Source organism: Xiphias gladius, chromosome 21 (assembly GCF_016859285.1).
Source record: "Xiphias gladius isolate SHS-SW01 ecotype Sanya breed wild chromosome 21, ASM1685928v1, whole genome shotgun sequence".
Taxonomy (NCBI): domain Eukaryota; kingdom Metazoa; phylum Chordata; class Actinopteri; order Istiophoriformes; family Xiphiidae; genus Xiphias; species Xiphias gladius.
In genome coordinates, this window is record NC_053420.1 from 22,231,408 (window position 1) to 22,339,200 (window position 107,793).

The 107,793-nt window shown below is 40.5% G+C and overlaps 4 protein-coding genes and 1 long non-coding RNA gene across 10 annotated transcripts; 2 read left to right on the forward strand and 3 right to left on the reverse strand.

Moving 5' to 3' along the window:
* Positions 1–46,016: 46,016 nt before the first annotated feature.
* LOC120783158 lies at positions 46,017–49,205 on the reverse strand. Its single transcript, XR_005706305.1, has 4 exons — positions 49,009–49,205; positions 48,491–48,792; positions 48,103–48,229; positions 46,017–47,945 (listed from the first exon to the last, which is right to left on the reverse strand). It is a non-coding gene; the product is annotated as an uncharacterized LOC120783158 (long non-coding RNA).
* On the forward strand, positions 49,143–65,964 carry stx18 (syntaxin 18). Of its 2 annotated transcripts, XM_040115923.1 has the most exons (12): positions 49,279–49,389; positions 49,513–49,547; positions 60,050–60,117; positions 62,026–62,141; positions 62,428–62,505; positions 62,695–62,761; positions 62,878–62,975; positions 63,978–64,072; positions 64,444–64,502; positions 64,982–65,051; positions 65,156–65,236; positions 65,364–65,964. In XM_040115923.1, the coding sequence occupies exons 4-12, from the start codon at positions 62,051–62,053 to the stop codon at positions 65,457–65,459; spliced, it is 735 nt and encodes a 244-aa protein (XP_039971857.1). In that variant the 5' UTR covers positions 49,279–49,389; positions 49,513–49,547; positions 60,050–60,117; positions 62,026–62,050; the 3' UTR covers positions 65,460–65,964. The 2 variants fall into 2 exon arrangements, with proteins under 2 accessions (XP_039971856.1, XP_039971857.1); XM_040115922.1 differs by lacking the exon at positions 49,513–49,547 and having other exon boundaries at positions 49,143–49,389.
* A 488-nt stretch (positions 65,965–66,452) lies between these two features.
* On the reverse strand, positions 66,453–71,731 carry LOC120783157 (neuronal vesicle trafficking-associated protein 1-like). Its single transcript, XM_040115924.1, has 5 exons — positions 71,655–71,731; positions 71,134–71,287; positions 70,709–70,825; positions 69,047–69,157; positions 66,453–67,878 (listed from the first exon to the last, which is right to left on the reverse strand). Exons 2-5 carry the CDS (start codon positions 71,260–71,262, stop codon positions 67,678–67,680), a joined length of 558 nt encoding a protein of 185 aa, XP_039971858.1. The 5' UTR covers positions 71,263–71,287; positions 71,655–71,731; the 3' UTR covers positions 66,453–67,677.
* Positions 71,732–75,433: 3,702 nt separating this feature from the next.
* Positions 75,434–106,207, forward strand: tacc1 (transforming, acidic coiled-coil containing protein 1). Of its 2 annotated transcripts, none has more exons than XM_040159038.1 (13): positions 75,434–75,527; positions 95,001–95,110; positions 97,278–98,649; positions 99,621–99,684; positions 100,473–100,662; positions 101,539–101,603; positions 102,084–102,215; positions 102,325–102,401; positions 102,535–102,578; positions 102,890–103,053; positions 103,144–103,250; positions 103,371–103,491; positions 104,463–106,207. In XM_040159038.1, exons 3-13 carry the CDS (start codon positions 97,349–97,351, stop codon positions 104,526–104,528), a joined length of 2,331 nt encoding a protein of 776 aa, XP_040014972.1. In that variant the 5' UTR covers positions 75,434–75,527; positions 95,001–95,110; positions 97,278–97,348; the 3' UTR covers positions 104,529–106,207. The 2 variants fall into 2 exon arrangements, with proteins under 2 accessions (XP_040014972.1, XP_040014971.1); XM_040159037.1 differs by lacking the exon at positions 75,434–75,527 and adding an exon at positions 92,918–93,445.
* aggf1 (angiogenic factor with G patch and FHA domains 1) lies at positions 82,670–92,684 on the reverse strand. 4 transcript variants are annotated; one of them, XM_040159040.1, is made up of 16 exons: positions 88,312–88,411; positions 88,162–88,217; positions 87,719–87,912; positions 87,376–87,475; positions 87,085–87,275; positions 86,660–86,791; positions 86,314–86,514; positions 85,062–85,488; positions 84,779–84,887; positions 84,439–84,490; positions 84,235–84,336; positions 83,979–84,144; positions 83,791–83,870; positions 83,570–83,697; positions 83,386–83,485; positions 82,670–83,269 (listed from the first exon to the last, which is right to left on the reverse strand). In XM_040159040.1, the coding sequence occupies exons 3-16, from the start codon at positions 87,902–87,904 to the stop codon at positions 83,030–83,032; spliced, it is 2,214 nt and encodes a 737-aa protein (XP_040014974.1). In that variant the 5' UTR covers positions 87,905–87,912; positions 88,162–88,217; positions 88,312–88,411; the 3' UTR covers positions 82,670–83,029. The 4 variants fall into 4 exon arrangements, with proteins under 4 accessions (XP_040014974.1, XP_040014975.1, XP_040014973.1 ...); XM_040159041.1 differs by lacking the exon at positions 88,312–88,411 and adding an exon at positions 92,621–92,684 and having other exon boundaries at positions 83,030–83,269; XM_040159039.1 differs by having other exon boundaries at positions 83,030–83,269; positions 88,327–88,439.
* Positions 106,208–107,793: the final 1,586 nt, after the last annotated feature.

The window sequence follows — 107,793 nt, forward strand, 5'->3', positions numbered from 1 at the left end:
CTCAAGACCAAAATCTGCAAGCTAAGGGGTAATAGGTGTTATCATTGGATTAGCTGGTTCATAAGACCCGTTTCCGCTCTCATAGGTCTGGAAGAAAAGTCCTTTCACACGCAATTGAACCCAAAGTTCATATCCTTACACATCACACATTATCTCAATATCCAGTCAAATGGAGCTTTAAAACCTGAGGAGTATAGCTTACTCTGAATCCAAACCCACTAAAGAGGAATTACAACAATGTATTGAATGAATGCAAGAGTGCTTATTTACATACCACAAATGTTGAGTGTGGCAGACAGGTTCAAAAAATGAAATGACAATTAGTTAATTTAATGATTAAAATAATGATACAATGCTTATTCTCCTATTATTGCAGTCTCATTATGTAAAATTTGATTCTGTCAGGTTAAAAATGTTTTAGGGTTTTTGTTTATTAACTCCCTTCCCTAAATTAAAAGCAAAAATAAGCTTGCTTTTTCAGTTTTTGAAAAAATTTTTACCCAGCAACAGCACATTTCCTATTGATCTGTTCAAGCAAAGTTTAACATAATCATACCTTAACCACAGTGCAACAGTAGCGCGGCAGTTAGGGCGTGGAAACAAATGTGGTAAAAGAACCAGTCTGGGGCTCAATTTATGGCTCGCTGAGAGTACGGAGAGAAAAGACAGCTGCGCCTCCTGCAATTCCATATGAATCCCCAAACTAAGTTAATTATGATAATTACAACTTTCATCCATTCTCCGTCAGAGCATTTGGATTTCCTTACTTTACCTTTAATCTGTCTCATTTCTGAGACAGATTTTCTCGTCAGTCTACTCAGCCTACTCTCTGGCTCAGTGTTTCTCCCTCTCGCTCTCTCGTGTTTCACAAGAAAAAGGGGAAACAAGAATATTATTACGAATAGTCAAGCAAGTAACTGCAGCCACATTTTTTTGAACAATAATGAGTACGGTGCTTTGTCTTGACCCTTTAAAATGGCCTGCAGTAAAAACGAAAGTGGAGGAGGAAAGAGGAAAATACCAGCAGGGAGTTTTACATACACACGCACATGTGAATATATCAGTTTATGTTTTAGTCTTTCTACAGAGAAATAGGACTACAGAGACAGGGGGAGAAAAGAGCGAAGCTGGGTGAGAGAGAGCAGGAACCTCCTCCAGTATCTAAATGATCACAATGAGTCCCTTTCAAGCTGTAGCACCCATTGCTGTGACTTGATATGATTTTTATCAGATGCTGAAATGCTACATTACCAAGTGGGCAGTAAATTATGTCTAAACCAATAACAGTGGGACCCTTTGCGGCCCAACGGCCACGAGGGCCAAGTGGGAGGGGATGAGTGAGGATGGGGGGTGGGGGTGGGGATTGTGGGGGGCAGGAATGAGTGAAGGATATGATAGGGTGGGCTTTGGGATGTGAGGGGCATGGCTGGAGTTTGTCTTGATTAGTGGAGTCTGGGTGCGCATGAGAGTCTGGTGATAAGGCCACTCACAGGGAGTGTATGTGTGTGTGTATGTGAGAGAGAATTGCAGAAGAAATGCACATAAACAAAGGTAAGCGTGTGTGTATATGTTCGTGTGTGTGAGTTTGTGTGTGGATAGGCGTAGATTTATGTGTGCATTTAAGGAAGGTGTGTGTCTGTCAGAGGTCAGAGAAATCAAAGAGGAGAGTCATGGGAAAATGTGTTTCAAAGCTGCCCCCAATAAATGAGAAAGCAATAAATTACACTCAGTTACGTAATGCTTGTCGAATGAAACTGCTGGATTGGTTTCATATCTCTGGGCAGCAAATCAGTGCATATTCCCCTTTTTATTGTCAATAAAATGCATCTGAAATATATCATCAAAGATGGCCATGTTATCACAGTATTATGACACTTTAACAAACAGACTCTTTTGCTTAATAACATAATATTTGTTCTATGATTTCTGAAATATCCCCTGAAATTTAAAACTAATTGCACAACGTTTAGATTTTGTTTTTTATTCCAAACCAGTTTACTGTTTTGACAATTTAGAGTCAAACTTAAGTTAAAGTCAATTTTTGCTAAGAAATAAACTGTATATTCTTGGTGTTTACTTTGACTTGTATACTTGTTTGGTCAAAATTGTTGTTTCGAAATAATAGAAATTTAACTTTGATTAATTTTTTCCACAGTGATTCCATGAAAGCACCCCCTACTTTAGTGTTCTCCAGGGGACATAAATTTTAGTTAGTTGACGGTGTAATGGTAACTTGATTGGTGCTATTTCTGCATGGGCAGTCATTAAAATGGTTTTTAATATCATTTTGTTTCCGACAGCCACACAGCCTGTTAACCAGCTGAGGTATCAGCGTTGTTAGCCATTGCTTTGTCCCATTGTGATTTGAGCACATCCTAAGTTATGCGATTCTGTTTATTAGTTACTTTGTGTCATATTTCTCTGCGTCATAAAGCGGAAGCTAGCTGTTGAAATAACATCAACGAAGAAAAACATCTCGTGGAAGGAGGTGTATAAGTTGCTTGGAACACGGTAACTGAGTAAGTATTTCACATGGGATCTGTAAAGATGGCAGACAATACTCGTCATCAGCTCAAGACCAAACATCTACAAGCTACTGCTATCTAAACACCAGGCTTGTCATATCAGACATGACGGTTAGGGTTAGGGGATTAGGGATTAACGGTTAAGGTTGAAACCCTAAAATGAAAATAAAGCAACAACTCTATCAATTACCAAAATTAACAACATATTGTTTTAAAACCAAAGATTCACAACATCACTATTGGTGAAAATAGGTACCTATTGTCAAAGGACATGGAAATACGAATCTACCATGTGTAGAATTAATCGCATTGCGATTAGGTAGAGTTAACATGTTATCCCTCTGGAACACAGCCACACCCATAGCTCAGTGGAAGTCAGTGTTATGGGCTATGTTAGCTAGCTTCCACTTTCCAAGTGAAATACAAACTTACCAGCATCATGGGTCCTCCAAATGTTCAATGTTGTAAACGTGGAGAGATGTCTTAAATTGCTAACAGTACATAACTAACCCTTATGAATGCTTGTTGAGAGGGGGGGGCATCTTGCAGTGAGTTTTGAGTCTAGTAATTTGTCATCACCACAAGAGAAATAATGAAAGAGAGACAGCTAATGCTAGCTAGACCCACGTTGTTTCTATAATCCCATCTGAAGATAGCACTGAGTGTGTGAGACCTGCCGATGAGTCCAGCAAGTGCAGGAGTAACATGAATGAGAAGTAACATCAAGTGAGAATCAGGTTAACGTTGGCTAGCTTCCATTTTCCAATTGAAATACAAACTTTTGAGCACAAAGGGTCATCCCAAGGGTTTTACGTTGTAAGGGGACAGATGTCTTCAATTAGGAACAGTACACACGGTAACAAATGCTAATGTCTCCCTGTTGCAAAAGGGGGAAAATACATCTTTTATCAACATTTGTAGGCTAAAGGGCTATGACACGCTCCAGTCAGTTCTGTGCAGCACAGAAGTCTCCTAGCAATGCTGGCCCTAAAATTTCAGTCACCAACTGCCATGGGAAACATCCACTCAAGTTTGAATCTTAAACAGTTTCCACAAATATGTCCCAAGTGGTTTTAAACTCTGCATAATAGCTGCAGTATCGTTACAGTTCATATACCGTGAGTGCTGTGCGAAGGCACCTGGATTTGCTTGAAGTTCTGGAAGACTTTTCGCCTCTCATCCGAAAGGCTTCTTCAGTTCTGATGAAGCCTTTCGGATGAGAGGTGAAACGGCTTCCAGAACTTCAAGCTAGTCCACTTGCCTTGGCATAGCACTTAAAAAATACCATGACCTAGATTACTGAGAATCTTCACAGACGTATTGTTATAGTTCATACTTCCTTACACAAAAAGTGAGGATAATTCAAATTTTAGTTTGACTTGAAGTCAAGCTTTGCGCCTACCAGTGCGTGCGTGCATGCATGTGTGTGTGTGTGTGTGTGTGTGTGTGTGTGTGTCTGTGTCTGTCCATCTGCCCTAATTTGTTTATTCCCATCCTTTTCATAAACACCATTAGAGGGCAAATAAGTGATCATAAACTGGAAAGGCTCTCCCTCCCATTTACTCAGACAATTAAGATAAAGTGAGGAGGTTTAACTAAACATCTTTATTGGCCTCCGCCGCTTTGAAGACAAATGGAATAACTTTCCCTTGTCGCCTTTGTGCAGCTGATTCTGCTCAGCTGAGCAATGGGGCTCGCGGATTTATTTGTTCAATGGGTTTCATTGTCATATAGGGAATAATCAAAATCTCTGTCAGAGCAAAGATAAATGGCACCAGCAAAAGCAAGATCAATGCCAACATTGCTAGCAAATGTAGAAGTTATAATAAGCAGTAAATAATCATAAACCTGGAAATGAACCCCTGAAGCATCTAGACTAAAGTGCATGTCAGTGGTGTGATACATTTAGCCTTTTATGCTTTTATCCATATTTATATTTTTTTCTATGTGCGCACTTCATTTATTCCACTAAAGGGTTGTTGACCTGTAATTTTTAATTACATGTTCTTCATAAGATGAAGTACGGTTTGCAGTTGACCCTGTCCCTGGCAGAGAATACTAAATATGAACAGAACACTGAATCACTTTGTTGTTGAAAACTACCTATGCTGCAACAGAGAAGAGAAATCTTTTCATCCCACAGCCAACATTTGCCTCTTTTCTATTTGTGTCCATTTTCATTGTTAAAATGGGGCTTTAAATCTGAAATGAAAATCCCCTTTCTTTGTAATGTTTATTCTGCCTTTTCCCATATCCGCTCCCGTTCCGTCTGTAGCCTCCCACCCCTATTCACCATATTCCCGGATGTGAGCGGCTTGGAGCCAGCGATAGACTGCAGATGAAAGGGTAGAAGAAAGGGGGAAGATGGTAATGAAGCAGAGGGAAGAGACAAGAGGTCCCTGCGGGGACCCTGACGCCTCACGGGACTTGTTTCACTGTCAGACCACGCAGGCCCCCACGTCCACAACTCCCTGTGGAGAAGATGTGTCAGAGGATGTTCTGGGTCAACCATGGGAAGAGACCATGTCTGAACCGATATCGGCTTTCTGCCAAATTACCACTGTTGCTTTTGATGTCAGGGAGTGTAAATAAGAAGGGAATTAGCTTGAACAAAGGACTAGAAAGTATTGAAATGGTCTGAATCTGACTTAAATCTGAGTTGCTCCAATGCCTACATGCACACAAGTAAGTGCACAGACATACAAACACACAAACACATACAGCCCTAGCAAGGACACAGAATATAGAGATGAAAAGTCCATTGGTTAGATGAACACTATCTAGAATATTTTAATACATCTTCCAAACTCCTCAGGCCCTTTTCAATGGTGTTAGCCTGACAGCTTCTGTGAGTGGCAGGCGGCACCATGCTACGTCATCCTGTATGCAGCTCTGCTTTTGCTCAACAATTTACCACTTTAAAAGGCCCAATGGCCAATCTGCAGACAATCGTCCCCTGTAACACTATCTGGGCCTTGCTGATAAAATGCAGATGTGGCTCCTCTCAATGTGAATTTGTGACCCATTAAGTAGAGCCCCTCCTCTTTCCTCACCACTCCATCCCTCCTCTTGGCAGAGACTCCAGAGCGCCTTTTCACATGAATTCCCTAAAAGCAGGTATGTGGATAGTATCGGGCTAACGAGTCACAATGGTGAATTTGTTCAACAAGGAGCACCGCATTACTTAAATCCAAGCGTGGCTCTCCCTCTCTTTGAGATCTGCGGACTAGATTGGCACGGTCTCCCCAGCGTCTCGTTTAGGGACGGACAAAAGGTGAATTCAGGCGCTCCCTTTGAGGTTCACGAGACCTGACTCTAGTCTATTGATGCCAAGTCTCCCCTCAGTCTCCCAAAATGTCTCCATTGGTCAGGCATCACCGCTGTGTCTAGGGACGACCTTTGCAGCAGTTTGGTAGTACTTCAGTCATCTGGAACAAACTGAATCATATTGACAGAACGACTCACATCCACATGTAGAAACCAGTGTCATGTTTGACCGACTGAATGTGTACTAACTTCCCACAATTATCCGCCTTTATCACTTTCATCTTGGTCATGACCACCTTCTGCTTTGTTCTGGGCTGCACGCATGCTGTGTTTTCTTGTTTTGAATGATCAAATATTTTAATTGCAGGGTAGTTTAGAGCCAACAAAGAAACACATTTTGCAAGGTTATAAAATGAGCTCCATGTTTGTTACCCTTCTAGCTGAGAAATCTGTGTTGGAAATAAATCAAAATACCTTCCATAACATTGCCATTATGAGAGCCATATGATGTGGTTGATGGAAGAGAACAAACAACAAACAGAAAATAAGAGGAAAAACATAGATTTTCAGCATATAAATACATCGATTACATGTGTCTGAGTCTGTAGTGATGGTAGCCATGCCAACTTTGATTAGTCATCTGCACTTTCAATTTAAAATCTTAACAATTTTGTAACACTCACATTAAGAATTGACAGCAATTCTTATTCTTTCAGACTCCATAGTCCAAACTCCCTGAGAATGAGAGAGTCAGCTTCTCACTGATGGCATTTCAACAGATGCCAAAACAAAATTGAGGCCTTTTAATGATCATGCAGTCTCTATAACTGGATGTTCAGACCAAAAGAAACCCTGGGCATTTCAGGTACCAATGAGACAATAAAATATGATCCAAAAGGGCTGGTTTGAACAAAAGATCCATGGATGTGAAAGCTTATCAGACTCCAAAACATGGCACAAGGATTGTAAATACCATGAAAAAGGATTTCACATTCCCAGAAAGTTACGACATTGACAATTATTTTATCCTTTATTGCAATGATCAGCAGATAAAAAGCAGAATTCCAACATTCACAAACATTCACAAAGAAATCTACCAGGAATATCCCCTTGCGTTTGTCAGTTCCACTGTTTGATTGGTCATTGCATTACAAGGCTGAATGAAGTTGTTTTGTTGCAGCAAAATTTAAACCAGATTTAACTTTGTTGCTGGATGACACAGGCTTTTTTTTTTTTTTTTTTTGCAGCCTCATTGAAATGAATCGGGAAGCCACATTTTTCAGGTATGCCTGTTCTCTGTCTGAACACGGCCTAAGGGTTCCTGTATGCTTCCAATGAACTGCATGTCGGATCATCTATCAGTGCTTGAAACCCTGTCCTTCCACCCCTTCTTACGTTGGAATTGGGGGCCAATTTTTGGGATTTTTTCGAAACTGACACGTAGCGGCTGGTCAGGTGTGCAGACGTGAGAAAGTACTCAAAATTTGGACTTCACTCTCAAGCTGTTTTTTTTTCCATTCTTCGCACAACTTGTTCCGTCTCTTTTCATGCATACAGCTGAGTACAAACACCATGAATGCATTCTAGGGGAGACCTTCCGAAAGTATGTGCCACTGTCCTGATTGTTCATGTCTTGTCATTCTCTGCGACGACAACCTTTTCAACCCACCATTTAGAAAAGCCATTAGGAACAGGTATAAACACTTTTGCCTTTAGACGTGATTCAACGACTTAGCTGCCTAAAAAGATTGTTGTAGTCTTAGTAGTGAAATAGCTGCAAGTACCTGAATTACCGGTGTTTCTCCATAGGGTCACGAGTTAGTTAGCAACAGCAGTGGAGCAGGGTTGGGGAGTATGGCTACCACTGAGGAAAATCCAGTATGTCTATCTGTTTATCTACGCGCTGTGTCCAACTGATTCAAAATAAAATCAGTTCCATTTCAATGAAACAAGTAGCACAAAGTCGTATATATACACACTGGGGACAAGTAGAAGTACAGCTGTCACATTAGAGATGTTATGAGTTTCTCTTTATATCCATAAGTAGTAGAGTCATAAAATAACTGTATTTTATGACTCCTATGTAATTCCAGTAAATTTTGTTTTGACCACCCTGACCACTTCTGATTTGAAAGCAGCCAAATAACAGTGTCTCAAACTGTTTATACTGACCTCATTGTTCAATTTGTAAAGATCCCCCCTCATCTGTGTCTTGGCCCAGTAGTGCCTCTGGCTATGCTTTTACATACTCTGTGATCTAGCTCATTGCATCACTTCACTGTGAATAGAGAGAGTTAAAGTCAAAGCCCGGGGTAACAGAGGGGAGCATTATGGATGAGCAGCCTGTGAAAAAGGGCCCTTTGAAAAAAGGGCTGTGACAGTTTAATTGGTCGAATTAGTCATGATATTCAAATCACCTCTGTTGACCAGCCAATGACTGAAGTGTGTACTACTGCAGGCTGAGCCAACCACAAAACTCTGTCCAGATTGCAAACGAGACACATTAGGCTTTCCCTTCCTGCCAGAAAACTCCATTCCAGTGGCACTGCACTTTTGCCAGTGCAGCTCCTTGAAAAAGTCTCATTGCTACTTTCTGGCTACATGGAAAACATTGAAAACTCCTTTATAATATCTGTCAACTCCCCTAGTCTCCAACATAAACAGGTGTTCCACCCAAGACAGTGTATTTACTTATGTCAAGGCTATGCTTACATGTACAGACGCTCAACACACTTTTAACATTCTCCTTAGTGCTACAGTCAAGCGGCACTTGGCATCAGTGTCTGCGGCAGGCTACACTGTCTCAAGAAGACAAATTAAAGCCATATAATTTGCCTGCTGAAAGACTTGCTCTGTATCGCAGGTGTCAGGGCCTGAAGCAGGCATTAACTCTCTCCACCCCCCCAAACATACACACTTACACATATACACATATACGCATACGGTCCATGTTCACACTAACATGTATGAAGACAGCAACAAAAAATATCTTAAGCAGTCACCTAGGTCCCCATAGCATGGTTAACGTGGTTGTAAAACATGCCGGCCTGCACGCGGCTCCAGCTTGTAATAACTGGTGATGACAGTAATATGAGTTTGTGTGTGTGTGTATGTGTGTGTGTGTGTGTGTAGATGATGTGTGTGATTGTGAAGTATGTAGATAAACGAATTGCTGAAAAGAGGAAGACAGAGACCTGGATTGCTTGGGATTAGTTGATTAGTATATGTTTAAAAGGAACTGTTTTGAAATATACATTCAGGATGTTTGCTTTCATTCCAAAAGGGAGACAAGAAGATCAGTATCAATCTCATGTCAGTGGATTAATTACAGAGCTGGAGTGAGGACAAAGTTAGCCCAGCTTAGCATAAAGACTGGAAGAAGGGGGAAGCAGCTAGCGTGGCTTTATCAAAAGTTCAAAAATAAATAAATGCCTGTTGTTTTCACATTCATCTGCTGGAGGAGGAGAGTTTTTCGGTGCTCACCTTAAATCTGAGTTTAGGGCATGTACTTCTGAGCATGATTTGTTGAAAGCTAAAGTGATGAGCCACTTACAGAAGTGATTTGGAAACTTGAAACCAAGAGTGTGCACTCACTGAGAAAGAACCTTCCGGTGAAGTAGGAGATATTTTGTGTCCAGTAGTTAAACTTTTGAAATAAAAAAAATATTTGCATATTCATCGATTCTAGTTTTTTCAATGAGGGAGAAGGGGTAAATCTAAGTTTAAGATTTTTTAACTAGGAAATTTAACTTTTTGTGTGGAAAAACCACATCAGACACAAAATATTATTCAAAAAATGTTTTTACATGTCATAAAACATGTGGAGGGGATCTTTAAGGTTAGGTAAAGATCGTGGTTATAGCAAGCAAACTATGGTTCAGATATGGTTAAGGGCAAGTATCTAAAACTTAGTTATGGACAGATCATGATTATGGTTATGAAAAGCAATCATTAATTCCAAGTCTGTGACAAACCCCAAACTCAGGGCTTCTGGTCTTCCGCTGGAAATCTGCCAACTCCACACCCTTACTCTACACCTAGCTACATAAAGGACATACTTCCTGCTTTGGCAATAAATGCTGGCACTGGATGTAAATTGTGAAGTGTAAAGTCATCAAATATGAACACATTTTCTAAGATTACTGGGTTGCTGTACAAAGACCAAAATCTGTGTACACCAATTGTATTAACCTGCACCTTAGCTTGAGGTATCGCTCAAAGATAACCTGTTTGTAAAGACATCGCTGCAGCACACAATTGACATATTTACATTTTTGCTCATATATGGTTTAAACAAACAAGATACACTGTGTAAATAAGCTGTGGAGTTCTTCAATTTGGACAGAGCATAGCTTCCCCTCCTGCTTCCACTCCTTATGCTAAGCAAAGCTAACCTCATCTTGCCTTCAGCTCCATACTTAAAACACACATGAGATTGATACTGTCCTTCTCATCACACTCTTAGTAAGCAAAGAAGCATATTTCCCAAATTGTCAAACTATTCTAGAGGAATCTTAAGTAAAAAAGAAGTGGATCTAGCACGGAGGGAGGAGGTGAGCATAAGAAAGAGAAGAAGGGGAAGAAAAGCGATAGAGGACATCAAAATGCCTAAAGTAATAATCTTTTATGAGACACAAAGGCCTGCACTCCCCAGTGTTCGTATGTGTGATAATGTGGTTTGGCCTTCAGCCACTTCCAACAGTTAAAGAAAGCACTCGAGAAGAGAACAGAGGCTGTCCCTTCCATTTACCTTCCCCCAGCTCTCTCTCTGACTCTCTCTATATAAATGCTTGGCAGTTTTACGCATGGCTGGGAGCAATTTCCCACAATGTGTAAATTAGTCAATCTCCCAAGTCAGTAAAGTGGCCTTTGATGGGGAGGACATTAATGAAGTGTACCATTAGGCCTCACATTTGTATTCTTAGGGGCTCTCCAAGCTTTTGATGTCGCGGGGCCCCATAGCTGATTATCCACATGCCAGCGCTGCATGCCTCTGTTACTTAGACGAGAGGGAGGGAGGGGAAGAGAGAGAAAGCAAAGATGCTGGACGTTTTTATGTTCTCTCTCTGCAGTCGCTGCCCTGCTGGACTGTCCATGCTGTCCTGCTGGCCATTTGAAATTGGCATAAGAAAGAAAGAGAACGAGGGAAGTAGAGGAGAGAGGGTGAGCAGTCCAAAAAGTGCAGTCTAGGAGCTGGACTTCTCCCTGACACTTCAAAGTGCTGTGTGGAGTAAATTGCTGTGGACTGCTTCATTCAGAGTATGAGGGCTTTCCCTTTCGCAGATGACAGTTGCATGGTGACAAAGTTCAATTGGCGCTGGTAGGAGTGGGGGGGCAGATCAAAGCTGGACCATTGTAATGGTTTTGTTCCGTGGAAAATCGCTTTTTGTCCCCGGCCTTTTCAAGCCAACTCCTGGCTCCAGTCAGAGTAAATGGGATTTTCAACTCCCTTGTGTGGGTGGAGGAGTGAGGGGAGGTGGAGGAGCAGAGGGAGGGGAGATTTTTAGCCTCGGGGTAAGGAACTTAAGATCCCCCCTCCTCCCCACCTCTACTCCTGCTCCTCCTTTAACCCCCCCACTGCCACCGCCACCACCACCACCCGCCCTCTGACAATGCAAGGCCGACTATGTTGATGTTATTGGGCCTTTCATCTGAACTCGGCATCATAATCTTCACAGAGAAAGTTTAGTAGAGCAATTGTGCAATTACGTTTATTGTAATTACCAGAATGAGAAGCGGCAACGACTTATGTCCTTAAAATGTTCTCTGTTGTGTGCTCATCTGCACGTGCACACTCATACTTAAACAAACAAATTCTATCTGAGTGTCTTTATATCTGTCTCTCTGCTGTCTTCTTTCTCTCTCATTGACAGCCTCACACATTATATATAATTTTGTTGTGCTCTGGGAGATAAAGCAGAACATGAGGTTGTTGATCTCAGCCAATTATGAACAAATAAACAATCAACATCTATCTCTGAGCCCTAATCTCCTCTTCCTACCTCGCTCCCTTTTCTGTCATTTGTACTTTCTTCAAACAAGGGCTGTGAAGTCTCACTCATCAGCTTGCTTTGAGTCAATCCAAGTGAACACATCAAAAACGGTGATATGGAAAATGATTTTGTTTTTTTTATCCTAACAAGTGAGCTTTTTTAAGCCATGCTAGTGTTGCTGAAATATTGCGACAACCGCTGGATGGATTTCCATGAAATTTGGTAAAGACATTCATGTCCGCTCCAGGACATGCTTTATGCTCGCTTACTTAATCAAAACAATTGGCCCTTTTGTGTCACATCTTCATATTCCTTTACAGTGTATTAGTCAGTGTAGGTTTCTTACTGACTCTAAACTGAGCATTGAAAAGTGTGTCTGTGTGTATGTGTGTGTGTGTGTGTGTGTGTGTGTGTGTGTGCATCTGTATTGCCTCTATACACACATACAGAGACACACACACACACACACACACACACACACACACACACACACACACACACACACACACACACACACACACAAGGTATGAGGATATTTTAGTAGCCAAGTGCGTCAGACAGCGCTTGAGCTCAGTCTGTGTGATTGACTGTATGAGCTGCTGGCCAAATGTCTCCATTTTTTCCCTTGAGCTCAGGGAGAAAAGTGTTATTTCTTCAAAAGCCCCATTTGAGAAACCCCGCAAGCCTGTAATTGCTAGGGAAAAGGCTGGACAACCTGCCAAGCCAAACACTTGAGAGGGAATTTGAAATATTGTAAACAGTAGAGTAACCCACTCACTGTAGAGACCAGGACCAGGGGGGAGAGGAGACATAGGGGTGCTGGAGGGCTGGAGGGTGGTTGTGGATGAAACATAGAATGTGCCTTCAGATTCATAAGCAGCGATGAGCAGCATCCCCTTTGAAGCTCCACCAGAGGAGGTACCTCTGTGAGTCAAAAAAGTCCTTGTGAGGAATTCTTCTTTTCTCTATTATTCTTACCTACAAACTCAAGATGAATGTGCTTCAAGATCACCCGCTGCAAAACCTGCCACTACTTCAACAACATTTTATTCATAGTTTTTGAACAGCGAGTGTAGTTTATGATCACTAGTAACCTCTTTTATGTGTTGACACAATATTTTTCTTGTGCTGTCAAATAAAAGCGGGGGATTATTATTCTAGCACGACCCTGTTTTCCCGTCTTAATGACCCAAGCTATGCTCCCCTGGAGTAGGAACTATTAAAACCCAGTTTGGGTTCAGTGGAACTCAGCAGTTCTGTGGGCTTATTTTTCCCCCCTCCCTGCTTTCCTCACCCACTTTTTTTTTCCACCCTCCCTTTCAAAAACCAAAATCCCCCGACACCAATTAGAAGGCAAAAACGGAAATCTTCGACCAAACATGACATTTACAGGCTAGAACTCAAGACTTTTAACAGCGCCCATCCCCACACCCACATCCACCCCACCCCTTGCTCTCAGACACATATTGCAGGAGCCCATGTGCATGCAAATGGTGCTCACACACACATACCAAATGGATTTGTTGTAATTCTGCAAAATCACTGCATTTGTATGAGTGATATTATGTTCACCTTTATTGTTTGATGTTTAGAAAGAGTTGGATAGCTCCCAGAAAACGTTCAAGTGCTGTGAACCCTAATGAACCCAAAGTAACACCTCATGTTTAAATTCTCTACAGTTCAGCAAATAGATTCTCCTTACACTAATTTCATCTCATGTCAGACTGCCACCCTCAGCGTTGATCTATGTCAGTCTCCACAAAATTACATCTACATGTTTCTGTATGGCTGCATTTTAACCAGACTGGACCACAGCATTAATTAAGATGGAAACACATCATTAACTCAAATCCCCCCTCTGTCCCTCGTCCCTCAGTTCTCCTCCCCAAACCAGGACTACAGAGCGTACACAAAAACTGTTGGGTAATTACTGATAATTAAATCAATTACAGGCAATCTCTGCCTTGCCAGCTCTGGATGGCAGCAGCCGTGTCAGGGCGCTCCAAATATTTGAACAGCACAATCCAAATATTCTCTGTGAGCTGTTTTCGCTTCGGAGCAAATCGTCTGCCAAACCTCGCTCTGACAGCAGCAGTCAGCATAGCCGTGTGGGCAATGCCAGCAGGCGGCAGGGCCCTGATTACCTTTAGCATTAATGACGAGATGATTAGTCAGCTTTTCCTTCCTGCGGAAGAGGCTCTGCAATTTCATCCCAATCATAGTTTGCTTTGAAAGGTTTTTGGATGACTGTAAAAAAAAAAAAAAAAAAAAAAAAAAAAAAATTGCGGGGGCACTTAAATTGTTTTTACTTTTTTTCTCTTCCAGATTACTATCTGGTGCTCTTGCAGTCATGGTTGACAGAAAAGAGATAAAATGGACCATTTACTGCCTCCTCTGGGGGTGGGCTCATGCAGGGAGAGGGAGACGCTGCAGGCCTGGGGAACAGGATGCTCTGCTTCTCCTTTTTCAGTGTTTGTAAAGGTCAAAATGAAACTTTTCACTTTGTTCCAAGTACGGAGAATAGTGTCCTTAATTAGCATTTTTGTCTAGTCTGAAAAAAATTTGCCGGCCAGAGAAGAACTAAGCAGATAAAAACAGAAATGTCGCAGCAATGCCAGTAAAAAACTTCACCACCTTTCTTTAGTGTTTTCTTTAATTACTATTTATATTAAAACTGGTTTGTGGGAATATAAAAACTCTGTGATTTATGTTTCAACATGAAGTGCAACAAGTCATGCAATGTAAAATCATTTTCTGTGACTGTGGTGCAAGTGTAAGCAGCCTTTTACTCTCCTACCAGGTTTTTCTGTGGCATTATTAGCCGCGTCTGATGTGGAGCAGTGGGGTAGGGAGGGAGTGGGGAGTTTATCAGATGCAGATTTGGTGGGTACAGGCAGCCATGGCGGGGAGTGGCCACCAATGTCTCTGTGTGGTTTTGATAAAGATAGAGATTTATGCTCTTCCAGCGTTTATGGGTCTGGGACATTGTGGCAATGCCTACTTAGACCTGCCGCCACCTCTGTCTCGACAAGCTGGGAGGGAGGCGGATATCATTAACCGCTCCCTTCCCTCTTACCCCACCTCTTCCACTCTATCAACCCCCATCATGCCAACTGGGGAACAAACCATGATAGAATGTTGGCTTGATGAACTAGCAAATGCATACAGTTACTTCACCGATAAAGCATTTACCATCAAGCTATGAAGATGTGACAGCTGCAGAGAGGATTTCCCCAGGGTGTCTCTGTCAGACCAGTATCTTTTTATAAGGCTTCAATTGCATTCAGAAGTCATGATATACAGGGAGTGTTGTTCAAGTTCATTATACGGGTCAGACCAGGGACAACCCTTATCACTAATATGAACATACATGAGCCTTATTTTTGAAAAGTACAATGTGCTACTGGTTAAAAAATGAAGCATTTCTGAACACTGGATCCTCCCTTAGCGGAAGCTCCTTCCACTGCAGACTGACATTTGCTGCAGATAGTCCACAGAGGCTTAAGTCGGAAGAGAGAGGGCACAGAGGGCAGGAGGGGGAAGCAGTGTGCCGCTGTGCTTGTCCCCCCTGGCTTATTGAATTACCTAAATGAGCAAAGGAGACCAGGCTGGGGCTCTTAGTCGTTTGAAGTTTACAAATCATCCTGACTGCTCTGGGGCCTGGGGGAGACGTCGCGAGGGAGGGAGCGGGTGGGGGGTGTCTTTTGATGCCTTAAATAAAAACATCAGGGAAACAAACAAACAAGGGAGAGAAAGGGGATGAAGATGAAGACGGTGAAGAGGTGGTAAGGAAACACCATGTTACCCATGGCAACTTGGGGATGGTGATGGTGGAGAAACCACTTCCTGTGTATGATGGGAAAATTGCACAAGTTCACTGTGGGTGTCTGGACAGACTGAGCACTGCGTGTGCGTGTTTGTGAAAATACAAGGGTAAGTAAGTGCATGAGTTAACCCTGGGTTCTGCTCTGTGTGCAGACAGATGAGTTATAGTTCAACATTTTGGGATATACACATTTTTGCGTTCTTTATGAGAGTTAGATGAGACTATTGATCAGGTGTGCCAGGTCTGAGGTTTTCCCATGGAATATGGCTACATTTGTAGCGTTGCCGCTGGTTGGGCAGACCTATTTTGCATGTAAATGACACCAATAATATCTATAAATTTTAAAAAATTAATATTTTAAAACAAATAATTTATTTATACCCAAATCCTACCAAACTGACTCCAGATCAGCACGTACGCACACACCAACATGCCACCCACACACACAAACACGACATGCTGTAATGCTCTCTGTCGGCTGGTGCCCGCCTCTCGGTCCCAACTCTGCTGGTTAGTGAAGCGAAGCAAAACAAACAGCTAGCAAGCTAGCAACCCCGGGGAGAAACATGACGCCCAGTAAGTGAGCAAAAGGAGGGAAGAAACAGACAGAAGAATGGGAAAGTGAAGACGGAATTAAAGAATGGATAGAACACGGCCCATGGTTGATACCAAAGCTTTGTGTCGGTACTGCAAAGCCGAAAAAAAATCTGTGTTTATGGTTTGGCAGAGGAATATTTTGAGTTCTGGGAACAGCTAGCCGGGCTCCATCCAAAGTTAACTAAATCCACCTACCATTGCCTCTAAGCTTGCGAATTAACATATTATATCTCATTTGTTTAGTCCATATGAAACCAAAGTGTAAAGATGACATGTTGTGGTTCTGTGGGGGAGTTATGAGCCAGACTATTTCTTGGCCGCTGGTTGCCTTGCCACCTTATGATGAAACAGAAACCGTTGGCGGATTTTGTAAGAGCCACGCTTGCTGTTTCCCCCTGTTTCCAGTCAGTCTTTATGCTAAGATAAGCTAATTAGCTGCTGGCTTCATATTTGCAGTTCAGACATGAGAGTGGAATCAATCTTCTCATCTAACTATCTGCAAGAACACAAATAAGCATATTTCCTAAATTCCTCAATTATTCCTTAAATGCATATAGGAAGCAGAAATAGATGAATAGAGAATTCAGTTGTGTATTTGTAATTTGCAGTAACTGGTGAAAGGTTGCTTTGTTCTGGGAATCAATGGCCAGGGACCTTTGTGCTGAAATCTATTTTCAAACATTTTATCTATTTGTACAAAACAGATGGGATGAAATTCTGCGCTCTGTTTCGTTCCAGTTAACATCCAGTTAGAAAAATCTGTTACAAAGCAGAACTCTATAATAAGCTCACATTAAACATTTTTTAAATTTGTCTTTCCATATCACAAAACCAGCATTTTGAAACAAAAATGTAACTTTCAGGTGGATTGTGCCCCCAACAATACAGACCACTGATTCTTCTGTAAAGACCAGTCAATAATTGATTGTGTCTGGATATGATGGGGAAAAGATAGGATGTTGTTAGTACAATCAGGGGCCTTTTCCAAGTTATTAAGTGGAACTAATTAATTATGGCATGGAAATGCGTTAAATGTCTCTCTCCCACTGAAGGCAACATCCATTTTCAGAATGGAATAGCCTGAAATGTAATTAGTTACATAATCATGGCAAAATAAGGTTGACTTGATTCAAACCATATTGTGCACGTTGCATGTTCCCATTTCCCATTTCCATTCCTCAAAGCACCCGTAATATAGTATTTTATTTTCAAAAGATATTTACTGTTTTCTCTGGCCGTCCCATTTGCAGTTGATTTTTCAGATTCATGAGGCTGACTCATTTATGTAAAACATATGCACACAAGCTCATGACTTAAAAATGACAATGGAGAAAGCATGATTTCAGCATACAGATTACCAGGAACTCAATCAACAACTGTCTGGGGACGGTAGGAATCCATTTCAACTTTGTGACCCGTTGGCTCCGTGTCTCTGTAGCCCTGCGACTCTGCTCTAATTGGACGACACAATGTCTGGGAGTTCTGAGGCTGGACAGAACTCACGGCAAATTACCGCTCACTTCCTGTTCAATCTGAGTGGGCATTGGAGCCGTCGAGGGAGCTGTTGGACTTTGAAAAGTGTTTGCTTAGCTTGGCATCTCCAGTAACCGTGACCCTGTTGTAATGAAGAATAATTTACCATTTTGGAAAGTTCATTTTGCTGCATGCTTTATTTACAACAGCAACATCCCAATGGTGCATGGAACAGATCCAGTAATGTAAATGGGTAAATTGAAATGGCACTTATGAGATTTGGTGAAGAAAATGATCTCCTTGATTTGACAGGGGCAAAAAAAGTCTAAGAATGTTTAATGTTCCTGGCTTTACATTAAAAGTATACTACAACTGTGCTGGCCTATTATTTTGAAGAAATATGTTAAGTGCAATGAAGAAGAAAATTTTTAATATTGCAACATATTTTTTTTAATTTATTTGTTAGGTTTTTCACAGAGACAATAAAGATAAACAAAGGAAAAAGAAATACAACAGATATATCGAAATGTTGTTTAAGGTCATTTGAAGCCTGCGTCCCTGATTAGGCTTTTAAATTCGGCTAAACAAATGAGTGAATAAAACTGTTTAAGAAATTAAAAAAAAAAAAAAAACGCAACAGAATATGTGCATGTGTAATTTGTGTTTATGTGTGTATGTATTGTGCGTGAACGTGTGTGCTTTGACAAAAAGTGCAAAAGCGCATGAGAGGGTTTCAGAATGAGGTGTACAGGTGTACAATAAAGTTTGGTGAGTGTGTTCTATTGTGAAATGATACGTAAGTGCATTGTTTCAATTATAAGTTTCAGGTAATGAATGCGAATAAAATGTGCAGATATATATCTTTTCCTTCATTTTTGCTCTGTGTCCGTTTCACCACGTTGGCTCCAGCAGGCTCCGTGTCTCCGTGCTGCTGCCTGGTAAAGGCAGCATCCACTGGAAGAGGATTGGTAGTGACATCTGGCAGTTTGATAAAGTGGATTTGGTTTCTTAGGGGCAATTCCCGGCTGCTCTCCCCGGGCACCAGGCCTACTCTGGTTAGTATATGACTTACATGTGTAGGTTGCTGAGAGAGCGGAGCGGTGCGTGTTTGTGTGTATGTGAGAGAGAGAGTGTCAGTATGTACAGCATACATTATATCTAAGCAGGTAGTGTACGTGCGTATGTGTGCATGTGTGTGTATGTGAGGTTTGGTGTATTGAGCTGAGGGGAAGCGGTTAGTTCAAATGGAAAACAGCAGTCCCTCCACCACGTATGTTAATGCAAGCCTTTCATCACCAGTTCCCCTAAAGCATGGCCTCTCCCCTTCTAATTTACTTTAAACACACACATTAGTCTCATCAATAAACGCTAATGGCTCTTTATGAAACAAAGGTCTATTTCCCATTTTTCTAATGAAGGCCGTATTTCCCCGCAGAGCCTCCAAGTCCAGTCAAATCCATCGCTGAGATGGCTGATCCGTCCTCCCAAAACATCCTCTGCCACTGCTGCAAAGTAAAGACAACAAACACCGTGCACGCATGTCCCCATACAGGGACCGGTACTCTTTAACATGTAGCCACTCTTCTTTCACAACACATGGTACGCATAGACAATAAAACACAGGAGTTCTGTGGTATACCGCTTAAGGTTTGCTCCTCTTGTCAGCTTAAATCAAATACAATTAGTTTGGCTTTTTTTTCCCAAGAAATTGGAGCTTTAACGGACACATCCCATATTTTCCATAAATTTCCCATTGCAATAATCTTCTGGTATTAATTTGATATATAAACAAAAGCCCGAATTACCTTATATCTGCTGACATCAAGCTGCTCTGTAGGTTTTTGAACCAGCATTTGTCTAAGTGGATAAGAGAGATTTTGTAACAAAGCCAGAAGAGCTAAACAGATAACTTGGAAGATGAAAGTACTTCTGAATATGATATTCAAATGCAGCATTCAACAAAACAATATTTACAGAGAGGAGTCTGTAGTCCCCAGGCAGAGAGAAGAGAAAATACTGGCACCAAAATAACAGTTTATAGCGCAACTGATTTAAATTGCAAATCATCCTTAGGAATGTCTTTTTTGCCGTATTTTGTTCTTTATGTGGCTTCAGCACTGAATGATTATTGCTGCATCTGTCCTCAGCGACTGATTTATGAACATGTTGTGGGTTCTGGGGTTTGCTTTAGGACCGAGCCACATGAAAACCGAGGTGAAGGTCGATAGCACAGGCCTACTGTGGCTATGAAAACATCATGGGTGTTTTCTCGCCAGGGCTCACACGAACACGCTGGGCTCAAGGACAGACCGCGCATTCTGCAGTGCCACCATCAAAAGGAGAGTTCACCCAAATATGTAAACAGGATTTTTCATCACCAGGCAATTTCACGTGCACCTTAAAGCAGACATACAATCCAAGAGGTGAGTGTGTGTCTTTCACATAGTGTTGCAAATGTGGAAGAGGCAGATCTTAAAATACCAGTTCAGCTAAGAGTTGCTTGTATCTTGATTATTGTTTGGTTCTTTACCTGTTAATCAAATGATGGTAATGGTTTTTGTATATCTAATACTATTGGAATGTTATTACTGGTGCATTAACATTTATTTTTATGTATTATTTTTAATTTTGCAGCCCTCATTTTTTTAACAATGCTGCATTATTTTCTTATCCAATTATTTGTTTTATATGTAAAATAAAGGTAACTAATAACTGAAGGTGTAGTAAAGTAAAAAGTACAATATTTCCCATCTGATATGGAGTAGATGGAGTAGAAATATAAAGCGCTGGAAATATTCAAGTAAAGTACAGTGTCCTAAACGTATACTTGAGTATATGTATTTGCAGTTGTAAGATCACATACGTATTAATGTATATATGAAATATAGATGTTCATCATGTGGCAGCAACGTGAATCTGTAATTAGTTTGCAGCTCATATTAGTAGCTGAAAAAAAAAGAAAAGTATAATTTATTGAGCGCAAACTATAAAACATGATCACATGTTCAACTACAGTGTATTTTAGGAAATTAAACCCAGTTTAATTGTTGAAACACAGTTTGGACATTTTTCAATATCAAGCTATTTTAAAATTTAAGTTAATTTTTTGAGTAAAATTAATTTAAGTTAAAATTTTGAGTAAAAAATAAGTGACTAAAAACACCATATGCAGTGGTTGCAGTGGTACATTCTAGATAGGACCTTTCTTTGGGAAAATCTGAAAGTTGACATTACGTTAAAATTTCTTACCATCTCCTGTCCTCTCCCCTTTAAATGTATCTGTTTTACTTACTCATCCATCTCTCAGTCCTACCTCTCTGTCTCTCTCTCTCACTCCTGTTTTTGAGGGCCTTCTCAGGAGGAAAAGGATCTCCAGTCAGGCCTTACCTCACCCGTGGCATTGGAGTGGGAATTACAGGGCTTAGTTCTCTCAACTTGACCCTGCTCCTAATTACTTGTCGGATAAGTCTTTTGGCTCCTAGCGGAGTGTTGTCCTAACCTCCACTTGTCTGCTGTGTGTCCAAACATGGAGAAAGGAAAACACGTTCCAGTGGAATGGGGGCTTAGCCTCCACGGCACGTTCTCACAGAGCCAAACACCCCACCGCAGGCTCCCATGGACCCACATAGGTTAGACTGAGGACTCTGCTCACCTCTGTTCCTCCAGTCTAGGGATGAATGAGTGGTGGTAAAGAAACATTATTCTGAAGTGAGAGGATAGTTTGAACTCTTTTTTTGTAGTTCATAAATGTAAGAGTTTAAATTCTCTTCTTTTCTGTTGTCTTGTCACAGAGTTAAAAAAGAAAAAAAACCCCAATATGTCCTTTTTGTGAAGCAGAGTAAAGAAGCAACAGAGTTGTGACAGATAAACTGTACAGTCTGAGCTGCTGAATGCAGCTGGCTGGCCTGTCTGAAGCATTTTGAAGAACAATTTTCCTTTAAAAAAAAAAAAAAAAACCAATGACAGGCTCCAGCGAGTGGAGGCAACCTGTAGTGAATTTGTCTTCGTCAGACCATATTGTCTCAGACGTTTCAAAACCTTTTCTGGCACCCTCCCCTGTAATTATGGCCTCTTCAAAGACGATGATCAGTGAAACAACTTAGTGTGTAATAGACGCTAATGATGGATAATAACACTGGTATACAGAGAGAGAGGAGACTTATCATAATCGGGTCTTTTAAGCATGATATGACTTTACACTCAGCAGGGATGTGTTATGTTTTTGTTCTTCTTAAGAGTAATTTAACACTGATGGTTGACTTAGAGACGTCGCTTTTATTTCCTCTGTATCATCTTTGCAGTGAGTCAGAGCACTTTGTACTTGAATTAACACACAAATCTCAGAGGATGGTTAAATAAAGCAGAGAAGGGTAAACTTTTTTTTTTTTTTTTTTTACCAAAAGAGAAAATTAAAAAGTTAATGTCCAACATCCTCATAGTTTAGTTACTGATCATATCTCCTCAACTCATCCCTCCCCCTCTGCTCTAACCCTGGGAAAGTGCTCTCTAAGATTACCATACTTCAATTCATAACTCGAAACAGGGATTATCAGACTCAGAGATTAGATTTTAAATGAGAGTTCCCCAAACCTTTTAAGGTATGTCATCAATTCTGTCTAAATACTAAGTGATAAGGAACTTCAGTGGAAAAAGGACTATCCTCCAGGGACCAAATAAGTTAAGGGAGGGGAGTTTATTCCATTATTGTCTAATAGCTTCCATAACCATCACCCTTTACCCCCAATAAAGTCTCATTGCCCTGAGGATTGAGTCTGGATTACATGGTAGCTCTGCTAATAATGTCAAACACATGAAGAGACCTGACCCCGAAACTCACCCATCACCACAGTGAGAAGTGGGTTACCTTTTTACCTGAGTGTTAAGTGTAACGCACTGTGGCAATGGGAATATAAAAAGCATGAGGGTGCAGCATTCTTACAGGTTCCAAAAAAGTATTATGCATAAACCATATGTTATGTGCAGTATGTGAAATGTGTATTTACAGCATGTTGTATCATCATGTTAATTGGCATTTACGGCTTTCAAAGATGCCATGCTACAACAGAGACGAGATAGGGAGAAAGAAAGCACACCCTGAACAGCCTTGCCTTTTCTTTAAAGAGTGTGTGTGTGTGTGTGTGTGTGTGTGTGTGTGCATACCTCACTTCATAGGCTGCAGCACTGTACAGCTCCCCCCAGGGCTGCATTGAGACACTGGTGCCAGAGAGTCTCACCTAGTCAGGTTAGCCCGGGAACTTACTCATACGACAAACATTTCTTACACACACACACACACGCACGCACATGCGCGCGCACGCGTGCGCACCACACACACACAGGCATACACATACTCACACACTCACATGTCTGCATGCACACAATGGTACCCACATCACAAGCTAATGAGCCATTATATTGTCATTAGTGTTTTATTTGCACCACCCTGTCTCTTAGCAATCTGTCGCACTGTTCACATGGTGATTACTCAGAACCTAAACAGTTGTGGATTTGAGCATGTGTGTGCGTGTGTTCCCACTCACACACATGCATGCTCTTGTGCAGGTTTGCATGCTGCACGCGTACTGTCCTGTCTGTGTTTGATCGAGGGTTTCTGTCTGTCTTCCATCTATTTTCGTATGATCTTAACATCCATTTAATCATCCGCAATCTGTTTCCATTTGTCAAAATCAGACAAAATCTGAATCCAACAGAATGTCCGCTGTGAATCCAGCTCATGATGAAGATTCCCGTGGGGCCTCAGAAACCATACATGATTTAAGTAGACCTGAAATTTGTTTGGGGAACGTCTACTGTATAAAGCATGTGTTTATGTACATAGCACGTCATTATCTTTGCATCTTGATTAGATTTTCTGACATTTCTCATGTTTGTGCACCTAAATAAGAGAGTATGATGGCAGGACCACCCAAACAGAGCAATCACTCATGTAAAATAAGGAAAGGGATGCTCATTATGTGGTAGACACTTTGACGCTCTTTCATTGTATGGTCTTAAATAGCACTTTATGTCTGAGAATTGACTCTAGATATAGTAAAAGTTTAATGAAGAACATTTATCAGTAACTGCAGGCATCACACTTGTCTCATAGGTCGAGTAAAGTGGTTTATCTTTTTTCATTCAAGAGTTTGCTACAATAGGGTAGCAAATCTGTCAACATCACATCCTGACTGCTGCTGGTGCATTAATTTCTCATGATGCCATCTGTGTTTGTTTCCAAAATGATCCCACACTTTTAAGGTGCAATTTTGTAAGTTAATACTCCTGTCAAAACATACAAACGAAACCACAGCGTGGAGCAGAGTCATTGCTGTTTCACCTAGAGGGGAGGGCGCAGAGAGGTGGGCTCGCACCGAGCGGACGGGCTCTCCCCAGCGTTCGCTCAGAGGACTGCAGGCTTCTCTGCACAGTGCTGACAATAGCGGTCAGTATAACCTCAGTTGCTCCCACACGCTGAAACACACACGCTACCATACATTCATCAGTGTTGAGATTGACTTTATCACAGCACAAACCTTACATGCAAGATGAAAGTTTTGAATGTTTAAACGGCTAGTTGATATGGTGAGAACAGCCACACCAGCGTATGATAGTTTATATGAAGCATTTAAATAGCTGGCAAAAATGGTAGTAACGTGCAGAAAAGGTTGCTCAATATTTGGTCAGCGTACCTCAAAAAAACTAAAGTTTGAATGATTGCTTTGGCAGGGACACCCAAAAGACTTTTTATCCTCTCTGCTGGGATCCAGTTTCAACATTCCGAGTGAGCTGAATTTAGCACTAAAATGGAATTCATATACAGACCCAGCCAAGGCCTATAAAAAGCTGATTTTTGCATATTTTTTTTTGTGTTTTGTTTTTGCGATGAAAAAAAAACAAACTGCTGTGGGATTACTGATTAGAACCCAAATACAAAACTGACGAAACATTAGTGCTGAAAAATAATTGATTATTCAAACCGAAAAAATTGACACATTTCGTTGTAGTTACTGGCCCAAGAGCTGAGATAAATCCTGCAGTGATGATGGTTTTTGTGTGGTGGTACATGTGGTCAATTATCCTGAGTTGTCAGGGACTGACTCAGCATTAATCATCAAGGTAATAATGTTCCTTTCGTGCCAACAGGCCACTTTCTCTGCTCATGATTTTTTTCCTAAACCTTTGTCCAGCCTTCTGCCACCGAACCTGATTTTCCCTTTAGTTATAATCCACATGAGATATTGCTCAGTGTTTCCTTTGTGACTATACCAAAGCAATAATTATGAGAAAAACACAGTATTTTCATCATTAAAGTTCAGCTGTGATGGATGTGGCTGTTTGAGAATTTGAGTTTAGCCTTTAATCACACTTTAGTAATTGCTTTCCTTCAACAAAGCACAATGATGCTGTTTAGGAAGACATAAAGACATTAAATACCACTTCTAATTACAAACAAACCAATACATGTCATCCTGTTGTGCCCTGCTAAAAAGGTTCATTGGATAGAGTCAGCTTGTAGAACAAATCCCAGGAAGCATTTACGAATATAGTATATATTTAGTGCCATTCAAAACTGGCTCAGCTCTCATAGCCTGCACCCCTGTGAGTCAGACTTCCAACATTACCTGAAGAAAACTTGGCACAGCTACTGAGCGAGTGATGGAAAATTAAAAAGCCCATTTAGTGCCTATGGGTGAGAAACAACGATGGGTTTGTGTTCATTACAAGGGTGTACAAAGGGAATGAAAATTCCTAAGCTAAGTGTTTTACCATCAAAATGCCAAGAGTAAAATGAATGTAATTAAGCCCGCAAATACCACGGGCTACAGAGTACACTGCTAAACGCTAAGTAGTCGATACAAGAGCTTTGGCTGGGAATGACTCTGGAATCATTCATGTACAATGCAACATGTCATTGTATCTTGTTGCATATTTGTTTGTCAGTTCTGAGATATTGCTGGTTTAGATATTATAATGATTTTAAGTCTACGTAAACAGAAGATTTGTGCTTGCAGAGTTCTTCAACTACACAGCAGGGTTGTAAGAATCAGAGTTTCCTTTATTTGTTACAAAATGTCTTTTTCTCTCTGAAGAGAATATGAGGATTTAAAGTTAACAGCTATATTAATACACTAAATGTACAGATGCCCACTTCTTAGATGAAGGGGAAGACAAAGAAAAATGTCACCCTGCAATTATTTCCCTTATTAAATCAACATGCTGCCAGCTTTCATGAACCAGGAGTGAATGCCTTAAGTGAATGCTGGAATAGCTTGAGCAATATAAGATACCACACAGCAACTAAAAATTACCTTAATGTGACCTACAATAATACAACCGTTTTTTAATCTTCCTGAACAGTCATTGCAGTGTAAACACACTTTGTTATGTCTGGCGAATATCTGGAGGTTACAGTGAAAATAAAGCGTTACTGCACCGCTCATATCACCCTCAGGATATTTGGACACAGTTAAAACTCTGCTGTTTAGGCCTCAGTACTTGTGTGAAAACAGTAACTTAACTGAATTTATGAAACACTGAATGAAAATCTTGAGTACCAGTTGCCCTGTTTGGGTGTGTGTGCTGTCTTATGTTAAGTGTGCTTGTTTGTGAAAATGACTGAACATTTTTGCATTTGCCTGACATGGAGTATTATTAAGCAGATGTCAGAGCCGCGGTGACAGTGAGGAAAACCACTTGTGAGTTTAAGGGGAACAACAGAAATCTCTAAAGCTATGAGCCTATTAGTCGCAGCATGTTTTATTTCATGTGGACTTTGTTATTCTATCAAACCCACACTCAGGCATGCCCTTATATCTGAGCTCTACATTTCCCCCAATTGAAAACATCTTCACTGAGGTATATAAACAGATTTAAAAGTCCTATTTCGCTCCACATTTGGGTCCTGCCTAAAATCTGATTTTCTTCTCTTTGATGTTACGTTCATATTCTTCCTCCTCCCCGGCAACATGTGTCCCTCGTTACATCGCGTCATGCCAACGAACAATCAGTTTGTCAAAACACATCTCCAGGGTCGGAGAGAAGGGCTGAGAAAAGCAAGTGCGGGAGAGAATGGCTGAACACAGAGGAGACCGTCTGGAGTATTATTAAAACAGTAACAGATAGCTGATAGCTCTTAGCATCACATGGCCAGCGGCTCCGAGCCCTCACCTCTAGCACCTTCTCCTTGATGTTAGCACCGGGGCGCTCTGGGACCACATTGGGGCAGCTCAGTGAGTGACAGCTTCAATAAGACTAATTACAGTGGGCTGCAGGGCCCAGTTATGCTGTCTGGCAACCCCACCCACTGTGGAGCCAGAGCGACTGTGTTAACTATGGTGTTAGACCAAGGTAGGCATCACTCAGACCTCACAGCGGTAAACACACATGCACAGAGGAATACACGCAGGCTGGTTCATCATCAGCGTCACAAGAATGTGAACACACAGCTTGATTCACACATAACTGAGGAGACTGTCCTCCTGTAAAACAGACGACCTCATAGGTCGTCTGTGCAAGCAGCTTTCTATTACCACACAGTTATGTTTCATTGTTAAGCGACCTCTAGTGGCCGTAGTAATTATGACAGCAGCAAAAGAGGAAGTCAGGTGATGTGGTATATAGAGCAGCAAAGTCCACATTAGGAGTCGGAGGTTGGGACACACAGGTCTTTCAAACAGGAGACCTGTTTGTTTCCCATGTGAAATACTATAGTCAGTTTTGCTCCTTTTAGCCATGACCATGCCATAAACCTTAACCACCTGTTTATTATTGTAACCATGACGACACCCGTCCCGTACGCGTGCCTCTGGTATGCTCCTATGGGCCATAGCCAAGGGTAGGGACAAACGACCTACATGGTCTGAGACACTTAGACAAAAGATGGCCCTCATTCATTTCTACATGTACACACTTATATTCACATACAAGGTGTTCATTGTTTTAAAGGTTCACGTTATAGAAAAAGTGAACAACAGTTCTTTGTCTAAGAGTCTTGTGATAACCCTCACTGACCCAAGTATCTCAAGAGCAATGTTGGCAATGTGGGTTGTGATGCCAGCAGTGGTTAGAACATTCATTCATACAGTATACTGTACTAAGGTACAATTATAAGGTGCTTGTACTCTATTTGAGCTATTTTTGATTCGTGGTACTTCTACGTCTACACTGCAATTCAGAGGAAAATATTTTACCTTTTACTCCACTGCATTGATTTGTCAGTTTTGTTTCAGGTGAGGTGGCCCACCTCTGCAATAAAACACTGTGGGAAATTCTGGATAAAATCCTGCCGCGCGGAGGGAGAGTCAGACTGTTTAAGCTTGATGTTGGGTGTAGCAGTCAATTTGTATGATCAGTGAGTGCATGTGTGTGTTACACATGTCAAACTAAAGCCTAAAGAATATCACGATGTTTATATCTGAACGTCTCGGGTTTGGCATGTTTACAGTATGTTCATGTTGCATGCTCATCTCTGTTCTGTCTCATGTCTTGTTTCTAAATCCATAGTTATTTATTTATTTAAATCAGTTCAAACTGATTCGCCAAGCTATGTCTTAGAATCCAACTTTTCTCAGATGTGTTTTGACATTTTAGATTCTAACATTTTTAGGAGACTAAAAGAAACCTCCTTTGGCTTTTCCAGTCATAGCCAGCAGCCAAACTGCTTTGCTTGCCGTTAATCATAAATCAGGTGCAGTCTTGCCTGTTTGTATAAAAACTGGAAATTATGCTTAATTAGCATTTGATTTAATGACTGTCATTGAGGCATATTGTAATTCATTATGGTATATAGTAATTACTGGTTGGTCATAGCAATAAACTTGCCAGCGTGTTGCTTCACTTCTCATTACATGGAGTTTTCGTTTAATGAAAAACCTGGTGCGTTCAGACCCCCTGAACTAGTCTGACTCTGTAAAAACGTTTAAAAAGTTAAAAAAAAACGACACTCAGAAAGTCACACACAAAGTGTCCTTGAAGACATTACTATTTTTGTGTATTCCTATACATTGCTCTGGCTAACCTTGGATGCTGTACAAGTCACATGGGCAACTTTGCAGACTCTGGTCAGCCAACCTTACAATAGCTGGCAGGACGGTGATGTTTGGGAAGTGGGTAGGCCGGTGTGGGAGGCTCATTCCACAGTGGAGCCAGGACAGTTTAGAGGCCTGTTGTGTCTGGAGTCTCTCAGGTCACTTTGATATCAGCCCAAGGCCCTGAATTGGCCCCCTTGTCGCTCCAGCAATTACAGGAGGATCCCCCTCGTCCCTCTTCCTCCCTCCCTCTGCTGGTCTTCTGCATCCTGCTGCTGTTGTCTGCCACATTGCTGTGTCTTCCAAACTCAGGCCTCTCACATTCTTCCACTTTCTTTTGTTTTCTGTTTCTCCATCACATTTTATTCAAGGATCAAACATAACTGATGCTGAAAACAAAGTAAAAAAAATCCTATTTACTACATGTCCAAACATTGCGTCTCTGCAGTTCTACAGGAGATTTGAGTGAGAACGGTTAACCCGAGTCCATCATCAGCCTTTTCAACCATCTTTCTCTTAACTCACTGTTTACTCTATCATTGATCTGCCAGTAAACCAAGTTCCTGTCTGTGTATTTGTGTTTAAGCATACACAAGCCATTCCCGTGAGCTTGCGTGTATACAATAATGCTTTTAGGAGATTGGGCCCTGCGTTGGGTCTTTTAACTTCAGTCAGCACTGCATCCTGATATCCTGGTGTGACTGGTTTGAGGGGGTAATTCACTCCACCAGAAACACAGGTCTTTAGAGGTTCCACATGTGCCTTGGCACCAGACACAAGAGAGGCCAGTAGGCTTCATTAATTGTGGCAACATTCCTGTAGCGTTGTCAGGCAGTTTTATTAGTATTAGCTTTGCCTGCAGGCTGTCATTATGCCTCATTTGGAGCCCAGACCATTCCCATGGTTGTCAGGTCATAACCATTTGAGAATATTGTTAACCACTAAAAACTTCATCAAATCAATAAAGCAAGTTTAAGATTAAGAACGAATCGATTCAATCAGCCAAACTTAAAACAAACCACTGAATATATTATAAAAAAATTTTAAAAACAGTGTTTCTAATTCAAAACATCTACAAAACTATGCTCTGATTTTTTTCAAATAGGAAAGATTGTGAAATAATCTCACTATCTGAACAAAAAATCGTTCCTAATATGCTCTTTTACAGAGACGGAGTCACAAAAATATTTGCAGGTTTCCCTTGTCAAACATCCCTGAAAAAAAAAAGTCAAATGTTCCTTTAATCCAAGCAGCTCACTGGGCGGATTCATTGGAGCAATCATCCTAATAACAGTAAATCCACAATAATTGACATGTCAAAATTACTTGCTAAAACGTACTTTTTTCCCCCCCGTGACAGAGACCTTTTAAACAGGCTGAGATGATCCAGCAGGTTGAAAATGAAAAGCAGATTGATTTCTCCAGCAAGTATTAACCCCACCTCTGGTTTGATCTCCACAGGTCAGGCCCGGCTACTGAAACCAGTCGTGCTCCTGACTGGTTTGATCCGAGCCTGTTGACAAGGTCAGCTGTAACTGGCTGAGAGGTTGCCATGACTGACTGCAAAGCACTCCCGACTCATCTGTGCAATCATTTGTCAGAATGCCATGTTGCTCAAAATGAGGGTTGGCTGAAAAAAAGTCCAAAAATCATTATGAGTTCAATAGACTTATTGACAAGGGTTTCATTTATATCCAATTTAATTCATTGTTTTATTGTAAAAAAAAATTGACTGAAAGCAACTTTTCATAAGGTACAAATATTCAATCTGATATCTTCTTTTGTTGCTCTCTAATTTCTGGGAGTTGTTTTCTAACAGACACCATGCGACTTATCCAAGCATCGAAAAGTGACTAGTTAGTGGTGCTTATTGTGGCGGTCTGGACATGATTTGTTTGCACCAATAAAAGCACGCAGGAATTGTTTGTTTTTAATGACCATGTTATCCACCATGGAAGCATGAAATTTTATGTCTTTTTTTCCACTGAGACCTCCAAAATCACCTCAAGATGAGATAATGAAGCTGAGTTACACTTTATTAGAAAAATATTTTGTTGTTTCACTGTATGAGTAAATATTTGACTTTGATCAAGCGTGTTTATGTGCACATTGCATGCGAACACACGCACAGTCGGTTTGTTTGTTTGTGCAGGATTTTCAGCCACTTTCAGAAGAAACTCGTGAAATCCTGACATCATTATGACTTTGTCAGCGGACGACTGCAGCAAACAGCATGCACACATCATGCTGTAAGTGGCTGCTAATTCACATTTTAGCAGTGTTTGTGTGTGTGTGTGTGTGTGTGTGTGTGTGTGTGTGTGTGTGTGTGTGTGTGTGTGTGTGTGTGTGTGTGTGTGTGTGTGTGTGAGCCCAGGCTCCCTGCTTGCCTGGTGGTTTGCTGTCTCTCCGCATGGAGCTGAGATGTGAAGATTGAACAAGGAGCACTGCTGCCATCCGAATGCAGATCAAATACACACCAGGCGGCAGCGAGGACGACAAACAGTCAAAACAGAACCCGATCTCGGGGGCAATTACCAGTGTTTGCTTAATCTTTGGAACGTGGTGTCGAAAACTTGGGTCAGTGACGCTGCTTGACTCTCCCTTTTTAGCTGGGGCGAGAAAAGAGATTATAACTAATTACGACTTCACAGTTTGATGTTTGGAGATGTGGGGGCAGAGGGGGAGTATGTGTGTGGGTGGGGGTAGGGGTGGTGCGTGTGTGTGTTTGTGTGTGTGTGCGTGGGGGGGGGCTGTGTTCAGGCATACTTCTGCCCATTAAAACATACAGGAGAAAGCTAAGTGGGTTGAGTGTATGCGTGAAGGACAAAAAAGAAAGAAGAAGGAGATTATGAAAAGGGCAACATCTTCATAACATGTTCGTAGTAAAGGTTAAGGAGTGAATTTTCCTAAATGGACAATTAAATCACATACTCACTGTTGTTAAGTCTGAATTTTCTTGAGCTTACTTTTCAGGGCTTGTTTTGGTGAACAAAGTTCTGACACTGACACTCTTTCACCAGTTTTCATCGTTACCCCCCTGGCAGTACTCTCCCAACGATTCTGTTACCTGTTTGTTACCTCAGCATCAATTAAAGCTATTTGAAACCTCAACCACCCACAGGCTCCCTCCACCATACAATTAAGGTAGCGTGAGACCTGGGTTTGCTTCACACTAATTCCATACCACATTTAAATGACAGCGTCGAGGGCCCTTGAGGGTAGTGTGAGTGGCTTTATTGGATGGCTGAGGATTTATAATTACCCGAAAAAGGAATTGCAACTAATTCCACCCAGCCCTCGGGATATTACAAGTTAGGTCTCTGCCTATAAAGAGCTGTGAATACTGGAAAGTTGGAATGAAATGTTTTTAAATTCATGTTTAAAATGAAAAACAATAAGTTATGTGGATGTGACACCTGGTGAATGGAATTACTGTAATAACAGACATCTTTTTGTGTACCGTGTCTGTACATTTTTATCCATCAGTTCATTCATTGGGTTATTAGAATGATGCCCACATTAACCACTAATTTCAGGGAAAACTGTGAGCTCACAACTACAAAAGTAGGTCAAAATTAACCAAGGAAGTCAGGCTTTAAACTGTGATGAATGTTTACGATGGACAGTTTGGCTAATAATTTTATCGTTCACCATCATTTTCTCCTCCAAATAAATTTGGCTAACCTGGGGCTTTGTTTACAACCTCTCTGATCATCTGAGCACTCGTATTTCTTGCTCCATTTGGCATATTTTAGAGGGCTAATTCCCAGCCCTCAACAATTAACCTTCTGCTCGCTTCTGTTCCACTGGCGTCTGTTGCTCATTGGAATCTCTGGATTTCTTTATTTGGTCTTTCTGACGATAATAATAATAATTATGAAAACTGTTCATAAATGAGCAAATACTCCAACTCTTGCTATTAGAAGTTGAATTCTTCATGATTTTAATAAAGCTTTACATCAACTAATTTGATGGTATACAAAAAAAACTAGTTGAAAATTAGCTAGCTCATAGCTCACTGTAGCTTGGTTTCTTCCATATCCATGATTTCCACAGAAACTCTCTTCTAAAGTCATTTTTACAGCGTTTTAGCTTTAGATCTAAAAATGTCTAGAAAATTAAATAGTCCTCTCTGTCCAGCTGTCATTACAAAGTTTTAGTGGTTTAACTCATGTTGGGATATGCCATCAAAGAGAGAAATATTAAATAAACAATGATATTAGGCTTTTTAAAAAGTTTCTATTGTTAGCTTATCTAAAAATAGTGAACTACACAGCATACTTTTGAGTAAGTTTTTTGTTCTCGGGCTGGATTTTTGTAATTTGCTTCATTAGAAAATCTTAATGTGATTCTGAATGAGAAGGCAGAAGTTCCGTTTCGCTTTGGCTCTCTGTCAACCAAGATAATTTTATACCTGTGGAAATGTGTAACCTTTTCTTTATTCTGTTTTCACTGTTCCTCCTTCCTCCTGTATCGGAACTCTCTTCTTCTCTGTCTCTTACTCACACACACACACACACACACACACACACGCACACAAACATCTTGTGGTCATGTAGTGACTAACCCGGGGGATGAGAAGAGGTTTCATGCTGACAGGATGTCAGTGCTCAGTGGGAGACGCTTCACTAGTGGGAGCATCAAAGAACGGCTAAATCAGCTCCCTTCCACCGCAGCACAGTCACCGCATTCCTCCAAGGTGCAGATATGAAAGGGAGTATGTGCTTTGTAGATTTCACGGTGAAAAAATTGTACTATCTAAGATGAGTAGCGATTATATCCTGCAATTTTTCAGTTTTATTCAAACTTCTCATTCTATGCAACCCTCGATCCATTTTATAAAACATACATGTAGTATCTCCATTTAACAATGCTGTGTCTAACAGTACAGCTGTCTTCACTTTGTACTTTACTGTTGGCTCTTTTCATGACTTTGGCAACAGCAACACAGTAAACCACCACTCTTAAAAAAAAAAAAAAAAAAATCTCATATACCACTCAGCACATACAGTGAGGGGCCCTGTGCATGTATACTTCCACCAGTGTGGAGCGGTAAAAGTTGTTGCGGAGAGGAAAAGGAATATAATGAGACATTTATTTGGTGACAGCTTCACTCATTATGCCTCTGTTTCACACTCGTATAAAGAGATGCCATAAATGACAAAATGGAAGTGGTGAACATGGAAAGTACTTTCATTTTAGAGGTAATAACTCTGAGAATGGACCTTCTGTCCAGTGGGTATGGTTAGGAACATGTTACTTTTTTCAATAATTTGGTTAAGTGTATTACTCATGTTTGTTTACATTAGTTTCAACTCATACAGGTAGGTAGTGGGTCAATTTTACAACAGTCCCTCCCTTCTCTCACAGAAATTTACTGTAGGTGAGTAAACAGTGACTTTATTTCATCCATTTCTAGTGGGTTTTTCCCGTCTGCGCTTCATAGCCTCACTATTGTATTCTTGCCATTCTCATTCATCCCAAACTTGCCCCCCCCCCATTGCCCCGCAAGCCTTGTGACTCTGTGCACCTCCCTCCTGCCCAAACTGCCACCTCAACCCCAACTCTCCCCTACCAAGCCCGTCACACACCCAAACAGGACCTGCTTTGACTGCCACTTAATTACACACCGTTTTACTCCACAGTTTACTAGTCAAAAGGAGGGGAGGGGGGTTGGGGGCATGTGGAGGGGTGGGGGGTATCCTCTCCATCAATGTTGGCGGCTCCAACAAAGGCCCTCATGACAGGGGATGAGTAGTTATAATGCCGTGGCCGTGCCTGCCGCTCAAAGTCACCCCATTCCTAATTGCCCTCAGAGATGGCAGATAATAGAGGGTCTTTGAAGTGAAAATGGCCCCTAATGAGCGAGAGACAGGAAGAGAGAAAGCCAGGAGAGAATGGGGGATAGCAAGGATCTGTATATGTGTGGAGACTGCATATCAACCTGTTTATATGAAGGAGAAAGGAGGAGAGAAAATGTGAGAGAAATGTAGGAGAATCAGAAAGGATGTCTGATGGGGAGTTAGTGTCGTCTAAATTCTTTCCCACTGTGCTCAGAGGAGCGAAGAGGAGTCGGAGACGAACACTCAGCAGGGGTCTGCTTCATACATCATCCGTCCTCGCCTCTTCCTAACCACTCCGTCTCCAGCTAAACTTCCAGGCACCTGTCTTCCCCAGACGGTTGGTTTTCGATGCTCCTCTCTCCATCTTTTTTCTCCTTACATTTTACTTTCCTTTTATCCTTTTTCTCCCCCTCTGTCTGTCTATCTATCCTTCCCTTTGTTCCCTTGCTTCCCACTTACTCTGTTTCTGATCGACAAATTGACAATGGCCCCGCCACTTGGTCTGGCGTCAAGACCTTCCCATACCAGCAACATGCCTAGGATTCTTTGTACTGTCTTGCATACTTTCACATGATGCCAGGGAAACTCAAATGATTTCCATACAAAGCATTTTCTTTTTACTGCATGCTCCTTTGTCATGCTCTTTGGTACTTTCTCTCACCTTTTCTCTGTTATTGTGATGAAGAGCTCTCCTCCTTTACCCCTGACTTTATCAGCAGGCTATAAACTCAATTTACTCTCCAGGCAACCAGACCTTTAAATATAATAATAGAATAAATCAGAGATGCTCAAGATGCATATAATACCTGCACAGACAATGACAATCAGCGAAAAGTTTAATTACAATGATAATGTATTTCTAACCTAAAGTAAATTAATAAACATCCAACTTAAATATTAAGATGATGATGAAGATGTTATGGTTGCCTGTTTAGCCAATAAATATATATGGATGGAGTTCAGTCATTCTACCAGTAATGTTCACTTCTTTCTGACTGCCTGAATAAAGAGAAATGCAGAAGTTCTGTCTTTGCTTTAAAATCACGAGAAAAACCTCTGTGGTGAAAATGTGTGGGCAGAATGTTTTTGTTTTTTTCCCATTTCTTCATGTATGGCCCAGTACTGGCAAGCTCTCTGCCTCTAGTGTATTACAATTACATTTGAGTCACAGAGCATTGCATCAGATTTACGTCAACGTATCTGCCCGCCAATTTTTGTAAAATGCAGACAGTCATTTAACAGTACTTAGTGCTGTTTTGAAGGTAAGTCCAGAATCCTCAGACACTTCTAACCATCTCGATGAAAAAAATCTTCCAAATGTTGCTCAATGAAAGATTTTTTAACAAGTTCCCCATGTTGCACTTCTTTTCCTAATCCAAACAACGATTGTTGCTGGAAATAACATCTCAGTTTTAACAAGGAGAGCCAAAATGAATAATTTTGTTTTCAGTTATATTCGTTTATTTTAATGGTCCCATGTTATAATTAATATTTTTATACAAAATAACGTTAATATTTTGCTCATGTTTTACACAAAGAGCAAGAAGACAGGTCAATTCAAGGTACCTGGAAAATCACAACCTGACAAACGGATCAATATTTATAAATTACAGTTTTTAATAGGGACATATTTCTATATCATAGTTTTTCATCCAGATGAGTAGAAGAGTCTCTGAGTATTCTTGAAATAACCTTCAGAGCAGTGCCAAGTGTTGTTAAATAACCTTCTGGGTTTTTCAAAGATATATAAATGTATACTTTTTTAGGAAAATTGGATGCTTAGCTCTGTGACTGAAATGTAATTGTAACACATGAGAAGCACAAAGTAGGGCTAAATTCTGGCATGGTAATATGAGAAGTAGATCTTGTGAGTACATTTCTACATAGACAGACATGTAGAAAGATTAAGATTTTTTCACTAGCTACCATTTTCATAGTGCTACCAATGGTGATTTATTAACTTTTATAAAAAAAAAAAGAATTTGCATTATTTCCCACAGTTTCCATACTGTCTAAATTTCACATTCTCTTCTGTCTTGCATCCCCATTAGCTCTGTTGTTTACATCCTATTGTTTTTTTTTAAAATTTAAATCGTGTTACTACTTTTTACGGCAGAAAACCAACTTTCCCTATTCTGAACTGAAGTCACATTTAGTTTAATTTCATATAAACATGTCTTGATTTAAGGCAACAGTTTCTGAGTCTTTTAATTAAAGTAAAAGGTTACAGTCTTCTCTTTGAACTCAGACCAGTTACACCGGACAGTTCCAGCGGTCTATGACACAGACCCATCCTTGTTACACAACAAAACACAACCTGCTGCTGATGAAGTGGCCAGTTAATTGTAATCTGCCTTTATCAGGCTCCATCAGCCATTGTGATACTCCCTTTACCCTTTGTCTCCCTCTTAAACAAGTTGTGTTTTTGGTATGCCATTTCAAAGGGGGCCCCTCTCTTCTTGACAAAGACCAGAGCCAGCGGGGCCCTTCTGAATGACAATACTTTGAGGAATCAGTTGGTATTTACTGCTGAAGAGGTGGAGTGCATTAAGCCAAGAGACTGATTGTCGTTGTGTTTGCCTTTACTAATTGGCTGGAAGCCAGTAAGCTGCTGATACAATTCAGAGGGAAAACGATGATCAGAGGAGGAGACGGGGGGGGGGGGCTGCAGATTTAAAAAATCCATGGTTGGTTGGCATTCTGAGGGCTGATGAGAACATTAAGATTATAAAGACATGCCAGACGGTAACATACCGTCGAACTTTGTTTGTTCAAAACTAAATTATACTGTGTATATTCCCATATGCTGAATGAGGTCATGACCCACTTTATCAATGACTTTGCGTACAATTACTATGTCTAAATAACACATTTTAACGACATCAGTGGTGACTGATCAAAAGTACATTTATTTTAGGACCATCCACAATCCAATGGGGTCCCTTGTCCTTCACAGAAACCTCAGAGACAGTTACTCTGAAATATAAAGGAGGGGAAACAAGGACCAGAGAGACCTGGTTCCGTCTAACCACGGGTACTTGTCTACTTAGTAATCAGGACAAGCTGTGGGGAGACTTGGCCTAAACTCTCAACCGCAATTTCTTCCTCCGCATTGGAAGCAGACGAGGAGGAATAACAGAAGGGGAAATGGTGAGTGAACCTTTTTGCTGGACGAGCAAAAAAGTAGCCATCCCTATGATGTGTTGTGAAGAATGGAGGCAAGCCAGAGGTCTAAAAGGGACATACTGTATCTTTGTATGAATGTGTGATGTGTGAGTGTGTGTTTGTGTGTGTGTGTGTGTGTGTGTGTGTGTGTGTGTGTGTGTGTGTGTGTGTGTGTGTGTGTGTGAGAGTTTGGGGGGTGGGGGTGGGGCATGCATGTGTGCACATTTATGTGTGTCACAAATGGACGGAAGGCATGCACGGGTTCATTTTTTGCTGACAAGAGCTGCCCCAAAAACAGAGACGCTACTCACCAACTTTTAGGTCAGAGGGAGCACAAATTGAATGTGTGACATACAGCCAAGCAGGAGACTGGAGAACGTGGGGCGGGGTTGTGGGGGGGTTTCAAATGGTCATGGTTGAAACCAGTATTCACAGTGAATTTCCGGCCGCAGTGCCATGCCTAAGTCTTCTTGATTATTTTCTGGTTCAGGGGTTGCTGCATTTCAAAGCCTCCTCTCTGCCCATGTCTGTTATTCGGTCTTGTCAAGGGGCCTATATTTCAGCGCAGAAACACACAGAAAACCTTAAGCGAAATTAAAAGTGACTATCAATCACACAGAGTTCTCAGTCTTCCATTTGGGGTGTGGTGGGGTGGACCTGGGCACTCATCAGTCTAGCCCTGCCACACCGAGTGGGCTGATATTTGAGTGTGAGTGTGTTTCTTTAATAGAAGGTTAAATTTTGCAGTGAGACTGGGAAATTCTATGAACTCCTAAAGCCAAGAGCCACGAAGATCAGTTGCTTCAGCAGTGAGTAGGCCTTTGTCTTCTGTGAAGATGCTCCAGTGGAAATGCACAATCACCCACTGTTGAATGAAAAAATACCCAAATCAAATGAACATGATGTGTCAAAGCTTTTGCATTGAAGAAGATGCTTCTTGAGTTAAATCTGAAAGTGATCCAGAATCAGATAATGAAAATAAGCAACAGGCAAACATGAGTGTTTGCATCTCTTTTGATTTTCTTTTCTGTATTAAATAGAAGAAAGGTCTTTTTTTTATTTCAGGCTTTCAGAAAGTCTAATCTATCCAGTTTCTGGCATATGCAAAATTGCCATTGTTAGCATGCACAAAAAAATCATCAATTTTTTTAGATTAGATTTTAAAGGATTACTCATCTGACATGCAGTTTACTCATCACGAGGAGTACTCTCCAGCCTGTGAAAATATCTGTATATTGTCATCTGTGGCTCTGGAGGAGCTTTCCAAAGTTTGAAAAAATGATTTCGGCTTGCGCTTGAGACGTACATTTTGTCACAGAAAGGATGAGTTTTTAATGAATGACTTCAGAGGTAGAGCAGGTTGTCCACTAATCACAGGGTTGACAGTTAAATCCTCGCCTCCTTCTGTCCACATGTTGAAGTGTCCTTGGGCAAGACAAGGTCAGACATTGGACCACAATTTGCCAGACCAGCATCTTGCATAGTAGCTTGCTGCCCCCACTGTGTGTGAATGGGTGAATGAGAGGTGTTGTGACGGTTTGGATCAAAGCATCTCTTACCGCCTGGGCATTTAGGATGTAGGAAAGGTCTAGTTAAAGGTACTATTGAGTTGCATCATGGGATATGTGGGATAGTGTTTTTCGGCCTTGATCCATATGAGAGACTAAAGGTCAAGATATTTCAGCCTCAGATGCTTTAATTTTGAACTTCAATTTTTTTTCATGTGTCTTCTCTATGTTCTATGTTTCTCAGTGCAGTACTAAATTTCTGGAGTTACTATTGCAGTATTGAGAGCTATCAATAGCTATTCAATTAATTGTTTATTTGTGTTATCTACAAAATATCTAAATAACAACTGCCATTATTAACAGTCCAAAACCCAGGATATTCAATTTTAAGAGACTCTGTGCTCACATACAGTAATTTAATACAGCCGAATTTCCAAAAAAGCTGTTCTCAGTCACACGTTTTTCTGTTTCTGTTGTCAGCAGTCAATTCCAAGCCATTTCAAAGCTACTGTTCTGCAATGCTGAAATCCTGATTTTATAACCACAACATTGTCTGATAAAATCACTATACAAATAAGCTAAAGACAAGGGCTGTGCTGTGATTTTGGCAATATATTGCTTGTAAAATGATCACTGAGATGGAAAGTTAGAGACTCATTCACATTTGTCAGCTTCCATGTGGTAAATTGAATGAGACGCACAGAGTGGTATGCCTGTGGAGGAAAAGCCAGACCTCGCGCTCACGATTCGTCTATCAAAAGTAGCTGAGGTTTGTCCAAAAAGTCACTAAATTTGTCACTAGGTGCTTTTGTGAAGAAAAGTCACTAAAGGAGTCTGAAAATGTGGTAAATCTAGTGACAAAAGTGCTAACTTGGCAACACTGCCTGTAAACACCGCCCTGAGGATGCAATAGAAACTGTTTGCGCCAATTTCCTTTTGAAAGAACAATGACCAATGGGGAAACTCCAACACTCGGCTGGCCGATAAATGGTGTAACTCCATCACTCAGTCACTCAGTCACGGACATTCATGTTTCTAGGGCTGGCCTCGCTGTTGTGGTCCAGGCAAAAAGAAAGCATTCAGATGACGGACCAAGTATCTGTTTCACATTGTCCCCGTCGCTGTTCACGACGTTCCCCCTCCTCCTTCCCCCTTATGAGACAGGAAAGACCAAACCTCATAATAAAATGGAATAAACCATCCTCCAAGGTTGAATTATTCTAATTACATGTAATTGAGTGTTTGGCGGCAAAACCGTTTCCTTCTGAGATCCCGCATGTACTTTCTGAAAATCACGATCACTTTGTTCTTGGCCCCAGCCACCGACTGATCTTCTCCAATTGCAGTCTTTCGTGAACAGCTGTGACATGAGACAGGGTGGCACTCGGGGGGCTGTGAGGTTGTTGAAGAGGTGGTGGGGGGGTTTGGGGGGTCTGTGGGGGTAGGGTGGGGACTGCGTGTTATGTAGTCACAAGATGAGTTACTCTCTACCAGTTCCATATGGTTTGAGTCATCTGTTGGGATCCTTTCTCTATTTCCCCTTTTCTCTTTGCCTATTTATAAATACATGAAGTCATTCACGACATTCTGGACTTGGCCAGAGCCTGGGGTTAAGAATGGGAGAAACCACACACAATTAGTTCATATTTCATTTCAGTGTCTCATAGGAGGTTGGTTTGTTCTGGGGTAAAAGTATGTGCCGGTACAGTTGACATGCCTGAGGATGCATAATAGTGGCCATTGTTTTAGGGTTAAGCTGGTAGGCCAACAGTCTCTCGGCAGAAGAGCACAAGTTTAATTGACCTCAAATGGCCAATTGTTGTCCTGGAAGAGTTTATCTTTTGTATGCTATGGGTCGACAAAAATTGTTAAAACTTACATACTGTTATATTGCTGGAGGAGAAAATTGCAGTATAATGTATGTCACCTATGTTACCACAGTATAACATTCTCACTATAAAATAGATTTTTGCAGTGAACCCGCTGACTTGTGCTAATGCCCGTAAGTCATTTTACACTCAAAATTACATTTTCAACATTACAGCTGTCCAGTGAGAATGAGGCAATGGGGCAACCAGTGACCCAGTACTGTAAATGCCTCCATGGAGCTTTTCACCCCTCAAAGACCATTGTGTCAGTGTGAATGTACTCGTCTGTGACAGCTCTGTCAAGTCATAATTGGGTGACCGTGCAGAAGTTGCAAGAAGTGATTCAGTAACATGATGACCACATTTTGAATCCCCAACAAACGTCTTCAACCTGGGCTCAGAGGGCGAAGCAATATGCAGTGACTGTCCATTACAGCAGTGATTAATTCTGACCTGGACAACTTGCTGACTTAATATTATGCTAAGCCTGCTCATATTTTTGGTAAGCCTTAAATATTTCTACAGTCATAGGATGTGATTTTTTAGTCAAGCCAAAGCATTTTTCCCTTGGCTCACAGGAAAATAAAAACACATTTTTGATTGTGCAAATGACTGTGAAAGCATAGATTTATAATATAGCTCATGGTTAATACTGTTACTCTCACTGGTTAGAATAAAAAGCAAAGGGCTGGAGGTCAGTTGAAACACTACAAAGAGCGAAAATATTGGAAAATATGCATTTTTGTATTTATTGTATGTGACAAAGGTCTTCTGCTGGAATTAAACCTGTGATGCTGCATTTATATGATACATATCTTGGACTGAATACCCCAGGGGTACAAAACATACCAAAAGATTTAAGCTATTGATAGTTATCAATAGTATTATAGTGATAAATCACACAAGATCTGACATTTGGAATACAAGAGGTACCATTACTCAGGGTTCACTAAAAATGTAATTCTTGAACCAATACAAAGTAAAGAGTTAATAACATATATCTGACTTTTGGTCGTTCAAGTAAAAATGGGACTTTGATCGTAAAAATAAAACATTCCATGAGTTATAAGAGAGAAATTGTAATTCTAGTATTCAAGGGTCGATTTGTCAGTGAGTATCATGCACTCTTTGTTGATGACATGGACTCCAGCTCCAAAAGCAAGTTGCGATTGGGAATGTCAGGTTGCCATTTTCTTATGATTGGCTGATGAAAGGTATAATTTGGGACTGCCAAGACAGCAACTTCAAAAGCTTCCAATGCCATATTAGGCTGGAATGTGAAAGCTGTCCAGGCAAAAAATGATCCAATTTTCTACTGGCTTTAATTACAAAGAGGATCCCCTTTCATTGGTGGGGGAATGGCTGTCCGTTTCTGAAGACCATTGTGGAAAATGATCAAGTCAAGCATATCCAGAAGGCTTAAATCTTGACTGTCTTAGAGTGGCCATGGCATCATTATATCATATTTGAAACTCATATATCCACAGGCTCTGTAAAACAACCTTCAAAATGATGGTAATGTAGAACCAAGAGAGTTTTTGTGCCAAGGGTAAACAATACAAGCCACAATGATAACACTGATGGCCATAGTCCAATCACTCAATGTCCAAAAACTAGTTTCTTTAATAACAATTTTGTTTGTGCATGTGGCGAAAAGTAGGACAAAATAAAAGAAGTGGGTAAAGGGTAATTTGCTTGTAACTGTGCCTTTTTTAGAAAGTTTCCTTTTCTTAGCTGTCACCACGCCAGCAAAATAAAAGCATAAATTGCGGTTAATCTCTGGAGCAGCGACATTGTGCCTGAAGCCTGTTGGTAATGGGCAATGCCCTTTCTAATCTAAATAAAGCTAAGTGTTTGCAACAGTGACTGCATTATGGAAAATCCAATTTGTGATTGCTACATCGCTACTTAACCTATGGGTAGCTCTTTGTTGGTCCAAGCAGCTAAGCTGCAAGTCTTTTCCATGATTATTTTTCCGGGAAACTTACATGTACATGACCTTGCATGCAATGCTTATGATTCACATGCTAAAACTGGGTTCTGGTTAATATGGTGGTAAAAGAGAATTAAAATCTGCATATTCTCAGACATGCAAACTCATGCACAGAGTACAGATCCCAGAGATAATGTATGTGTGTATGTACACAAGAACCTATCCTTTGATAACACACACAGGCAAACATACGCAAATAGTCATACGTATACACAGGATCATCCAGTCTACATTAAAATAATAAGATGCATCTGTTTAATCACCATCTGTTTGACAATAAATAAAAATCATTTACTTTAATTGTTATTGTTAATTTAATTAACATGACATCATGAGTAAAGTAAAAAATCTCATGATGATGATTCAGATCTGAGACACAGTTCTACTCTGTCACTAACTCCAAATATCTTTTCTTCTGGGCTCTGAAAAGGCTTCTTCTATTTGTCTTATTGACATAACGCCAACCAAAACACACTAGATGAGTTAATTCAGCGCCTTGGCAAATGCTTCCCTCTCTGCCCCCACCTGTCAGAGCCTGTCAGACCATATGTAACGAGGAGAAGTACATGAAGAAAAGGGACCATTCTCAAACATTTGGGACATGTCCTGAGGCTTATTTGTAAGCTTGTATGGTGTGGCAGGTAAGCATCTACCTAAAAGGCAACAACTCCCTCCCATTTAATTGCTCTTCATCAGATCAAGATGCATAACATTCCTTAAGACTGTTTCAAGTGACTACTGCCGAGATACAGAGAGTTAACTGCCATCAAAGGGGGCTATCTCCAAGCTGGATCAGTGGTGGTTGATGGGATATCGTTGTGTAATTAGCTCAGGTTTCAGACTACACTCCGCTAATAAACAATACAAACAGGGAAAAGCACACTGATGGACTCAACCAAGCAAAATACAACAGGAAAACATAAGCCCAATGAGCCAGCCACATGCATAAAAAAGCCCATACACCAAACAGTGTCATTCACCCTAATAATGGATCCTCTTATCAGAGCCAGGTCCGTTCTAGCAAGTCAGAGGAAGGATGCATCCTCAGGCAAAGCAGAGATAAGGGCCTTTGATAGAATTAAGCCAACGTCAAACAGCCAGTAGATGAGTCCTGTGAAGATAAAGCAGCCAGGACTGACACGTCTGATAATAGTCCAAACAAAGAGAAAGTGGAGATTAAGGGGTTCCTTTTCAGGCAGTTAAGTGGACTGCCCAGAGGATACTCCAAAACATGGCTCATCTGTCAGAGATGGGAGGAATGGATACCATCACTGGCGCTTCATCTAGGCATAGATAGTATCTAGGAATGCGTATAATGAATGCTTAGTTTGTTATAGTTCAGTTTTTAGGTTATTATCTGTAGCCTGTTTTATCAGAATGTTTGATTTTTACAGTATTAATTAAAAATTTATCTGATACTCTTATTTAGAGGAAAAAAATAAATATAGTAAATATGAAAACAGAAAGTGAGAGAACAGACAACAAGAGAAAGAGTGAAATACAAGAAACAGAAGCAGATTTTTAGAGCAGTGATTTCCAACCAGGGGTTGCTGTACCCAACTGGGTACCTTTGCAGTTGCTGGGAGGTAAGGGGGAAACTCAACTAACTCAAGTGAACTCAAGCAACTTAATGTAAAAAGGTTAAAACTGTGATTTGATTAAAAAACAAATAATCCACATTGTGTTGGAAAACTAACTGCAAAAAAGGATTACAAATCGGAGTTATCTTATGTAAATTTACAATAACCCGTGAGCTGCCAAGCAACCTCAATAATTCCATGTGTTTCAACTAAGAGTGTTTTAAAACTGACATAGATAAAAGTAATGGATAAGCGGTTTAAATTGAAAAACTAATGGAAAAAGAGTTGAAATGGTTAGCACAAAATTCTGGATATATAAATCTTTGACCTAGTGTGAGTGAATAAACAGTAGTAATAGCTAATGAAGCAGTTAGCTAAAAGTAAAACTGACCAAATAGTTAGCTACAAGTAATGAATAAATAGCTGCATGTTGGTCATAATGGTTGCATGTTGGTTTTTAATTTGTATATAATTAATGGTGCTAAATAACATTCAGTTTATAATCCATCATAAGAACATATTGAAGTGGTGCAGAGTTAGGAGCTCCTCATCTGAAAGGGCTGTGGGGGTAGAAGCAGCAGACAAATCTTGGGAACCACTGTTTCAGAGAATAAGAGTAATCTGAGAAAATATTGTTTTTCGGTATATGATGGGAAACACAAGTGTGTTTACATGTACATTAGTATCCTAGTTATGATTGTATTTTTGGATTATACTGGTTATGTGTTGCCCATATAAATATCTTGTCCTGGTTTCAGAAACATAGATAAGGTCTGATCCATGAATAAGTTATGAATAAACAGATTTCTCATGTTCCATGTAAACGCTATATCGCAAATGTAATCAAAACCAGGATAAGAGTCAAAACCAAGATACCGATGTGCATGTAAACATACTCTGTATGAAACACAGGGCGATAAAAATCTGTCGTTGAAGTAGCAACCCTCTATCCAGTTTCCCATTCGAGCCCAGTACTGTACATGCTTGCAGAAAGCTCAATTAGTGTCATTTATCCAGTGGTAAGATAAGTTAGGAAAGTTTAATGCTCGGTTAGACGGCTCACATCAATACATTAAGTATCATAAGGGCAATCGTGACTTAGTTTGTGCCCATAACCTTGGTCCTTGAAAAGCTGCGCTCTTTCCACAGTCAAAGCTAAAAGAGTGAATGAAAAAAAGACCAGGAGTTATTGCTGAGGCGGCAGAAAAGGAGAGACAGTCACAGCACTCAGCTGTAACACAGTCTGGCACAACACTAACAAAGGAAATGAGCAAACCACACAGCAAATAACAGACTTTTATTCAACACTCTGGGCCCCACTGCTTACATCTGGGTGCCAACCCCAGTCACTTACAAATAAACGGATTTATGAGAAATATTACGCACAAATTACTGCATTTGTCTAGACAGGACATTATTTTAGCTTTACTTACATTGGCATGCTCAAGTTCAATTTTCATAAATATGTTTATTGGTATATGTCAAACATTTACAGCTTCCAAATTTGCACTTAAGAGTAAATGGCATGAATCTGCAAATAAACAAAATTTCTCACAGTGTAAAACTATGCATATGAATTAGACTTTCCTGCCAGAAAAGCACAAATTATACTTGCTACAAAATATAAATCAGTTTCAAGAATTTCAGAATTTAGTATTTGGAATTCCACAGTTACTGTATATGGCAAAGTGCATCACATGTTAATGCATCATCTGTGTTATTGTACTTATAATACAATGATGGAAGATGAAGGATAGCTTAGAGGATGTCTAACTCATATTATATACCAATGACATAAGCTATCATCAAAAGCTGGTCAGCTTTTCCAGTCCACAACTATTTCTGTACTGAAATCAACACACGATTTACACAGGAGCAAAATTTCACTCCTAATAAGGTCATAAAGGCAAAGTTTAAAATAAATGCAATATGCATCAGTTTTCAGTTTTCATTATACTATTTTGCAGTAGTTGTTCTGTTTTTCAGTATGAGACTCTTAAGTTGTAAGAAGGCAATGTGAGGCGACATTGACTTTCACTGTCATACGCACCCAAATGCATCGTCAGGAAGAAAAGCAGAAACATATCTCATGATATATCTTATGTATATTAGTATAACCAGTCAACACAAAAATTATTGGTTGGACAAAGATTTGACTTAAAACCACTATGAATTATGGCCTAAACAATTCATTATAACGGGACTGTAAGGGCTACAGCAAACACTGCATTGATTATAGCTCATTATTATCATTATTATTATTAATTTAAAAGGAAAACCGTAATGACTACAAATAGAATTTTTTTTGTTACAGAAGAACGATATTTCTCACAATAATAAAATAAAAAAACATTTTAATAAGGTTTGTTTTGTGCTGATGTACAAATATCGTCTGCCAGAATGCATGTTGCAATGCAATATTTCTATATTTAATGTGGACTTATGGATGCCTGGTGCAGACAAAATTAATGTTGGGCCATAGTCTTGATTACAGAAAATACAATACAAACAGAGGAGGGAGATAATACTGTCTTGCCTATTACAGGAGTGACACAGTCTCTGATTGCAAGGCTTTGAAAAAGGCATTACTTTGGAGACAACCAAACATATAATTTGGTCCATACAGTACATCCTCAGCCTTTTATTTTACCTCATGGTTGCTTTTAAGGAAATTTAAAAGAAATGTCAGTTACCAACTGACCAGGACACATGAAGATACTTTTTACTTAGCATGACACAACAAACCTGATCAATGTTTCACAATAGCAGAATATGGAAAAAGTCTTCACCTAGATTAAATGTGATGCTACATTAATTGAATTTTTGTTGGTCACATTTCACAGGCAGGCAAATGTCCCAAACAGGTGCAGCAGGGAGTTTCCTACAACTACTTTAGTCCTTTTGAAGTGGCTCTTCCATTTGCTTTTTCATCAGCTTGATTTTTAGCGTGTAATATTCCTCTTGCAGCTTGAGGACAGCCTCTTGTCTTCTAAGCACAGACATTTCCAAATCCATTCGCTCTTGCAAAGTTGTGCGGTGCACTGAGGTTGGAGAAGTGGAGCAGGGAGTATCCGAGTGTTCTCCGGAGACAGTAAAGACAGCAGCACGGGGAGTACTGAACTGAACTGCGAGTGATTTAGGAACATTAGTGAAAGCCGTCATTTTTTGTTCTCCTGGAGAGGTGGATGGATCTGGATATGTAGGGAGTTCATGATCTGTCAGTGGATGTTTGTTTGTGCATCTTTCACCAGTTGTGTGGTCATTTCCATCTTTATCACAGCTTAAATGAAAAAAAAAATATTTTCTCACTTCTCCAGCCATTTGGATAGTTTTAGTTCAATTTGTCCAGGTTCAAGATACAATACAGTGACAAAGTACTAGTGACTTTAGTAAAGTCTAAACACACGAGAAAGGTCAACAAACAAAAAATGTACTACCTGTTTTGTTGAGTTTCCACCAACTCTGGCACTGAAGAGTCTTCCTGATCTTGTTGCAGCATGTCTGAGAGGTTCATCACAGATATCACAATTTGGGTCACAGTGCTGAGCGCTTCAAAGGACAGGCCTTCATCCGTGAATGAAAAATCACATCATGCGTGAATTAATGATCAATACAATACATTCAAATCTACATACAAGGAGTGATAATGTGGATTTGTTCATTTCTTCTTTTAATTTTTTTAAATACTCTAAATATATATATTTTTTAGCCGTCCGCACACATCCACCCTCAAGGTCTTGGCCTATTTCACCAGTCTTAGATTGCAGATTTAATGATAATAATTATAAGACTTTTTATTGCTAACACAGTACAGATTTTCCTCACCTGTACCCGCTTGCCTTTTCTGTCTTTTGATCTCCTCCCTTGACTTTGCCAGCAGATTTTCCCACTTTTTGTTGCAGTCAGAAACTGTCCGCTGAATGTGTGGAAAGGCAGCATTGATGGCTTGGGCTATTTCCTCCCAGGCCTGTCTTTTATCTTGTATTGATACTCCAGTGCTGCACTTCCCTCTGATTGTGTCTTTCCTCTCCTGCATTAACCGGGCAAGAAGGAGACACTCCTGGTCTGTCCAGTTGGGTCTTCGCTTCCTGCTGGACATCCCTTCAAGAAGTTGTAGAGGCATTTTTCTGAAAGAGAGAGAGAGAGAGAGAAAGAGAGATTTTTTTCAGTTTGATTGAATGTATGCATAATTGGCCCCTGTTACATCCTTGCAGCACACGTATGCAGTGGAGAAATTTCAGTTCATGATCATCTGACTGAAAGGTAAAGCCTTACACTTAAGTCTTTTTAAACTTAAGTTATTATATTTAAGAGATTTTTGAAATTTTATTTTTTTTCGCTACCTGAAACTGAATCAAGACGAAGAGTAATTTGGTACCAGCCCGGGCTCTTGCGAGATGTAAATACTGTGAGGCACAAACGGCGCTACAATCAATTCAACCCAATAAAACCTTAAGGTAAAACGTAAGGCTTTCTTCTCCGTCTCAGGGAAAACTCCACCGCGTCGCAGGACAATGACGTCTTCTCTTGGTGACGTGTCAGTTTGTTTACAGCGCCACAGCTGCACGGACATGGCTGTGGATATAACTTTGCTCTTCAAAGCCAGTGTCAAAACGGTAAAAACCAGAAACAAGGCGATAGGAATAGGCTTTGATTCTACCAAAGATGAAATTTTCAAGCGGAGCAGACCCAAGAGCGGCTTCTCTCCGAAGGCGAAGGAAGTGGTGAGTGTTTCTCTGAGCTAGCTTTAGCTATCAGGGCTAGCACCGACACAAACTGACTTCACATTTAATGACATCTGAATGATGGAGTGTTGTAACCGAAGTATTGCTTATGCTGTGTTATAGAAGCAGCAGAAAGCCCAGGAAAGGTGTAAAGCAAGGTAGGCAGTACTTGGGTATGTTATTTTATGTGATGATATAGTAAAATTTCTGGCAAATAAATTGGAAACTAGTGATAGATAAAATAATCAGGCAACAACGTTTGGTTGCAAACAAATTAAAAACGTGCATAATCATGGCCCTTCAACGCAGTGACGCTAAAACAATATAAAAACCCAGTATTGCCATAAAACAGGTCATGCTTATTGATGTCCAGCATTGCCTATTAATACACCCAGACATATTAAAGGGGTAGCTACCTTGCTATAAACAGTACGGCAAAATGTCGGACAGTTGACAGATTTATATACAAACAGCTCACTGTACATATCATAATATCGGCCAAGCCTAACGAGAGTCATCCTCGTAACTGCTGTACGTGTGGGTTTAGTTGGAGTGAACTGATGTCTTGATCCATGTGTCAGCGGTATTTCACCTTACTCCTATGATTTTTGTGCTACGCTGTTAATAACAGCTTCATCTTGAGATCCCGTGACATAAAAAGGGAAAGGACAGAATAACCAAAGCTATTAAAAATGCCCCAGTGTCAGAACTGATTCAGTGAGAATGTATTTGGTGTAAATTTGTCCAGTGTATTTACTGGTGGCTGTCCAAATTTAATAAACCCAATTCCAGCCTGTTATGGCCTCGTGAAGACCAGCGATATATGATTTCTGTAATCATATTCATGTTCAAGAAACAATTAGTAATACTAACCTTATGGTCTTGACTATATTTAATTTAATAATTTTCAGAGCACTAATGTAAACCAGAAATCATATCACATATCACATTGCTCTATGAGTCAGAGTTTTATTTTATCCCCGTGAATGTCTTAGTTGCTGTATTTATAACTCTCAAAAATGAAATAACATTTCCTGTATTCAAAACAAAGTAGTTTTCCACAGAGCCGTTACCTGCAACGTTGTGTCTGCTCTTAATACACTCTGCCTGTCTCTCCAACTCATCTTGCAGGGTGCCAACTGTTCTGGCATTAGGTTATGAATTGCAGTTAGCAAAAGGGTCACTGCTTCAGATCTAAAAATCTTACAGTTGGCATTTGGTCTTAAATTAATCCAATGTCTACCCTTTTGGCATGTATTTATACATCTTCGGCACATGTTTTGCAGCTGACTGATTGACAGAACACTGATTGATGTGTCACAGATTGTGTACAGTTCTGCTTCTCTGTATAGCCCCTCTCTGGACCCGCTCACAAAACACGGAGTCATTGATGTTAAATTAGTAGGTTTAGGATAGTTTATTCCAGACAAGGCAACATAGTCATTTTTAAATATCATATCAACTCTGGTCTGCAGTGTTGTCTCCTGCTTCACCCTTATATTCCTGGATAATGTGAGCATATCATGGCCAGCAATCATTTTAATTTCCAGTAAACATCAGTGAATATGGACAAAAGACTGCCACTAATATTACAAAAAACTTTGGAAATAATTTTCAAAACGTCATCTACACAGAAAAATAAAGATCACTGAAATAAATAGCATTCATAACAGTGCGACTATTGCCACGGAATTTTTAAATTCTGCCCAGTGTGGGCAATTCAGAATAGATGACTGCTGTGCTTGAGATCTGGGCAGACAAAAGCTTAGTTGTTTGAAAAGAAAAATCACACTGGGCCAACTGGCCAGACTCAGCATTTTTGTCAGGTCCGAGAGCCACTCCTCCTCCAATACTGACAGGCCTGGACTCTGGGTTTAGAAGTGACCCGGAAAATTGCCCAGTATGATCTAGACTTTAGGCTGGAGAAGGCGGACGACTTAGAAAAATAGTAAAGAGCATTTTCCTCATTTTCATTATATTGAAAAGACATGGCAAGTTTTGTATGATATCCTGAACTAATTAAAACAGTGGTTCAATGTTAGACAGATGTTCAAATACAGGTTGTAATTACACTCATTGTCAGCTAGGAAATTTTGATTTCAGTACCTCTCTTAAAAGAAGTACCTAAGCTTACTAATCTTGATTAAATTGCAGGACATCTCACATAAGCGTAAAAATATGGGTTGTTTTAAAAAAATTGTTTTAAAGCTCATGTCATGGGACACTGACCATAAAAACGTGACAGGAAAGGCAACATTGATATTTAATTAGTTCAGGAAACTTCACAAAACATCTCAAATTTTATTCTTCCACTGAGGCACAGAGTCATCATTAATGGTTGGCAGTAGGAGATGGATCATTGGCAACTAAAAGTTTTCACTCTGTCATGAATGTTGCTAATACAGCCAGAGGTCTTTGGGCTAACATGACTTTCATGAACACAAACCTCTTCAAAGGCATCCCGAAGAACCACTTTACGCTTCCCTCGGGGAGTCAGGACATTAAGTTTTACCTGATGTGTCCAAACATCAGTCTGAGGCAAACATGAGCCCTGTCTCAGCAGCTCGGCACAAAAAGGTTTTTGTTATGTTCTGTTACATTGATATTAGAAATGGTGGTTTAATAAAAGCACTGGTGCTGATTCAGAAGAAACCCAAACCCATCCTGTGGTGTCTGCCCCCCCCCCCAAGCGTTGTCTCCCTCGCACTGCAGATATCATCTCAGTGAAGCAGCTTTTGTAGAAATTGAAATTGCAAGTTTGGAATGTCCTGACTGCTTACAGTTATGTCGCGGTTTTCACCCACATCTCCCCCAGCTCAACTATCCATTCTTCTCTCTGTACAGCTTGACATAGGCAGCATTTTTTTGAGCGAGTCCCCTCTATACATGTATGATTCCATAAACATGCTGCAATAACATTTTCTTTTGGCTCTCGAGCAATTTCTTGGGGAAAGCCGATCTTCCCAAGAGCCAGTGATTAAAGGTGGAAGATCAAAACAGAGAAAATATTAAATTAGGTCCCCAGTAACAATGTTGACGGCCGGCACCAAATGCACAACAGATGTGGGTGCCCTTCTAGACATGCATAACTCTCCCAAGTTCCCACTGAAGCTTCACAAAAATAGAAAGAAAACATCAAAGTTGACAAATACACAGTGGTCCTGTGAGGCTTTTTTCCACTCAAAAAGCAGCGCCATGAGAAAGGAAATGTAGGTTCTTTCGAGGCAATGCAAAAAAGGCTTGATTGACTAATAATAGGGCCAGTGTGTGCAGGGTGGGGTTTGGTCAGGGGAATCTTTTACCTCATAGGGGTTGGTTTGGGGCACTGTGATCTCCATTTCACTGCTCACCTCGTCTCTCTCTCCGTAGCATGGTGCCCTTCTCAAGTTCAAATGAATGGGGTCACTCTGAAATTGTTAAATTGCGTGTAGAAAATAGATCTTGGCTCCCCACTGTTCCTTTACTATTGGTAATCCAAAATTGGCTCCTTCTCACAGTGTTTTCTTAGAAGCCATGAAAAGTGTGGCCATCATCCAGCACTTATTTTGTGCTGTTGGAGAAGGGGCTATTCCCTCTGATCACTTGCACATTGAAATAGTATGCTCAGATATTCTCAAATCAATAGTTTGAATTTCAAGAATCTGGTCTACTTGATATTTGTGTTTGTGATGATCAAGTTTCGAAGTCCAAAAATGTTTTTTACTTTCAAACATGAAAGTAAAATATTTTCCCAATGAAGTACACTGAAATATGTTAAATCATTGATGAGCAAATTTCAAAGATGGAAACCAAACTCCTACAAAAGTATCCTACAAAATGGTTTTTAGGATAATTGTTATGATTCTATTGGTGTTGTCATTTAACTTGTCATGTTGGCCAGATGGTACACAGCAATGAAATTTATGAGTTGTCATTAATGTCCACAATTTATGGAATGAAGGGTACAAAATTGGGAATCTGCCAGTTCTTCCTGAATATTTTACCAGGCCTGTGTAAAATAAAAGTTTCTGTCTGTCAAGTAAAAAAGTTAAAACATTTATGATAGAAGCACACAGCCTTTAAGTACTGTAGCTTAAATTTACCTACCTGAATATTCACAGAATAATCGTACACAGGTCCAACAAATGTTTTAGAGAATAAGCAAATGAGCTAGATCCAGACTATTATATGACATTGTCTCATGGGACAACGTGAAGTCTGACTCCAGCCTTATTAAATTGCAAGCTGTATGGAAGTGTGTAAATTTGTGTTTATTATTTACGAAAATAGGGCTGAAAGGGCAAGAATGGGATAATCTTTCCAATGAACAACCACTCAAATAAGGTCTCCTCTTTAATGTCTCTCCTCATCAAGTCACTAACTGTATTGCCACACAAGTAAAAACCTGCTCACATACAGCTGTCTAAACCGAGTCTATAATGAGTCAGCACTTTAGCCATAGGGCAGTGATTAGCAAGGATCACCCTGAGATGAACGTGCTGCTAAATGGTCTCTTTACCAGTTGGCCTAATCTCTGCACTGTTTTCCCACAAAAGTCAGGCAAATTGAATTTTGGGGCATCTGCTGTCAAGCCTGAGCACAATACTGATTTTGTTTCACTGAGTGCAACAAATTGTTTTTTGCATGATTCATGAAAATGAAAATAAGAGAGGAAAAAGTGGTGAAACACAGATTTAGGTATGTACAGATGTCAAACTCCAATTCATGAGATGCACATTGGATACTCTGCAGGCTAAATTGTTTAAGCGAAAAAAAAGTAAAGTTGAGCTCAATAGATCAAGGCTCAATTTAACCATTAATACATGTAGCAAGACTAAAGCAGCAGCTGTGGACGCTTTTTTAAGAATGTTGTAAGTTGCTGTTGTTAGACAAATCTTAGTTATTGTGATTTACAATCGCTGAAATACTACCAATGCAGATGACAGCGGGCTGCATACTTGACCCTGACACTCTAAAACACAGAGTCTGAACCATGAAACTACAACAGATGTGTCCTCATCTGCTTAAACAGATGACAGCTCTAAAAGACATTAAAAATGTCTTAGATTACGATTTAAATGGAAGAAGGCATGGGGTATTAATTATGAATTGTCATTTCACACTGATATTGAATACGTTAAGCGACATTGTTGTGTAAATAACTAGTAGGCGCTAAACATACTATATTGTTTGGCTTTTCACTTGTGGTCATCATTCATCTACAGTGGATCAAAGGCATTGTTCAAGGCAATGGTGAACAGAAAAGGAGTTTGTTTGCTGTCTTAGAGGTGCAAACTGTTCAAGTCTTAATTCTTTGTTTTTAATCAGGTTTGAATATTACAATATTGTTCGAATGTCATCCACTCAGCTGAAAAGTCTGAAAAGGTGTTCACTCTTTGTTATAGTTGCTTTCTCCATTCCTCAAAAGTTTTAAATGCTTTATTGAAATCAGTCATGCTGTTTTAGATGCTGATAGGACACATCTTTTACATGCACTGTGCCTCTGGTTTTGGTCTTTACCTAAACTGCTTTGTTTTGACCTTCAGTTTTTCAGACCAAATTTGCAATTTAGAGTCCGGAGAGAAAGGGTGTTTTTCTTTTCAAAAATTCCCTTACAAATTCCGCAATTTACAATCTATGATATAGCAAAGGAAAGTTTTCATTTCACCTGCTGCTGTTTACTTGACAACATGTAACTTTGCACATTTTACATTCCACAATATGATATAGGATTATTAGGACTGCGACCCATCCTGGTTTTCCTTTTTCTTGTTTTGGATTGTTGTTTCTTTTTTTATTAAATCTATTCCTTTTAGTACCTTATATTTAGCATAAATTGTTTTCACGAACAGGATTATTTGATACTCAATGGTAGGGATAGGTGAAAATCCCACAGATTGTCACAGATCTGACAGTTTTACAGATTAGCCTTTTTTATATTGCCATCATGATCCCTTTGTTTTTTTTACCTTGATGATACTGAAACTGCAGGCACACGCAGGTCACATTGCCAGAAAAAAATCAAAATCAGGTGTGTGATGAAACACTGGCAAAGCTTTGACAAACACCTTCCCAGGTTAAATCCAAGGTGTGTGTAATTTTGGATTTTCCACTTTAAAAGAGGAAGTGAGGCTTGATATGTGTCGGGCCGTCAGTGCAAGACAGTTATTGTATTGTGGAAATCCAACCAACATGAAGGCGCCTTTGACAAACAGTACTATTGCAGTATTACATAATCACATTTCTTAAAGAATCTCAGTACATACTGTAGAATATATTGCATGTATTGGGGGATACCTGCAGATTATTTTTCCTCTATTTGACAGAGGTTGCCCATTACTTGGATTTAATGTACAGTATACATGGGCACCTCTGAAACAAGTTTCTGTTTGCTTGCTATATCTATCTGATCCTGACCCATCACTGAATGTCACCTGTTGCCCTTCACAAAGTGTTCATTCATTTATTCCTTCCACTGTCCAGGTTTTTTTGTTAGTCAAATGTAACAGCCCCAGCCAATACGTCTTTTTCACATGAAATTAATTGTTGAAATGTGATGCGATTGCTTCAAAATGCAGCAGTGTGGTTTCCATTGGAATTTACCCAGAACAGACTACAAGACCTGTCTCACTGGTGATGTCACCAGCATAGTCCTTTTCACTGACACCAATTCCTAACTGGACACGTTGCAGACGAGCGAGCGAACATCGGATTGTTTCAGTCTGTTCCAATGAAGATGTCCTTATCTTCTCCATGTGTCAGCGAACAGGCTGAGCGATGTGTCGCTTGTTTAAAAAAACGCTGGCCTTGGCTCAATTTCTGCAAAAGTTTTGTGCATTTGTTCCACCTCCAACCTATTTTCATATTATGTTTTAAATTTAAATCTGTGAATTTAAACCTGACTAGTAGCTAGGTGCTACCTGGATTGTAAAATAACTCCGTTACTCTGAGAGTAGTCGAATTTACAGTAACCAACAGTTAATCAGTATTGCTCTTTATGACAGCCAAGTTAATCAGCCTATATAAAACATAATAGCGTACAAATCCAAAAAAATAATCATTCAAGCCGTGGGAATGATTAAAACTTACTCATTTTCAGAGGGAGCAATCACAAGTGGCGCAAAAAAACATCTAATCCCCTCCTATCACATGCCCTCATCGCACTTGATCTACTAGAGTTCGCTCACTAGCTGTGTGTTAGGAAGAGGTGTGAGCTTCAGCAGCAGGACATTGGTAACAGATGGTAACTGACAGCGATGATCTCGCTTATTGAAGACTTTCAATTTGTTGTACATGTGAGAAGATTTAGAGATGTGGCACAGCCTTGTGACACAAAAGCAGTGCTGTAGTTGTCCCAGATTTATAATCTTAATAATCTAACAGTACTCAGTCATGTGGCTTACTGTCACGAAACGTATACCATATCATTCTGACGGGCCATAACATAACCATAACAGATCTTGGTTTTGTAAGTTGACATTTTGTAGCCATGAGTGATCTGACCTGCAAGATCAAAAATGAACACCAAGGCTCTATATACTAGAGCTGCTTATTATAGCTTTTAATCTAAATTATCTGAATTATCCAGTAAAAATCAAAGGACATCAACACAACTTCAGCACATATCCAAAAAGGTCAAAGATTCTCTTCATAAATAACCTTAAGAGTTTTGTTTGATGGTTCTTTTGTTGTTTATAGAGCTGACCAAAGCATTCTAACTGCAAATAGACATAAGAAGACAAAACTGAGCCCATTAGAGAGTCAGACATAAACATGATAATAAAATCAACATGCGGCACAGTCTTCTCCACTGAAACATCCTTTATGTATCAGGCCCGCATACCTAAACACAACATTGCATGGCGTCAGCATGGATAGCCCTCAGTCAGTACACCGAGGGACTTAAACCAAAGCAGGGCAGTCATCATCAAATTCTGTCAGTTACCTGGATTTAACAAAACAAAGAACCATCCAAGCTCTTTAGAAATCTGCCAGCTAAGCCTTTTCTCTTTTCTTCCTCATAATAATCCCCCCTGATGGTTTGTTTGGGCTCAGTCAGGGCTGGAGGGAAGCAGGGGGAAGGAGAAAGTGAGGAGGTAAAGTGGGGGTCTTTGATGATGACGAGATTAGATGTGGCCCGGCAGACTGTCTCCTCCTGCCTTCGCTACAAGCTCTGCCTCACACACACCTATGACGGCTGCACGTGTACACACGCACACACTCACATATACCTACACATATACGGTGAGCGACATGCACAAGGCCACCCCCTTCCTCATTGTTGAGGAATTACTTGCTCTTTAGGTTCTTAAGTTACAAGAGCAATTGATCCCTCTGACCCCCTGCAAACCCTTGAGGTTGTGCTGGGAATTTGAGCTCCAATGTATACACACAGGAGACAGCTCAACCCCCAGAGCAGCAGTCTTGGCACTCCCCGGCACCCCCGCATACACACGCTCTTCTCCCACTGAGCACTGGTCTGTGCTCTAAATCAACGTGATCCAATGCTGTGGACTTAGCCCTGCCTGCTGGTCAAAAAGGTGTAGTAACGTGAATACAGTTACTCAAGCAAATATAGTTTGTACATAAATAAAAGGCTGAGGCCAAGTTCTAATTGCAAGCAGAAAATATAGTTTATAGTAAAAGATAAATCAGTCAAGCCATGAATGAGATTATGATTTCCACTTTGTGGCATGTCCAAAAAACTGAAATTTGCTAAAACTCAAAAATGTGCTGGTTTATAAATAATAATTTTCCGGATAGAGACGATTTTTCTTGGGAATTGGGAGTTGAAACTTATTAAGATCACACCATGACGGTCACCTAACCAAGCAATGTCTTTAGCATCCAAAGGTCTGTCAGCGAATGGCAAAACAATGCTCATCACAAGTTCCGAGAGACCGTGGTGGTCTTTTCTTCCGTCCAACCGAGTCCAAAACCCAAAGATATTCAGTTTATTTTTGAGTTTATTGAGTTTTTTTGCTATTTTTGCTTTTAAAAATTACTTAAAGCATTCGTTGATTATTGAAATAGTTTCTTATTAATTTTCAGTCAATTGACTAATTCATTAATCAACAAATTCAGTTCAGCTCCACTTGTATCAGACTCTTGTGTTTAAAATTTATTGTTCATCTTGAGGTGAGAACTAACACAAATCCAACATTTGATTTGACTTGCTCGAATAACAATAAAAACAAGGACTACAATTTAATAAGCACCAATTGAGATGTGCTAACAATTACTTTTTACTCAGATTGAAGCAATTCTCAGTGAAAAATATACAATATATTTGTCATATGTCACTACTCTAAGATACATGTTTGAGTGACTGCATGCATGCTGCAACATAAACCATTCTTTCCAACCTAAGATCACCAAGCACATTTTAAAAAGGAGGTTGTTCATTGGAGGTTTTATGGCTGTAGGTTTGGAAAATCCTACCGATAAGTGTTTGTAGTTTCGTACTCACAGGAGCTCGCTTCAAAGTATTTTCATTCACTGAGACACTACATAACATACAATGTTTTGAAAGACTTTGAACCATAAGAAAGAAAGGTTCTCTTCTCTGCTGAACCCCCCCCCCCCGCCGAAAAAAAAGCTCAACTGCTCTGAACAACAATTAACTCTTGACCTCTAATAATTGTATTATTACAAGGGTCGGCTTGCCTGAGTTAGCATGTGCCCCACAGCACTGTCTTACGTCACTGAGTTACCCTCTAAAAGTAGAGAAGGAGAGCGAGAAGGAGAGCTTGGTTTCTAACAAATTGCTCGACTCTGTTTATCCTGACACCTTCTTTGTGCGTTGAAAAATTCAACATTTTTCAAACATCAGGCCAAATAAGACGCTGCTTGAGGTCACCGTGACGCTAGGAATGAATGTTTAGAGACATTATAAGATAGCTGGTGCCAGGTTACTCCTTACAGCCAAGGCAATTTGATAATTGAGGTTGTTAGAGTGAAAAGGCTGAAGGCCGAAGACAGCGTCATTATGCTATCAAAATAATCTCCCACGCTCTGGGGTCGCTGTCACAGTCAAACTCATTGTGTCATTTTTCAATCCTGGGCTTGTGTCAGTTCTGTCTTCTTCTGGATCTCACAGAGCCTGCTGTGTGCATATTCACACCCACTTGTACCCTGCCAGCAGAGCTCTGTAGACAGGGAAGCAATTTGGACTTTTCTAATATTTGACCGAATTACAGGAGCAAATATTGGATTGAACCAAGTTTCCTCTGGTTTCCCTGTGCACACATACACTTGGACATTTTCTCAGTGATAAACAGTAACAGATCATGAATTTAAAGCTTATTAGAGATCGCTCTGTCGGTGCTCTGTATGCGAGAGCTCATGGTTTTATTTATGAGGAGGAGGAAATTGCAGGTTTGATTTTTGAATGCCCCAGACTTGATGAATTGTCAAAAGTAAATATTGAGAATTCACAGAGATAGATGGACATTGGTCGCCTGTCACATCCAATAAATACTAAATATTACATTTACTCTGGCTCTGTCTAAATGTAGTTTGGAGAAATTAGTTTCCTGGTACACGTCTAAAAACTCTTTCTTAAGCTGTGTTGACATGGTTAACATGGACAACATGGCAACTGAGCCATCACATTTAAAGAGACTCATTGATATGAAGGTAATGAAGTCAGGTAATGCTTCTTCTCACTTTATCTTGGCAGATCACGAACATCACCAAGCTCAAAGACTTTCTGCTACAACACAGGAAAGATTATGTGAGCGCCGGAAGGTAAGCCTCTCCAAATACTCGCAGTAATCCACCACAATCAGCAACAGCAGCGGGAAAACCCACCAAGGCTGCAGGGAGGGGACGAACACTTTGATTCTGACAAAATTCAGAAGGGGTCAGAAGTCAGGGTTATTTGATTGGACTTTCAAATATGTCTTTGGTGTGTGTGTGAGTGAGTGTGTGATGTTTTCGAGTGTGTGTGTGTGTGAGTAAGTGAGTGAGTGTGTGTGTGAATGAGTGAGCGAGTGAGTGTGCGTGTTTGCGTGCGCGTTTGCGTGTGTACTGCAGGAGATTCCTCCTGGCACAAGGTCAGCAGCGAGTAGGGTGGTCTGTAGCAGCAGGCTCCAGTCTAATTGTCTGGAATAATTGAGCTGCAACCAAGTGGAGAACAAATCACGCCCTGGGACTAATCCAGGCCTTCCTCCCTTCAAGGCCCCCTCTGTGTTTTTTAGGTGTGGGTGTGTGGAGTGGCCCATGTTTTGTTAGGTTTGTTGATAAAGTCTCAACAGAACACATTAACTAAACATTAGAGATGTCAGTGGGTGGAGTGCAGTAGTTTTAAGTGGTGGGAAAATCCATCAAGATCCCCGCACTGGTATGTGCGTAAGTCTCGTCTACCTTCAGCCTCATCATTAGCCACCCCCCTCTTCCTGTCTTCTTATCATCTTCACTTTTCCTCCACGCCATTTGAGTTTGCCCGACAGAATAATTATGGACTGTGGATTATAACTGATTTAGTGTGGCTGGTCACCATTTCAGTCCAAGTATGGCTAATTAATGGCTAATTAAAGTAAAAACCTCATTGATTGTACCCTAAAATAGAGATAGAATACAAGAATATACAATTTGTTATAACATACTATGTCCGTAGCTTAAAAAAACAAACCAAAATTACCTTTGTAGGTCATGGGAAAGGAGGACTCATTCAGCTTTATACTGTATTTTATCACGGCATCTTTATTTTCTTTGTATTTGTTTTATTTAGGGTGATGCAGCTTGCCATTGTTTTCATTAAAAATAGTAACAACACATTCCCAGGGTCGAAAGTAACATCTTTAGATAGATTGTTATGTGCAACCAGCAGTCCAAAACCCAAAGATATAAAGAACAGTGAAAGTGAAACAGAGAAAAGCAGCAAACTGTCAAACTTGAGAAGCTGAAACAAGAAAATGCATTTTTTGCTTGAAAAATGATGTCACCAAACAATTAGATATCCAAATAATTGCTGGTCCATTTTCTGTCGACTTATCGTTTCAGCTCGAGTTTAATTATATAATCATTTTAGGGTTATGCATTAACAGTGATACTTTTCGCAAGAATGACTTTGATTAATCCATCCACACTAATTCAAAATTCAATCTTACCAATCAAAACCACCTTTACACCGAATCACAGCTTTCTTAGTGCTTGGGTTTGTTTTCACTAGCCCTGTATGCTCCGAGCCAAGGAGTGTTGTTGTGTCTTAGAAGTCCACCAGAGGGAGACATTAAGTCTCAACTGCACACTATGGCCTGACAGCAGGAAGGTCCTGGGCTTGAGTCACAGTCATGCTTTTTCCTGTGTGGAGTTTACATGTTCTCTATGTGTTTGTGTTTTCTCAGATTCTTTCAATTTTCTCTCACAGTAGTAAAACATTTGCTCAATTAGAAACTCAGAGGTTTCCCAGCCATCTGCCCAGTGCCTGGTGTGATAGGTCTCTGCCACACCTGAAACTGAAAGGGAATAGAGGCAGAAAGTGGTTGAGGGACACATGAATTAGGGAGGAGGAAGACATCTGTCAGTATTTAAGCCACTTGTAGTAAATATGTGCTTTAAAGATTCTTTGCTTGGATATCAATCAAAATTTCAGCTTCTGATACACACCCACAAAGTATTTTAACTTACTGTGATTTTTCTTGTGTTCTGCAGTCTCATCTCGTCAGATCTTACCCGTATGACGGACAGTGAACGAGATCAGATCGACCAGGACGCCCAGATCTTCATGAGGACCTGTTCTGAAGCCATTAAGCAGCTGCGCAATGAAGGTGTGCACTCGTACTAATATGCAACTAATGAACCAGTTTACAAATATTATTTTAAATGTAAAATATGCTTTTAAGTGGTTTCAGTTTTGTTTTGCATGATGTGGAATACACAGAAGATACAACTCAGATTTTAGTTTTGAAACTCAGCTCTCAACTGTGTTGACTTACAAAACATCAGCAGCAAGTGGAGAGGAAATTGGATTTGTTTTTACTTTGGGGCAGTGTAATAAAATCAGTGTTTTCAGTTTATCTTTAATAAGTGAATGTGTTATTGTTGTCGATATAGCGGAGAAGAAGGTGACATCAGCCCAGATAAAGGAACACAGAGGTGCAGTGCTGGACCTCATTGAAATGTATCTGAAAGGTGAGTTTATGCAACTCATTACAGTTCAGACTGAACTTGTCTTGTACCAAGTCCTCCGTGGACTATTTTCAATGCATCCATTTGTTTATCTTAAGGATGTTTACTGGTTAAGAAAGGGATGAATATGAGCCAAGCACGATGGTTGCATTGGTGTCAATGTGAGATGTACGCATCTCTTCTGTTTTTCAGGGGTGTGTAAGCTGTACTCTGAGCAGAGAGCAATCAGAGTCAAGAGAATGGTGGACAAGAAGAGACTGTGAGTATTTGCAAAGATCAAGTACTATGTATACCTAATTCACACAATATTATTATTTCTTAAAATCATTTTAGGACTAAAGTAACTGAAAAACCTTTTTTGCCCTGTGGTTCCAGGTCCAGACTGGCACCAGAACCGCAATACTACAGTCGGGTGGAGAAAACACAAGAGGTGGAGTCCAATGAGGAGAAATGTGTCAAGGAAGAAAGTTCTGGTAAGTCATTTTTTGCTTGCATCTTATTTACACCAGCTTTTAAATTGTATAGAAGTGTTGCACTTTATTAAATATGTCTTCAAAGCCGTTTTATCTTCAATCTCTAATTTGAAAAGTGTTTTGTCATTACACATGATGATCCATTGTTGGTGCTTTGATTAAATCACAATCCAATAACTTGCAATTCTACAGGTTCAGGTGATAAAAACCATCAGCATTTGGCCAATCCTTAACATGTACACACACACTTGACAGTTCACAATAAAAAAAATCTGAAGATAAATTAAAGTTCTTAGTCTTCTCTATATCACGTAACATCCTCAGGCCTATCCTCATCCATATCTTCGGCTAATAACCATGGCTTACTCGAAGAAACAGCTCAGCCAAACAGTGGGCATTTTTAAATTTGACAATTGATTTTTTTAATAGAATTATGATTTGTTACAGCTTAATTATGATAATAAATATTTAAAAAAAACAAATTGTCTTCTTTGTCATTATCCAGGTAACAGCATTATTATGTGAATCATAACAACTACTTCTTCAACACTTTCATCACTTAAAGAAAAACAAACAAAAGGCACCAAAATAAATATAGCACATTTTAATTGGTTCTTGTTCTAAACATTTCAGTTAACAACTGCAAATAATTGCAATTAGATTTGTTATTGCTATCACTATATTCAAATTAAAAACATGTCTCATTATGTGTGGGAAATCATGGTAACTGGACTTGTAAGTATCAGCATTGTCACCTTGCCACTGAACCTCCCAGATAACAATAATATTCCAAGCTGGCTGCTCTAAGGTCCAATGTGGTGAAATGTAAAGTGACTGAAGGATAGCCCATCAAAATTACCACTCTGGGATGTATGTATTCCCTTTAAAAGAGAGAATTAGCAACTAAACGAGCGATTCAGATGCACCAAGTGAATAACTAGGGAAATGTTAGGAGTTTTTGGAGATATGTGAAGCTTTTTCACTCTGTTTACCTTCCTGTAGAGAGGAATGTGTCAGAGGTCCTGGACAACACTGTGGAACACCTGTGGGAGGAGGACCGAGTGGAGGACGAGCTCTCTCCTGAGGAGATCCAGATGGTATGGCAGCTCAGACACCATTATTCATTATTCATTTTATACACTGTATGTGAATGCACAGGGACTCAGTAAAGTACACATCCATTGCTTTACTGAGGAGGTTTTTAGAGAGAATTACATTTTTAAAGGAACTTAATAACAGTCTAACTTGGACTTTTGACATATTTGTCATTACAAAAGTAGCACACAATCAGTTAAGCATATTCTCACACAAGCAATCACTTAAATTAATTTGGCCCTTTTTGCTGGACTAACCCTTAAAAGGTTCAGATAACACAGCATATCCAAGTTCTTGTTACACTGATTTAACACCTGCCATGTACATAAGCATAGATAATGAAGATGTTAAAGTACTGTGTGTTTCTGTCTAGTTTGAGCAGGAAAACCAGAGGCTGGTGAGTGAGATGAACAGTCTGGTGGATGAAGTGAGGTGAGTCTCCCTCTGAACAGCATTACTATTACCAGGGGAGGTCAGTAATTTCATTCTGTTCAGACATCAGTACTGTGAATCAGTGATGTGAACAGTGAAATTATTTACCGGGGGAAACCGTGGTAATCCAGAGACACTCTTGTATGTCTTTTTTACACCATGTCGCTCCCCCTCCAACTAAATTACATGCTCCGAGTGACTGAAATGCCAGGTGAGCAAGACAGCGCTTATCTAAAATACCAGATGTTGATTCAGACAGGATTAAAATGACTCAAGGACATAGGTGTCTACAAAAGAAATTATTACCATGGTAGCCAGAGAAAGTGACTGACATGTTTTCTCCAGATGGAACAAAATTCCGAAGGTCCTGAGGTGAAAATTACCTGCCCTGGTAATACTAATGCCCACTGGAAGGGCTTAAATATGCTAGGCACACCGTTTTCATGGCATATTTCGTGCTTCCCTTTTGTGCCCATCAGGCAAATCGAGGGGAAGGTGGTGGAGATCTCTCGACTTCAGGAGATCTTTTCTGAGAAAGTCCTGCAACAAGTGAGCTGAGTTCCTTTTCCCTTCCTCACTTGGTCACTTTACTGCACAGTATTTTGAAAGTAAGTCACATATAAGCTGATTGTCCGCCTCACTTTCCATGACAGGAAACAGAGATAGACGGTATTCATCAGCTGGTTGTGGGTGCTACAGAGAATGTGAAAGAAGGCAATGAGGATATACGAGAGGTAACACTTACTAGATGAAAGAAAACTTACTTATAAATATAAATAGTTTATATTATGTTTTCCTCTGGTCGCTATGAATAAATCTGATCAGTAAAATGTTCTTCTGTCGTCTAACTTCTATCACAAGGCCATCAAAAACAACGCTGGCTTCCGGGTATGGATCCTCTTCTTCCTCGTCATGTGCTCTTTCTCTCTCCTCTTCCTGGACTGGTATGACAGCTAGCATGGCAGCCAGCATGGACTCTCTGTGACAGGAAACCGCCTGGCTCGGGCACATATTGGGTATCTAATAACAGAAGTGACACCAACACTGAGACTGAATGAACAGTTTCCCTTGCTGGACCCGGTGGACAAGTTGTTCGTCATGAAGATTCTCGATGCGAGTGGAGATGGCAGTTTGTTCTTCCCTGATCTTGACTATCTGTTAATCTTTCTCCAGTGCCTTTAGGGCAGCTTCACTGTTTAAAAGCAATTCTGTCGAGTGGAGTTTTGTAAGGAGCGCTGTATCCACTCTTAAGGGTGTGTATGGTTGGACAGTCTGTCTTTCACTACCACTAAATGGATAGCTAATGGTTTGATTGGCTGAAACTAGTCTTGTCTAACTGAATGAAAAAACAGGTTTTGCTTGATCTGATTTAGAACCAACTTTAATGCACTAGAGGATACTGTATAGACTTGCATCTTGTCCTTGTAGTCTCATGTATTTAAATAAATTCTAAACACGTGTACCTCAGTGACATATAAGTTAGACTTCGACGTCAAGCCATTGAGAATGTTTCGCTTTCCAGGCCTTTATTTAGTATCTGTCACAGCATAACTGCACTGACGCACAACTCACATTCTGCTAAAACTAAGCAATATTTTTCATTAAATTCTGTATCTTTCATCACCTTAGGATATCATTTTATAAGGGTTAATACATTTCAAATTTATGTCAAGCCTTCAGCTAACATAAAGAGCAGCAGAATGGCAGAAAGCAAATGGCCTGTCTTGGTTTGTGCCAACCAAAGAAAAGAGGCCGTCGACACGAGATCTGATTCACACATCCCCGATATATCTGCTAATCTGTTTATAAGGATTAACCTATATTACATTGAAAGCAGAGCTTAGAACTGCTTCTTTGATCTTAACTCAAGAGAACATGAAGTGTAACTTTAGTTATTTTTTGCTCTGTGGGGGTTTCACCATTACTGACAAGATTTACTCTTGAAACTGTTACAGAAAATGTTCTTTTTACATACAGTATATGGATTCCACTTGAACGTTGATGTGAAATGTGGGCACTTTATTTCAGTTTTTCATTTAACATTTTTATGTAGCAAATGCACTTCAATGGTAATCATTACATTATTTGAAAAAAGTTCATAATTTGTGACACTTTGAGTTAAATGACAAATACAGAAAAAAGCAACAGGACAAGCAACTACTGTCAGATTGTTCCACTACATCAACCTAAGTCTAGCATCTGCGATGGCTACCAACAGCCATCTATGGTGACATTAATCGACGCGAAGCATTGTACAATACAGTGTCTTCATTAGCAATGCAAAAAACATTCAATAGAGTAGCATAAAAGTTATGCTATGAAAAGTAACCATTGAGTAAGTCTCATGTAGCCAGCAAAGAAAAGCACATGGTGGTCACAAAGTTCAAATGAATGGAGACAATCATTAATGCTGGTTAAAAAGACTTGATGCATGAAATACTAAAAACTCCTTAACAGCACTATATGCAGAGAGCAGTATGGGCTGAATCAAAATAACATGATTAAAATAGTTTTTTACGCTGGTTAAAAGCTTTCTTCCGGATCAACCCTCATTTATTGACAATATCATGACAGTAAAATATGTTGACACAGATGACCCCAGTGGCAAATATGCTGCAAGCTTGCTGGAACTCAAGAGGCCTGACATGCGCTATCAGTACTTGATGTATACGAAAAAGAAAGAGGTTCAAAGCAAACTGTTATTATTAGAGTCGTGCGTGCATGTGCGTTAAAACAAGCGACGCAGACGCGAGATGGTTCACAGTCATTTCACAATCCAAGTACTAAAGTGAGTTCTTTTACATATGTGTATGTACAAAGACAGTGAGTGTGCATCTGTGTGTCAGTGTTTGTGTTTCTGTGGCTTTTCCTACACGTTTGCCACTCTGTTTTGAAGTGTAAATAAATAACAACATATGCTATTCAAACAAACCACGAATCCACCCAGCTATAAGCCTCGCTTTGCTGAAAACGTTCAAAATTTCCACAGATTTACTGCTACAGTACACACCAGCTGACCAGACTACTTCAAGAAGGCAGCATAGCACCTCAGGAAAGAGAAGTTGATTTTTCACCCATAGAAATCCACGGGACTCTGCGGTTTGCTTGAATGGCACAACCATATTATTTATTTTTCTCTGCAGCAGGTGAGGCCACCTCCCTGATCCTAGGTTGGTTAAGCCAGCTTCTGAGCAGTCTCCGTCTCCTGCTGGGTTACCTTCTCCTCAGACATGATGGTCATCCATGGGGATACTGACCGAGTGATGGTCTGCTTGGCTATGTTATAGTGATTGATGAGGGTAAAGAGGCGCCCACGACCCCCGGGGCCCTGAGGCGGGTAGTTGCCATACATCCCAGCTGGCATGCAGCGTCCTTGCTACTCAGAAGAGAGACAGAACAAGATTAAAAATACCAAGAGATGATAAATCAGTCAATTTGCACAATGGAACAGAAAGCCATAAGGTCACCAAAGTACGATTAAGGAAAGTATAATGACATTCTGAGACAAACTGTAATTCACAGTTACATGAGAAAAAAGCTAAGATAAGTGATAACATGGAAATGTGCTGTTTAGCAGCAGAGCAAACAATCCCACTTTAAATGAAAGACAGACCAGGAAAAAAAAATTCAAAACCAACTAAGCTACGTCGCCTAATCTATATAGGTGCCTTTCAAAATGGATAGAAAATGAGCCAATACTCAGTAACCTTAGCCCCACTGCTGCAGAGTTTAACGGTAAACTTTGCAGCTAAAGCTGAACACCGACCACTGAGGCTACAAGTGACAATGTTTCCCATATGCGAGCTAATTGCTAGTGTTTAGTATTCAGCCAGAATGTTAAGCTATTAAAACAGTAAGGTAAGTGGAAAAGAGATACAACGGAAGAAGAACACAGTAACATCTGTAATACAGCAATAATTCCTTATAGTCTGCAATCATGAGCTAACATGAGCTCGTGGTCATACCAGACCAAGTAAGGACGCAGCAGCAAATCCCCCTGAGAGTATTGAGCTGAGAGTGATGGAGCATTTCATTGCTTACTAATTCATCCTATGTCAAGACGAATATTGTATTGTTTCTTCTCAAATTTACATAGTCTCACTTTAAGTTAATTAAAAAAGACACATCAACACCAAAAGCCGATTAATGTGTGGCAGCAGTGAAAGAATTTACATGCCGACTTCACATAGACAACTGTTTTACTGAAGATCATGCCTACAAGCAGAAAACAGTCAGATATTCAAAGGGTTCATTTGAGGGTAAATAGAGAGTAAATGTCACTTGAAACAGTCTTGGTAAATTCAGAAAAAAATGTTGCTGTAACATAAACATTCTGACAGTATGGCTGTCCATATGGTTCACTGGCGTACTTATTGCATAATAAACCATATTTATATAAAATGCTCAAAATGCTGTATGAAGTTAAGGACAAATGTTTACTCGGGTAAAATTTAAACAGTAAAATGAGATAACACCAGTATAATGGACATTAACCTATCAACATCAGACAAGGGTCACGAACAATGATGCTCGTAAGTTTTTACCGTGTAAACAAAGCTGTCAGGGCAAGGCTGCTCGTACTGGTAGACCTTGTAGACGACCAGGAACACCACACACACCAAGAAGGCCAGGGCACAGATCACCAGCAAAGTCACCTAAAGGAGACACACTACAGCTCCATCATCGGCACAACACCTATGTGACAGCTCAGCCTAAGAAACTGACACATCTGCTGTAACTGGCTGCAGTACTGATATATAAAAAATATCCATGGAAGAGTTGCGCATTGGTGTAGGTGAGGTGAGCACCAAGTTATACAGTATATCTAAATATGTGAGTGTATATATATATATATATATATATATATATATAGCAGTGACTAACAGCCAGTCAGGGCTACAAGGATATTCTTCATATAGTAACCTGACAGGGAGATGGCTTGTGTGACCATCTGTGCAGCCCAGTTCTCTCCTCTCAGGGGAGTTATGTAACAGCTACTGGTGTTTCTGGGAAGTGGGAGGGGGGATAAGACAAGGTGTGGGAGAAATTGCCTAATTATTGCCCGATACGTTGAGCCCCGAGATGTTTGAGTGTTCTTTTTATGAGTCGATACAAATAAATACGCTTTTTTTGCTCAAGTGTTTGTGGAGAAATCTGGATAATTTCAAGCAACGTCAGAAAAATTGTTCTACATTTGTGTGATTAAGCAGCTGGAACAGATGATACAAAGCTTGATTTTCAATGACTGCTGTGCTGTCAGACTATTCTTGAGGATTTCTTAGATTGGGAGCGAGGTGCTCTGCATCCCAGTACCCTTTGTGTTGTTCCCCAGTATGTTTGACACAGATTTGATAAGATTGTTAAGAGCTTGAATCAATAGGAATAAGAGGATATTCTTTTTATCTGTCTGTGTGAATCCTGCAGTTGCACAGCAGAGCAGACAGCACAGCACATATAAAGCAAAGCAACAGGAGCTTATGAAAGAGACTCTGCAATGAAAGGGCTGCCTGCAGCATTTCAAAGCACCAATTTGAGGATACGAGTTGTGTTCTCTCAGAAAGTGATGTGCCTCTTTGCCTTTCAGACATTTCAGAATTAAAGCTCTATTACTAAAGGAAGCCTGACAGATTCATCTGTTGATTTGGAATGTGGAGAAAGAGTGGTACGAAGTCTGCATGCAAAGCACGTATAGTTTGATGAATTTTAAAGTATGCAAGGGGGTCTTTTACATATGCAACTCAGTCACCCAATCAGAGCTGGAGCCATGGTTGTATTTTTACTTTTTCTTTAACAAAACCATGTTTTAATAATCATTCTATATGGTATGAAAAGCTAAACACATCTGCAGACCAAAGGGGCGTTGAAGGAGGTGGGAGAGCTGCTGCCGTTTGGAGGCCATCGCCATGGCAGCAGCTGAATTAATGAGAGCTTCAGGGCGGGGTTAAGTGAAGCGTTGTGAACTATGTCTCCTCCGCGCAGCAAGACGACAGGCAGCACAGGACACAAGGCATGACGGTGGCCCGAGCAAAGAGGCCACAGCTTATGACTTGGATCGGAGAGGAAATGTTATGACAGCAGCCACGAATGTCCCAAGCTGCGGTGAGACAAGCGTCTGCTCGCTGCCACATGCATGTGTGGAAGTGTGAGAGATACTGGAAATGGGATGACGTGTGAAACACAGACGATAGCAGCAACATCATTCTTACTTTGAGTCGCTCAGATACGCCTTCAATGATGCTTATCGAGAACTCTGCGATTTTAGGAGATCGTAGCTTCCCCCTCTTGCTCTCACCATCATAGTCTGCCTTTGTCTTCACCACCACCTGGAAGAAACACATAACAGACACACACACACACACGCAGGCATACACATGAGAACAGATCCAATCAGCTTGCAGTTATAGCCGCATGAGGAAATGAGAGTTCACACACGCAGGATGGGTAAAATGATTTGTATTTTGCTTTGCTACGTACAGAAATAATAGATCTGAGCAGTTGAAAACTGGTTCCCCGTAAAATTGTTCTCCTTATTTGCACTAACTGGAATGGTAGAAAATACAGTGCAGCACAGGGCCCCCTCACTGTGACTCTTGAATTCAATGGGAAAATATCAAATCATAAAAAATCTTACCTTATCTGGCGGAGGAAACTGCAGCTGGCTGGCATCTAATGGTGTTATAAGAGGGATGGTGTCAAATCCGTCTTCAGAGACCACCTTTCCGTTATTTTTCTCGCTGAAATTATTCCCCAGTTTAACCATTTTCCCAGCACGAAAAAACCCCAACCTGCGAGGAGAGAGCAAGCGCTTATTACGCCTAAGAGAAAGCTATTAACCTATTGTCCTCTGCCCCTGTGTCGCTGCACAAGTCGTTCAAGGAAACATATATGGTGAATAAGGGGCCGGGTTTTTTTGTTTTTGTTTTGTTTGTTTGCTTGTTTGTTTGTTTAACACATGCAAACGGCAGGACTAACAAAAATGATGTGCATGATGTGAGGCGCTTCGTGGGCCATGAGAAATCCTGTTAACCACAAAAGCGCAGGAGAGGACACGGCCAGGCTTCGACATAATGAGACCAGTGCATCGCCGTGGAAAAAAAAAATAATACATACACATGTGTATATATATATGATTTACCGCATTCGAACACCTACCAGCTCAGCCGAGTCGCGTTTTGAATCACCGGGTTTCTCCTGATGTGGTGACTTTATTGTTCCAGCGTTGGTGTGTGTGGTTTTTTTTTTTTTTTTTAGGCGTGACGCAGCCGATTTGCGAGGAGCTGCTGGTGCACAATATGGCCAAGCTGGGTTTGTGCGCCGCGCTCCCTCCGAGCTGGATGCTGCTGCTGGCGTCTGGCTGCACTGCAACTGATGTAACATCCTCATCACATCCATCCATGACACACAGCGGGTGAACGAGCGGCAGTCAGCCCTGGAGCTGATGGAGCCAGTAACCAGCTTGCTTTCATTATGGTTGCTAGAGCAGAAAATCTACACAAACTCACAGGTTACGAAAAAGGGAAATGATCTGGAGATAAGGCATTTGAAAGTAAAACATTAAATAATTCTTCTCAGAAAAGTATGGACTTATATTGGTGGCTGGCTGCCTGATTATCATTCTTAAAGTTCCTGAGAACTTCAAATATTAAAGCAGCTATAATCAATATGTTTTATAATCACAATGTATCAAATGACAATGTGTACAGAAATTATCACCCTAATTTCCAGCTCACACCGGCTTTACTGAGCTTATCGCAAGTTTTTTGTTTAGCTAACGTTTAACATACTGTTTTGTTTCAGTCTCCCTGCTTTCATAGTGCTGTTTTTCAGCCACAGCAGGTGGCTGTTGTTAGCGAAAAAGCGCCTGAAAACCCACTGTGCACTGCCTGCTCCGCACCAAATGGCAGACAGACACGGCTAGAGACTAGCTAATGAACACAGTGGCGCATTTTTTAGCAGCTAAAAAGTCAGATATTTTCCTCAGGAGTTGGTAGAGACCAAAAACAGAGCTAAAATAGAATGACTATCGGACTTACATTCGCAAGGTGGCCAGACACACAACTCCATATGAATGCTTATGTTATCTACTGGATGTATAAACAAGCGACTGCTAACATGTTCGCCATATCAACTTAGAAAGTGATATGCCAGTTATTCAGAACATGTCCCCAAGGAGCCAAAAACTGCAATATTGCAGGTTTAAAGAATAACTTGACATCAGGCTAAAAAGCACTGTTTCACTGCCCTCTCTGGTTGAAAGTTTCAAGCCTGTCTCACCTCTGGTTGGGTTTGGTCTGTTGCATCTGCAACCAAGTCCAACAGTGATGTCACAATGTCCTAAAGTACACCTGAATATCGCTGCAGCACAGTGACAGTTTAAACCAGTGGTGGTCAGCAAAAAAAAAAAAAAAAGATTTGCCCGGGGTTTTCAGTTACTCTTTAAGGCTCCTGATAACTTCAAAGTATTTCTCTGTTACATTAAATATTCATAACTAAATAAGCAAGAATGAAAGTTTTTTTAAAACATGTTATGGTATTATTTTTTAAAATTTTAACTCTCAAAAACAGCCCATTTCAAAACACTGAGAGGAGCAAAGGGAAAAACAAAAAATCAAAAAGCTCTCGTTCCAAATAAGCACAACTGTTATAACCTCAGCAAAATAGTGTGTTCGTGTAGGATCCCATCAGGAAATATAAAGAAAAACAAGATTTCAGAAAAAGAAAAATAAGATTTCAGGGCCTTTAAGAGACAGGAAACTACTTTATTAATTGGCTCAGTAGTTGCTGGCTTTTATCTACTACAGTGACTGTGTAGGCTATATTCTTTCCAGATGCACTGGTTTAGCCTATGAAAAAAAAAGGGAAAAAACATCATGCCATCAACCGGCCTATATGACTCTGACAAGGAATCTTAGATTTTCAAAAATGTAGGGATCCATTAGGCTAAAAAACAATCTAGCCATGCTTAAATAATCACCTTGAATTATTAACAAACATACCTACCGGAATACAGTACGTAATCCTAATTAAAATACATAACATTTTGAATTTACTGAGCACTTTATATTTTCTCATCATGTATCTAGAAATAGTATAATGGTCTTTGCATGTTATCAAGTGGCCTGTTGCCAGGCTACGGTGTGAATGAAAGGGGGTTAGGAGAGGATGCATTAAAGATCAAGTCCAGTCTGTTAATCCATAGTGACAAGGAAGCAGCAGAGGAGAAAATGACATTGATCTCATCACATACTGAGACAGAAGCCATAGCTCTTTAGTGGAGGTTTGACTTAGCCTGGCGGCTATGACAGCTGCAATGACTCCAGGTGATGATGCTAACTGCTGGGTTGTCTGACAAAGAGTATATGATGAGGCTGTGGTACAAAGTCAATAGCTATCAGATTTGTCCTCGCTGGGGTCTAAGAGGTGGAGACATGTATTTTCTGAAAATAAATACAGAGAGGTGAGGAATTGACTGCGCAGTGACAGACTTTGATAGCTTGGCATTGTATATACCTTATTCTTTTCGATGTGAAACAGTACCTGACCTGGATCCAATTAAGTTTTGCATTGATGATGGATAAATCCCTTTTCATTTAAACGGGTGAAATTTTTGAACTTTCGGTGTGATAATAAAGTCATATTGTGCCACCCACCTCAGACCCCTCTGATCTACGTCGATAGTTTTAATAATACAAAATGAACTCTTTGAGAAGTTTCACTCTGGTTTCTTTGAGACACCTTTTTACTATGTAGATGTTGTCAGTGCAAGCTGCAGTGGACGCATACTGTATATGTTCCTAATGTTCCAGCACTAGGTTCAGCTTCTGCAGGACAGTTCTCCAGAGAGAGTAAGAAACTTGTCTTGGCGACAACACCTGCATGTACTGTAAATATAATCTCAGCAGGCTGTTGTCGATGTGGAGAGGGATTTCTGCTGCAGTTGCCTTCTCAAGAAAAACCACTAGAGGGAGACATCAAATCAATCATTTACAACTCAGGACTGCTTGTGTTATGCACAGTGGAATGAATCTTAAATGAGTTATTTTGGGATCATTATCATCACTATAATCGACAAAATTGTGAAATGATGATACCCAAGTCATACTCTGTTACAGGTTGGCGTAAGAAGATACATAATGTACTAAAAGTAAACATACTCATTATGCGGAATATTATATTGGGTGATAGCTACCGATGTATCACTGTGTACATCACTTGAAAGTTGCAGCAGGTAAAGGCTGAGCAAATTTTACTTACTTCATATACAGCTGCGTAGCAGGTGAATGTGAATGGGGATCAATTAAGTCTTATCTTAAGCTATAACAATACATCATACCTTATTTGTTGATTGTATTTTGTATTATTGATCTAAATATGCCAAGTAACTAGTAGCTAAAGTTGTCAAATTCGTGAGGTATAAAACAGCAGAAAATGGAAATACTCAAGTAAAGTACACATAATCTAATAATTGTACAGTATTTGAGTAGATGTGCTTAGTTACTTTGCACCACTGGAAGAGAGAAAATTCTGTTGGTGTTTGTGATGCAAAAAGAGCAAGTAATATAGCAATTAATGTAGATCTCAGCTACTATAATTGTTTGTGTGAAGTAAAAAAATTATGCGTAGTAACAAGTAACAGTGGAAATACTGGAATGAATTTATGTTTTCATTCACCAGTAAACTCAGCAGTATGCTTGGAAGTGATAAATACAGCAGCTTAAATGTCTTTACTTGTAACTTACACAGTGTAAAGTGTGACTGAACCTTATATAGCATTGAAACTGCTGTGTCTTTATAACCCACCGTTTTTGGCCCTTTGCCCAGAAAGTTCATTTCCCATTTCCCATCCAGCCACATGGGCTAAGCTCCGCCACACAGAGAGAACAAGTATTTTCACTCAGAGAGCGGCAGCTCCGACAGCAGTCTGAACACTGACTCCCTTAAGGACCTCAGTCACTGACCAAAGACTTACCGTGAAGGACGTCACAGCAGAACAGACACGGCTTGTCAACCCTCAGAAAAGTCGAGGTATGATTTACACTCTGAAATTCTGAAAGCGTGACAGCTGTCTGCCAGTCGCGCGCACCGTTATTCATGCCATCATCTGCGTAGAGTAGACTATACAGTATGTTTACTTTGGTAAACTGTGTTAGTTGTCTCGTATTGATCTGCTGACTTTTGGGCAGTGTGTCAGATGACACATTGAATGTGCTGTGTCTGGTTTAAAAGTCCTGCTGCCATGCGGGAGCTATTGTCTTTTGCATGAACACAAAGCCTCTTTTCATGAATCTATAATTCCCCTCACTAGTTGACCCAGCAGTTTGTGGTGGGTGTGATGTTGCTGTATAGCAGTTCTGTTCAATACAGCTTACAGTACGTAAGGCACGTTACTGAAAGTTTGCCCACATGAGGCTTTTTTTGTTTGTTTGTGTGTTGTTTTTGCCCCAGAGGAAGAATTAGCCACAAAGATTTGAATGGAAAGAACTTTGGCAAGAACAATGAGGGTAAGACTTAAAGTTTGAGGGCTCGTTCAAGCTTCAGACTGAGCCAAATATTAAAGTTCTCAAAGCAGGCAGCAGTGACCAGGCTGGATAAACAGGATGCTATAGTCTGCACACACACTCTGGTTGAATGAACAGGGGGGCACAGGCACCACCATCAGCGCTGTAGATGTAACAAGCAGAGTGAGATGTTTCTCTATACACTGACCGGCTTGTTATTGTGGACTACTTGCATGGAGGCTGCATCATGTGAGCGATTGTGCTACGGAGGTTTCTGGAGGGTTTTCTGGGATGAGATGAGGTCACAGGGAGACACACCCAGAGGCTTGGGGCCCTTAGCAGGAAAGGCCACGGGTGGAATACTATTCAACAGTGGCTCTGAGTGAGTCACTTGCCGGGAGGAAGCCGTCTTGTTGGAATTCCCATTCAGTTTGGGGGAGAAGAATTTTGGTCTGGATGTGGTATTTACAGAAAGATGCATGACATGACATACATGGGAACGATCATTTCCCCCTCAAATACACAAACAGAAGCCTATTGACTATGGCTTAAGAGATTCCTTTTTCCAAATAGGGTAATCAAATGGCCTTCTGGAAATCATAAAAAGAATTATTTTGAAAGAACCTGCTTCATTAAATGAAAAACATATTTCCTTTGAGGTGTGGCTGGAATGAAGATCATTTCCTCTCAGCCAAAAAGATCAAGTAGGAAGACCTGTGAACTTTTTTGAAGCATTTAAACCCCCACTTCCTGACGGCTCCGCTCCTCATATGGACATAAACATCCAACAAGTGCATTTTCCCGATCTGGAATCTCCCTTGACTACTATCCAAGTATCGCAATCAAGTGTTAAAATAGTACAATCTTGTGTTTTCAGCCTGAGAGCTCTGTTTTGATTTGTAGAGGCTCAGATTTAGCGGTCTAGACAGACGTGGCTGGGAGGGCTGACTGAGCCGGAAGTGAAGTGTGTGTGTGTGTGTGTGTGTGTGTTTGGGAGGTTGTTTGAGTCAACACAGGACTGTTTCTCTGACTTGTGTCGCTTCTGGTCTCATGCTTCTCAATGGAACCACAGGCACGGACTGAGATTGCGATAACATAGCGTTAGAGATGGCGGCAGACAGACATGGTCTGGCTAAAATGAGTGAAAGTGTGTTGAGTCTGTTTATGGAGAGTGACTTTCTGCCTCTGTCTGGATCAAAGATAGAGGAATCAAGTGTAACAAAATGAGAATTCACAAACATTACTAATGCCCTTTAGAAAGAGTTACCACAGTGTAATATGTACAGTATTATATCTAGTTTGGTATCTAGCATGTTGAAGGCACAAAGGCATCAAACTTCGGCTCAAAACATACTGGGTCCATACAATCAAAAACATGCATGTGGCAAGCTTCATTTGGAGTGTCATTTATCCTGATTGGTTTCATACTATACTGTATGTTTTTCTATTCATCTCCTGATCTCTTTGATTTTTGCCATCTACTTGGCTGTAGAGCAGCATAAAATACTTAGTGGAGACGTCTCCCATCAATCTCTAGAGCTATTGTCTTCATTTTGTGGCTGTGATCACTCACATGACCCCATGGCTGTTTTCGTGTAGACCATATATTGCACAAGGACGTATTCTGCTACAGAGCTGTGGTCAGTTCTGAGAAATCCAATACGCCAGACAGGCTCCAGAAGCACGCAACTCCAAGTCAAGTCTTTTAAGTAGTGAAACCGTCATGACATATTTCTCACTGAACTGTGTTTCTGAGGTATATTTTCCAAAATTACAGACTCCATTGACCGATGCGTGTAACACAGCTTAGCCAAGCCCTCTGACCAAAATGGAAAGCCATAGAAATCAATGAGGTCCTGTCCCATGTCGGGAAACTATGAATGATGATGATGATGAAGGAGTTGCTCTTACTATTTATTCCGCGTGGTTGCTCCGACACACAGCGGGGAAATACGACTGGTGGTGTTCACAGTCTACCAGCTGATGTCAGGCTTTGCTCAATGATAGATCGCGACCAACTGAAGAATCAATTTTCCTCCCCAGATTGTTTCATTTGAAGGATTTTAGAGACCTTATTCACAAAACATCCCAAGGCTGTAAGAAGCTGCCACTTGGGGAGTTTAGGAATCATTCCTAAAAACTAGGGGCTTGTCAGTCCCAACTTTAAGACCCATAAGTTGATTGAACGGAATTTAATTTAATTTAATTTATTTTAAATGATATAATTAAATTAAATTTGAATGAATTACTTTAATATAATAGAATTTCATTTAATTAATTTAACTAAATTAAAATGATTTAATTTCATGTAATTTATTTAATTCACTTTTGTTAATTAAATTAAATTCAAGATGTTTGATTTATTTAATATCATTGAATTAATTTAAATCATTTTATTAAATTAAATGTAATTTAAGATATTTTATTGATTTAAAATATTTTATTAATTTAACTCAATTTAAATGATATAATGCAACTCAAAATACATTTATTTGATTTATAATTTAATTTAGTTAATTTAATTTAATTTAATTTAATTAATTTGATATTAATTTTGTCTATTTTATTTTATTTTACTACTTCAATTGAATTCAGTACATTATCAATTTATTAATATAACTGAATTTATTTACATACTTATGCTTTTGGTTTATGAACCAGGAAGGCCCCTCAGATCCTCCGGTTATGCTGCCTACAGCCATCACAGTCCAAGCAGCTGGAAATATTGATATTTTTAAACTTAAACTAAAACCCATCTATTCAGCCTGGCTTTATGTATTGTTTTACAATTTTGTGGTTTTAGTATTTATACTTATTTTTATCCTAATTTTATTCTATTTTGTTTTATCAACATTTTACTGCTGATCATTATTTATTTTATTCTGTTTTATTTTATTAATATTTTACTGTTTTACTTCAATCAATTTATTTTGTGTAGTATTTCATAATTTTGTTTTTTATAGTTATTTTTGGGGGTTGGTTGTTTCGGTGTGCATTAGTCTCTAAATCCATCCTATGTTTTGTCAGTCACTTGTAAAGCACTTTGAATTGCAATTGATTTGTTTGAAAGGTACTATAAATAAAGGTTGATTGACTGGTTGACTCCAATTAAGTTCATTTTTGATTTAAATTCAATTCATAATTTAATTTTTTAATCTAATGTTTTATCAAATTTTTTATTTTTCTTCTAGTCTAATCTTAATAAATTGAATCAAATCCAATCTAGTTCCTGTTCAGTTCCTGAATATTTTATTTCACATTCACAAACATTGACTGGTCATCTGTTTACCAGTCACTGCAGACAGAGTGAGTAAATTAATGTCCTGCCACCCAGCTACCCAGCTGGGGTTGGATGTGCCAGCTATCCACCTTTCTTGCTTTTGATATTTAGCATAATCCATAATAAAAGCAAAAGTTGGAGAAAAGTCAGAAAAAAATAAAGAATTTTTCCAACAGAAAAGATAAAGATTTTTTCGGACTTTCCTTCCTCTGGCTACTTTGTGAACTTCTTAAGTTTATCTAGGGAAGGATTGTCGTAACAAATAGCGTATCACAGGTTCCAGCAACAGTAAATGCCTCCATGCAGCGGGTGGACAAAATAACAGGAGCACCTTCAACTTAAACAAACCCGCTTAAACCTCAAAAATAACAACAGAGTTGAATCGACATCTGTCTGACAGCCTTAACGAAAGCTCAGTAATAGAAGTCTCCCAAAAATATTCCAGTTGCAGGTCCCATCCCTTGTTTTCTATTGAGGCAGACCTAGTCAACCTTACAAATGCCTCCCAAGAACATTGAAATAAACTTTTTTTTTTTTTTTTAAATATCTTACAGTGTACATTACTAGTTTGACAATATACTGATTGTAACATAAGCATTTTACTTTAAGAGTGACAGTATGTAATACCTAATGGTATTGAATACTTACCTACCTTTAAGTTAAACTGTGCATGGAAAAATACATAAATACTTTTCTGTCATCAGTAACTTCTGACTCACCTCAACTATCTAGATCGGGGGCGAGGGCTTACACTTCATCTGAATACCTGAAACACATCACAAGAAATACCTCTATTATCTGCAGATATGAGATGCTTTCTTCTTCTTTGTCTTCTTTAGAAATGCAGCACATAACACTGTTTTGTTTTGTGTTTTTTTTTTTCGTTCTTTGTTTGTGTGGTAGGGTTTATGTATGTATGGTATGATAGGAGGGTGTGACCTTTTCTAGCTCCTTGACCTTTGACCTGTGTTAAGCTCAAAGCTGGACGTGGTGGAAAACAAGACGTCTTTAAGAGACTGGGTTTTAGCGACTGGGAAAAAAAATGTTCCAGCAATTTAAAACTTTCAACACTCTCATCACACCCAGTTCTATTTGGTTCAACCAACTTGGTAAGATGGCAATATTTGCCGGGCTATCTTCCTTGCTTGTTTTAGTTGCTAACATTCACAAATGGATATGAAAACTACTTTGAGTGTGTCACATATCCCAGATTCTGTTTCGGCGACGAACTAAGACGTAAAGAGAACTTGTTGCCTCTTGTCTGTGAGAGTACAATCCAAGGAAAAACAGTCACCTCAGGAACAGTCACATTTTCTCACTGTGAGAGAAGTGGGAATGCACTCTCTGCAAGATTAACATGCACTTGCACTGCTTATTCTGCACAGATTACACAACCTCGTTACACCCGTGTTCAGCTCAATATTTGCACTTCAACATGGCCTGCACAACCGAAGAGATTCAATTAGTGGTATATTATCATTACCATTCAATAGGTCATGAATAGAACTCAAATCAGCTGATTTTGTCCTAAAGCAACACTGCACGTTTTGCATAATAACTTCTGAAAAATAAATAAATAAATACAATATGAATTCACTTGAAAGAACAGTGGCCCAGTGTTCCTCTGTAAACTCTCGCAGTCAGGAACCAATCAAGCCAGATCTCTCAAAAGCCCTGAGCCACATCCTCACACAAGAATGAATTCCCACTTTATCTCATGACTCCCAACATCTTTTTGTGGCTGAGATTCTTCTACCTAATACAACCGAGCACAGAGAAGACAAGCTGATCCCTCCCAGTTTTGTACACTCCAGTATCAGCTGCTGAATGTTTACTTCCTAACCGACGGTAGGTTGAGGGAGGAGACTTGTGAAGGGAGGGACAAGAGGACCTACCTGTGAAGGGAGAGGAAGGCATCTGACAGCAGAGCTCCGCTGCTACCCACTGAGCTTTCTCAGGAGAGTGTGCCAACGAGCTAAGGGAAACGCACGCTTGTACTGGTGGTGGTGTCTATCCAGAGAAGGAAGATCGAAATGGGTGGCGCTGTAAGTCAGAAGAGGAGCAGCAGGCGAGCCAGCTCAAGGAGTCACACCAACAGTATCCTGTGAGTCAAATCACTCACCTGTCTGATACAGATTTTACTGTGCATTACAGGAAATCTACCCTCATTTAGTCTTTAATTCCTTGACTTAGAACTTGTGTTGCCCCCACAGCTCAATCAATAACAAATGAGGCTTTTGAACTCTCCCACATTACTAGTCAATATTTGTGAAGTTGTATGCAGTTGTATTAATGCTAACTATGACGTAAAATGCAATCATGAACTTGTGTCTACACTCGCATTCTTTTTCCATTTGTTGTGAGACAGGGCCTCTGTTCAGGAGTACACTTGCACACACATGCAAATATTCACACACCGTCAAAATGAATCCACACTTAAGACTTCATACTGATGGACTGTAAAAGGTATATGCTCACTAGCCCTACACAAGTACTGTATGTGGCTGTGTGTTTTTCCTGTGGACTTTTGAGCAAACACACCCATGACAATAAAATGGGATCTGTTATTACGTAAGAAGCAGCGAATCAAATAGAACCAAAAATGTTGACCATATTCAAAATTCAATGTGCAACTGTTTGAAAAAAGGGGTTGGGGTAGGGACACTGTTACACCTAGCAGCTGTAACTGGTTAAACCTGAGCAGTTTACGGAGTTGTCTGAACAGATCCACAGTTGTCTCTTCACACTATGATCTCATTGTGAGAAATATAGCTTCACTGTGTCAATATTTGCTTGAGGTGATCCTTGTCTTCTGTGCTCTGGGAAGCACAGTGGCAGATCTGCCCTCTGTGGGTTGGGCTACAGACCCATTGGACTGTGAAACACTCAGCTTAATCTGTCAGTATCTCTACTGCCATTGTTGTGGACTGTAAACATCCCATATTATTCACTTATTATTCAGTGTTGTATAAATGCGTAGAAAAAAAATCAGGGTGTCAGAATACTTGTGGTCAGCAGTGTTAATTTCGTCAAGAAAAAACTATGATGAGAAATATTCATTGACGACCTGTTTTATAGGACAAAAGTTTGAGACTAAAACTCACTAAAAAGTAACCTTTGAAAACGAGAACTATGACAAAATGTATTTTATTTTCATTACCAGCTAAATGATAATGTGGCAGACAGACGAAGGGACATGTTTTAATGCAAAGTCTTATTCAACAACCTGCATCTGTGGAATTGCACACTGGAGCTCCCGATTAGTAAAAGTTTCCTCCACTGCCCAAAATATCTCTCGTTCAGAAGATGATTTAGCCACTTGACCATTTATAAGAAACCGCTGCCACGTGTAACCATGATAACTGTACAGAAAAAGATGGTGACAACTGTAGCATCAAAATATTTAGTTGACATAAAAATTAAAAATACATGACAAAAATGAGACTAAAAGTAGACTCAAATGTCTTAAGTTTTGTTGACTAAAACTAGACCAAAGTCAGTCAACAAAAATCAAAGGACTAAAACTAACACATTTTCATCAAAAGAATAAGACCTAATAAATATCAGGTGCCATATTTCACACGGGTGGTCTGATTCTGTTCTCTTCAGAACAAAGTGGTACTAAGAGGAAATCAGTTCAGATTTAATTTGTTGTTGGGTTCTTCAGCCAAAACACTAAAGAACAAACTGAGTAAAAATAACACTCAGCTCTCCATATCCACAATAAATATATGCACCCGCACTTATCCCTAACTCTGGCTGTCTGTTTGTGTGTTGGCGGTCTCAGTCTCTTCTTGTCTGACCCAGGCTTTGGGTGACTTGTTCTGTGTTTTGTATGTCAACATGTCAGGCTGGCATGAATCGGCGAATCTCTCTCGGGCTTTCTCCCAGTTCTTCTGGGACTTGGATCTGGTCAGAGAAACACTGTCTAGAGACAAGGCAGCACCGGCCCCCAAACCTGACTGGGACTTTCTGATTTTCAGTTCAATCTGTGGGGAAAGGGACGAGAAAAAAAGAAAATCAAATCCTTTTGTTGTTTCCAGAGTACATCTACGTAAAAACAGATGTGGCAGTAGGACATCTCCAGCTCGTAAAGCCGTCTTACTGGGTCTTTCATTCCAGTCCCCTCTTTGCCCAGTCCCTCTCCTTTCTTCCAGCCCATTTTTTCCAACATCTTCCTTCCTTTATTGACTTCACTGATCTCCCTTTGAGAGGAAAACATAATATACAATTAACACTTGCATCCATTAATTCAATTCTTTAGCAACAGTCAAGGACAAAAGCCTTACTCATGGACAGATGCGGGTGCATCGTCTCGTTGGAAAACCCCCTCGCTGCCCACTGTCTGACGTCGAGACTCTGCACGGTCCTTGTATTTGGGGTTCTTCAGGGCTTTGGCCTCCTCGTATTCACTGCTCTGTAAGTGAAAAGCGCAGAGGTGACTGACTGCGTAAAGAGATGAAGAGGGTTTAAACTGAAACTGTCCGCTGCTAGTCCCGATAAGACTCACCTGCAGGCCATATTTGGCCTTCATCTGCTTCAGCTCCTTCTGTCTCAGTGCTTCTTTATCCTCTTTGGTGAGAGCAGGGCCTTTGGGAAGAAAAGAAAAGCTAAGTATCTCACTGCTGTGTCATGACTCTATACCAGAAACCTTGTCATTGTTTTACTGTGGATGGGTTTCCTCTTGAGGTTGCTCACCGGTCTTCTCCTCTCTTCTGTGCTTACTGAGGTGAGCCATCACCTGGCCAGGCTCACATCCATCACAGGTATCAGTGCCTGAGTGGATATGGAAAGAGAGCACAGTCTCCCCCATCTTCACCTCATCACCGTGCATCAGCGCATGCGGCTCACACTTGGCTTTGGGCTGCAGAAGAAATATTCATTGATAATGCCATAGCGGACGTGACGTTTTCCCTGTTTTTATTTAGAGGCTGCAAACAGACAAAGTGTTGACCTGTAAGATTCGGTTGCCATTGATGACTGTTCCATTCTGGCTTCCCTGGTCCACCAGCATGTAGCTCTGCTGCTCCTGGTCAAAGTACACCTCTGCGTGGAGCTGGAACCAAACGCAATTAACAGTTAGAAACATCACATAAGCCCGCATCACACAAATCAATGATTTTGATCCCTGGAGAAATATAAAAGTGAAGAGGGTTACCTTGCTGACTCCCATTTCTGGTATTCGGATTGCATGATCCATATCTTTCTCTCTGCAACAAAAAGACAGCATGTTGGCATCAAGGAGCTTTCTAAGTCGTTATTTTGACATACTGGGAGATGAATTACGACTACTGCAAGTGGTATTTTAACGACTTGCAGTACTCACAAAGGTGTGTTTTTCAGTTCTTAGTTAAAACCAGGTACAGAGCCACGGGGCTCAGTGTTGCAGCTTCAGCACTAACAATTCCCCATTCTAAAAGTCCTTTGCATGAAATTATCTAACCTATGCCTGGATGGAAGCCTTGTCACCACATGATGAGAGAGAAAATGACACAAACCTGCCAATGGTGGCTGGAGAGTCAGCTGTGAGGATGAACAGAGTGCCCACCTGCAGCACCGGAGACCTGACCACTGTCACTCTTACACAGGGCGGCCAAATGTCTTTGACTGCAAGAAAAATACACCCCGAAAAAGTCAAACCATGGCCTGATGAGCTCAGAGAGTGCTAGGAACAAATGAAACAATAAAGTTACTACCAGCTAAAACAAATTTCCCACATGAACTAATAGTGAGCACGTGTGCCCAGGACAGGCGATAATTTCGGCTTGTTTTTCCTCTCACCTTCCTGACTCCGAATATCCATCTCTGATTCTGATTCTGGGTTTTCCTTGGATGGGGAGCCAGAAGATGATGAGAACGAAGGAGGAGACTCCAACTCTTCTCTCTCTGACTCTGTGATCTCACCCTCTTCCGGTTCGCTGTTCCCCTCCGAGTCATCACTCCGAGCCGGGCTCTTTTTCTTCTTCCGCTTTGCTGATTTTGATTTCTTCCTTTTCTTCTTTGATCTTCCCTTATCATCATGGTGTGAACCGTTTTTCTGCTTCTTCCTCTTCGATGAGGATTTCTCGCTCTCCTCCCGACGCGGAGCCAAGTCTACACTGCGAGACCTTCGCTTCACTTTTCGGGATTCTGCGGTCCTCTTAGTTGTTTGCAGTTCAACCCCGTCTGTTTCTTCTTCTTTCAACTTAATACCATCAAATATGAGTTCCTGCCATCAGACAGTCAATGGTGTGATTACCAACTCCAGTGACATTCACTGATAAGGGGCCAGCTGGCTTTGTACTGCATATCCCATGTCTTTTGGCACAGTGTTCTTATACATGGTCTCAGTTTTCAAAGACAATTCACCATAGACCTCCACCAAATTATGTCAGGTTTAACCAGAAAACCCTCTGTCATCCAAATATTAGTTTGCACCCAGATTTAGCCATGGGTGGGCAAAAATCTTGAGTCATTAAAAGGGTTTATGACACAGTACAGAGCAACTAATATAATACAAGCATATTTTACAACCTATCTACGGGCATGAGGCTTCTGATGTCTGGTAACACAGGCAGTGATGGTAGAGTGTGAACGGTCACATCACATTTATATACTATTAAAGGTGTAGCTTGTATGAATGACAGAAACGTCTGCCTTTACTAAAACTGTATAAGTGATTTATTTTGTTAATGGAATATGTAAACGGACCTTTTGTGACGGCAGAAGCTATCCAACTAAGTCCCAGATCAAAAATGACGAGGAATATGTTTAAATGCTTTGTGTGGTGGTATAGAGTGTGTACCTCTGTGGGAAGCAGTATTCCAGTAAGAGGAAATCTTCATTTTTGCCAATGAGCTAGTCACCTCTTGCACCTAGGTCAGAGGAATAGTCTTTTAGTGAACTAGCCTCGAAAAAGCAAGTGTTTGAAGACTGAGACCAACAAGTCAAGAGGATTTTTACGGGGAACTACAAAGTCAAAAGCCAGCTGTCAGCCACATAGAATAAAATGACTCCATGCTTTGCATCAATAAAAGATTTTGTTGTTACGTACCTTATCATCCTGGTGTGATGTTTTCTTGACCCCTTTCTTGAACTTCCTGCCTTTCTTCTCCGAAGTGTTCTTGTCTGGGTGAGACTCTGCATCATTCTGTGCAGCAGGCACCTCAATCCTTGAATGAAACTGGTATCGTCCACTCTCTGCATCATAGTAATAGTAAATGCCTGTGTTGGCATCGTAGTACAACTGACTAGCCTGAGGGAGAGAAAATACATGTGTAAGATGAGATGACGGGTACATAATGTTTGTCAAGGGGGAAAAAAAAAAAGAAAGCCTAAATTACTTCTGAAATTATTTTTGCTGTAGACAGTCACATTTTACTGAGAAGCAGTTGACGAACCGAGTCGTAGTAGAAGCCTGTGCTGTGATCATAGTACATCCCTGTAGTCTCATCAAAGACAAACCCAGTCTGTGTCATAGCCTCCTCAGCGGTGGCCCTCAACATGTCAGCTATGGATCCTGCATCACCCTCCTGGAAGAGACAACACCATATATTTATCTCATACCGTAAAGTGAAATTTATAAATTCACACCCATAGCAGCATCCCCTTATTTCAGTATTTGGGAATAGTGTTGATACAATTGGCCACTTAATTGATGAGCTGAACCATCAATACCAATTCTGATAACCAGTTTTTTTGAGCCATTCATATAGTTAAAAAACCAAACAAAAAAAACAAAACACCAAATATCTGCAACTGCACTTCTGCTTCTAGGAACTTTTTCATATCGCTAACTAATAACTAACTTTTTAATAAAGCTGACCTCTGCCGTGACTGTAACACTGCTGTCAGGTTGACCTGACTCATCTGCAGACGCTGCTTCATTTGGTGCTGAAACCTCTGCTGCCTCGCTGCCATCAGCTCCATCCACTGCTGCTGCTGCGTTCGGGCCTTCCTGGGTGTCTGCTGCCTCAGAATTCTGATAGTAGCTTCCATAGTAGTAATTGTAATAATCTGGAAGGGAATATTAAAGAAAAATGCAACAATTTTCTCACTTTCTGACTAACTGATATGGTCATCAAATTTAATTAATGTACATACAAAAGTAACACACCTGTTTCTGTCCACACGTATTCTTCTGTCTGAGTTTCACTGTTGACTCTGTCCTTCTCTTTCTTCTTCCGTTCATGAATCTCTGCGCTCAGCTGATCAACCTGAAACAACATATTTCAGATGAATTCAGTTGGAAGACATTCTTGAAAAAAAAAAAAAAAAAAAAAAAACCCACTTCCACTTCACACATTATGTAAAACTACTAGACTTTTATGAAACAAGACATTAACCATTAGAGAAAAAGAGAAGAGATTCTAATTAACAAAGCAAATGCCACAGATTTTATGTGGTTATTAGGTTATTAGATTATTAGGCCCTTTCTCTAAGTGTCAGCATGGACTGACCTGTCTCCTCAGGTCTTCGTTGTAGCTCTCCGTGCTCCTCTGCAGTCTTTCAGACTGGTTCAGCTGCTTCTGTAACTTCACCAGCTCGGCTCTGCACTCTTTGAGCTCCTGCTTCAGCGAGTCTACTTTCAGCCGCAGCTCGGCCACTTCTGACTCCGCGTCCTTTTCTCCATCTTCGTTCTCCATTAGTTCAACTGAAGACGTTGGTGACAGAGTTTGTAAGTTATTCGCGGCAGCGGCATTGGCACGGTAGAGACAAACAGATAACGGCAGCTAGCTCATCTGTCTGCTAACGTCAACTGCTGGACGCAGCACAAAAGTAGTTGCATGAGTTCTCACACAGATAATGAAATATGAAATGTCCATTCAAGCCCCACAGCTACGTGAGTACACGCACATGTTTACTATCGCTGAATGAGCTGAAATTGCACTGCTCTCCTTACCGTTTTTGTCGTTTTGTCGGCAGTGGATTTCCTGTCAGCACGGCACATGAATCAACCTGAAAGTTGAAAATAGACATCTTGTAACCACCCTGCATTTCCGACACAGACGAGTACATGTTTTGATGATAATTAGACAGTTAGAGTTATAACCGTGGAAATATTTACAGTCCACCCTGTTCACGACCGCCATTTACTACGAGTTAACCACGTCACAGCGGAAGTACTTCTTCAGGTTTGGCGGACTTCTTTTCCCTCTGCCAATCTGCCTCATCAGAAAGAACTTTACCGCCATCCAACGGCGAAAAGTGGTAATAGTTTTTAACAAACAACAAACCAGAAACACTGCTTTTATCTTCTGCCTTTCCTTCCACCTAACTTTTTTTTTTTTTTTTTTTTTTTTTAATTAAGTGCCTTAAACCACTTCGATTTATATTTTTGATGGCACAGTCCTTCACCTGGGGGGAAACTAAACCGTGCTCTGTCTGCTCTCATTCTAGACTCTCTCCCACTCCTCCTTTATATTTGTAGGTAAATAATTGTAAATGGTGCGACGCTGAGCATTTTGAAAATTGGTTAATTAAGTTTGTGTAAGAGCTGAGCTATAGCCTAAATACACAGTTAGTGAATTGGGCAACAAGGGCTTTGATTCATCATATACCTCTTACCAATTCATGGACTGTGCATGTCCTGATAACGTACTTATGTACAGTGGTCTAGTCAGTGTGCAGTAGTGTGCATTATGAATAAGGTCCAAGTTATATCCTGATGAATGGATACCTGTATACTTGAATGCATTACATAACTATAACGTATAAACTGTAAGTGTCATCACAATGCACATACGCATAGTTTTCTAGTGTGCAAGTGAGCACGTTGAATATGAATGGAGTTTGTACTGTATACAGATGTGTCACATAGCAGATGCCATGTGCTTATTTTAGGTTTGTGTATGAACATTGCTAAGTGAGTATTTGAACTGATGATGTTGATTATCAGAAAACGTAAACGGCATTTTGTGCAATGGTTATTTCTGTCCAGGTGTTATTATGCTCTTTGACCACTAGATGTCAAGGCAACACACTGATTCTGCCAGCACGCAGCTCAGAGTAGTACTAAGAAGAATGTTACGGCCTATACAGTACTTCTGAGACTGGAGAAGGTGCTTACACTCATTTCGGGCAGGATGTGGTCATAACCTAAAGTCAAAGCTAAACGGTTTCAGCTGTCTGCTAGTCGTTTTTGCTGTTGGTTGATGAACTATCGTCTCATGTTCCGTTTGTGTCATTTCCAGTTGTCCATGTTTGCTCTTTGGGGGCTGCTATGTTAGATACCCTCATGTCAGATTCCCTTATTTCTGCCTTATCATGTTATGATAAAGCAGAAATAAGCACTGCTTTATGCTACAATATAGGCCAGTTGTTGCACACATCCTCTCTGCCAGTGGCCCTTGCTCCACTTGTTCTCCCCGTACTTCCACTGTTCCTCAGACGCACACAACTATTCTTCTGGTCACATTTTAACTCACTTCCTTCCTCCTCCTCTTCTGTCTTCAACCTCTGCCCCCATTCTTTTTACATTCATTAATTTCCGGGAACATCTGATCCATTCGGACAGTTTTCAGACACTTGCCAAGACCAGGCCATCTCTCTGAGTGTCTGCACTTATTTTGGGCTCCAGAGGAAGGGCTGTTATGTAATACTGTGGCTCCACCATTGTCCTCTAAAACTGAAACACTACTATTTACGGCAAGAGTGTATTACAAGAGTGTAGACACAGTGTAAGCTAATTTTATCTTTGTGTTCTTTTAGACACGAGCTGTTAAATTAAAGAGCAGCCTTGTCAGAAAAATACTGTCGCTGGATGTTAAGACACACTGACATGGAGACTAGACATAAATGTGTCATGAGTCACATTTGAACTGAGACAGGCAGAATTTGAGTTGCTGTGTGAAGTTAGAAAAACTCAAAAATGTTTTTTTCTTCCAGTTTTAGTGACTTTGTCAAAAATGCCTTTCGGGTTCCTCCCACTGTGTTTGAAATCTGAGCTCTTTTGCGTTGTGTTTGGATTTTGGTGGAGCATCAGACTTCTTGGCAGGAGCCCCGGTCGCTGTGGTGGTGGTGGTGGAGCTGCTTTTAAGAATGGGCTGGTCTTTTATCTGGAGACACACACAGCTCCCTCACGCTACCTACTGTTGTTTATTGATGCCATTTTTAGACTAGAAAAGCACCGGTCCTAAAGCTCTCCTCTCTTGAGTGCGACTGGCAGGTTAGAAAAAGGAAAAGAAAAAACCGTGGTGTTTAGTTCGGTTTTTTGAGCTTGATTTTGAGATACAAATAGTTATGATTTCATGTTAGGGATGGTAACAGGAACGCTTTCTTATGTAACCTACTTATCTGTGGCTGCCATGAGTTTTCACTGGCCCCTCACCATTGGTGCAGAGAGTAATTTGAAACAAACAGTGAATCCACGGAAATGAAGTCTTTTAACGCTCTTTCTACTTTCAGACGTGAACTTACTGTTCAATAAGAACCTCAACAGATGCAGACAACACACCACTGTCACACCTCCCCCAAGGTTTCTCATGTGCTGTAGCTTTATCTATTAATCCAGTATGACGTAACTGTTGGTCAAGGATTATTGACCAGTGTTACCACTCATAACACATAGGAAGACTTTTGTTCTAATAAACCTGATCTGCTGAGGGTCTTCGCTGTGGCTCAGCTATTTCAAACACAGGAAAGCCTGGTGATTTGGTCAGCAAACATTTTACAGACATGAAAGAGATACTAACACCTCAGGATAAAGGCACAGATTGACCCTCAAGCTCCTGTGATAATCTCTTTGAACTGCCCCTTTAACTACTACCTGCACATGATCAGCACATGCTGGGATCCCCATCGCCCTCAAACCCAGCTCCACAAGCTCTACCAGACCCAGACAGTGAATAAGTACTCCACCCTCTCTGGACAAATGTGGAAACTCTGAGGCTGACTGAGGCATGTGTGTCTCTGCTTGTCGATGGGAATTCGGGAGGAGTTTAGCTGCTGTGTGGCTAAACACGCAGCAGTTTCTGCCACTGGAGCACAAAATTAGAACGCAATGCTCCAAAGGTTCCTTGTCATTTTATATGACAAGAATCACAGGCCAAAAACATCAAATATACTATACAGGTGTCCTTGAAAAAACACTGATTTTAAATGAACTAAATTAACATTGCAAACACTGCTGCAAACACGGGTCATTTTAGCTATTTTTAACATAATTATTGATGTCCAGGGTACTGTGCGTGTCTCTTAAATCCTTGTCAGTTGATTTCAACCGTTAAGTGCTATTCCTCTTTTTCAATGAGGTTTGTATGTGGCATAATTTATGAGACCGTTCTCTTTGACATAATAAATAATTGTGTCGTTTTATCAATGGTCCTGCCTGTAAATTAAAGGACAAATTTGCATTTCTTCAAGTCTAGCTAAATATTCACTTGTCCATTTGTACATTGAAAGGGTTATTAGAGCCGTAATCCTTCTTTTCAATACTGGCCATGAAGACAGTCCACAGTACATCCTGGTTGATAATGGATAATGGGTTTTTGAGGCTGATACTGATATCATAAATGCAAGTTTAAAAATAGGAAAATTATAATAATAATAACAATATATCGTCCAATAATAACATCTTGTTTACATGAAGACATTACATACACAAGCAGCTTTTTTTTTTTTTTTTTTGATCATGATACATGTCAGTGTACATATAAGTATGTGAACATTGCCTTAGGATAGACTTGAGTAAAAAAGTGAACCTCTTCTTTAAGCAAAGAAGTTGTGTCCACTTTGGAGCTCTCATATGTGTTTCATTTTGGCTTTGAAATCTCACATACCAAAGAGGGGATTGGTAGATTTACTTCATAGCTGATAACTGCTGCTAATTGGCATTTACTCAAATACAAACCACCTTTAAAAGAGTGTTTCTGACTGTGATTATGTCACCTCTGAGTCTTTTCCAAAGGGTGTTTATCCTTTGTGTGACAAGTGTCTCTACATGGAGAGTCCTCTGTGGACACAAGTGGATGGCTTTAGCTTTTTTAGCAGAATACATTTTACTAGAAAACTGTTTCTCATGCCGCCGAGGTTTTTCAGACAGACATCATGAGTGATGTTGTGTCTTCTTTCCCTACATTTTACTTGATGACATTCATAATGTGCCTTTGTCAGATGCTACAATGGGTTTTTTACCAGAAATTAACGAGTGCATTGAAGGCTATGGTTGCCTGTCAGTTCAGTGGTCTGAACTATTACCTCAGACAAATTGAATCCAGCCAGGTAGATCACCTGAAGCCATCCAACAGAACTGGTTCCCCTGATCACGCATGCCTGCCTGCCACTGGTTGACAGAGACAGTTAATTGTTAAACAGCCTGGGGGAGCACAGAGGGCTTAAAGATCCAGCCCCACATTCCTTACCTCTCTCTGTGCTATAAAATGTGGAGCCCCAACAGTTCAGCTCCTCCTCCACCTCCTCCTCCTTCTGTGTTTGCTTTCTGACTCCCTCCTTCTGCTTCAGAGTGGAAGAGCAGCCTGACAGGGGCGTACCATTCTCCAACCACAGGGGAACTCGTTTAGCTGAGTACAGAAAAGCTGCTTTCAAGCTTCCTGCCTCCACCCTCTGTGTTTTCTGTCAGTGGACTGGCCTGATGTGGAGGGGAGAGGCTGGGGGGAGGGGGGGTGGGGGTGGGGGGGTGTTGAGAAGAGGAGAGAGTGAGAACAGCATTTTGGGAACCAGCTGATCAGAGCTGTGGTATTCTGCCACAGAGTCAGAGGGGAGAGGGGAGCGTGACTGGAAAAAAGAGAAGAGAAGATAGAGAAAGCAGCGGAAGTCTTTGTGATTTAAAGAGCCAGAAAAAAATACAAATAGAAGAGTGGAAAAGAAATGTCTCCTTCTTTTCCTTGTGAACTGGGAAGTCATGTGAAAGGAGAAGGTCTGGGGAGAGATGTGAGAGCTGTTGGCAGGGTGGAAATCTGAGGAAGACACACACAGAAAAGGATCAGTCCAGTCACTGGAAAGCAGTCCTTGGCCGTCGGTGAGTCAACAGAGGGTTGAGGAACCCCGTGGAAAGAGAGAGTGATGTCTTGGCTGTCACCTGTGTCGTGGGCCAAATGGACGTGGACGGCGGTGCGAGGGGGAGAGGGAGAAGAGGAGGACGAAGAGGGGCAGGAGGCCAGCGAGGAGAGGGAGCAACATAGAGAGAGAGGAGAGGAAGAGGAGGAGGAGAGATCTCAAGGCTGCAGGCAAGTGTTGTGCTGGAGCCCGGAGACTACTGACACTTTGATTCACACTGTCTGGACCGGAGGAGGGGACATTTTTGCATGTGTGTGTACATATATGTCTACCTGTCCGGTTGAGGAATCTCTATGAGGGTTAGATGAAATGGTCAGAGAGAAGAAAAACATACAGCATCTGTTGCCTTATCTGCATCGACATTTTGTTGGTTACATGCAGAAATGCGTTGTGTTGTCTCACAGCGCTGACACATTTCTGGCGTGGCTATGGTTGAGACTGTGACAGTGTCTGAACTGAATGTTTTTCTCAGCCTCACGACTACATCCTCATTTCTGTGGCCTCACAGAAATAGCACACACTCCAGCAGGTGCAGGTGCAGTCAGGTACAGTTTATAGTTTAGTGATGTAATCATTTCAGACGTACAAAGATGCTCCGGGCATTGTGGCGTTTGTCTCTCTGCTCTTCTTGTCTGCTTTGATAACATTATCATGTTGGTCATTGCTCCGAGTAGGCACACTTCCACATTTGAACATTTTATTGACCAGATACAAATCACTATTCATTAAAAGCCAGATTCCACGTCTGTGTACTTGTCTACTATCTCAGCGGCTCAGTATTTATTTAACCAGAGTAATGTTGATATCGGCTGGGGTTTGATGTAGTGTAGCTTCCTGAAGTGATCAGATCAAATTGAATGCCATTTCGCCGCAATGCTGAAATCACAAGTTGGTGTGGAAATGGGTCCATGTACTATATCTTTCAAACTGTATTCGGGTGCAGTGTTTGCATCTTTATTTAAAATGTGTTCATCATTTATAGCTTGTAAGTTACAGTCCTATAATCCATCCTGCATGGTGCTTACGGTGTAACAGGAAATAGTAGGCTGCCCTACTTCCTCTTCCTCTACATGTCTTTTACTTTATTTCACTCCCTCCCCTTCACTGGCATGAATCAGAGGATGCATAAAACTAAAGACTTTACATTGTGTGTATGATTACATTCAGTACATTTCAGGTTTACATGCAAAACATGTTGATAATTTTGTGGCATCATCCCATAGATCTGTGTTACTCAACCTGGGAGGATGCTTTTTTCTGACTTTCCACTGTTTTTTGATGTAGTACTGCATAGATTTACCTCCTCGTGCCTCTATTCAAATGAAACGAGGTAAGACGGGAACATCACTCTTTAGGTGGACTGCAACCTGTGATGAGGGTTCACGAGTAGACACACGTTGGCTTTTTAGGGTCACAAGCCATGATGCCATGAATCCTACAATATCTGGAAACAAAAAAATATCACTGTATGATTTAATTAAGTTTGTGATGGAATAGAAATAAAGAAGTACACTTGTTAAGGTCTGTTGTAGTTCACGTAGCTAATTCACCATTTTGCTTTTGGGCAGCATTAGTTTTTACATTCCCTGCTCTCAGTATTTGTAATATGATCACCGTTCAGTTATGTAAGGATTTTTCTGTTCTCCTCTCTTATCTTTTGAATGTTTTGGAAAGTTCATGCTCCTTCTCTCCCTCTGTCTGTGTCCCTTTCTCTGGCTGCCACAGCTCTGACTCAGAGGGTCATTTTGGCACTCCCGAAGCAGCAACTCCTGTCCGCGCCCCTCCGACCATCCCAGGAGAGCTGGAGAACAACAACACCGATGCAGACAAAACAGGTGATGCCACTGCTGAGCAAATAACAGACAGACGGTAACACCTTAGGTAACTGAAGGTTCTCATTAACAGTAAAGATATTGAACAGAACCGAAGGAAGGCCTTTTCAAGTACACAGTACATATAAAAGACAGTGTCCCTCCTCGAAGTTGCCATGGAAACAAGTCCTTTGACGTTGCACTAAATGTGCAGATATCACATGTGTGTGTGTGTTTTTATAGTCAACAAAAAAAAAATAAAGTGTCAAAAACATCTCAACTAAACAATCTTTAAATGTTAAAAGAATCATTTGAAATAGCACATTTGGGCTTATATGAATTCCACCACTGGGCCTGAGCTGTGTACACAGTGTATCAAGTTCACCATGCCAGAGTAATTGGATACATATGCAGTCTGCCGTCTCAGGAATGCACCTACCTACTGCATTTCAGCTTTCATTAAGAATTTACCTGCCTTTTTTTTTGTTTTAGCTGCAAGTACCATGACAAGTTAGTAAAGTGTTCAGATTTGTTAAGTATTATATGCTATCAAATGCACGATGCAATGCTTTATTACAGGTACGTAAGGTTACTAATACTTAAGCAGTCCTGCGTGCTTGGTATGTAAGCTGGTCTGCACAATGAGTAGGGATTTGGGGGGGGGGGTTTGGGTGTGATGATGGCGGAAGCGCTGTCATTGTCATTTGAATACTAAGAGGAGGAGTCTACAGCAGAGTGTGGGAATGGCCTTTGCTCTGGAATTCAACAGGTTCAACAAAAGCTTTGGTTCGCCCTGTTTTGTACTGGTCACTGATAGAGGTCACAATGAGGGGAGTGACTGAACAAAGCTTGTTATCAGGGTGAAACTATCAGGCAGCTGTCTTTTTAAGGAGGTTTTTTTTTGTTTTGTTTTTTTGTTTTTTGGAGATTTGGCGCTTCTGCTGTTTTGGTAGGACTAAAACCTTCCGGGTAAAATAGTTCCAGCAACATTTTGTGTACGTTGTGTACATTGCAAAGGTCATGTCAACCAGAATGGAGTGAGGAGGGAGTTCACTTTTGTTTCAACCACAAACATCTCTTCCTGCAGCTGTTCAAGGAGGAAGTTTGAATCCTGGCAGACGGGAGCTGCAGTGCCTGTAGAAAACGTTGTTGAATATAAACACACTGATGGCTGTGTTTGTCTGTGCCCATCCAAAGTCTCCATTACAACATCAGCATCTATCTATACATGATGACACTTTATAAATATTTAACAGAGAGTTGAAGACTTTGTGACAAAAAGGCCCCCAGACCTTAAATTGATGACATTAACAGCTGGATACTTGACATTTCTCATTTTGTTTTCCAAACGAATTGAAAAAGAACAAGATAATCAAACAACTACTACGCACAGATACTGTATGTAGTACTTTTTGCTCATAAAAAAAAAATCATACCAAAAATATCATAACAAAATGGTGCAACAGGTGCGAAACAGTTAGTCTTATTTATCAAATTAGACAACAGGATTTGTGTATTATTGCAAACAGATGTGGCAGCTGATGAGATGTATCCTTGCTGTGACATGTTCCGCCTCTATTCAAAAACAAGACCGAGAGAACAGAAAGAGCTCTATAACAAAACGCTTCATTGAATATGCATGTGGATATGGATGAGGAGATGTTTGCATGGGCATGTTGGAGAGCAGGAATAGTATGAAAATGACACTCGGCAGACATGCTAATGTGACGGGCGGCAGGTAGAAGCACTGCAGGCTGAGCTAGTCTCCTAGCAACATAATATTACATGAATATGGCGAGTATGATAGGCATACTGAAATATGCTGATGTGTCAAAAGGGGCGCTGGAGGTAATAATAACACCACAGCAGCCACTGCCCCTGTTCTCCTCAACACACAGCACAAAATAAAACGTAGCGCTTTTTATTTGTATTTTCTAATGCACTTCTTGGTTTACATGTGATGGCCCTCATAGTAAGACATCGCCATGGCAACAGCAGAAACTGGAACAGTTGGCTGCTTTCAGAGAGCCAATCAGATATCACCTTCATCTAAGTTTAGATCTGATTGGAGAGATTGTCATCGTAGCAGAAGTGTGCGTGCAGTTTTAATTGTGGCACTTTGAATATGTTAATCTGTTTCCTATGGTTAATTCTGGTGTTTGTTTGTTTTTTTCTCTTATGTCTTCTTCAGACCTGGATCGGGAGGAGCACCTGATAGTGACTGCTCCTGTCAGGGAACAGGATATTTTGCTCAGCCACAGCATGGGTCAGGATGAGCCTACGGTCCCCATGGGTTGCCCACTGGAAATAAACATGCAAACGCTAGAATCAGAACAAACAGAGAATCTTCCAGAAGCTTTTGGCTCGGTGTCTGTCCCTGATTCATCCTCAGTGAAGGAAACTCCTGAAGTTGCTAAATACACAGTGCCATCCACTGAGCTTTCCCAAGCCCCAGTCAGCATTCAAGTCGCAGATCCTGTCCCGGATCTGAATCCAGCTCCAGCTCAATCTCCAGCTCCAGCTCCAACCCCAGAAACAGACTCAGTACAGAGCAGTGAACCTGCACCCAGCCAAGTTCAGGAGCCCCCTGAGGAAAAACCTCCTGCTTTCTCAGGACCAGAGTGCAATGGCCTCCCCAACCAGACAGAACCTACTCGAAAGACTAAAAGCAGAAAATCTAAACCTACATCTCTGAAAATGAAGGCGTCGCTGAACGAGCTTGATCAAACAAATGAGGAACAAGAACTTCCTGTTCCCAAATCCACCTACAACTTTGACCCTGACCAGCTGGATGCCAGCTTTAACCCCTTTGCCAGCGGTGGATCAAAAATCCCAAACTCTCCTCCACCGTGCGGTTCAAACTCTCTACCCAGACTTGAGTCACTTGGTAGCTCATTGCCTGTCTGTGAGGCCAGCTCTGTAGCAGATGCAGAGATGATGGAGTCCTCATCAGAGGCAAAACCTGTGATGCCAGAGTTCGGTCTGGACGAGGGGACGGTCAGCAAGCCACCACCAAGGAAGTTAGGTGGAAAAAAGACAATCAGCAAACTCGCAGCTAAGAAGCAGAGGCCCAAAGGATCAGAGGCCTCCTGCAAACCTGCACCAGAACCCACAGTGTCAGAACCAGTTCCTCAACCAGTACCAGAACCAATTTCCCAGTCAATAACTGTTTCAGATCCTCTTCCAGAAACTTGCCAAACTTTGCCAATTTTAGACTCCTCTGCCGCTCTGAGCCTTGACGATGTTCCTATTCCTAAAACCGGAACGTATAACTTTGATCCCAGTCAGTGGGATGACCCGAACTTCAATCCATTTGGTAGCAATAGCAAGGTGAGCACCTCTCCAGTGCTCCCTAAGAGCTCCTACAGCTTCGACCCAGACAATTTTGATGACTCTGTGGACCCTTTTAAACCCTCCAAAAGCCTGAGCACTGAGGACTCGTCCAGTAGCAACACTCAGCCTGAGAAAAAAGTAAAAGACGGAGGCAAACAGAAAGCAGGGCAGTCGCCTGGTGAGAAGAAAGTGAAGCAGATTCCCAAGAAAAGCAAAGAGAGAACAATCACGTAAGTCTACAGAGAAATGGCTTGAGATTTCTATTTCCATCCATATGTTTGCAGTCTTCCTCTCTTGCCCCAGAAGTTGAAAAAATTTAAGATTTCAGATTTCAGTTCATATAACTCATATTCTGTCAGTGCTTTCTCTTGGACTGCGGGTGTCTGGATCGATACCAAACAATTCTTTAAACACGTGGCGTACACTTAACACTGCACACTGACCATTGATGCAATTCCCAAACAGGTTATAAATAGGCTGTTAAAAGTGGTTATGGCTGCAGTGTTCAAACTACTTTAAGCTTTTCAAGGGCTGTCGGCATCTTGTGTTTATGCTTAAACTTTAAACTATCTGCTGAATGTCAAACGTGCCGAGCTGAACGCCTTTAGTCACTCACTCGCTCTCCTTTGTTTCTTCCCCCTGTTCTTCACTCCCTTATTAAAACCCTGCCCATCCCTCGCTAAATCCCCTTCATCCTTCATCCTTCCTCCTCTTGTCTGTTGCGCAACCCCCAATCTCTGCTTTCGTCCACTTCTCTTGGCCTCAGGACTTCTGAACAAGTCAAGTTTCTCTGTTTTCTGTTGTAAGTACTCTCACTATCGACGCTCTCTTTCATGCATGCTTGCTTCCCATTTTACTCTCATCACGGCATGTGCTGTGTCACAACTCTCTTTTGAAGGAGCATGCGAGGGAAATAAATGTCTTCCTCAGTCTCAACTCAACTGGCAAGGCCATTCCCTCACACATTAGCGGTTTCATTTGTCCTGTCTGGGGATCCCTCCAGAAGTTGGGCAGCACTGGTACGGTTATACGTGTATGTTGGTGCATCTCATCTGATACAGGGCCACGCAACAAGGCACAGAAATGTTTCCAGCTTTATGGTTGTAGAAACAGTGTTTATAAATTAAATTTTTTAAGGACCACTCATTTTTCGATCTATAGTTTCTAACTGTTGTATTATCGTTATGTGCTTGTTTTCTAGGAATTCCTGTAAAGTAGAGAAATCTGATGAAAGCCAGCCCCTGGCGCTTGACGTATGTAACCAGGTAATGTTAGTATGTGGCTGTATGTTTGTGCGTGTTGTGTCAGCTGAAATGTTTCACCTTACTGCAGTGGTGTCGCAATGTCCATTATTCTGCAGCTGTCCAACCTCTTGGCCTCACCGCTTAAAACACACACAAACACACACACACACACACACACACACACACACACACACACACACACACACACACACACACACACACACACACACACACACACACACACACACAGTCACACAAGCAGACAGGAGCATCAGCAGGGTCTCCAGCGCTGCAGTGCTGGCTTGGCACAGTGACAGATCTGTGACTTATGACTCCGCAGTCAAATATTAGTCTGCCGCTCCCACATGCCCTCAACATTATCACCTCCTCCATTCTCAGGAGATATTCTCAAGATATTGTAGCTATGGAGTACATACAATACCTTAACACAAGTTGTCGAGGCCTTCAGTGTTATTTTACTGTAACATCCCTGGCGTAAAGCAGTTGGAATATATTAACTAAACACTGTAGTTACAGGGGATCTCTGGGACTAAGTGTCTGAATTAATGTACATAAAAGGCTTCAATCCACAACATATGCAATGTGTATGTACATATGCACCTTTTATGCACTAGAAAAAGCTTTTATTAAACCTGCAAACTAAATGTCTTTATTTCAGTAATGATTCCCTTTTCATGTAAACAACATCTTTTCTTTCACTCAGAATGTTTATTTAATTATTCATTGGCAGGTGGATATCTGAGTATGAAATAAATCCTATTGTAATGTGTTGCTTTTCTTGTCTCCAGGGTGAAGACGAGGTGGTGGTTCAGACCCCAGAGATCACTCAGCGGGTTCATCACGCCACCGATGAGGAGAAGTTGGCCTCCACTGCCATCATGGGCCAGGCAACAGACAGCCAGGAGGAGAAGGGAGAGCCTGAATGCAATAAAGCACCTGTGAAAAAACAGCCAATCATTGACATATCTGCTATGGATGGTATGTTCCTCACTCGGTTCCACATTGTCTCTGTTGTGTAATCTTTAAGACTTTTTGATAGGGGTCAGCTATAACATAAGGTCATTAGTAAGTCAGTGGAAATGTGCTGACGCCGCAGGTTGCCTAGAGGTCACAAGGAGCACCCAGGCTAAAGATGACACTGTTTTCTCTTTAAGCCGACTTGAGTGGAAGAGCTATCTGACCAATGTGTTCACAAAGAAATGCATGTTTTTGTTATGTGACACAAACAGCGCCAGCAGAATCAACTCATTTTATCCACAGTTATAATATCTGGTCTCTGTTATTCCGCTTGACCTTCAAAAGTTCCCTTGTGAGGTGTCAAGTTAATAGTGTTTGATAGGATATACAGTAAGAAGGCCATTTTAGATCAGAGTATGCATGGTCCATGGTGTTAGAGAAGTGGGCATCCCCAGAGAGGTGCCAGTTGAATGGGAAAATGTGAACAAGGAGAGTGATTCAGTTGCATCATTTTCTCAACAACTGCCATTGGTGCTTTGGAGACTGCATGGCCCCGAGAATGTGTCAAACATTTTGAAGAAGAAAAATAGAACATGTGTACTCAGCAAAACCCCTGTCCTGGATATAAGAAAGTTATACGTATTACACTGGGGAGCAACTGCTTCCCACTGTTTTAAAACTGCATTAAAACAAGTCTGTATCAGTGGTGCAAGTATCACACCATCTTTTCATCACGAAAACAAGACAGTCTCATGAAAACTAGACAGATAGTGAACATATCCTCAATGCTGAAGGCCAGGTAAATTTTTAGCTACTGTATAGATTTGCTTCTTTTTTGTCATTAAGATACGGGTAAATTGTACAATTAACATTTGTCATTTGTCATTGAATTCAAAGGTCCTGAGACCAAGATTGCAGATCAGCAGGAGGGGAAGGACACCTGCAGTCTGAAAGATGATTTAGTAAGTGCTATAACAACCACAGGCAGGGAGTAATATGAAAATTTGACCGGCTTGTTTTGCAACAACTGTTCTTCATCTCAGTTGGGGATAACATACTGTAGTTTAGCCACAATTGGAGTCCTAGTTTTTTATTTTTTCATACTGAGACAACTGTTGTCTTGTGATGCAGTCTGATGCCCCACCAGCTATTTTTGCTACAGGAAATCGAGTTTTTCACACAATATTTATCTAAGATAACCACACTTGCAACTTGGGGCTACACAGATGTTTGATTAATAAATTCAACACAAATGTGAAGAGTTTTTCCAGAGCACTCCTTGCAAAGACATCATGTGACGATGATGAGTATTAATGTCTGAAATGATGAAGAACTGATTCTAACAAGCCAACTGGGGTCTTTTACAACATACAAGGATCGTGGATGCTTATGTAAGATCTCGTCACACTGAGCACACTGCATGTTTTCTCCATGTTCCACAGAGCGAGATATCCATGAAACAAACAACAAAGGTAACCAGCAGCGATGCCACAGACACAGTAGCCCTGACCCAGGACAACATACCTCTGAGTGAGATGGACAAGGCTGCAGTGCTCACCCTGATCAGAGAAGAGGTGTGTCCCTCCCACAGACCCAGTGAAGTCAATCTGATGGTGGTAACTATTTTTAGATCCAAACACATCAGTTTACTTCTTTTCTCATCGTGTCCTGTCTTCCAATCAGATAATTACTAAAGAGATCGAGGTCAATGAGTGGAAGACAAAGTTCGAGGAAAGCAGAGCAGAGGTTTTTGAGATGAGGTATGAAGTTTCACTGGTTCTCTGGCACTGTCCTTCCTGTTTACAGAACATTACAGCACAAATGTAGAAAAATATGAATGATTTTAGAGAAGCAAAGTTGACAGAGGATTGTTTTCTGCTCTTGTCTCGACAGGAAAATAGTTGCAGAATATGAGAAGACAGTTTCACAGATGATTGGTAATTTGCTGCCACCTGGTGGTGGAAATTTTCTACATGGTTTGTTTATTAAATGTCACAGCACCTCATGGCTTATTGTAAGTAGTCTGTGTCTAAATGTCAGCCAACTCTCAGCTTTAAACATAAAGTCATCATTTATAACTTGGAGATAACATATATACAGTTAAAGTAATGTGTGCTCATAGGTTGTTGTTGATGTACCCATGTAATCTTCAGGGCTGCATTTGACAGTGCCGTTTCAGGTCATTTTTGACGTTGTAGTATGCATAAAGCCCTTTTTTTTCATATTTTGACTCCTCTTGTGGTTGCAGAGGATGAGCAGCAGCAGAAGACCCTGTCCTGTAGTAAGTCAGTCAGGCAGTTGACCCTAGAGAGGGACCAGGCCCTGGCTGACCTCAACTCAGTGGAGCGCTCTTTCGCTGACCTCTTCAGGAGGTATGAGAACATGAAGGGCGTTCTGGAGGGCTTCAAGAAGGTCAGTATTGCTATAAATCTCATTATGCAATTTGGTCCACTTTCATGTATGAGCCAGATCAGTCAATATTCTCTAAATGTATCTCTCCAGAATGAGGAGGTGCTGAAGAAGTGTGCGCAGGACTATCTGATGCGGATAAAGCAGGAGGAACAACGTTACCAAACCCTCAAGGTGCATGCTGAGGAGAAACTGGACAAGTAGGTGTCGAGTTTTGATCACAAGACGGGTTTTTCAATTTTGAAACCCCACTGGAGTGCAGGGTTGATTCTGACAATCTTTCCCTCTTTCTTCTGTCTCCTCCACTCCCACTCTCAAAGGGCTAATGAAGAGATAGCCCAGGTACGTGGCAAGGCCAACGCTGAGAGTGTTGCACTGAACGCCAGCCTGAGGAAGGAGCAGATGAAGGTGGAGTCACTTGAAAGAGCTGTCCTTCAAAAGGTAGGATGACTGAAAAAATCAAAAGGGATTCCGTGTGTTTAACTGTGTGGGTGAAAGGCAGGGTGTGCTGAAAAAACGACTCTAACCCTAACTACTAAATCCCTTCACCGGGAGAAATTTGCATAAGTTTTCTGTGTTGGCTTATATTTCACTTTTCAAGTCTAAAGTCTGGTAAAAGGTGCTGAAGACAGCATGTTTAAATATCAATGTATTACTGTCAAATTAACTGTGGTAATCAGGAATTAATACTGTAGACTAATAAGATCTACCACAATTCCCACAGGGCCCGTTGTTTCCTGTCTGCTTATTTCATTTGGTTTTCTCTTTAAATTTATGTTCCCATCAGCTTTTTACTTGTTTCACCAAGAGGAACTGTGGAACTTTTTGTTCCTGTGAAAGTATCTCTTCCTGCTTTGTGACACTGGATAGTCCATCAGATTTTCTAGCTAAATCTTACCCGGACGGGCCCTAACGGTGTTGTTTGATTACAGTGATACTAAAAGTCTTTGATACAGTGATCTAAGTGTGACACCCGCAGCCCTTTATTCCTTGGGAGTGCTCCAACATCTGCAGGCATTGAGCACAGATTGCATAAATGCAACATGTAAGGGAACACCAGGGGGCAGTGCTTTATTTACATAAACCACAATGTGGTGGAAATGAGATGAAAAATAAATGGGAAAATAGCAAGTTATTTGCTGTTTTGTACTTTCTTGATGGATGTCAGCCAAACAACAGTGTTACCAAATACCTGTCCCTGCTCAACCGATCAGTGTTCGAAATGCAGCAGGGGGGGTATGGCTAGTTTAAAGTGTGTGGGTGTACACGCTGACTCATCTGCAAGCTACAGAGAAACCTTTTCTCTGCGTACAGATTCAGAGGCTTTTATTGTACCTTTACAGACACGTGTTTCTTCCCTGGCATGTCTGCGCCAGTTTCTAAGAATTTCTTTCTGTCTCTGTCTCTCCCAGAATCAAGAGATCGAGGAGCTCACCAAGATCTGCGATGAACTGATTGCCAAACTGGGAACAGAATAAGAGGCCTTCAGTCGAACTCTCACTGCAACGTGTGATGTAAATTCTGTACATGTGAGCACACTTCAGCACATCTCAACTTCCTCTTTTTCAGATCATGTGTTTTTAAAAAATATATATAATATTGAAATCCAGATGGTTTGCACTTGCTCATATTATTTTCAGACTGAAATATTAAAACAGAACAATAATGTCAATCAAGAAGCACAAAGTTATAATGAGGTGTGTTTGAATTTTTTTGAAGGAGAGGCATTGTGGTGCTATTCCAGCCATGATTTAGTGATTTTTTTAGTTAGGGATTTAAAGGATTATTTTAAGGTTAAATGATTTTTCCACTTTCGTCGGTTGATTCTGGTGTAAAACAACTAACCAGCTTGTTGTGCCGCAGAGAGTTTCCATTACCATTTTATAAATGTGTCACACAAAGCTGTGGGAAATAATGTGGAATCTAAGGGAAAGAAAATGTAGATAGACATATTTTACCACAGCGCCTCTACGGTGTAACGCAGAAAGGACAAAACACCTCCTGGAGTGCCTAAACAGCTCATAGCGTATTAAGTTTCTTAAATATTTCTTGCTGGCTTTTCTCTTGTGATACAGACAGTTCAGTTCTGCTGATTACCTTCTTTCATCAGCAAATGAGCTGTAAGTAATATTACAGAGCATTTTTCTTAAGTTGCCTTTTACTTTGTTTGTCTTCTTTGTTTCACAGGGTGACATAGACAGTGAGTGATAAAGTCCTCACTTATGCAGATTTTGAAGTTTAACCACATCTTGTACATTACACCCCCATAAATCTCTGGGATTGTTGAAATTGAAAAGCACTTAAAAGAATCATACCTTACACTCAGTCATATAATATCTTCGTTTGGTGGGAGTTTGACAGTGATGGGTGCAGAAGCTAGCAAAAACTTTGCTCTTATTATACTGTAATATTAAACCATGTGCCATGTTTCATTTTCTCTCTCTCTGCATTTGAGTGTGGAAAAGTTAAAAGCACATTCTGTCGCTGCCATGTAGATAGTTTTGGATTGTATTCATATTTTATCTGTGAGACCACATGTTGTTGCCGTGCCTTTATTTTCCCCACGGGTGTTTTAGTTCCTCCATGCAGTTGTTTCCAAAGTCTGTTGCCAAAGTGTACTGTATACTGTAGATTTCTTGAATGATAAAAATACCCTGAAAAACAGCGAGTTATAATGGGTTTGCAGTTTTGATGCCTTTACCTGCAGTAATAGATCTTTGAGCCATGTGTGTACATGATGGTCAATGGTAGAGGCCTGTGTTTTGGCAGCAGATGATCATTATGTAGTAATATCTCCACTGAACAATCTCTGGACCGATTGAACTTAAAGGAGCACATAAGTGCAATTTCGGTCAGAAATGTATCAGACATAAATGACAGGGTTTTTTTTTTTTTTTAACGTCATCACAATCAATTGCCAAATGTCAGTGTAAAAAGAGATGGGTTTCAGTGTGACTGTGTGACTTGTAGTAGCGTTACAGTAGTCTGAAGGTGCTTTTCAATGCAAAACTATCATTACATTACAATATGTGTAAATTTTATACCTTATGAAAAGAGTATTCATAATTTTTTTTCCTAATATTTGTAAAATTGAAGAATTAAGTATACTCAGATTGTATGTTAACTGCTATATTTTGTGCATTCCTGAATAAATGGTTAAGATTTAATATTATGCCAGTGTCCTCCTTTGCTTGAATTTTTTAAGCTGTGCATGACAAACTAGAAAAATGTAACATATTTGTAGTCCAATATCATTGCAGTGATGAACATAAACAGATGCCAATTCGGTCATTGTTCAGTGGTACAGAGGAGCCAGGAGCCAAATTTCATCCCTGCTTTCATGCTCATGCAGCCAGTTCCACTGTTACTTTTTACAAACTAGTCATTAGTGGCATTTTGTTTGGGAGTCAAGAGCCTGCCGTTTCCTCCAGCAGTCAGACTCAACAATTACAACAACGTAACCATATATACATCAACAGAACAGTCCATCTTAGCCCATTCATTTAGGATGTCAAGTTGAAATAAAAAATACCAAAATGATAACATGCCTATACTGTAGATTGGAAAATGACAGCAAGTTATTTTAGTTACTGACTGGGAACTCTACCAGCACTATGTCTGCAGTTGTGCATTTGCTCTGCTTTAACATTCCCCTATTCTGTTGCAACTTCACTGCAAAGACCACCTCCTTCCTGCTCCCCTGCTCTACAGCAGGACCGTCGATCACATTTTGGAGCTGACAGAAGAAGAGAGAAGTAACTCTTTGTCACCTAATATTGTTAGCTGATTTATATTGTAGACAGTTAACCCTCTACTATATAAGTAGATACTACTATATACTGATACTGCTTCCTGATATTATTCCTGAATTAACCTAATGATGTTTACTCAGATGAAACAAGTGGTCATCCTCATTAAATCACAATTGCCTCCCTAAAACACACCTCCCGTAAATGCTCTTTTTGGAGCAAACTAGTTTACCAAATGTGCCCATTAAGTTTAATTGCTGTGACCACACCATGCCACCAGATTTACTACAAAGATATTTCTTCATGTAGAAGAATTCAGAAGTTACAAAATTGTTTGGGATTAATGAAGGATTGTGAATCACAACGGCTACAGTGTGGAGTAAGGTTAATATACAGCAAAGCATTGAAAAGGTACTTACTAGTCAGATGGAAAAAAACAAAGTCAGTCCATGTGCTGGTCACTGTGGCTCCTGGTTTACAACAACTGTGAAATGGTAACAAAAGAACTCTGATGTTAGAGTGTAACACCTGATCTGTGTGGCTCCGGCACGCCACAACAACTTGGATACTTGCTGACAGACAAGATTCTTATCAGTACATGAACAGCAAGAATCAAAGAAAGATTCATGTGAAATGTTGGTGATAACTGGAATGAAAGAGGTGCAGTCAGAAGAAAAATAGTAGTAAGTGACCCGAAAGATGCTGAAAAACACGTTTGGGCTAATTTTAGTCATTTCTATATTTAATGCCACTTACATCAGTAAATTCAAGAGGAACCTGCTATTTTTAAATGGCACAAATGTTTAAGTTCTTAATTACATGTACACCATTGACATATTTGTCTGAAGTTGTGTCCTTTTTTTCATTTAGTCTGCCACATCCCTGGGTCAGTCTTGGCAGCACCTTCTCACCACATGGTGGTGTCATTAGACACCACAGTACAACAAACACAGGGCCGGTCCTGGAGGCATCCCACTCTGAGGGATCACTCTCA

Bases quoted from the DNA above. Each gene is read 5' to 3' on its own strand.
- stx18 (XM_040115922.1), top strand. From the start codon at position 49,180: ATGACGTCTTCTCTTGGTGACGTGTCAGTTTGTTTACAGCGCCACAGC. The intron at 60,118-62,025 runs GTAAGCCTCTCC...TGTGTTCTGCAG, and splicing joins GATTATGTGAGCGCCGGAAG to TCTCATCTCGTCAGATCTTA. The intron at 64,503-64,981 runs GTGAGTCTCCCT...TGTGCCCATCAG, and splicing joins AGTCTGGTGGATGAAGTGAG to GCAAATCGAGGGGAAGGTGG.
- LOC120783157 (XM_040115924.1), bottom strand. From the start codon at position 71,262: ATGGTTAAACTGGGGAATAATTTCAGCGAGAAAAATAACGGAAAGGTG. The intron at 70,826-71,133 runs GTAAGATTTTTT...TGTTTCTTCCAG, and splicing joins AGTTTCCTCCGCCAGATAAG to GTGGTGGTGAAGACAAAGGC. The intron at 67,879-69,046 runs GTAAAAACTTAC...TCTTCTGAGTAG, and splicing joins CTGACAGCTTTGTTTACACG to CAAGGACGCTGCATGCCAGC.
- tacc1 (XM_040159037.1), top strand. From the start codon at position 93,282: ATGTCTTGGCTGTCACCTGTGTCGTGGGCCAAATGGACGTGGACGGCG. The intron at 101,604-102,083 runs GTAAGTGCTATA...CATGTTCCACAG, and splicing joins GCAGTCTGAAAGATGATTTA to AGCGAGATATCCATGAAACA. The intron at 103,492-104,462 runs GTAGGATGACTG...TGTCTCTCCCAG, and splicing joins AAAGAGCTGTCCTTCAAAAG to AATCAAGAGATCGAGGAGCT.
- aggf1 (XM_040159040.1), bottom strand. From the start codon at position 87,904: ATGGAGAACGAAGATGGAGAAAAGGACGCGGAGTCAGAAGTGGCCGAG. The intron at 84,491-84,778 runs GTTTGTGTCATT...TTTTTGTTGCAG, and splicing joins TCTCCAGCCACCATTGGCAG to AGAGAAAGATATGGATCATG. The intron at 83,698-83,790 runs GTGAGTCTTATC...TTTCACTTACAG, and splicing joins AGGCCAAATATGGCCTGCAG to AGCAGTGAATACGAGGAGGC.